Below are 121,336 nucleotides of genomic sequence, written 5' to 3'. Positions count from 1 at the left end.
AATGCTGTTATGATTCAAAGCACCACTCTCTTTGGTTGCCACGTTAATATCCTTGCTTCCATAGATTCCCGATGAAGCATTGCCCAGATGGAGAGTGTACTGTAGGAATGTATTATTTACTTGTTCCCATTTTCTTATGGAGGAAATCAAGCTTGCTAGATGTATTGTCGAAGGCTTTCATGGCCGGAATCACTGGGTTGTTGTAGGTTTTTCTGGGCTATATGGCCATGTTCTAGAGGGATTTTCTCCTGATGTTTCGCCTGCATCTATGGCAAGCGTCCTCAGATGTTGGAAGTAGGAAAATGGGTTTATATATCTGTGGAATGACCAGGGTGGGACAAAGGACTTTTAGTCTGCTGGAGCTAGGTGTGAATATTTCAGCTGACCACCTTGATTAGCATTTAATGGCTTTGAAGTGCCTGGGGGGAATCTTTTGTTGAGAGTAACCCATTTTCCTACTTCCATCAGACCTCATCTGAGGATGCTTGCCATAAATGCAGGCAAAACGTCAGGAGAAAATGCCTCTAGAACATGGCCATATAACCCGGAAAAACCTACAACAACCCAAGCTTGCTAGACATTTCCAACATTGTGGGGTGAACTTGTGTTCTGGAGCCATTGTGAGGTTCGGTCACATTTTATTCAAAGGCATTGGGATATTGTTATGAGCACAATACAATTAATGTCAGTTCCTATTCCAACTCATTGTGGAGGTGATCAGGAACTATGCACAAGGGTTCAATCACTTTTTTTTTTAAAGTCATTTTGGAAAATAAACGAGAACCACGTGTAGAGACTCTTTGGAGATCAGTTTACTGCAAAGCAAGGTGTCGTCTATCTTTAACAGTAAGAAAATGCAATACATTCCTAAGATACAAATATTAATGACTAGCGGTTATTAAAAATAAAAAAAGAGAAAGACAGAAACCTAAAACAAAAAGATATTAAATAAATTAAAAGCCTATCCAATACAAAAAGCAAAAAAAGAAAAAAGAAAGCAAACCTAATTATGCAATGGAGACATAGTAAATTGTTCCCGTTTCAAAATACTGTAATTGTTTGGGGCGAGGGGAATAACTTATTTTCCCAACACGTTGAATTTGGAGTGTCTTGGATGTACGTTTGTTGCTTTTCGCAGCAAAGAAATGTTGTTTTTCTCTCTAATCTAAAGTGTTGCTTTTTTTTTTTGTCTGATTAGGAAGATTCTTGAATCTGCCACACATTTGTTGTCTAGGCGTAAGATCCAAAATATGGATCAAAAGAGGAATTACATTTTCTTTAAATAACAAACCCAAAGGTAGATATGATCAAGGTTGTGCTCAATGACCCTTTCTTTCTGGTTGCTCAAAATACAGCGAGCAAAAGGTACATTTTGAGGTCGAAATATCAACCAAATGAAATATTCCTACAAGCAAAAACTGGCGGACGCCGCCATATTCTTTTCTTTGTCCTAACACTTTCGATCCAGGAAGGAATCCATATGTTCTGTCTGTTACAATCCCAAAGTAGGAAAAGAAAACCCCTAACCATGAAGTGAACCTTTTTGTGCCACTTTGCATTCAAGTGTTATTAGAAAAACACAAGCACCTCAATGGACAACAGGGGAAAACATAGAGAAGAAAGGTGATTTTTCCTTCCTTTTAAAAAAAAACAACTATCTATGGAGACAGACGGGGATTGTTTCAAGTTGTCGGAACGAGGCAATTCGTAATACTCAGCCACTGCTGTTTGTTCAAAAAGGCAAAGGAAGGTCACAGTTTTGTTCAGAACGAAAAAGCTCAGGCGATCTTCGTAAGAAAGAAGGTGGTGTCCAAAATATACCCTTGTGCGGTCTCTTTTTTTAAAAAATCGACTATCAAAATGTTTTCTAAAAAAAGAAATTAAAATAAAATAAATTAGGGCAATAAAAAAATGAAATAGGTAGTTTTTTTGTTTCTCTCCCCAGCGTACGCTGGATATTAGGCTGTCCTCAGCGAGCCATTCGCAATGCTGTTCTTCCCAAGGCTTGGCTCATTCTTTTGGAGCCACAGCTCAGCTAACTGCGGGGTCGACCCATAAGTGGAGGCTTTGGAGCCCAAGCACATTTTGTACTGTTTTGGATCCAGATTTGGGTCACAGAAGACGGGGTGGTGCACATGGACAACGCCAACCTCCTGGCTCCGGAACGTTTTTAATCCGGCCTGAATTACTTTGTTGAACAAGTCCACATCCTCGAGGCCCCAACCTTGGATCGAAATGTCAAAGCCGCCGGCCCGGAGGAGATCCCCTTTGTAAATACAGGCAATCCCAAAGCCGTAGTTCCTCCAGAAGCCCGTCTTCTGCGTAAAGGCAAAATTGTTATCACTAGCAACCTTCCCACTATAGACAATCTTTGGATCGTACTGGCTAAAGATGACCGGGAAATAGATTTGTTGCCCCAAAACTGTGTTAGCTCGACATCGTTGCAGGAACTCGGCCGTAAACACCAAGTCAACATCACAGAAAAACAGCAACGATTCGTTGTTAAACTGAGAGGATCCGACTTCGAGGGCCAGAGCGCGGGAAAACTCGCCAGATACTGGCAAGATCTGCATGTCTGCCTTGGGGTACTTGAGGCGGTAGTCCCTCATCAGCTCCACTTGCCGGGCTTTGTCGGGGTTGGAGTCTGAGTTGAAGAGCAGGACCACCAATTTGACATTCTGGTTCGAAATCAGGCATGTCTTTTCAAAGTTCCCCATGAAGCGGGCAAACATGTCGAAGCGGCCAGAGAGAGGAATCAAGATGTTGATCTTCTGGTCTTTGGGTTCCTTCTTCTCTGCTTTTGACTTACTTAGCTGGAATGGGACAAACATCTTCAAGGAACTGGAGAGGAACGACAGAGACCCAGATTCCTGGTTGATTGTGCTGGCCAGCGCTTTGGCATCCGTCTCTTCGTGCTCCATGAACTGAACTCTGCTGAAGGTCTGCTGTAAGTAGGCGTGCCTTCGGACAGGGACTGTCATCTTCTTGCCCTTGTGCTTCTTGTACAAAAGGAGGAGGTCCAGGACGTACTCTGCCCCGTACATCGGGTTGACTCTGCGATAGCCGTACTGTATCTCCTTGAAGTCAATGATCCGCCCTCTGGTCTTGGCGTTGGCGTTGATCATCTCCATGACCTGCATCACAATATCATCCAGTGCCTCATGTTGCGAGGAGTCCATGCCTCGGCGAGGTGGCTGCCCGTCCGCCGCAGAGTAAAGGTACTTTCCGGTGAGGAACTCCCACTCCAAGACCTCCTCGCGCTGCTGCGGCTGGAAGCGCATGAAGGAAGGCGCAACCCCCAGCTGGAGATCATCCCTGTGGACCTCTGTGTTGCTGTATTTGCTCATGAGGACGATCTCCCGGTGCAGCTGTATAGTCCGGTATCGCAGCTCCGCTATTTTGCGGCTCAACATGTAACTGTGGAGTCTGTACTGGTAGGGTGGGCTCTTGTTTGGGTGCAAGGTGATAGCTCGATGGATCTTGCTGTTATGGAGGTCTTTGATGTAGCCTTTTTTGTTCTGCTCGTAGTTCTCATAAAACAGCTGCTGCATCTGAGAAGGAGTAAAAACAGGAAAGAACGTTATGAGAGAATATGGTCATAATGGATAAATAGCCAATCATCCCACATATGCCTTACATGAACAGAAGGGTTTGGTGGATAAGCTCTTCCCTGCTATTGGGCATGGATTTTCGTAATATCAGTGGGTGCTCTAAAGGAATTAGGGGCTTATAGACTGTAGACCAGAAGGAAAAACAAATGTCAGTCCTGTTACAACCCAGAGCAGGAAACTGGACCCTCAGACAACAATCCATCACACTTGGCTTCAGGAAAACAATCCTTTTTTATTGATGAAAGATGAATAAAAAATAGAATAAAAATGCAAAGGTAGAAAGTCACAGTAAAAATCAGCAACAAGAAATGTCCATAAACAAGATCATAAAACCCACAGCAAAACTGCTGAATCCTGGAACCTGTTAGCAATCCACTAACCGTACTTGGAACAACTAGAAAATCTCTGAGGAACAAGGCCACTTGAATCAACGCTGGCACATGAAACTGGAACAATGCCTGAAATCTATTGCGAGACATGCCTAAAGGTTTTGTTTGGATTTCTTTAAATCTAGCTGACCTACGTAAACTTTGTGCTTCTCCCCAACTCTGCCAAATCTGCCCCTGCCTATCCTCATTAGGCAGGCCAGGTGTCTGATTCTCTGAGGAACTAAGACTGGGAGGAAAAGGGAGTGAAACATCTCAGCTCAGGTCAGAATGCATGTTCTCATGGAAATCTTGACTTTCGCTTTCCAAGGCTGAAGGATTTTCATTACTCAAACCATCATCATCTAAATTGGCCTCAGAATTCACATTGACATCTACATGGGCATCAGGAAATACAATCAGAGAATCAGGTTCAGGTTCACACACAGGCTGAATCCCAACAGGTCCCAGGTTGGAGATTACCATCACTTCTTCTAGGATTAACACTGTCTTCTCAAGAGACTGTAGCATTGTTATCATTTATTTATATAACAGCAACATAATATAAGGCACTTTGCAATTGAAAACAACAGCACAATTCCCTGCCCATAGCCTTACAATCTAATAAAGACATGACACAAATGGGGGCCGGGCTTAGCACATCAGGCTAAACCGCTGTGCTGCAGAAAAATCCTGCTGATCAGAAAGTCAGCAGTTCGAGCCCTGGTAGGGTAAGCATCTGCCATTAGCCCTAGCTCACCTGTCAACACAGCAAGTCGAAAGCAGAATGCGAGTAGATAAAACAGGTACCGCTATTTAGTGGGGAAGTAATAAAGGCGTCTTAAAAGGACATCGATCGGGGGGAAAAGCTCCTCTGCATGGAAGATGGAATGATAACACACACACACACCATGGCTGGAGTTGAGCACAGCCTCCGAGATGTCAGAAATAAGATGGGAAAAACTGCCTTTGCCTCTGTTTGTGTTTGTCTGTCCTTGTTAACTGTATAACAAGGCCTCCTCCTGAGAAAAATGTATAATATCACAAAGGACTACCACCTCACCCGCCTCATAGGAAACCTGGTACAAAACAGGAGCTTTTTTGTTGAGTTCCAGGGCCAGAGAAGCAGACGTTGGAAACAGATGAACGGCCTGCCTCAAGGGAGCGTGCTTGCTCCATCCATGTTCAACATCTACACAAATGACCAGCCACTGCCAGAAGGGACAGAGAGTTCCATCTATCCCTATGATCGTGCCATTACCGTTCAAGTAGGGAGCTTTGAGATGGTAGAACAGAAGCTCTCCGAAGCTCTAGGTGGTCTTACTGCCTATTACATGGAAAACCAACTGATCCCTAATCCATCTAAAACACAGACATGTGCTTTTCATCTCAAGAACAGACAAGCATTCCGAGCCCTGAAGATTACCTGGGAAGGAATCCCACTGGAGCATTGCAGCATACTTGGGAGTCACTCTGGATCGTGCTCTGACCTACAAGAAGCATTGCCTAAACATCAAGCAAAAAGTGGGCGCTAGAAACAACATCATACGAAAGCTGACTGGCACAACCTGAAGATCACAACCAGACACAGTGAAGACATCTGCCCTTGCACTATGCTACTCTGCTGCCGAGTATGCATGTCCAGTGTGGAACACATCTCACCATGCTAAAACAGTGGATGTGGCTCTTAATGAGACATGCCGCATTATCACGGGGTGTCTGCACCCTACACCACTGGAGAAATTACACTGCTTAGCCGGTACTGCACCACCTGACATCCGCCGGGAAGTAGCAGCCAATAGTGAAAGGACCAAGGCAGTGACATCTCCAGCTCATTCCCTGTTTGGGTATCAGCCAGCATGTCAACGACTTAAATCTAGAAATAGTTTTCTTAGATCTAGAGAGACACTCACTGGAACACCTCACCAAGCGAGAGTCCAAAAGTGGCAGGCTCAAACCCAGCACCTCAATCCGTGGGTGATATCAGATGAGAGACTCCCTCCTGGGCACACAGAAGACTGGGCGACTTGGAAGGCGCTGAACAGACTGAACAGTCAAAGACATGATAGCTGTATTCTCAGGACCCAAATAGGAGATAAGGCAGCACAAAACACCCGATACAACGCTTTGTCCTCTGCAAAGCTGCACATCCCAAAGCCCTCATTTTATTAGCAGTCACTATCGCTGGATTGACTATCATCACTTGCACCTGGATCATTATCTTCAGCTGCTGGCTCATTACCTTGCCAACATTGCCAACGTTGATCCTGTCCCGACTCCTGCCAAGACGTACCTGCCTGCCATGTATCTTGGAAACCCTCAAACTCGTTGCTAGACGTGGGCTGTGTACATATGTCCTGAATTTCTCTAACATGCGTCCAGTCCAGCCCCTCTTCCATTTCCCCATCACTGGATCCCTGATCATCCAAACTGCAATTGTCGGCTATATCTTTAAGCCGTTTGTTCATTACTTCCTCATCACTGTCAGACTCACTGGCAACACGCTTTACTCCCCTGTAATCTAATTCCTCTAAGTCTTCGGGTCTAAATCCTGCAAAATCCTCAGAGTCACTAGGTGCCAAAATAATCTCCCAAATGCGTTTCAGCTGATGCTGTTCCTCCTCTAACTCAGCATCACTCCTTCTCCTCCTACAACTGGTAGTAGCTTCACTGCCAGGACGCTGAGCCTCAACAGGTGGGGTCTAAATATTGTAAATAACAAACAAACAAACAAACAAATAAATAAATAGGATTATATCCCACAGGTGCTGCTCGCTCTTCCCTCTCCCCCAAGGCCAAGGGAGTGGCAGTTGGAATAGAGAAGGAAGGAGTGGCTGATACGTCCATTCTGCAGTTTCCATTTCAGGAAAAATGAAATTAGGAAATAACTTGATAGTGAAACGGCAGTATTTTGTTCTTGATCAAAATGAAAGACTGTATAGGGTCCAAGATTGAAACGTGACTCCAGTTTTAATTCGTGAAAATGTGGGATTCAGTCTGGGGGACATTGGCTTAAGTGTCCCAATGCTCTAATAGCCCCCCCCCCCCCCAAAGCTCTAGATGGGATATAGGGCATAGATGGTGAGAGGAAGCAGAGCAATCTTTGTCTGAGGGGCATCTCAAAGGCCAAAGTGACACAGATAGAAGCGCTCTACATATCCAATGGTGTATTGAGTGTTCCCTGCAGGTATCGAACCACAGCAATGGGAAATGCAGGTATCTCAAAGCCATCAAATATTGATGGGAAGAGATAAAAACCAGGGCTCAGGTTCTGCCCAGCAGGCATAAATATTTATGGCTGAATGAAATGTAAACATCCAGCCAACTCTGCCAGACAAGGAGGTTGGTGATGCAGAGTGCATATCTGGTGAAGGCTGTTACCGGGTGTGATTGTAAAGATATTATCAGGGGATGGATTCGGAGCAAGTGGTTTCTGGTAAAGTCGGGACACCAAGGTCTTCACGAAGGTGGCTGGACTTGCAAAAGAGAAAGAAGGATATGCTACGCAAAGTGCTTGATGTCCTATGGATCTATGGAGACCACTGACGAATCGTGGAAAACAATACCTTCTTTAGCAAAGAAATAAGGCAGTGGTTCTCAACCTTTCCAGTGATCATATAATGCAGTTCAAACTGGATTACAGGAGTTTATACCAGTGGTTCTCAACCTTCCTAATGCCACGACCCCTTAATACGCTTCCTCATGTTGTGGTGACCCCCAACAATAATATTATTTTTGTTGCTACTTCACAACTACAATTTTGCTACTGTTAATAATTATAATATAAATATATGATATGCAGGATGTATTTTTATTCACTGGACCAAATTTGGCACAAATACGTGATCTGCCCCAATTTGAATACTGGTGGGGTTGGCAGGGGATTGATGTTGTCATTTGGGAGTTGTAGTTGCTGGGATTTATAGTTTACCTACACTCAAAGAGCATTATGAACTCCAACTTTGGAACCAATCTTGCCACACAGAACTCCAGTGACCAACAGAAAATACTGGAAGGGTTTGGTGGGCATTGACCTTGAGTTTTGGAGTTGTAGTTCACCTAGATCCAGAGAGCACTGTGGACTCAAACAATGATGGATCTGGACCAAACTTGCTATGAATACTCAACATGCCCAATGTGAATGAACACTGGTGGAGTTTGGGGAAAATAGACCTTGGCATTTGAGAGTTTTGGTTGCTGGGATTTATAGTTCACCTACAACAACAAAAGATCATTCTGATCCCTACCAATGATAGAACTGGGCCAAACTTCTCACATGGAATCCCTACGACCAACAGAAAATACGTTTTTGGATGGCTTTGGTGACTCCTCTGAAACCCCTCGGGGGTCCCGAACCCTAGGTTGAGAACGACTGAAATAAGGGACTCTCTTTTGTAAATCAAGTCCATGATCCTTGAGGCATTAAAATTATAACTGTGGCTAGACTATCAAAGACTACATCAGCCATATATATGCTAAGGAATATATGCAATCACATGTATACAAAGCAAGGTCTTGTATATACATATACATATACATATATATATATATATATATATATATATATATATATATATATACAAATATATACACATATATACAAAGCAAGGTTCCATGCAGTCATGCTGGCCACATGACCTTGGAGGTGTCTACGGACAACGCTGGCTCTTCGGCTTAGAAATGGAGATGAGCACCACACCCCAGAGTCAGACATGATTGGACTTAACGTCAGGGGACTACCTTTACCTTAAGGTCTTTTTGCATCTGTTTTGAGCTCATCAAGTCAGGGAAGTATGTTTTCATGCTCCATAAAGCATTGTCCACGTTGATGATGTGAAATCAGCAAACTTGATGGGCGCAGCAGCTCACAAACAAGGCTTTGAGGTATGTCATACTCCGAGCCCCCCTTTCATTAAATAGGATTGTATCTTCCAATGTTCGCTTTGGCACACATTTATTTTGAAATGTCATTTATGGTTTGCCAAAGAAAGAGAGGGAGGGAGATAAAGGCAGGCATGAGCAGTAAATCAAATCCATTCAGCCCCTGGAGCACTGCTTCCAACAAGCCATTGATACAATCTGCAAAGAGCCCAGACAGGAAATTAAGAGAAGACAACACACTTATTGGTTACACAACTGCATTCTAATAAGACGCTGGTGGATAGGAGCAACCTGGATGTTATGAAACCCAAGACAGCAAGTCTGTAACAATGAATGACAACTGCCAGCTGCTAGGCAGGACCACATATCAAGAAATGAAGTAGCTTGGCGTTCCAGGTGGGTCTTCTCTCTAATTACATAAAGTTCAAGAATCGTGCCAAGAGGAAGAAGGCGCATCAAACAAAGCCTTGTCAGAACTGTCTTCCACCTGGAAGTGTACGTCCTCATTGAGAAAGGAAGACCAGGCAACCAAGGTCCCATCTACATTGCCATATTTTCCAGTTTCAGAATGCAGGTTGACTCACAACCTCTGAGAATGCCTGCCATAGATGCAGGCATCCTCAGAGAGAATGCTTCTGGAACATGAGATAATGCTTCTCTAGAACAGTGGTTCTCAACCTGTGGGTCACCAGATGTTTTGGCCTTCAACCCCCAGAAATCCTAACAGCTGTAAACTGACTGGGATTTCTGGGAGTTGTAGGCCAAAACATCTGGGGACCCACAGGTTGAGAACCACTGCTCTAGAACATGGCCACACAGCTCAAAAAACCTACAACAACCCAGGTTGACTGCATTCAACTGGATTATTATTATTATTATTATTATTATTATTATTATTATTAGTTCTTATACCCTGCTACCATCTCCCACAGGACTCGGTGCGGCTTACAAGAGGCCAAGCCCAACAACATCATGAAAACAACAACAACAAAACAATAAATAATTCATATAAAGCAAAACAATACAATAATAACACAACACATTTTAAAACAGGGGTAGGGCCATATGTGAAAATTTTAAAAGTTAAAAGCTGGAAAGTTTAAAGGGACAGGAGGAATGCTTTAGGATAGGTGGACGTGCAGACAGTTCAAAATCTCTCATAAAGTGCATTAAGGACATATTGCTTAGGATTCCTTATTCTGGGAAGGCACACCGGAACATCCACGTTTTCAAGCTCCTTCTAAAGACTGACAATGTTGGGGCCTGCCTGATGTCCTTGGGAAGGGAATTCCAGAGTCGTGGGGCCACCACCGAGAAGGCCCCGTCCTTCGTCCCCACCAATCGCGCCTGTGAAGCAGGTGGGATCGTGAGCAGGGCCTCACCAGATGAATGAAGAGATCGTGTGGGTTCGTATACAGAAATGCAGTCACGAAGGTAGATGGCAATATGGTATGTATTAGGCCTGGGTAACTGATATTTTAAATCATGTTATAGAAAAATTGCAATACAGATATATTAAAAAAAAACTATTATGCTCACTCTCATCAGTTTTAGCTATACATGAGAATAAAGACAAAGCAGGGGACCCCGAGCCACAGATGAAAACTTATACCATATCCCCGCTGAAATTTCATTTGGTAAAGTTCATATATGTAAAGCCAATGGACTGGATACATTTGCCCCTTTACATTTAATTTGACAGTGCCAGGAAGCTGAATTCACAGGCTGGCACCAGACCCCTTCACCTTTGCAACAGTGTTTTTTTTTTAAGTAAGTTTTTATTTTGTTTTCAAAAAAGAGGAAAAAATTAACTCAAATGAACAATTTTAAAAATGGAAAAAAAGAAGGGAAATATGGAAAGAATCACAGGATGTTGTATGTAAGTTATGGAGCCATTAAACTTTGCATTTTAAGAGAACTGATTATTGAGTTCCTAAAAAGAAGGCTGATAATAAAAGCACAAATGTACCCAGTCACTTAGAATTTCAGAAGCTTGGACCTCTCTTTTGGCTGAAAGAGTTTATTGTTCTCATCATCCTGTAAATGCAACTTCCTGCCAAATGATGTGGAACGCACACAGTGATGCAGAGTTACCAAATCAATCCCAATGCAATGTCTTTTCCAGGAAGATACTCATTCAAAAAGTGTGCAGTTAAAAGATTGCACAGTCATGACCACAACAGAAGTAGGCCCCACATTCTTCCAGCAATTGGGCAATTCATATATATGTATCTAGTTTTGCTGCGCTGCTTGGCTGGAGGAAGAAATGGACGAGGAGGGAGAGATCCCACTGACTCTAAACTTCACTATCAGCCACAGGAAAATGGATCGCAGCTGCTGTCTTGGGAGTTTAATATTTCTGCGGAGACATGGAGAGCCTTACATGCTAAGCACACATGCGGAGGTCTTTCGGGAGGAAGCTTTGCATAGGGCGCAGCCGGGAGGCCAGCTGTCCTTCAAGGAAGCTGATCCGGTGATTACGAGTCTTCTTGCCTGGAAACAGCCGATCCACTTCTCAGGGTTCCCAGAAAAACAAACTGGGTTGATGTTGGTTCTTATCTGACTGATGCCTCCCTTTCCCCATGCCCGTGAGCCCAGGAGTAGGTCATGCTGTCACGGTAGGAGAAATTGGGTCCAGACCAGAGAGCATCACTGAGAAGAGTTTGTGTTTTGTCCATTTCCATCACAAAATCTTCTGGCAGGTTGCTTCAATGGCCTCCCAGCATTGGAGAAACTGGAGCTTGGTTGCAAAATTGGAATGATTTATACTGAAGATGAAGAGGCAATCATAGGCTCTTGAGTCCCTTCAAAGACCTATCTCTCAGGTCACGTTGCAGATCTCAGAAGGTGTTACTGGGAGACGCCTGTTCAACACCACAACCTTTGTCTTGTGGGGTTCCTCAGGGCTCAATATTGTCTCCCATGTTGTTTAACATCTACATGAAGTCGCTGGGGGAGATCATCCCGGGTTTCGAGGTATGGTGTCATCTGTATGCGGATGATGTCCAACTCTGTCACTCCTTCCCACCTGCTACTAAGGAGGCTGTGCAGATCCTGAACCGGTGCTTGGCCCCTGTGACGGTCTGGATGAGGGCGAACAAATTGAAATTGAATCCAGACAACACAGAGGTACTCCTGGTCAGTCGCAAGGTCGAATAGGGCATAGGGTTACAGCCTGTATTGGATGGGGTCGCACTCCCCCTGAAGACGCAGGTTCGCAGCTTGGGTGTGACCCTGGACTCATCGCTGAGCCTGGAACCCCAGGTTTCGGCGGTGACCAGGGGAGCATTTGCACAATTAAAACTTGTGCGCCAGCTGCGCCCGTACCTTGGGAAGTCTGACTTGACCACGGTAGTCCACGCTCTGGTTACATCCTGTTTAGACTACTGCAACGCTCTCTACGTGGGGTTGCCTTTGAAGACGGCTCGGAAGCTTCAACTAGTCCAACGTTCGGCAGCCATGATTCTAACAGGAGCGGAACGCAGGGAGCATACAACCCCCCTGTTGCGCCAACTCCACTGGCTACCGATTTGCTACCGGGCTCAATTCAAAGTGCTGGTGTTGGCCTTTAAAGCCCTAACCGGTTCCAGCCCAAGCTACCTATCCGACCGCATCTCTGCCTATGAACCCACCAGGACTTTGAGATCTTCCGGGGAGGCCCTGCTCTCGATCCTGCCTGCCTCACAGGCACGACTGGTGTGGACGAGAGATAGGGCCTTCTTGGTGATGGCCCCTCGGCTGTGGAATGCTCTTCCCACGGATATTAGACTAGCTCCATCATTAATGGTATTCCGCAAAAAAGTGAAGACCTGGTTGTTTGAGCTGGCGTTCGAATAGTCAGTGCTATGAGTAATGAACATAGGAATGGAACAATGGATGACAGATCTAGATCATGTTTTTAGTGATGAGACACTGGTGAATGGCTATTGTTGTTAATTGTATATTATTGTATAAGGTGTTATGATGTTAACTGTTTTTATACCGTGTTATTGTAGTATCGAATTTTTGCTGTTCTGTTGTTAACCGCTGTGAGTCGCCTAAGGGCTGAGAACAGCGGTATACAAATAAAGTAAATAAATAAATATTCACTTACAAGCATAAGACACATCCCTGGCTAGTTTAGCCCTACACGGTGATAGCCATCTATATTTTCATTGCGTTTCTGTCCATTCTGGGGGGCAGAAAAGGGGATAGAAGGGAATTACGTTCTTCCCTGTTTAACACATGTGTGAGTGCATTATATGGCTTCCAAAATGGTCTCCTGATTTATGGCTGCATTTCAACTGTGGAGTTTCTTAGGCAAAGGAGATTCAGAGGTAGTTCTGGTTTCTGATGTGGGAGATTGGGAATCATTTTCTCCCGTTTGGCCAGGATGTCCAAGCAGCAGAACAGAGAAGCCATGTACCAGCTCTCACCAGGCGAGGAGACATTTTGATGTGACTTCTATATAGCAAAGTCAGCATTTTCTGCTACCCTCAGAATACTGTGAGATCCAACTCCTAGCAAGTTTTGGAAGATTCATTATATATGTTCTGAGAAAAAAGAATGTTGGGCAATGAGCCATGTATCGAGAGTGAGGAGGAGAAAAATTGAACGAGCGCAAAGACTGGTGTTTGGAAGGAGTGAGCAGGACTTGGCAGCGCAAACTGCCTTCCTTTAACAGAAGGCTATAAACCAGCTCTGGTGGTTTCCTTCTTGGTGCCTCCATAAAAGGGAAAGGTGGTGGCCCTCAGAGCCTGCGCTGCCTTGAACTTGAGGAAGCTGCAGCCTCCTGGAGGCAGGCCCTCGGGGAAGAAGGCTCTACAGCAGTGTTTCTCAACCTTCCTAATGCCGTGACCCCTTAATACAGTTCCTTTTTTTTTCGTTGCTACTTCATAACTGGAATTTTGTTACTGTTATGAATCATAATGTAAATATCTGATGTGCAGGATGCATTTTTATACACTGGGCTAAATTAGGCACAAAAACCCAATACGCCCAAATTTGAATACCAGTGGGGTTGGGGGGGATTGATTTTGTCATTTGGGAGTTGTAGTTGCTGGGATTTATAGTTCACCTACAATCAAAGAGCATTCTGAACTCCACCAAGGATGGAATTGAACCAAACTTGGCACACAGAACTCTCACATCCAACAGAAAATATTGGAAGGTTTGATGGATATTGATCTTGAGTTTTGGGAGTTGTAGTTCACCTACATCCAGAGAGTACTGTGGATTCAAATAATGATGGATCTGGACCAAACTTGGCACTAATACTCAATATGCCCAAATGTGAACACTGGGAGAGTTTGGGGAAAACAGACCTTGCCATTTGGGAGTTGTAGTTGCTGGGATTTATAGTTCACCTACAATCAAAGAGCATTCTGAACTCCACCAACAATGGAATTGAACCAAACTTGGCACACAGAACTCTCATATCCAAAAGAAAATATTGGAAGGTTTGATGGATATTGATCTTGAGTTTTGGGAGTTGTAGTTCACCTACATCCAGAGAGTACTGTGGATTCAAATAATGATGGATCTGGACCAAACTTGGCACTAATACTCAATATGCCCAAATGTGAACACAGGGAGAGTTTGGGGAAAACAGACCTTGCCATTTGGGAGTTGTAGTTGCTGGGATTTATAGTTCACCTGCAATCAAAGAGCATTCTGAATCCTACCAACAATAGAATTGCGCCAAACTTCTCACACAGAACCCCCATGAACAACAAAAATACAGTATTTTCTGACATCCCCTCACGACCCCTCCAGGGGTCCTGACCCCCAGGTTGAGAAACACTGCTCTACAGTAAGGCAAGCACAAGGTCACTCCGTTCCCAAGGCGCTTCCAACCCAGTCGTGAATGAAGGGAGCAGAACCAGCTCCAGCTTAATATTTGGTTTAAATTATTATGCAGTGACTTCACTGGGCCATAATCTCTTCTTGCCCAAGGAAGAAACAGAACGACCTTCCCACAGACAGAGGGGTGGACCGACGGGGAAGTTCATTAGGCTGGATACCACTGAAACATCGTTTGCATTTAGAGAGGTCAACATTCGGAAGAAAATGACAACAACAAATCTCAGCGAAACCAGGGTCCAGCTTTCACCTTCCAATATAAAACTAGGGGTTGCCACAAATGAATTTTAGCTCATGAGACCTCATGGGCCATCCAGTCCAACCCCCTGCCAAGAAGCAGGAATATTGCATTCAAATCACCCCCGACAGATGGCCATCCAGCCTCTGTTTAAAAGCTTCCAAAGAAGGAGCCTCCACCACATTCCAGGGCAGAGAGTTCCACTGCTGAACGGCTCTCACAGTCAGGAAGTTCTTCCTCATGTTCAGACGGAATCTCCTTTCTTGTAGTTTGAAGCCATTGTTCCTCATTCTAGTCTCCAGGGAAGCAGAAAACAAGCTTGCTCCCTCCTCCCTGTGGCTTCCTCTCACATATTTATGTTGTTGTTCATTTGTTCAGTCGTCTCCGACTCTTCGTGACCTCATGGACCAGCCCACGCCAGAGCTCCCTGTCGGCCGCCACCACCCCCAGCTCCTTCAAGGTCAGTCCAGTCACTTCAAGGATGCCATCCATCCATCTTGCCCTTGGTCAGCGCCTCTTCCTTTTTCCTTCTACTTTCCCCAGCATAATTGTCTTCTCTAGGCTTTCCTGTCTCCTCATGATGTGGCCAAAGGACTTCAACTTTGTCTCTAGTATCCTTCCCTCCAATGAGCAGTTGGGCTTTATTTCCTGGAGGATGGACTGGTTGGATCTTCTCGCAGTCCAAGGCACTCTCAGAACTTTCCTCCAACACCACAGCTCAAAAGCATCTCTCTTCCTTCGCTCAGCCTTCCCTAAGGTCCAGCTCTCACATCCATTATACATGTCTACAATATCTCCTCTCACCCTTCTCTTCTTCAGGCTAAACATGCCCAGCTCCTTAAGCCACTTCTCATAGGGCTTGTTCTCCAGACCCTTGATCACTTCAGTCACTATCCTCTGGACACATTCCAGCTTGTCAACATCTCTCTTCAATTGTGGTGCCCAGAATTGGACATAATTTTCCAGTTGTGGTGTAACCAAGGCGGAATAGAGCATGGGCAGCATTACTTCCCTAGATCTAGACACAATGCTCCTATTGATACAGGCCAAAATCCCATTGGCTTTTTTTGCCGCCACATTACATTATTGGCTCATGTTTAACTTGCTGTCCACGAGGAGTCCAAGATCTTTTCCCCACGTATTGCTCTTGATCCAGGCATTGTCCCCCATTATGTATCTTTGCATTTCGCTTTTTCTGCCTAAGTGGAGTATCTTGCATTTGTCACTGTTGAACTTCATTTTGTTAGTTTTAGCCCATCTCTCTAATCTGTCAAGATTGTTTTGAATCCTGCTCATATGAACTTGGTACGTTTAGTACATGTAAAATGTTAATATAAATACTGAAGCACAATAGGGGATGAGGAGGCGGAAGGGGAAACAGGGTAAAAACAGGCAATGCACAGGTCTACCAGCGAATTATAGACTCAAGGAAGATGATTACTGGAGACACACTTAACTTTGGGTTGTTGTAGGTTTTTCCGGGCTATATGGCCATGTTCTGAAGGCAATTTTTCTCCTGACGTTTCGCCTGCATCTATGGCAAGCATCCTCAGAGGCAATGACCTCATTACCTCTGAGGATACTTGCCATAGATGCAGGCGAAACGTCAGGAGAAAAATTGCCTCCAGAACATGGCCATATAGCCCGGAAAAACCTACAACAACCCATGGATTCCGGCCATGAAAGCCTTCGACAATACATCACACTTAACTTTACTATGTAGCAAACCTATGCAACTTTAAAAAGCAGCTACTTTTTCTCATATGAGTTGGCAAAAGAGGTCTGAGTATCTCGAAGGCTTGCACAGTTCAGACCAATGGGGAGGTGATCCAAACCGCCCGGCCAAATTTCCACATCAGCAAACATTTCCACGTCATCCAAAACCAGACACAGCAGGAGCCACGTCTGGCGATGGAGGGAAACCTAGCCATTACTTTTTACTATTCTTATTCTGGAGATAGTTCATGCAACGCCTGCTTGAGCTTTGGCTCCATCGGCGAAAGCCTGGTTGCATTCTTAAGAATGCTTCTTAAAGGGACATCTGCACCAGGCTGCCCAGAAGGCATGGTCTGATAAATGCCAAGGGCTGCAAGAGAGAGAGGAGGGAAGGGAAAGACACATACAGACTCCCTCCTTACGTGGGAGACACGCTTGCATTGTGCAGTCGAAACCACACGCTTCAGCAGTCGGCTGGTGCAATCTTCCTTTCAAAGCACGGCTGGCACTATGATATAATGCTTCTGTGATGGCAGGCCCTCGCCTTTTCCTTGGCTTCAATGAGGATGCCCAAATTAGAGTCTGTGTCTGGCAATGCCAACGCTGCTGAGACGGATTCAGAAATGCACAAAGCTGGAAGGGAAGTTGGAAATTCAGAAGGGAGCATCCATCTACTCTTTGGTGGTGGAACAACTTGTTGTGAGACAAGCCAGCATGGTGGAGTGATGCCAATCTGCATCAATTCGACGGCTGGCTCGAGAGCAGTACGTGTGAAAAAGATCTGGAACTCAACAAAAAAGCTCCTGTTTTGTAGCAGGTTTCCTATGAGGCGGGTGAGACGGTAGTCCTTTGTGATATTATAAATTTTTCTCAGGAGGAGGCGGTGGTTCACAGCATCATAAGCTGCGGACAGGTCTATGAAGACAGCTCCTGTGATCTGCTGCCTTTCAAAGCCATCTTCTATGTGCTGAGTCAGGTTCAGCACTTGCGATGTGCAGCTTTTGCCTTTCCTGAAGCCAGCTTGCTGTGGAATCAGACATGGATCTATTTCTTTTCCATAATTCTATGCAAAATAAGTCTCTCCAGAACTTTGTAGAGGTGGCACAACAGGGAGATTGGTCTATAGCTTTTTGGATCATTACGGTCTTTGCCTGGCACGAAAGGTACTGCAGACTGATTCAACACCTTCCAGCAGAGGATGCCTTCTGCATAGAGGTAGCTTCCCTCTGTTGCCTGGAGGCACCCTCTGTTTGGGAGGTTTGAACTGGCATTTGAAATGCAGCAATCCCCAGGTGCAAATCAAAGGCAACAAAGAGCTAGGCTACCTCCAGGCCCGTAGCCAGGATTTCGTTTCGGGGGGGGGGGGGGGTAAAAAATTCAGGGGGGATTTCGGGGGGGGGGCTGAGTTTCGGGGGGGGGGCTGAGTCTGAGTGAAAGAGGGTCTAGCCTAGCAAACCTTTTCTATCATTACCCCAGTACCCCCATGCATATGGGATATATTGAGTATGGTGATCAGATCATGATATGAATAAACATAACAGTTTAAATAATGCACCAGTAAGGCCTTTTCGCGAACCACCATGAGAATTTCGGGGGGGGGGGGGGGCTGAAGCCCCTCAAGCCCCCCCCCCCCCCCCCCCGGCTACATGCCTGGCTACCTCTATGGAGATACTCTCACTGATTGACTTTGCCGCTACAAGGTTACTCAATGCTATTCAGGCTGGCCAATTGCAACATTCACACTTGCTTCAAACAGACAAGGGTTCTTTCTCCCAACATTGACATTATCCACAGGTATATATTTATTATTTGAAACATTTATATTCTGCCCTTCTCACACCGCAGGGGACTCAGGGCGGAGCATAACATATATATGGAAAACATTCAATGCCGGGACATAAAACCATAAATATATACAAATATTAAAATCACTTATGTCCCCTTTAAAATCAGTTGTTTAAAACCATCTCAGGACACCATTCTATTATTGCTCATTGCACTCCATAAACACACTCCACTTGCCTCACTTCCAACAGAGTCTCTGCAGATGCTATTAGCCACATATACAAACGGAACACCAGGAGAGAATGCTGTTGAACATGGCCATTCAGCCTGAAAAACTCACAGCAACCCAGTTATTCTGGCCAGGAAAGCCTTTGAGAACATATTAAACCAGTGCAATGTTCGATATCACAAGAAGTCATGAAACCAACATTTTGCCGCAGTATTTAGCCCAGTGACAAATGCAAAATACTCCACTTTGGCAGGAAAAACGAAATGCAAAGATACAGAATGGGGGACGATGATGCCTGGCTTGAGACCAGTACGTGTGAAAAAGACCTTGGAGTCCTCGTGGACAGCAAGTTAAACATGAGCCAACAATGTTATCTTGGGGCAAAAAAAGCCAATGGGATTTTGGCTTGCATCAATAGGAGCATAGTGTCTAGATCCAGGGAAGTATTTATTTATTTATCGTGTCATCAGCAACCATTGTATTACAATTCTAACAGAGCAAAACAAACACACAGATTAAAAAGAAAAAGACCACACAGATTTTGCAAATTTGGTGGTTGGTTAAATGTCCTTTGACCAGTATCTGGCCACTTGGAGTGCCTCTGGTGTTGCCGCAAGAAGGTCCTCCATTGTGCATGTGGCAGGGCTCAGGTTGCATTGCAGCAAGTGGTCAGTGGTTTGTTCTTCTTCCACTTTGTAGCCCCATTTCTTAAGATTGGCTCTGCATCTTGTGGTGCCAGAGCGCAGTCTGTTCAGCGCCTTCCATGTCGCCCAGTCTTCTGAGTGCCCAGGGGGGAGTCTCTCATCTGGTATCACCCATGAATTGAGGTGCTGGGTTTGGGCCTGCCACTTTTGGACTCTCGCTTGCTGGGGTGTTCCAGCGAGTGTCTCTGTAGATCTAAGAAAACTATGTCTTGATTTAAGTCGTTGACGTGCTGGCTGATACCCAAACAGGGGATGAGCTGGAGATGTCTCTGCCTTGGTCCAGGGAAGTAATGCTACCCCTCTATTCCGCCTTGGTTAGACCACACCTGGAATATTGTGTCCAATTCTGGGCACCACAATTGAAGAGAGATATTGACAAACTGGAATGTGGCCGATGTGGTCTCTTCCAACTCTATGATTCTATGATTCTATACTTTGCTTTAGCTAAACTTCCACTTGCTTCTGTCGCACCTCTATGCCCTTCACTGGCATTTGCAGATACCTGCCTGTTCTTGACCTTTCTTGCCCAATTTAGTGATGCTAATCAGAAAGTAAAGAAGCTTCCGTTTAACCCCAAATACCTAGTTTGCCCCAGATATTTACTCCCCTTTTCATTCCAGGAAGAGCTCCCAATTAAACAAGCGTGGTTGCCACCAGCCCTATACAATCTCCACCCACCTATGGACCGGCCACATTGTCCGGATGCCCGACCACCGTCTCCCAAAGCAGTTGCTCTACTCCGAACTCAAGAACGGAAAACGGAATGTTGGTGGACAGGAAAAGAGGTTTAAAGATGGGCTCAAAGCCAACCTTAAAAACTCCGGCATAGACACTGAGAACTGGGAAGCCCTGGCCCTTGACCGCTCCTGCTGGAGGTCAGCTGTGACCAGCAGTGCTGCAGAATTTGAAGAGGCACGAATGGAGGGCGAAAGGGAGAAGCGTGCCAAGAGGAAGGCGCGCCAAGCCAACCCCGACCGAGACAGCCTTCCACCTGGAAACCAATGCCCTCACTGCGGAAGAAGATGCAGAGCAAGAATAGGGCTCCTATTAACATTATTTCTATGGTTATTTTATTATTAGGCATGTTTTATGAAAACTGTCTGATCTTTTATCTCATTCGCAAGTTAAGATGTGCCCTTATAAAACTGATAAATAAACCAACGCACAACGAGTTTACAAGAATTTAAAATTTCAATTCTCAGGACTAACAGAGTCATAAAGTCATGCATTGCACAATGTGCGTTAATTCCCCCTTCCATGGTAGATGAACACGTCCACTACCAAGACCGCCATAAATCTCCTTGCAGGAACTACAAAGTAGGTCAATAAAGAACAAAATCCAGCCAGGCCAAAGACAGATGGTTGCAACCTGCTTTTCTCTTCAAATGAGTCACCTGAAGTCTGGACTGTGGTTTTTTTCTTCTCCTTTTAAAGGTCCAAAAAAACTTCTTCTGTCTCTTTCTCAATTGCCAAACTTTTAAGGGAAATGAATGGATGGATTCATAAAGACAACCAGATTATCTTGCAATGATGACTTGTCCTCACTTAGATTGAGTATTTGATTATATGCAGCCATCTTCCAAACACGTAAGATGCAGCCAGATCTCAATTGCTACCAGTAACTAAAACAGCTCAAATGGTGGTCCATATGGACTTATGTGAAATTGTTTATATTTATTTACTTACTTACTTACTTACTTCATTTATATACCGCTTTTCTCAGCACTCAGGCGACTCAAAGCGGTTAGTAATTTTTAATAAGTTAAAAATTCAATGCTTGACATCATAAAAACAGTTAAAAACAATTAAAATAATAACATAATAAACAGTTAAACATCAATATAACATCTCATTAGCGTCTCAAGTAAAACCTAGGATCCAATCTCGTCATCCGTTGTTCCGTATTCCTATGTTCATTACACTGCCTATTCAAATGCCTGCTCGAACAACCAGGTTTTCATTTTCCTCCAAAATGCCAATAGTGTGTGTGTGTGGGGGGGGGGGGGGGGCATCTAGACCTTGAGATTTGGGAGTTGTCGTTGCTGGGTGTAAGGAAGTATTAATGCCACCAAAATTGTAAAGATGTTCCGAGAATGCTAAATTAAACTGCCACCAAAAATATGCGAAGAGACGCTGGTATTAAAGTCTCTTCTTGTCCCTATTTGCGTTGTGAGGTGATTTTGGTAGAGTGGACTGCACCGAACGTAAAATCAATGGAGATGAGGCAGATTTAAAATAACAAAGAGAACAAGTTTATTGTTAAACAAAGCTTATTGTTGCAATATAAAGATGTCGAGCTTGGCATATGCTTGATGGTTACAATATGGCTTGGTTGAGATACATTCAGGCTATTGATGTTACAACTTATAAACTCTTTCTTTTAGTGAAGCGCTTTATTATTTCAGTGTTCCCTGTTGTGAATACTCTCACTGCTTGTCCTATACTGGATCAAACCACTGATCTCCAGTCTTCCACTACTGGCGATCCTAAAACCCCTCTGTTAGCTCTTTTAACTCAAGCAACCTAACAGAGTCTTTCCCTTCAGCTCCCTTGCTGAAGAAATATTCACGAACACACTAAAAACTAACTGAATCTACACTGCTTCACTTCTCAGAGTCCCTTCCTGACTCTGCTACTCTCCCAGAGTCCTATCTGACTCTGCTCCTCTTCTCAGGGTCTCTTCCTCCTGACTGAGCTACCCTCTCAGAGTCCCCAACTGACTCTGCTCCTCTTCTCAGGGTCTCTTCCTCCTGACTGAAACTTAACTGTCACTTTCAAACCTTTTTCTCTTTAAGCTCTGCCCACCTCCTCTTCAGCCTTGTCTCCATGGCAACCTATCCCTCACAGCTAGGCCATAGGCCACCAATGTAAAACACAAATACAGTTTTAAACACATTATAATAAACACTTTATAACAAACACTTCTGCACACTGGGATTTATAGTTCACCTACAAACACAGAGCATTCTGAACCCCACCAACGATAGAATTGGGCCAAACTTCCCACACAGAACCTCCATGTGGGCCACAGCAACACATGGCAGGGGACAGCTAGTCAATTATGAGTAAAATGCTGACTACAAAACTGTGATTGGAAATGGGGAAATCTGATGCATTGTTATTAAAATGCAGCTTGATGCTTCTGAATTCATCACAACCCGGTTGGCGTTTGCATTCTACCAACACTTTACAGGATATTAAGGAATATAGATCAGGATATTAAAAGTAAGCAGAGGAGAGCCTGACCTCATCAGATCGCAAATTTAACGAAGGCTAGGAAATGAGCATCTAAACTTAATTTGAAGCTCACTGAAAAAGAATTTTGTACAAGTTCCAGCAAATCCTTTAACCCCCTTTAAAGGATAAGGATTACTTGCTTGCAAATGCACCCAGCGGCAAAAACATGACTATCATGTGAGCACACGCATCTGCATATGGACACTGCAGATGTGCCCAGCGAAATCTTTGGCTGGTGACAGCCTCTGAGCATGTGGCTCTGGCTGGTGACGCTGTGCTTTGGCCATGAAGTTATCTAAGAAGTTCACTTTGTCCATAAAAGAAGCAATGCTAGAAATGTGCTGAACCAAACGGCAGCCGCTCTCCATAATGAGTCCAGGTGACTATTGTGTTCCTTCACTTATGGAGACCCTGAGACAAACTTATCAAATGTTTGCAAAATTTGTTCAGCCATTGCCTTCCCCTGAGGCTGAGAGAGTGTGACTTACCCCAAGGTTTCTGTGTTGAAGTGGGGATTTGAGCCCTAGTTGCCAATCTAATACTCAAAAGCTGCACCAACCAAGTGGCACATGCAAATGGATTTGGAAATAAGTACCATCGCAACCATCATTTGAAAATATTTCCTTTCCCCTGCCTGCCATGACCCCAAATCCGCTTATATTTAGTTTTAGTCGGTTTTGCCTATTATTCAGTTGAAACCATCTTGAATTTACATGCTGCACGACCCCCCCCCCCTCCAAAAATGCCTTTGAACAGGAATATTTTATATAGGAAAGAATAAGTGCGTACCTGGCAGCAACTCTTTGAGAACTGAATGGTACTTATTTCGGAATAAATAATTATAGACGAGACTGACAACTAAGGCTGTTCCGCTCCCTTTTTTGGTTCTGGGCTGCTTTGAGTCATTTCCCTCTGACTGAAAACAACTGGAAAGTGCCATTGGATCCCCCACATACGACCTAGCAAAATTTCTTGCTGCACAGTTACAAAGCCATATTGGGCTCACTACACACTACATCAAGGACTCAGCCCACTTCATAGAAAAAATCAGCAATCTCAAGCTAAATACAAACGACAAACTGATCAGCTTCGATGTGGTATCTCTATTCACCATGGTCCCGGTAGCAGACACCATGGCACTCATCAACCAGAGGTTCCCAGAAGACATCACGGCTCTGTTTCACCATTGCCTTACCACCAGTTACTTTCAGTGGGACAATGAATTCTACGAACAGAAAGATGGAGTAGCTATGGGGAGCCCTCTCAGCCCGGTCATAGCTAACTTCTACATGGAACACTTTGAAGAACAAGCCCTGGAAACAGCAACCAAAAAGCCCACGATATGGTTCAGATATGTGGATGACACCTTCACCATTTGGAGCCATGGAGAAGAAGAACTCAACACGTTCCTGGACCATCTTAACAGCATCCACCCAAACATCCAGTTCACCATGGAAAAAGAAAATGAAGGAAGATTGCCTTTTCTAGATGTCCTAGTCATCCGCAAACCAGATCAACAATTGGGTCACACCGTCTACAAAAAACCCACACACACAGATAGATATCTACATAAAAACTCCAACCATCACCCAAGTCAAAAAAGAAGCACCATTAAAGCCTTGGTAGACCATGCAAAAAGAATCTGCGAAGCCCACCTCCTCCAAGATGAACTGAACCACCTCAACTGGGCTCTCCAGGCCAATGGAGACTCCACCTCAGACATCAGAAGAGCTGCAAGACCAAGAACAAGCCACGAGAGTAAAGATGAAGATCCACCCAGAGGAAAAGTGTTCCTGCCATACATCAAGGGAACCACTGATCGCATAGGGAAGCTGATGAGGAAACACAACATACAATCTACAAACCCACCAAGAAAATCCAACAAATGCTACGTTCAGCAAAGGACAAGAGGGATCCTCTCACTTCTGCAGGAGTCTACCGTATACCATGCAGCTGTGGACAAGTCTACATAGGGACCACCAAACGCAGCGCCCAGACACGCATCAAGGAACATGAAAGGCACTGCAGACTACTCCAACCAGAGAAGTCAGCCATAGCAGAGTACCTGATGAACCAGCCTGGACACAGCATATTATTTGAGAACACAGAAATGCTGGACCACACCAACAACCACCATGTCAGACTACACAGAGAAGCCATTGAAATCCACAAGCATGTGGACAATTTCAACAGAAAGGAAGAAAATGAAAATGAACAAAATCTGGCTACCAGTATTAAAAAAACTCTAAAATTATAACAGCTAAACAACAGAGAGGAAAAAACCAGGCACAGATTAACACCTCCCAGCAACAGATTTTCCCAGACTCAGGCAGGCCTTCAAATGCTAATGAAGGTGATCAGCTAAACATTCACACCTAACTGCAGCAGGGAAGAGCTCCTTGCCCCACCCCAGCCATTCCACAGATATATGAACCCATTTTTCCCACTTCCAACAGACCTTCTCAACCTCTGAGGATGCTTGCCATAGATGCAGGCGAAACGTCAGGAGAAATGCCTCTAGAACATGGCTCTATAGCCCGAAAAAACCCACAAGAACCTAGTGATTCCAGCCATGAAAGCCTTCGACAATAAACTGGAAAGTGACTTTTGAAAAATGGGTCTTTGGGACTCTCTTGTGAAAGAAAACCGAGAAATTCTGGAAACAGTTTATTTCCAGTAAATTGTCTCCAGAAGACAAAGGAATACACAGGACCACACTATTACTTCCCAATCTTTACTGATTACTACTCAGAAATAATCTCTATTTCATTTGATGGGACTTATATCGAGGTATGCAATGTCTAGGATTAAAGCCTCAGCGTGGCTTAAGCTTTCTATTTAAATAAATTCAATTACAGTTTTACTAGGAAACAGTTTTTATTGGAACTTGGAATTCTTGTAAATGTTTTAACTACTCAATAGACTTTAAGGTTAAAAAAAACAAAAGGCACTCAAATACTAATTTTAGCACAGTTGAAAAGGTTAGAATGCAAGTAGGTTTTCTGGGCTAGGAAATAGATTATGGCTTTCATTTCAGCTTTAATAGGTACTACATTCATTTCAGTTGACCATTTCCACTGATGACATATAGAAGAAAGCTTTTCATCTCACATTGGCTGGTAATAGGCCATAATAGTTGTGGGTTTCCCCATAACACAGTGGTTCTCAACCTACCTAATGTTGCGACCCCTTAATACAGTTCCTTATGTTGTGGTGACCCCCAACCATAACATTATTTTTGTTGCTACTTCATAACTGTAATTTCACTACTGAATCGTAATGTAAATATCTGATATGCAGGATGGATTTTCATTCACTGGACCAAATTTGGCACAAATACCCGATATGCCCAAATTTGAATACTGGTGGAGTTGGAGGAGATTGATGTTGTCATTTGGGAGTTGTAGTTGCTGGGATTTATAGTTCGCCTACAATCAAAGAGCTTTCTGAACTCCACCAACGATGGAACTGAATCAGACCTGGCCACACAGAAATCCCATGACCAACAGAAAATGCTAGAATGGCTTGGAGGGCATTGTCCTTGAGTTTGGGAGTTGTAGTTCACCTAAATCCAGAGAGCACTGTGGACTGAAACAATGATCTGGACCAAACTTGGCATGAACACTCAATATGTCCGAAAGGGGACTCTGGTGGAGTTTGGGGAAATAGACCTTGACATTTGGGAGTTGTAGTTGCTGGGATTTATAGTTCACCTACAACCAAAGAGCATTCTGAACCCCACCAATGATAGAATTAAGCCAAACTTCCCACACAGAACCCACATGACCAACAGAAAATATTGTATATTCTGATGGTCTTTGGGGACCCCTCTGACACCCCCTCGCGACCCCTCCAGGGGTCCCGACCCCCAGGTTGAGAAACACTGCCATAACAGGAGGATAAAGGCCCAATGGGAATGGCTTCAGCTACTTCTTTTCTAATAGTTTGCACTGCCAGATTGCCTTTATTTGAAATTTACTTTTGGTCTGCACTTCTCACAGGCTCTGCATAATGCATGGGGATAATAGGATTTGTAGTCCAGACAAAAGATTCAGGGAGGTTCTTCTGCTCCAGTACTGTCTACCCAGGCAGTGTTATTATTATTAGCATCATCATCATCATCATCATCATCATCATCATATTTTATTATACTCCTGAAGGAGACTCAAATATCCCTATCTTGGTTTCAGCAAGGAAAACAGTGACAATTTGGGGGCCAAAGGAGCATCTCAATATTGTTCAACATCTTTATTAATGACTTGGACGAATGTTTAGAGGGCATGCTGATCAAGTCTGCAGGTGACATCAAATTGGGAGAGATAGCGAATACTCCAGAGAACAGGATCAGAATTCAAAATGATCTCAGCAGATTAGAGAGCTGATTGGCCTTCAGTTAGTTCTTTGGTTTAGTATGAGTTAGGATTTTAAAGATAATTTATTTGGTCTAGTTAGTCAGGGTGTCTGCGCCCTACACCACTGGCAAAACTACACTGTCTAGCCGGTATTGCACCACCTGACATTTGCTGGGAAGTAGCAGCCAACGGTGAAAGGACCAAAGCAATGACATCTCCAGCCCATCCCTTGTTTGGGTATCAGCCAGCACATCAATGACTTAAATCAAGACAAGCCGCATTATCACGGGGTGTCTGTGCCCTACACCACTGGAGAAACTACACTGTTTAGCCAGTATTGCACCACCTGACATCCGCCGGGAAGTAGCAGCCAATAGTGAAAGGACCAAGGCAGTGACATCTCCAGCTCATCCCTTGTTTGGGTATCAGACAGCATGTCAATGACTTAAATCAAGAAATAGTTTTCTAAGATCTACAGAGACACTCGCTGGAACACCTCAGCAAGCGAGAGTCCAAAAGTGGCAGGCTCAAACCCAGAAGCTCAACCAATGGCTGATACCAAATGAGAGACTCCCCCCTGGGCACACAGAAGACTGGGCGACTTGGAAGGCGCTGAACAGACTGCGCTCTGGCACCACGAGATGCAGAGCCAACCTTGAGAAATGGGGCCACAAAGTGGAATCCATGACAAGCGAGTGTGGAGAAGAGCAAACCACTGACCACCTGCTGCAATGCAACCTGAGCCCTGCCACATGCACAATGGAGGACCTTCTTGCAGCAACACCAGAGGCACTCCAAGTGGCCAGATACTGGTCAAAGGATATTTAATCAACTACCAAGCTTGCAAATTTTGTGTTTTGTCTGTCTGTTTGTTTGTTTTGTTAAAAATGTAATACAAATGTCTGGTTGCTCCTGACACGATTAAAAAAAAAAGCAAGTCGATTCCACTTGGAACATAAAGACAACTACAACTAGCAACTACAACTCCCAAATGACAAAATCAATCCACCCACCCAACCCCACCAGTATTCAAATTTGGGCGTATTGGGTACTTGTGCCGAATTTCATCTAGTGAATGAAAATACATCCCACAGATCAGATATTTACATTATGATTCATAACAGTAGCAAAATGACAGTTATGAAGTAGCAATGAAAATAATTTTATGGTTTGGGGTCACCACAACATGAGGAACTGTATTAAGGGGTCGCAGCATTAGGAAGGCCGAGGACCACTGCATTAGAGGCTTTCAGACTCATCACACACTTCTCAATGACTGGTCAAACTATTCAAATGCAGAAGTTTCTTAATTTTACTCTTTTCAGCTCAGAGCCTCTCCCTTCTCAACTTCTTCAAAGCCGCCTAAGTTGGCAAGGTAGAAGATTATACGTCCGCCTGCTTTTTGGGGGAGGGGGAGAGAGAGGAAGAGTAGCCTTTTCCTTCTATTTTTGTCTTTAATTCACCCTTTTCACTTACAGCAGGGCTGCGGGCAAGTTGCCAAAGCCAAACTAGCACTTCCAAAATTGCCACTCTGTCGGACGGTGATTCACAGACCAGAATAAGGCCAGGAGAAAGACAGAGAGAGAGAGACAGAGAGAGAGACCACAGATTAACCCATGGAAAAAGCCAACACATCTGAAATGTGGATGCAAGATCTATTTTAAAAACCCATGGACTAAAAGAAAGAAAGAAAGAAAGAAAGAAAGAAAGAAAGAAAGAAAGACAAATGGGTCCAAGTGCAAGTCAAGTCTGATTTCCCCCTAGATGTCAAATTTATGTATTTCCTTACTATATTTATATCCCGCTCTATGCTGGTATGGTTGTACTAGGAGCTCCAACTTCCTTTTATTTCTTTGAGTATTTGCGATCCCACCTGCATCGCAGGTCAATTGGTGGGGATGAGAGAGAGGGCCTTTTCGGTGGTGGCCCCTCGACTTTGGAACTTACTCCCTAAAGACATGTATTCCAGAGTTCCATGCATTTTGCAATAAGGTGGCTTCCCTTGGTTTGCAGCCACCTGCCTATCATCGTTGGTTGTTTTAGTTCCACCCCATTCCCCAGGGTTCAGGAAAGAAAAGAGAGCCATTTTAGCTCAGTCTTACAGTTGAAAGCTACAGGACGTGAATCAGCTCCACCTGTAGAGAAGCCTACCTTCGTGACCGCATCTCTGTATACGAACCCACACGATCTCTCCAATCATCTGGAGAGGCCCTGCTTTCGATCCTACCTGCATCGTTGGTGCAATTGGTGGGGACGAGAGAGAGGGCCTTTTCGGTGGTGGCCCCTCGGCTCTGGAACTCACTCCCTAAAGACATCAGACAGGCTCCAACTTTGGCAGTCTTCAGGAGGAGCTTGAAGACGTGGCTGTTTCAGTGTGCCTTCTCGGAATAATGACCCCATAGCACTTTGTCCTCCAAAGCACTTTACATTTCTTTAAGTCCGCTCATATGCCCTTCCACAAATGCCAGTATCACCTTCCGTTCATGTCCCAGCATTATTTCCAATTTTAACTCTACATTTGGCCTTCCCACTGTTTTTAATTATGTGTTGTTTATTGATAATGTTGTGTATCTTATTGTTTATGTGTTTTTAATTGCTTGTACTGTTGTTATTATTGCTTGTATTGTTGTGTTTGGGCTTGGCCTCATGTAAGCCGCACCGAGTCCCTTGGGGAGATGGTAGCGGGGTACAAATAAAGTGTTGTTGTTGTTGGTGTTGTTGTTGTTATTATTATTATTATTACTTTCTTACGAAATTCCGTGGGAAAACAGTTCAAAAGGACTCCAGCTGGAGAATCTAGAAAGCCTTCACTGGTAGGTCTACTCGGGACCCAAGAAGCAGTTTGGAGCCGGGAGTAGGGCCCACACCAGCAAAGTTTAGAAAGTAGATCGCCCAAGAAGGGGTCAAAAAGGGTTTTCCTCTTAAAGAAAAGAAACAGTTCACGAAGCCAGTTGCCTGTCCCTTGTGGACAAGATTAAGAAAGCCACCAGTTGATTCAAAGCCTTGTAGTATTTGTTTGACCTGTTGAAGATCTGAGAAGTATTTGATTGTTTTGTTGAAGACCTAAGCAATAATAAAGGACTTTGTTAAACTTTTCAAGCTTTTAAAGACTCTGTATAGGAAAATCCTTAGGGCCTCTCACTCGAGGCACCCCGGCTTCCCGTTGGGCACAAAGAGCATGTCCTGTTCAAAAGGCAACTGCTAAAGGCCCATCGCGTGACAGCACAGTTACAATGAATGTAATGTAGCCTGCCTGCAAAACCTCATTCCCACCATCCAAGCTTATGAGGGCAGTGGAAGCGAGAGAAGAGGCGAAGTGGGTTAAAGCACTGAGCTGCTGAGCTTGTTGATCGAAAGGTTGCAGGTTCGATTCCGAGGAGCGGCATGAGCTTCCGCTGTCAGCCCTAGCTTCTGCCAACCTAGCAGTTCGAAAACATGCAAATGTGAGTAGATCAATAGGTACCGCTCCGGCGGGAAGGTAACGGCGCTCCATGCAGTCATGCCGGCCACATGACCTTGGAGGTGTCTACGGACAACGCTGTCTCTTCGGCTTAGAAATGGAGATGAGCACCACACCCCAGAGTCAGACATGACTGGACTTAATGTCAGGGGACTACCTTTACCTTATATTTCTGTATTTTGTGTGTTACTGCACTATTGTGTGCTTTTTGTGAGCCGCTCCAAGTCCGTTCGGGGAGATGGTGGCAGGGTACAAATAAGTGTATTATTATTAATATTCAATGCCGCATATACAATCAAATAAAATAAAATAAATCATAAACACAAATACAGATAAAAACACATATACACCGTAAATCTGTTAAAATCACAATACGAAATCCAGGAGTCATCATTTATGCCAGTTCTATACTGCACTATCCAACGCCTATCCAAATGCCTGATCCCATAACCAGGTTTTCACTCTTTTCCTGAAAACCAGGAGGGAAGGGGCCAGTCTGATATCACTAAGGAGGGAATTCCACAGCCAAGGAGCCACCACTGAGAAGGCCCTGTCTCTCATCCCCACCAGTCATGCTTGCAATGGGGGTGGGACTGAGAACAGGGCCTCCTAGCACAGTGTTTCTCAACCTGGGGGTCGGGACCCCTGGGGGGGTCACGAGGGGGTGTCAGAGGGGTCGCCAAAGACCATCTGAAAACACAGTATTTTCTGTTGGTCATAGAGGTTCCGTGTGGGAAGTTCAGCCCAATTCTATCATTGGTGGAGATCAGAATGATCTTTTATTGTAGGTGAACTATAAATCCCAGCAACTACAATTCCCAAATGCCAAGGTCTATTTTTCCCAAACTCCACCAGTGTTCATTCACATTGGGGCATATTGAGTATTTATGGCAAAATTGGTCCAGATCCATCATTGTGTGAGTCCACAGTGCTCTCTGGATGTAGGTGAACTACAACTCCAAAAGTCAAGGTCAATGCCCACCAAACCCTTCCAGTATTTTCCATTAGTCAAGGGAGTTCTGTGTGGTAAGATTGGTTCAATTCCATTGTTGGTGGAGTTCAGAATGCTCTTTGATTGTAGGTGAACTATAAATCCCAGCAACTACAACTCCCAAATGCCAACCCTCCAGTATTCAAATTGGGGCAATTCAGGGATTTGTGCCAAATGTGGTCCAGTGAATGAAAATACATCCTGCATCCGGCCTCCTTGGCAAAGCCAACTTGACTGCAATTAAGAACAACATTTCAGCATTTCAGGGAAAATGTGTTCTAATATAATTTACGGCATTTCTTTCCTCCACTGCAAAGACAGAATCGGTTATGCTGCTATGGCTCAGTGTTTAAGCTGGGAACAAATGATCGCATGAGCAAAAAGTCACCGTCTTGGGCATCAAAGTGGTTACCAAGGAAAGCCAAGGCTGGGCTGTTGTTGCCGTTGGCAAAGCATGCAGCCAGGACTGGCTTCCAGCCCCGAATGCTGGGCGCTCCCCCAGCCATGCCTCTGCTTGCAAGACCCCTGGCAGAATGCTCTGTCTGCCCTGAAGCTGGCTATTTTGATGCACCCACCACCCAAAATAAATACAAAGAGGAAATCCCTCTCCTGTATTCCCTCACCCAGAAACAAATCCTTCTGTGAGGATTCTGAAAGTCTTGGGACACTGGTTCTCAACCTGTGGGTCATAGAATCATAGAATCAAAGAGTTGGAAGAGACCTCATGGGCCATCCAGTCCAACCCCCTGCCAAGAAGCAGGAATATTGCATTCAAATCACCCCTGACAGATGGCCATCCAGCCTCTGTTTAAAAGCTTCCAAAGAAGGAGCCTCCACCACACTCCGGGGCAGAGAGTTCCACTGCTGAACGGCTCTCACAGTCAGGAAGTTCTTCCTCATGTTCAGATGGAATCTCTTTTCTTGTAGTTTGAAGCCATTGTTCCTCGTCCTAGTCTCCATGGAAGCAGAAAACAAGCTTGCTCCCTTCTCCCTGTGGCTTCCTCTCACATATTTATACATGGCTATCATATCTCCTCTCAGCCTTCTCTTCTTCAGGCTAAACATGCCCAGCTCCTTAAGCCGCTCCTCATAGGGCTTGTTCTCCAGACCCTTGATGATTTTAGTCGCCCTCCTCTGGACACATTCCAGCTTGTCAATATCTCTCTTCAATTGTGGTGCCCAGAATTGGACACAATATTCCAGGTGTGATTTGTCAGGTTTTACAATGTATTGTAATGTAATATAGCTGAGTCAAGCACTGCTAATGGGCTTCTATTGGAAATGCTGAGTCATGCATCAACTGTGTATAGAACTTCATTTGGGGAATGTGTTCTGGCCTAGTCCAAGTGATTGTGAATGATGCAATCCTGGGTCTGAGTAAAGTCAATGAGTTGGGAAGCAATCAGAGATTGCTATTGTAAATGAATTGTATATAAGGAAGTCATGTACAGTGTATATTTCTCCTTGTGCTGTGATGTTGTTCGTCGAAGGCTATATGTAATTAAAAGAACCTGTCTGCTAAGACAAGATATAACTGTATGCTGTGGTAAGTTTGTAATGTCATCTAGACTGGGGGAAAGACAATGGTAAAACTGACAATGGCCGGGCATGTGCTCAAGTATCCGTAAAAGAGTTCCAGAGTGACTGCAAGCTGTGGGAGCAGTTGACTGAAAATACTGTGCAGGACGAACAGCGCTGAAGATGTGCAACTGATCCGCTGCTGGATTGTGAAATTAATCTCAACATGATCTAACCAAAGCGGAATAGAGGGGTAGTATTACTTCTCTAGATCTCGACCAGTGGTTCTCAACCTGGGGTCCCCAGATGTTTTTTGGCCTTCAACTCCCAGAAATCCTAACAGCTGGTAAACTGGCTGGGATTTCTGGGAGTTGTAGGCCAAAAACATCTGGGGACCCCAGGTTGAGAACCACTGATCTAGACACTATGCTCCTATTGATGCAGGTCAAAATCCCATTGGCTTTTTTTGCCGCCATATCACATTGTTGGCTCATGTTTAACTTATTGTCCACGAGGATTCCCAAGATCTTTTTCACACGTACTGCTCTCGAGCCAGGCATTGTCCCCCATTCTGTATCTTTGCATTTCGTTTTTTCTGCCTAAGTGGAGTATCTTGCATTTGTCACTGTTGAACTTCATTTTGAACTTCAAAACACTTCCCCAGGTGTTTTGGCCTACAACTCCCAGAAATCTCAGCCAGTTTACCAGCTCTTCTGGGAGTTGAAGGCCAAAACATCTGGGGATCCACGGGCTGGGAACCACTGCCTAAGGGAGAATTGAAATTAGCAGCCCATTTGCTTCAACACAACAGCCGTCACACCTCATCCATAGAAATAATAATAGGATTTGCAATTGTGGCATGCCTGTCCATTACCCAAGACAAAGCCAAGCTAATAACACACAATGTGAGACTTGGGAACATGAGACAAGTAAGATATTTTGGGATTCAACTGACAAAACTCTGAATCATTCAAAAACAAACAGTTGAAAGTATTGTCGAAGGCTTTCATGGCCGGAATCACTCAGTTCTTGTGGGTTTTTTCGGGCTATATGGTCATGTTCTAGAGGCATTTCTCCTGACGTTTCGCCTGCATCTATGGCAAGCATCCTCAGAGGTGAGGTCTAGGGTTAGGGTTAGGGTCAGACCTCACCTCTGAGGAAGCTTGCCATAGATGCAGGCGAAACGTCAGGAGAAATGCCTCTAGAACATGGCCATATAGCCCGAAAAAACCCACAAGAACTGAGAAATCAGTTGAAACATTGACACCTAGCTCCAGCAGACAAAAGTCCTTTGTCCCACCCTGGTCATTCCACAGATATATAAACCCATTTTCCTACTTCCAACAGACCTCACTACCTCTGAGGATGCTTGCCATAGATGCAGGCGAAACGTCAGGAGAAAATGCCTCTAGACCATGGCCATATAGCCCAAAAAAACCTACAACAACCCAGTGATTCCGGCCATGAAAGCCTTCGACAATACAATTATGAAAAAGTATGGAAAGAGATGCCAAAAGACCTGCAAAGGTGGAATAAGACAGATCTGTCTTTATCAACATTCCAAAACTGTTCTATTTCAAGCAATACGAATTCTGCCAAGAGAAAGATTCTTTAAAACCAGAATTAAGAACTGAGAAAGTGTATTTGGAGAAACAAAACACCAAGAATGAAAATGAAAAACCCACAAGATGCAAAAGGAAGACGTGGAATGGTCAAGTAGGAGGCGATACTACCACGCAGCAGCTTTCGTCTTTGAAGAAATGAAGGATTACTTACAATCAAAGGGGCCGCTTTAAAATATGTTTGGCATGAATACTTCATCCATGACAAAATGAAATCAGATGCTAATTTTAAGGAACACCTAATAAGGATTTCATTGATGAGAGTACGGGATAAACACCAAAACTTTTGAAGTCAAACGTGACTCCCCCCCATAAAAGTAACTTATAGTTTTGCTAAGGCAGTGTTTCTCAACCTGGGGGTCAGGACCCCTGAGGGGGTCGCGAGGGGGTGTCAGAGGGATCACCAAAGACAATCAGAAAATACATATTTCTGATGGTTTTTGGAACACAGTGCTCTTTGGAGGTAGGTGAACTACATCTCCCCTAAATCACTGTTGATTCCTCCCAAATCCCGCCAGTATTTTCTATTAGTCATGGGGGCTCTGTGTGGGAAGTTTGGCCCAACTCTTTCGTTGGTTGGGTTCAAGGGGCTCTTTGATTGTAGGTGAACTATAAATCCCAGCAACAGCAACTCCCAAATGTCAAGGCCTATTTTTCCCACACAGTGCTCTTTGGAGTTAGGTGAACTACATCTCCCCTAAATCACTGTTGATTCCTCTCAAATCCCGCCAGTATTTTCTATTAGTCATGGGGGCTCTGTGTGGGAAGTTTGGGCCAACTCTTTCGTTGGTTGGGTTCAAAGGGCTCTTTGATTGTAGGTGAACTATAAATCCCAGCAACAGCAACTCCCAAATGTCAAGGCCTATTTTTCCCACACAGTGCTCTTTGGAGTTAGGTGAACTACATCTCCCCTAAATCACTGTTGATTCCTCTCAAATCCCGCCAGTATTTTCTATTAGTCATGGGGGCTCTGTGTGGGAAGTTTGGGCCAACTCTTTCGTTGGTTGGGTTCAAAGGGCTCTTTGATTGTAGGTGAACTATAAATCCCAGCAACAGCAACTCCCAAATGTCAAGGCCTATTTTTCCCACACAGTGCTCTTTGGAGTTAGGTGAACTACATCTCCCCTAAATCACTGTTGATTCCTCTCAAATCCCGCCAGTATTTTCTATTAGTCATGGGGGCTCTGTGTGGGAAGTTTGGGCCAACTCTTTCGTTGGTTGGGTTCAAGGGGCTCTTTGATTGTAGGTGAACTATAAATCCCAGCAACAGCAACTCCCAAATGTCAAGGCCTATTTTTCCCACACAGTGCTCTTTGGAGTTAGGTGAACTACATCTCCCCTAAATCACTGTTGATTCCTCTCAAATCCCGTCAGTATTTTCTATTAGTCATGGGGGCTCTGTGTGGGAAGTTTGGCCCAACTCTTTCGTTGGTTTGGTTCAAGGGGCTCTTTGATTGTAGGTGAACTATAAATCCCAGCAACAGCAACTCCCAAATGTCAAGGCCTATTTTTCCCAAACTCCACCAGTGTTTGCAGGTGGGCATATTGAGTGTTTGTGCCGAGTTTGGTTCAGATTTGTCATTGTTTGAGTGGATGTAGGTGAACTACAACTCCAAAACCCAAGGTCAATGCCCACCAAAACCTTCCCGTATTTTCTGTTGGTTATGGGAGTTCTGTGGGCCAAGTGTGGTTCAATTCCGTCATTGGTGGAGTTCAGAATGCTCTTTGATTGTAGGTGAACTATAAATCCCAGCAACAGCAACTCCCAAATGTCAAGGCCTAATTTTCCCAAACTCCACCAGTGTTTGCACGTGGGCATATTGAGTGTTTGTGCCGAGTTTGGTTCAGTTTTGTCATTGTTTGAGTGGATGTAGGTGAACTACAACTCCAAAACCCAAAGTCAATGCCCACCAAAACCTTCCAGTATTTTCTGTTGGTTATGGGAGTTCTGTGGGCCAAGTGTGGTTCAATTCTGTCATTGGTGGAGTTGAGTAGAATGCTCTCTGATTGTAGGTGAACTATAAATCCCAGGAACTACAACTCTCAGATGACAAAATCAATTTGCCCTCAACCCCACAAGTATTCAAATTTGAGCATCCTAGCATTTTCTGTTGATCATGGGAGTTGTGCGTGGCCACGTCTGATTCCATTCCTTTGTTGGTGTTCAGAATGCTCTCTGATTGTAGGCGAACTATAAATCCCAGCAACTACAACTCCCAAATGACAACATCAATCTCCCCCAACCCCACCAGTATTCAAATTTGGGCATGTCGGGTGTTGTTGTTCATTCGTTCAGTCGTCTCCGACTCTTCGTGACCTCATGGACCAGCCCACGCCAGAGCTCCCTGTCGGCCGTCACCATCCCCAGCTCCTTCAAGGTCAGTCCAGTCACTTCAAGGATGCCATCCATCCATTGGTCGGCCCCTCTTCCTTTTACCTTCCACTTTCCCCAGCATAATTGTCTTCTCTAGGCTTTGCTGTCTGCTCATGATGTGGCCAAAGTACTTCAACTTTGTCTCTAGTATCCTTCCCTCCAATGAGCGGTCGGGCTTTATTTCCTGGAGGATGGACTGGTTGGATCTTCTCGCAGTCCAAGGCACTCTCAGCACTTTCCTCCAACACCACAGCTCAAAAGCATCGATCTTCCTTTGCTCAGCCTTCCCTAAGGTCCAGCTCTCACATCCGTAGGTGACTACAGGGAATACCATGGCTTTGACTAGGCGGATCTTTGTTGCCAGTCTGATGTCTCTACTCTTTACTATTTTATCGAGACTGGACATTGCTCTCCTCCCAAGAAGTAAGCGTCTTCTGATTTCCTGGCCACAGTCTGCATCTGCAGTAATCTTTGCGCCTAGAAATACAAAGTCTGTCACGGCCTCCACATTTTCTCCCTCTATTTCCCAGTTGTCAATCATTCTTGTTGCCATGATCTTGGTTTTTTTGATGTTTAGCTGCAACCCAGCTTTTGCGCTTTCTTCTTTCACCTTGATTCGAAGGCTCCTCAGTTCCTCCTCGCTTTCGGCCATCACAGTGGTGTCATCTGCATATCTGAGGTTGTTAATGTTTCTTCCAGCAATTTTCACCCCAGCTTTGCATTCATCAAGCCCCGCACATCACATGATGTGTTCTGCATACAAGTTAAAAAGGTTGGGTGAGAGGATGCAGCCTTGCCGTACGCCTTTCCCAATCTTGAACCAGTCTGTTGTTCCGTGGTCAGTTCTGACTGTTGCTCCTTGGTCCTTGTACAGATTCCTCAGGAGAGAGACAAGGTGGCTTGGGATGCCCATCCCACCAAGAACTTGCCACAATTGATTATGATCTACACAGTCAAAGGCTTTAGAGTAGTCAATGAAGCAGAAGTAGATGTTTTTCTGAAACTCCCTGCCTTTCTCCATTATCCAGCGGATATTGGCAATCTGGTCTCTGGTTCCTCTGCCTTTTCTAAACCCAGCTTGAACATCTGGCAACTCTCGCTCCATGTATTGCTGGAGTCTTCCTTGCAGGATCTTGAGCATTACCTTACTGGCATGAGAAATAAGGGCCACTGTACGGAAGTTGGAGCAGTCTTATAGTTGAGCAGGCATATCAGGTATTTGTGCCAAATTTGGTCCAATGAATTAAAATACATCCAGCATATCAGATATTTACATTACGATTCATAACAGTAGCAAAATTGCAGATATGAAGTAGCAATGAAAATAATTTTATGGTTGGGGATTACCACGACATGAGGAACTGTACTAAGGGGTCACGGCATTAGGAAGGTTGAGAACCACTGATCATAGAATCATAGAATCAAAGAGTTGGAAGAGACCTCATGGGCCATCCAGTCCAACCCCCTGCCAAGAAGCAGGAATATTGCATTCAAATCACCCCTGACAGATGGCCATCCAGCTTCTGTTTAAAAGCTTCCAAAGAAGGAGCCTCCACCACACTCCGGGGCAGAGTGTTCCACTGCTGAACGGCTCTCACAGTCAGGAAGTTCTTCCTAATGTTCAGATGGAATCTCCTCTCTTGTAGTTTGAAGCCATTGTTCCGCGTCCTAGTCTCCAGGGAAGCAGAAAACAAGCTTGCTCCCTCCTCCCTGTGGCTTCCTCTCACATATTTATACATGGCTATCATATCCCCTCTCAGCCTTCTCTTCTTCAGGCTAAACATGCCCAGCTCATTAAGCCGCTCCTCATAGGGCTTGTTCTCCAGACCTTTGATCATTTTAGTCGCTCTCCTCTGGACACATTCCAGCTTGTCAATATCTCTCTTGAATTGTGGTGCCCAGAACTGGACACAATATTCCAGATGTGGTCTAACCAAAACAGAATAGAGGGGTAGCATTACTTCCCTAGATCTAGACACTAGATCTAGACACTCTGTGATCTATTGCCACAGAGCAATGATTCTCTCTGAAGCCCCGAAAATGGGAGGAAGAATAGGAGTTGCTTCTTGTCAAGAAAATCCTCGCTCTTGAAACCAAAACAGAAAAAAAGGGTAATAAATTGACACACGATGCTGTGTTTTCCTGAGTCAGGCACACAAAGACATTCCCACAAAAAGGAGGAAAGCTTCTCCAAAACCAACAGCAGCACCTAAAGCAAGCATCTTTCTTGAGAATACAAGGTTTCTGTTCGAGGACAAAGGTCTCTTTTGCCTCCCTTCTGTGTCAGGATTGCCAAATGCACATTTCAGGGTCGCTTTCAAAAAGAATACGACTTGGATGCAGCTGTGGAAGAAGATCATGATTTCCAACTTCATTTAAGGATGAGAAACGCATCCATGGGGGGTGCGGGGTTGTGGCGCTTCCTTGAGCGAGTGCAGCTGTGTTTTCTCTAGCAAGGCTCACGGGTGAAGATTTCCAAACAGACTGATAGGGCAAAACTGTTTTGCTATTGTTGAACTCGCTTTTGTGGACAACAAGCCAACGCATCTCAGGGAATTGGCTGAAACCGACAGAATCGTCTTGCTTTTTTGACCTCGGCATGTGTGGTTTTTGGTTTTATAGCAAACATAGTCTCTGCTACTCACTTTCTATCTGCGGAGAGTCATGCTTTACCTTTCTCTTATCTATATAAATAAAAATGTAATGTTCGTTTGTGGGATTAACAGAACTCAAAAACCACTGGACGAATTGACACCAAGTTTGGACACAAGACACCTAACAACCCAATGTATGTCCTTCACTCAAAAAAAATGATTTTGTCATTTGGGAGTTGTAGTTGCTGGGATTTATAGTTCACCTACAAGCAAAGAACATTCTGAACCCCACCAACGATGGAATTGAACCAAATTTGGCACACAGTTCTCTTATGACCAACAGAAAGTATTGAAAGGGTTTGGTGGGCAGTGTCCTTTGGTTTTGAAGTTGTAGTTCACCTACATCCAAAGATGATTGTGGACTCAAATAATGATGGATCTGGACCAAACTCTAAAAGAATACTCAATATGCCCAAATGTGAACACTGTTGGCGTTTGGGGAAAATAGAATCTTGACATTTGGGAGTTGTAGTTGCTGGGATTTATAGTTCACCTACAATCACAGATCATTCTGAACCCCACCAATTATAGAATTAGGCCAAACCTCCCACAATGAACCCCCATGTGGGCCACAGCAACGCGTGGCAGGAGACGGCTAGTCTATTTAAATAAAAATGTAATGTTTGTTTTTGGGATTAGCATAACTCAAAAACCGCTGGACAAATTGACACCAAATATGGACAGCATACACCTAACAACCCAATGTATGTCCTTCACTCAAAAAAAATGAGTTTGTCATTTGGGAGTTGTAGTTGCTGGGATTTCTAGTTCACCTACAATCAAAGAGCATTTGAACTCCACCAATGATGGAATTGAACCAAACGAGATACAGAGGACTCCCATGCCCGACAGAAAACACTAGAAGGGTTTAGTGGCCATTGACCTTGAGTTTGGGAGTTGTAGTTAACCTACATCCAGAGAGCACTGTAGACTCAAACAATGATGGGTCTGGACCAAACTTGGCATGAATACTCCATATGCCCAAATATGGACACAGATGGAGTTTGGGTGAAATAGACCTTGACATTTGAGAGTTGTAGTTACTGGTATTTATAGTTCTGAACCCCACCAACGACATAACTCCACCAAAGACAGAACCCCACCAACTATAGAATTGGGGCAAACTTCCCACACAGAACTCCCATCTCCCATGACTAACAAAAAATACTTAAGGCCATCCAGTCCAACTCCCTTCACCGGGGCAAGAAAACGTAATCAAAGCCCTCCTAACAAAGAGCCATCCAGCCATAGATATAGATGGATGGATGGAGATGGATGGATAGATATGATTCACACACACACACAGATAGAGTATTATAGATTTGAAAGGGACCCCTAAAGAAGGACAATGATATGTTGTATGTTCCAGAGAAGACAAACGGGGCAATCTCCACATCAACACTGACAAAGAAACAGAAAGAAATACTGTTTACCCACAAGCAGAGAGAAATTACATATATTAGAAACCAACACTTTCTCATTACTTTATTTTCCAGATCACCAGACTGAGCCACAGCAACGCGTGGCAGGGAACAGCTAGAATATAATAATTTCAGCCTCCCAGTAGTTGCAGGGCATCTGGTTTGGCAGTATAAACAGAACAAACTTTTAGTGGCAAAAATACATACATATAGATTTGGATGCAGGTATATTTGCGATAGCTTGATGGCAGCAAATATCTAGAGGGATGGTTATTCTACAGCATTGTGCCATTTATTGTACCACTGAACACACGGAGGCACAAGCTTGAACCCAACTGTTCAACGTCGTCTATTATTAGGATCATCCTCATCTCTTGTCAAATGGTGCAAAACTTTCAAGATTTCGGATTTTCTAGCAGAATCTGCGCACAGCTGAATCCACCTTGGCTGGAGAATCATAGAATCAAAGAGTTGGAAGGGACTTCATGGGCCATCCAGTCCAAGAAGCAGGAATATTGCATTTAAATCACCCCTGAAAGATTGGACATCCAGCCTCTGTTTAAAAGCTTCCTCCTCCCTGTGGCTTCCTCTCACATATTTATACATGGCTATCATATCTCCTCTCAGCCTTTTCTTCTTCAGGCTAAACATGCCCAGCTCCTTAAGCCGCTCTTCATAGGGCTTGTTCTCCAGACCCTTGATCATTTTAGTCGCCCTCCTCTGGACACATTCCAGTTTGTCAATATCTCTCTTGAATTGTGGTGCCCAGAATTGGACACAATATTCCAGGTGTGGTCTAACCAAAGCGGAATAGAGGGGTAACATGATTTCCCTAGAGCTAGACACTATGCTCCTATTGATGCAGGCCAAAATCCCATTGGCATTTTTTGCTGCCGCATCACATTGTTGGCTCATGTTTAACTTGTTGTCCACAAGGACTCCAAGATCTTTTTCACACGTACTGCTCTCGAGCCAGGCATTGTCCCTCATTCTGTATCTTTGCATTTCGTTTTTCCTGCCAAAGTGGAGTATCTTGCATTTGTCCCTGTTGAACTTCATTTTGTTAGTTTTGGCCCATCTCTCTACTGCTGCTCACCGAAGCAAATACTTTTGATCAGCTATCTCACTTGTTGTTCCACTTAGTCTTTTTCCCCTGCTCTAAGGGCACCCTTTTCCCCTGAATTCCTTTACGGGGAAAGCCCTTTGCCCAGAGAACAAGGAGATTAAACGAAGTAATTCCCATAGTGGAGTGCAAGCATAAAAGGAATTACTAGTATTTTAATGGGACTGAATTATTCTAATTACTTTTCTTTGAGTATTGTTGCAATAGGGCCTGTTACACAACTTCACATTGACATGTGACGACATGCTCACTCTCTATGGCAGTGGTTCTCAACCTTCCTAATGCCGTGACCCCTTAATGCAGTTCCTCATGTGTTGGTGACTCCCAACCATAACATTATTTCCATTGGTACTTCGTAGCTGTAATTTTGCTACTGTTATGAATTGTAATGTAAATATCTGATATGCAGGATGTATTCTCATTCACAGGACCAAATTTGACACAAATAGCCAATATGCCCAAATTTGAATACTGGTGGGTTGGGGATGGGATTCATTTTGTCATTTGGGAGTTGTAGTTGCTGGGATTTATAACCAAAATCAAAGAGCATTCTGAACTCCACCAACAAAAGAATCAAGCCAAATTTGGCACACAGAACTCCCAAGACCAAGAGAAAGTACTGGAAGGGTTTGTTGGGCATTGACCTTGAGTTTGGGAGTTGTAGTTCACCGACATCCAGAGAGCACTGTGGACTCAAACAGTGATGGATCTGGACCAAACTTGGCACAAATGCTCAATATGCCCAAATGTGAACACTGGTGGAGTTTGGAGAAAATAGACCTTGACATTTGGGAGTTGTAATTGCTGGGATTTACAGTTAACTTATAATCAAATAGCACTCTGAACCCAGCCCAAAATGGATCTGCACCAAACTTGGCACACTACCGACATGGCCAACATTAACTACTGGCAGGTTTGGGGGGGGGGCTGTTTTTGAATTCTGGGAGTTCTCATTCACCAACACCAACAAGGATGAGGATAGGCAGAGAGATCGTCAGCCTTCTCTGCCAAAAGGGTTCCTAAGACCATCAGAAATATGTGTTTTCTGATCATCTTTGGCAACCCCTCTGAAACCCCCTCACGACACCCCCAGGGGTCCCGACCCCAAGGTTGAGAGAAACATTGCTCCATGAGTTTGATCTCTGTATCAGAGACATTCCAGTCATGCTTAAAATACCATGCATGAATTCCCATTTCTCATCGCTGCAAGGGGCAACACAAGGGAGATAATCCCAAGAGCTCACAAATGCTGAACATTCATCTAAATTCCTCCTATGGGAAAGTGTGTGTTGACATATACACCACTTGCAGCCAGGAGCTTCCATGGTTTGACTCTGAACTTTTAAAGGTGCTATCTGAAGGGATTAAGTAATGGGGTTTAACACTGCTTTAATGTCCCTGGTTCAATGTGATGGAATTCTGGGAATTCGCCTTCTCGGATGCCTCACCAAACTATAACTCCAAGGATCCCATAGAATTGAGCCAGGCAAAGTGGCGCCAAACTGCATTCGTTCTACAGTATGGATGTACTGGGAGATTGATCTTTTAAAGTTCAGAATGGGTCCACACTGATCGTGAAATGCAGTTTCAAAATGCAGTATATGGAAGTGTGGATGGGGCCTTGGTAGTCCAAATGCAAAATCACATGACTGCTAGAACATTTTGTGTCATTAGAAATGGAAGACCTGGAAAAGACTCTAGCTGCAGCAAGACCAACTACCTGCTCCCTCGATCCTTGCCCCACCCAGTTGGTTAAGGAGTGCTGGGAGGGACTATGAGATCCCTTAAGGAGCATCATTAACAGTTCCTTGGCGCAAGGAATTTTTCCAGATTGCCTTAAAGAAGTAGTGGTCCACCCTCTCTTGAAAAAACCAAGCCTAGACGCCGCCATACCGAGTAACTATCGCCCAGTTTCAAACCTTCCATTTTTGGGCAAGGTGATTGAACGGACAGTGGCGGGGCAGCTACAGCAGTTCTTAGATGAGACTGCGGGTTTGGACCCCTTTCAATCAGGCTTTCATTCAGGTCATGGGACAGAGACTGTCTTGGTAGCTATTACTGACGAAATTCATCGTCAGTTAGACCGAGACAGATCAGCGCTATTGGTACTCTTGGACCTCACAGCTGCATTCGACACCGTGGACCATGACTTGCTGATTCATCGATTGGCTATGTCTGGTGTACGAGGTTTAGCCCTTAAATGGTTCTATTCGTTTCTCCAGGACTGGAGACAGAGGGTGGAGTGGTTAGGCCAAAGCTCTGAGAGCTCCTGCCTTTGCTGTGGAGTTCCCCAGGGTGCTATCCTTTCGCCCCTGTTATTTAACATCTACATCCGACCACTTGCTGGACTGGTGCGGAGCTTTGGCATCGAGTGCTACCAGTATGCAGATGATACCCAGCTACTCTTGCGTCTCAAACCTGGGACAACCGCGATTCCTGAGAACTTTAAGCTGTGTTTGGAAGCAGTGATGAGTTGGCTGCGAGCGAGCAGACTAAAAGTGAATCCTGCTAAACCTGAGATACTCTGGCCCGGCCAGCCGCCAGAATTAATCTAGTTTCTGCCCGATTTTGATGGGGAAGCTCTGGTTCCATCTGCCACTGTTAAAAGCCTTGGGGTCGTGTTGGACTCATTGCTGACGATGGAGGCCCAGATCACTGCCATAAGTAAGCAGGCCTTTTTTCATCTTCGCCAGGCAAGGAAATTGGCATCCTACCTTTCGGTAGAAGCATTGGCAACAGTAATCCACGCAACAGTCACCACTAAGTTGGACTATTGCAACGCCTTATATGCGGCCTTCCGAAGTCAACAACCCAGAAGATTCAGATGGTCCAAAATGTGGTGGCCAGGCTGCTAGCGGGATCATCTATAAGATCCCATATTACACCGATTTTGCAACAACTGCATTGGCTACCAATAGAACATCGGATCTCTTACAAGATACTGATCCTGACATTTAGAGCTCAAAATGGCCAAGGACCTTTATATCTTAGGGACCGCCTCATTCCCTTTTTCCATCAGTAGTCACCTCGATCCACCCAAGAAAATATTCTATACATACCGAGCCCTAGGGAGGTACACCTGGAAGCAACAAGGCGTAGAGCTTTTTCGACCTATGCTCCAATTCTGTGGAACTCATTACCTCCATATATTAGAGCAATGTCAGAGTTGCGACCTTTTGTAAAGGCGCTCAAGACTTGGCTATTTGGTTGTGCATTTTAGTAAAGTGATCAGATCTAATTTGCCAAATAGTCACTGTTGAATGTTTCTATGTTGAATGTTTTTATATTGTGTAAATGCTATTTTAAATTGTAAGTCGCTCGGAGCACCTTGGTGGAGAGCGACTAATTAAGAAATAAAGTGAAGTGAAGTGAAGTGCTATCTGGGTTGTTGTAGGTTTTTCCGGGCTATATGGCCATGTTTTGGAGGCAATTTTTCTCCTGACGTTTTGCCTGCATCTATGGCAAGCATCCTCAGAGGTAGTGAGGTCGCCTGCCATAGATGCAGGCGAAACGTCAAGAGAAAAATTGCCTCCAGAACATGGCCATATAGCCCGGAAAAACCTACAACAACCCAGTGATCCCGGCCATGAAAGCCTTCGACAATACATTGAAGTGCTATCCATTGGCTCTCTTTGCTTTCAAAACCATCACATACCTATCTATCTATCTATCTATCTATCTATCTATCTATCTATCTATCTACACACACACACCTTTCAAGTTTTTTTTTACTATAAATCCCATAAACTACAACTCCCAAATGTCAAGATCTATTTTCCCCAAATTCCACCAGTATTCACATCTGAGCATATTATTTGTGCCAAGTTTGGCCCAGATCCATCATTGTTTGAGTCCACAGTGCTCTCTGGATGTAGGTGAACTACAAGTCCCAAACTCAAGGTCAGTGCCCACCAAACCCTTCCAGTATTTTTTGTTGGTCATGGGAGTCCTGTGTGCCACGTTTGGTTCAATTCCATTGCTGATGGAGTTCAGAATGCTCTTTGACTGTAGGTGAACTGTAAATCCCAGCAACTACAACTACCAAATGACAAAATCGTAATTTTTTGAGTGATGGTCACTCCTTGTATTGTGAGACATTTTGTTGCCAAATTTGGTGTGATTTCGTTCATTGGTTCTTTTGTTTTTAAGGTACTTGTTCTGCACAGAACATTTATATATATATAGATATTATATTATACATAATACGATATAATATCTAAACATTTCTTGGGGCTCCATGAAAAACCCTTGTTTCAAAAAGGGCTCAGCAGCTGTAACACTTTGAGAAGCCCTGGTTTAGATCAAGGAAGGCCACCCGACTACTCTGTTCAGCATTGGCCGGCTCTCACTTGGCAAACTGGGACCTGTTCTGGGCCTCACAATTCAGGAAGGATATTGACAAGCTAGAAGGGAAGGGCAACCAAAAAGCTCAACATCCCTTCGAGGAATGGCTTAGGGAGATGCATTTGTTTAGCCTGGAGAAGAGTTTGTTCTGGCAAACAAACTAGTCCAATGTGGGCTAGGCAAAACTACGGTGAGGTGGATCAGCAATTGGTTAAATGGACGAACCCAGAGGTTCCTCTTCATCCTCGAAAGAAGTGACAAGTGGAGTGCCGCAGGGTTCCATCCTGGGCCCGGTCCTGTTCAACATCTTTATCAATGACTTAGATGAAGGGCTAGAAGGCATGATCATCAAGTTTGCAGATGACACTAAATTGGGACGGATAGCCTACACTCCAGAGGACAGGAGAAGGATTCAAAACGATCTTGACAGATTAGAGAGATGGGCCAAAATTAACAAAATGAAGTTCAACAGTGACAAATGCAAGATACTCCACTTTGGCAGGAAAAACTAAATGCAAAGATACAGAATGGGGGACAATGCCTGGCTCGAGAGCAGTACGTGTGAAAAAGATCTTGGAGTCCTCATGGACAACAAGTTAAACATGAGCCAACAATGTGATGTGGCGGCAAAAAAGCCAATGGGATTTTGGCCTGCATCAACAGGAGCATAGTGTCTAGATCTAGGGAAGTCATGCTACCCCTCTATTCTGCTTTGGTTAGACCACACCTGGAATATTGTGTCCAATTCTGGGCACCACAATTCAAGAGAGATATTGACAAGCTGGAATGTGTCCAGAGGAGGGTGACTAAAATGATCAAGGGTCTGGAGAACAAGCCCTATGAGGAGCAGCTTAAGGAGCTGGGCATGTTTAGCCTGAAGAAGAGAAGGCTGAGAGGAGATATGATAGCCATGTATAAATATGTGAAAGGAAGCCACAGGGAGGAGGGAGCAAGCTTGTTTTCTGCTTCCTTGGAGACTAGGACACGGAACAATGGCTTCAAACTACAAGAAAGGAGATTCCATCTGAACATGAGGAAGAACTTCCTGACTGTGAGAGCCGTTCAGCAGTGGAACTCTCTGCCCCGGAATGTGGTGGAGGCTCCTTCTTTGGAAGCTTTTAAACAGAGGCTGGATGGCCATCTGTCAGGGGTGATTTGAATGCAATATTCCTGCTTCTTGGCAGGGGGTTGGACTGGATGGCCCATGAGGTCTCTTCCAACTCTTTGATTCTATGATTCTAAGAGGAGCTATAAGAGCCATGTTTAAATGTTTGAAAGGAGGTCACATGTAGGAGGGAGAAGCTTGTTTCCTGTTGCTTTAGAGACCGGGACATGAAGCAAAGCGTTCAAATTGCACGGAAAGAGATTCCACCTAAACATTAGGAAAGACTTCCTTCTGGTAAGAGCTGTTTGACAGTAGAATACGCTGCTTAGGGCCTCTGTTTATGAACGTTACAAAATGAGGTACGTCAGCTTTCTCAAGGGCTGTCCAAGCTTGTTCCCAATTGCTCACCATGCGCAGGATGATAAGGTCTTCCAAAAAGGAAGATTTTTGAAGCCGCAGGGCAAGATAACACCCATAAAGCACAGGAAGTCAAACTCCATCCCAGCGCATTTAATCAGCTCAGATCATTAATTTTCTCTGGTATAAACATGCTCAAGTAGAAACATGTCCATTGCTGCTAATATCAAGAATTTCTAATGGGGAAGAAGAGGAAAGAGAGAGACCTACATGCAAAAAAAGGCTTATTCTTCAAGAATACATTAACTTACACTCACGCTGTTCAGTGTTACAACTGTAGATTAGAGCATTTCACATGGGAAAATCTGGAAATTGGTTTTCAACTCTGGCCAGGCCATTCATTATCAAGCAAGAGCTGGAACGATGGGAATTTTCTGAACTAAGGTAACTCTCCAAACAAACACGGGACTATCTTAGAAGTATGTCAGACACAGAAAAGGAAAGACAGCAGGGATCCAAAACTTTCCAGACACAAAAAACTCGCCATCCCACCAATAGTGAGCATCTAACCACAGGTTTTGCTGCTAAAAGCACACACAGGTTTAGCCTGTTACACTTGGAGGGACTGAAGTTTCCACTGAATCTAGTTTCCCCAGATATAAACTGTGTGCAAAAGCACACATGGCAGGCCCGATTCCCGCTATTCTTTGAGCAAATGCAAAGGCTGCAGAACATCCCAGTTTGCAAGTACAAATCCAGATGTCTTTGCTCAAGGAAGTACGCACTATTGCCAGCCCTAAGAGGTCCGTCACAGGGGCGGGAGTGCTGTGTCTCTTTCTGCAGTTCATGGAGTCACTGCAATTTGGAAGCCTGCCTGGAATGCCATTTCACAAGAGGAGCATGCACTCACGGACAGTGCCAGCAGAGATTCAACTTCGGGTCGGCTACTCTCAATCTCATCCTAACAAATGCGGAGGACATGATCAATGCAGTTGAAGTGGTCAGATCCTTAGGGGCAAGTGACTATGTGCTCCTGAAGTTTGAGGTACAAAGGAAGGCTGAAACTAAGACAAGTCAAACCCACATTTTGGACTTTAGGAGAGCTGACTTCTGAAAAATGAAGGAAATACTGAGCAGCATTCCATGGACGCAGATACTAAAAAACAAGAGAGTTACGGATAGATGGGGGTTTTTCAAGAGTGAAATACTCAAGGCGCAATTGCAAACAGTGCCAACAAAGAGAAAAAATAAGACAAGTGCAAAGAAGCCAGAATGGATGTCCAAAGAACTTCTAACTGTGCTAAGACTCAAAAGAGACATGCACAAGAAGTGGAAAAAGGGAAAAATCACCAAAGAAGAATTCAAACAAATAGCCGACTTCTGTAGGGAGAACGTTTGCAAGGCTAAAGCACAAAATGAGCTCAGGCTTGCCAGGGACATTAAAAACAATTAAAAGGGCTTATTTTCTTATGTCAGTAGAAAAAGGAAGAACAAGGAGACGATAGGGCCTCTTCGAAGAGAAGATGGGGCAATGCTGACAGGGGATAGGGAAAAGGCAGAACTACTCAATGCCTTCTTTGCCTCGGTCTTCTCACAAAAAAAAAGTCATCTTCAACCTCGGCAAGATGGAGTGAATGAGGGATTAGAAGACATCCAACCCCAAATTGGGAAACAAGTCATCCAGGAATACCTGGCTGCTCTAAATGAGTTCAAGTCTCCAGGGCCAGATCAACTATACCCAAGAGTATTGAAGGAACTAGCAGAAGTCGTCTCGGAACCATTGGCAATCATTTTTGAGAATTCTTGGAAAATGGGAGAAGTCCCAGCAGATTGGAGGAGGGAAAATGTGGTCCCAATCTTCAAGAAGGGAAAAAAGGATGACCCAAACAATTAGTGTCCAGTCAGCTTCACGTCAATGCCACGCAAGATTCTGGAAAAGATTATTAAGGAAGTGGTCTGCAAACACTTTAGAAGGAAATGCGGTCATCGCTAATAGTCAACACGAATTTATCAAAAACAAGTCATGCTAGACCAGTGGTTCTCAACCTAGGGTCCCCAGATGTTTTTGGCCTACAACTCCCAGAAATCCCAGCCAGTTTACCAGCTGTTAGGATTTCTGGGTGTTGAAGGCCAAAACCATCTGGGGACCCCAGGTTGAGAACCACTGTGCTAGACTAATCTGATCTCTCTTTTTGATAGAGTTACAAGCTGGGTAGATGCGGGCCAACTTAATTAGCATTTGATGGCTTGGCAGTGCCTGGGGGAATCTTTTGTTGAGAGGCGATTAGATGTGCCTGATTGTTTACTCTCTGTTGTTTTGCTGTAGTAATTTTAGAGTTTTTTTTAATATTGGTAGCCAGATTTTGTTCATTCTCATGGTTTCCTCCTTTCTGTTGAAATTGTCCACATGCTTGTGGATTTCAATGGCTTCTCTGTGTAGTCTGACATGGTGGTTGTTAGAGTGGTCCAGCATTTCTGTGTTCTCAAGCATATCAGCATATTATTTGATAATCAGGCACATCTAATAACCTCTCAACAAAAGATTCCCCCAGGTACTGCCAAGCCATCAAATGCTAATTAACGTGATCAGTTGAAACATTCACACTTAGCTCCAGCAGACAAAAGTCCTTTGTCCCACCCTTGTCATTCCACAGATATATAAACCCATTTTCCTACTTCCAACAGACCTCACTACCTCTGAGGATGCTTGCCATAGATGTGGGTGAAACGTCAGGAGAAAATGCCTCTAGAACATGGCCATATAACCCGTAAAAACCTACAAGAATCCAAGGTTACAATTATTTGTTTGTTTGTTTGCTATATTTATACCCTGCCCTACTCACCCCAAAGTGGACTCAGAGCAGATTACAAATAGGCAACAATTCGATGCCACACATGCATGCAAACAAAATAAATAAGTTAAAAACATCTCAACAATAAAACCAATTATTAAAACTAAACAATCCACAATCATACTCCGAAGCCATTTCAGTTGATTTGCTCTATTCCGTATTCACGTTTACAAAGGTTACAAATATGTGGAGAAATGTGTTGTTGTTGAGTGCTCTCAAATCGTCTCCAACTACGGTGCATCTACCTATCACAAGGTTTTCCTGGAAAAATCTGCGCAGTGAGGGTCGCCTTTGTCTTAAGAAGTTAGTATCTGTGTGTTGTAAACATGGCTTCTTGTAACATTCGCTCATACACTACTTACCCACCCCTCCCCATCCCCACTACTAGCAAGCCTGATAAACAGACATTGTGAGTGGAAGTATTAAGTTTCACATTTGGTCAATTTTGTATGTAAAAAAAAGCCTTGTATCTCTGCAAGATCTGAACACTGCTGAGTTTCACTCAACCCCAACACCTCTTACAAACTCAGAAGTCTGCAAATATTTACTTATTGGCTTCACTGGGGTGGCAGGAATGTGCTTCCCTGCCTGGTGACACCAAGCTGAAGCTCTCATCCATTCATTCTAAACCAAGAAAGATAAGCCCGTGCTTCTGTCAGAAGGTTTCATTCCTTTTTGGGAAGGTGGCAATGGGTTGGGGGCTGCAGACCACCGGCTTGGCTGAACAAAGGCTGAAGCGAATGGGCCACTCAAGGTACCACTTAGCCATTTCAATGAGCCATCTTTACTGAGAGTAGCAATGTTTTTCAGAGCTTCTATATCAGTGGTTCTCAACCTGGGGGTCGGGACCCCTGCGGGGGTCGTCAGGGAGTGTCAGAGGGGTCGCCAAAGACGATCAGAAAACACAGTATTTTCTGTATTGTCGAAGGCTTTCATGACCGGAATCAATGGGATGCAGTAGGGTTTTTCGGGCTATTTGGCCATGTTCAAGAGGCATTTCTCCTGACGTTTTGCTGCATCTACGGCAAGCATCCTCAGAGATAGTGAGGTGAGCATCCTCACTACCTCTGAGGATGCTTGCCATAGATGCAGGCGAAACGTCAGGAGAAATGCCACTAGAACATGGCCATATAGCCCGAAAAAACCTACAACAGCCCACAGTATTTTCTGTTTGTCATGGGGGTTCTGTGTGGGAAGTTTGGTCCAATTCAGTTGTTGGTGGGGTTCAGAATGCTCTTTGAGTGTAGGTGAACTATAAATCTCTGATGTTGTTTATGGAAGAAGATCTTTCAACAATATAGAAAGTGTTATTTTGTGTCACTGTGCCTGACATTGTTTAATTGTTATTTTGGAAGCTCTAGTTTCACTGTGTTGACAAAGTATTGAAAAATTATCTTCTATTTATAAACAGTCTTTAATTAATTGTGTGAATGTTCTCATGTTACATTCAATGTAGTAATTCTGGGAACATAGAAATTGCGATTTGCAATCTACAGTTTTTGTAATTGTTGTTATAGATATCTATGCATGTTACACTGAACTATAAATCCCAGCAACTACAACTCACAAATGTCAAGGTCTATTTTCCCCAAACTCCACCAGTGTTCACATTTGGGCATATTGAGTATTCATGTCAAGTTTGGTCCAGATGCATCCTTGTTTTGAGTCCACTCTGCTCTCTGGATATAGGTGAACTACAACTCCAAACTCAAGGTCAATGCCAACCAAACCCTTCCCATGTTTTCTGTTGGCAATGGTAGTTTTGTGTGCCAAATTTGGTTCAATTCCATCATTGTTGGAGTTCAGAATGCTCTATAGGTAAACTATAAATCCCAGCAACTACAACTCCCAAATGACAAAATCAATCAACCCCAACCCCACCACTATTCAAATTTTGGCATATTGGGTATTTGTGCCAAATTTGGTCCAGTGAATGGAAATACATCCTGCTTATAAGATAATTGCATAAAAATTAATAACAAGAGCAAAATTACAGTTATGAAGTAGCAAAATGATGTTATGGTTGGGGGTCACCACAACGAGGAAATGTATTAAGGCAGTGTTTCTCAACCTGAGGGTTGGGACCCCTGGAGGGGTCACGAGGGGGTATCAGAGGGGTCGCCAAAGACCATCAGGAAACACAGTATTTTCTGTTGCTCATGGGGGTTACATGTAGGAAGTTTGGCCCAATTCTATCGTTGGTGGAGTTCAGATTGCTCTTTGATTGTAGGTTAAGTTTAAATCCCAGTAACTACAACTCCCAAATGTCAAGGTTTATTTTCCCCAAACTCCACCAGTGTTCGCATTTGGGCATATTGAGTATTCATGTCAAGTTTGGTCCAGATCCATCCTTGTTTGAGTCCACACTGCTCTCTGGATGTAGGTGAACTACGACTCCAAACTCAAGGTCAATGCCAACCAAACCCTTCCTGTGTTTTCTGTTGGCCATGGTAGTTTTGTGTGCCAAATTTGGTTCAATTTTGTCATTGTTGGAGTTTAGAATGCTCTTTGATTGTAGGTGAACTATAAATCCCATCAACTACAACTCCCAAATGACAAAATCAATCCACATTTGGGCGTATTGGGTATTTGTGCCAAATTTCATCCAGTGTATGAAAATACATCCCACAGATCAGATATTTACATTACGATTCATAACAGTAGCACAATGACAGTTATGAAGTAGCAATGAAAATAATTTTATGGTTGGGGGTCACCACAACATGAGGAAATGTATTAAGGGGTCGCGGCATTAGGAAGGTTGAGAAACACTGTTCTATATCTTTCTCTCCTGTCTGTCACCTTCTTCTATCTGTTCTATCAACAGGCTTCCAAAGGAGGGTGCAATGGGTCTGCCAGGAGGATCATTTGCAGACAGCATTGGAAATTAGGCCACACGTCTGATGGGGCGCGCATGGTCCGCATGAAGTCTCCATTTCAGATTTGCAAATTCCTCAGAGACAGACAATTCACTCTTCCTCCTTGTAAGTTTCCAGAGACACTGATGGAAAGGCGTAAATAATAAATCAGGATATTGAAGATCACCTTCCAACCAGATTAACTTGGACAGGCTGAAACACAAGAACTGTGCAACTTCAGGAGAAGGACACCTCTCTCCGCAAAGATATCTGTGCAAAAAGGGGGAGAGGAGACCGAAAGAAAGGACCAAAAGGTGAGTCATAACGCAGAGGAGAGACATCCGCCAGGTGTTTGCTCAAATGGCCGCTCTCCCAACATCAATTGCCAGTGCCACTACTTACATTCACCAGAAAATCCACCGAGTAAACAATCAAGATCTAGAATTTGGCAAAGTGAAACAAAGCTGCAAAACTTCCCCAAATGAAAACAAATGCGATCTTCCATGCTTCCTCCGATGCACTCACAAGCACCCTCTCCAGCATTTCTAAGGCTGAGAAAAGTCTCCTTGTGGCGAGAAAATAAACATAGAATCATAGAATCAAAGAGTTGGAAGGGACCTCATGGGCCATCCAGTCCAACCCCTTTCTGCCAAGAAGCAGGAAAATTGCATTCAAAGCACCCCTAACAGATAGCCATTCAGCCTCTGCTTAAAAGCCTCCAAAGGAGGAGCCTCCAGAAGACTCCGAGGCAGAGAGTTCCACTGCTGAACAGCTCTCAGTAGGAAGTTCAGATGGAATCTCCTTTCCTGTAGTTTGAAGCCATTTTTCTGCGTACTAGTCTCTATAGCAGCAGAAAACAAGCTTCCTCCCTTCTCCCTATGGCTTCCCCTCACATATTTATACATGGCTCTTATCATGTCTCCTCTCTGCTTTCTCTTCTCTAGGCTAAACAATTATTTATTTGGGTTGTTGTAGGTTTTTCCGGGCTATGTGGCCACATTCTAGAGACATTTTCTCCTGACGTTTCATCTGCATCTATGGCAAGCATCCTCAGAGGTAGTGAGGTCTGTTGGAAGTAGGAAAATGGGTTTATATATCTGTGGAATCACCAGGGTTGGACAAAGGACATTTGTCTGCTGGAGCTAGGTGTCAATGTTTCAACTGACCACCTTGATTAGCATTTAATGGCTTGGAAGTGCCTGGGGGAATCTTTTGTTGGGAGTGATTTGATGTGCCTGATTGTTTACTCTCTGTTGTTTTGCTGTTGTAATTTTAGAGTTTTTTAATACTGGTAGCCAGATTTTGTTCATTTTCATGGTTTCTTCCTTTCTGTTGAAATTGTCCACATGCTTGTGGATTTCAATGGCTTCTCTGTGCAGACTGACATGATTATTATTTATTTATTTAGAGTTTTTATAACCCGGTCTTCTTGACCTCCAAGGAGGGACTCAGGCTGGCTAACAACATGGGATTCAATACAATAAGAAAAGCATTATAAATCAACAATATAAAATACATTAAAATACAATTCATACAAGTTACAGCAAAAGTCAGTTTGTCAGAATGAATCACAAATTCATCGCCGTCTGTCAGAAAGGTCAGCAGTTATTGACTCCGCCATCACTCTGCAAATGCAGTATCCCAGATTCATGTCTTTACCAGCTTCCTAAACGTCAAGAGGGAAGAGGCAGATCTAATCTCCATCAGGAGGGAGTTCCAAAGCCAAGGGGCCACCACCGAGAAGGCCCTGTCCCTCGTCCCCACCAAATGCGATTGCGAAGGCGACGGGAATGAACATTACGTTACACAAATGAACATTACATTTCTATTTATATAGATTCAAAAACAGTTAACCTACTGATGTCTCAATTAGATGCCTCAATTAATGTAATTTTATTGGTATCTATGTTCATTTTGAAATGTACCAGTAGCTTCTGAATTTCTTATCCTCGGCTTATACGGAAGTCAATCCATTTCCCCAGTTTTTGTAGTAAAATTAAGTGACTCGGCTTACATTCGGGTCGGCTTATACTCGAGTATATACGGTGGTAATAATAATAATAATAATAATAATAATAACAGCAGCAAAAGAGCAGACCACAAATGTTGCTCAGGGTCAATGGATATTTATTTGGCAAGGGATTCCCCGCTTCCCTTCCTGTGCTGTCGCACGCTGGGCCTGTGCATCAAACAGTAGACAGGACATAAATTCTGTGTGCCCAACGGGACGCCGGGGCTGCCTCAGATTAAAGGCCCTTGGATTTCCTTTAAAACAGAGTCTTTAGATTGCTTAAAGGTTCAACAAAGTTCTTTATTATGAAAACAAACAGGTACTTTAAAGCTTTCTTAACAGTCTATTGGCTCTCTCAATCTTGTCCACAGAGAACAGGCACTATCTTCATAAACTGTATACTAACTAATGGGGAAATCCTTAACTTCTAATCTGGGCAGTCTGTCTTTGCCTCTGCTGGCGTGGAGCCCCTGCACCCGGTACCAACTGCTTCTGGCTTCCGCGAGTGACCCTTATCAAGCAGAGCTTTGTAGACTTCCATGGGAAAAGGAGTTCAGGTTTCGATGATGGCTGACTGAAGTCCCTCAGCAAAGGAGCTGTAAGACTGTATGATCCTCGGCCAAGCTGTGGGTTGTATAACCCCGGCCAAGATGTAGAAGACGAAGCTTTCTACAGGAGCTCTTGGTATTATGTCCTGCATGGAAAGCTTCTCTGTGTGGACTGAACTCAAAATGGCTCCTATTCCCTCTAAAACCCCAAAAGGGGGCGGGATCAGGGAACCTAACTATAATTGACAGGTGGCTTGCCCTATGATTGCAGCCAAAAGAAGCCACATACCTGCAGAGTCCCTGAAACTTAGGACTATAACAAACATTAAATGCAAAGCAAACAAAATTGGAGCTCCTGGTACAGCTGTACCTGCACAGTTCCCAAACTACATTTCCCAGAATCCTCAGTCTCCCTCCCCAATGGTGACAGGCAACCTTAATATAAAGAGGAACTAGGTTTACTTCACTGTAACAAATCATAGGTGAGTCTTCAGTTCTTAAGTTTTTTTGCATGGCTGCCTCTTCTGTTTCTTAATATCGCCATGTATGTCCCAATCTTACGAAATTATATGACCTATGAGGCAGAAACAGCTGCTTTGCACAGCACACACAAACACAAACACACACACATACAAACACACTTTGCTTCAGGCAGTAAAGCATTGCAAAAGCTTTTCCTCTGGAAGGAATCTTCTCTCCGATTTTGGGGAAAGATTTCAGCCTTGAATGAAGAATAGCCGCTTTTGAGCCACAAGCTGCTCTGCCTTCTATTGGCCTCTTTGATTTCCAGAGGGAAACCAGTATGTTTTGCTTAAGATAACTTTTCCTGTTTTTGCGCACTGGGAAAGGTTATGAAAAGGAGGTGATACCATTATCGTCTTAGGAGAGGCTCGGCTTTGTGGCGAGAGGCAGCCGCTTGGAAAGAAGCCTGTTTCTCGACAGTCTTGAGATTGAAAGGGGAATAAATGGAAGAATAGGTCTGAAAAGAAATCTGCTCTGCGAACTTTGGGGAGGGGAAATCTAACGTATTTCAGCCATCGCCTTTTGAAACATGCTAAGAGAGTAAGCATTCATACATGCAACTGACACATTAGGATTTTGGCACAGGACATGGAGCGCGGAACAATGGCTTCAAACTACAAGAGAGGAGATTCCATCTGAACATGAGGAAGAACTTCCTGATTGTGAGAACCGTTCAGCAGTGGAACTCTCTGCCCCGGAGTGTGGTGGAGGCTCCTTCTTTGGAAGCTTTTAAACAGAGGCTGGATGGCCATCTGTCAGGGGTGATTTGAATGCAATATTCCTGCTTCTTGGCAGAATGGGGTTGGACTGGATGGCCCATGAGGTCTCTTCCAACTCTTTGATTCTATGATTCTATGATTCTAGTAGCTGGTGGTACTATTGCTATTCTCCAGACTGAACACAGTTTTTCCTAAAACATAGTAAACAATAATTGTAGTAAGAATAGTTTGAACGGATTTTGCTTTGAAAATGTCTTGAATTCTAGTGAACGGTAACCTACATTATACTTCTTTTGCACAAGTTGCCATTTGAATACAGATCTAGAAAAGTTTCATTATTTTTGAATGTATATTTTCTGAATGTATATTAGATTGCTTGTGTTAAATTATTAATAAAATAATTTCCAAAAAAAAGTTTACATTCATTGAGGCCAAGGACAGCTCAACCCATTACACAAAGTAAGCATTCAGTTCTTGTGGGTTTTTTCGGGCTATATGGCCATTTCTCCTGACGTTTCGCCTGCATCTATGGCAAGCTTCCTCATAGGTAGTGAGGTCCTCACCTCTGAGGAAGCTTGCCATAGATGCAAGCGAAACGTCAGGAGAAATGCTTCTAGAACATGGCCATATAGGCCGAAAAAAACCACAAGAACTTAGTGATTCCAGCCATGAAAGCCTTCGACAATACAAAGTAAGCATTTGCAGTATTCCACAAGCATGTGGACAATTTCAACAGAAAGGAAGAGACCATGAAAATGAACAAAATCTGGCTACCAGTATTAAAAAAAACTCTAAAATTACAACAGCAAAACAGCAGAGAGGAACAACCAGGCACATCTTAACACCTCTCAACAAAAGATTTTCCCAGGCTCAGCCAGGCCTTCAAATACTAATGAAGGTGGTCAGTTGAAACATTCACACCTAGCTCCAGCAGAGAAGAGCTCTTTGCCCCACCCCAGCCATTCCACAGATATATAAACCCATTGTCCTATTTCCAACAGACCTCACTACCTCTGAGGATGCTTGCCATAGATGCAGGCGAAACGTCAGGAGAGAATGCCTCTAGAACATGGCCTTATAGCCCGAAAAAACCCACAAGAACCTAGTGATTCCAGCCATGAAAGCCTTCGACAATATTTGCAGTATAGTTGATTTTGCCCAGGGGTGCTCTTGGGGGAAAATAGACCTTGACATATGTGAGTTGTAGTTACTGGGATGTATAGTTCATCTAAAATCAAAGAGCATTCCGAACTCCACCAATGATGGAATTGAACCAAATATGGCACACAGAACTCCCATGACGAACAGAAAGCACAGGAAGGGTTTGGTTGGCATTGACCTTGAGTTTGGAGTTTTAGTTCACCTACATCCAGAGAGCAGTGTGGACTCAAACAAGGAAACTATCTTGTGAGACTACAACTCCTATGATCCATAGGATTGCTTGATGGCCACTAAAGTGATGTTAAGCTGCATTAATTCTACAATATAGATGCACCCGGAGTTAACCCTTTTGATCTGATGATGTGGGTGAGCACAATGTATTAGCATTATGATTATCTTCATATTCAGGGAATCGCTTCTCACATTGGGTTGTTGTAGGGTTTTTTGGGCCTGAAGGAGAGACCTTGCAGACCCACCAAAGAGAGCTCACTACAATGGGGGGGGGGGGGCTATATGGACATGTTCTAGATGCATTCTCTCCTGACGTTTCGCCTGCATCTATGGTAAGCATCCTCAGAGGTAGTGAAATCTGTTGGAACTAGGAAAATGGGTTTATATATCTGAGGAAAGACCAGGGTGGGCCAAAGAACTCTTGTCTGCTGGAGCTAGGTGTGAATGTTTCAACTGACCACCTTAATTAGCATTGCCAATGGAGACTCCACCTCAGACATCAGAAGAGCTGCAAGACCGAGAACAAGCCACGAAAGTCAAGACAAAGATCCACCCAGAGGAAAAGTGTTCCTGCCATACATCAAGGGAACCACTGACCGCATAGGGAAGCTGATGAGGAAACACAACATACAAACCATCTACAGACCCACCAAGGAAATCCAACAAATGCTACATTCGGCAAAGGACAAGAGGGATCCTCTCACCTCTGTAGGAGTCTACCGGATACCATGCAGCTGTGGACAAGTCTACGTAGGGACCACCAAACGCAGCATTGCCCAGACACGCATCATGGAACATGAAAGGCACTGCAGACTACTTCAATCAGAGAAATCAGGCATAGCAGAGCACCTGATGAACCAACCTGGACACAGCATATTATTTGAGAACACAGAAATGCTGGACCACTCTCACAACCACCATGTCAGACTACACAAAGAAGCCATTGAAATCCACAAGCATGTGGACAATTTCAACAGAAAGGAGGAAACCATGAAAATGAACAAAATCTGGCTACCAGTATTAAAAAACTCTAAAATTACAACAGCAAAACAACAGAGGGAAAACAATCAGGGACATCTAATCAACTCTCAACAAAAAATTGCTCCAGGCAATGCTAATCAAGGTGGTCCGTTAAAACATTCACACCTAGGTCCAGCAGACAAGAGTTCTTTGCCCCACCCTAGTCTTTCCGCAGATATATAAACCCATTTTCCTGGTTCCAACAGACCTCACAACCTCTGAGGATGCTTGCCATAGATGAATGTAGCATTTGTTGGATTTTCTTGGTGGGTCAGTAGATAGTTTGTATGTTGTGTTTCCTCATCAGCTTCCCTATATGGTCAGTGGTTCCCTTGATGCCTGGCAAGAACACTTTTCCTCTGGGTGGATCTTTGTCTTGACTCTCGTGGCTTGTTCTCGGTCTTGCAGCTCTTCTGATGTCTGAGGTGGAGTCTCCATTGGCAATGCTAATTAAGGTGGTCAGTTAAAACATTCACACCTAGCCCCAGCAGACAAGAGTTCTTTGCCCCACCCTGGTCTTTCCACAGATATATAAACCCATTTTCCTAGTTCCAACAGACCTCACTACCTCTGAGGATGCTTGCCATAGATGCAGGCGAAACGTCAGGAGAGAATGCCTCTAGAACATGGCTATATAGCCCGAAAAAAACCTACAACAACCCGGTGATTCCGGTCATGAAAGCCTTTGACAATACAAGGGGGCCTTTTTCGGCATAAACATGTGATGAAAAACTAGGTTTATACTTAAGTATATAAGGTACTTACTACTCTTTCACCTCTTTCTCAGTCATTTTATCCTGAAATAATGTTCAGGTCTCAAGGAACCCTTGCATAACAGCTGTTATACTTACAATATCCCAGTTGAGAAATCCTGAACCCATGACAATGAAATTGGTTAAAGAGTAAACTTGGAAAACTCAACAGTTTGGAGCCGATTGTCTCCGTTCCATGCACCCACCATCACAAGATACTGGAGAGGAGAATGACTTCTTTGTGAGGAAGTGCTTCAAAGTAGACAACACCAAAACAAGCCATCTAGTGACTTGACTCGGGGTGAAACAGCTTCTTCAGACATTCCTTTGTGGTGATGAAAGATCTACTATCTATTTACGGCAATTCTGCCATCTCTTAAGTGTGGAAACACATTACTGCAGGGGAATCCTATAAAAGTCACAATTACGGTGCAATAAAGTCACTGCTTTTTATTGACAGAATGGCCATGCTAGGCTTTGGGGATTTTAAAACAAGTTTTATGGCTTCCCTGTGAGCCATATCCATCAGAATTAGTCCAGTTTAACTGAGACCACCAGAGAAGCCGGATGATATGAAGATGGAGTCAGAACTGCCAAGGAGGACAAGATTGGAGCAGAGGAGGAGGAAGTAGAGGAGGAGGAGGAAAAGGAGAGGAAGAGGGTGAAGAAGGGGAAGAAGAGGCGGAGGAGGAGGAGGAGGAAAAGGAGAGGAAGAGGGTGAAGAAGGGGAAGAGGAGGAGGAGGAAAAGGAGAGGAAGAGGGTGAAGAAGGGGAAGGGGGGAGGAGGAGGAAAAGGAGAGGAAGAGGGTGAAGAAGGAGAAGAGGAGGAGGAGGAGGAAAAGGAGAGGAAGAGGGTGAAGAAGGGGAAGAGGGGGAGGAGGAGGAGGAAAAGGAGAGGAAGAGAGTGAAGAAGGGGAAGAGGAGGAGGAGGAAAAGGAGAGGAAGAGGTTGAAGAAGGGGAGGAGGAGGAGGAGGAGGAGGAGGAGGAGGGAGGAAAGAATTGGTCACCTTGGTGGATGATCTACAGCAGTGTTTCTCAACCTGGGGGTCGGGACCCCTGGGGGGGTCACGAGGGAGTATCAGAGGGGTCCCCAAAGACCATCAGAATATACAATATTTTCTGTTGGTCATTGGGGTTCCGTGTGAGAAGTTTGGCCCAGTTCTATCATTGGTGGGGTTCAGGATGCTCTTTGATTTTAGGTGAACTATAAATCCCAGCAACTACAACTCCCAAATGTCAAGGTCTATTTTCCCCAAACTCCACCAGAGTTCACATTTGCACATATTGAGTGTTCATGCCAAGTTTGGTCCAGTTCCATTATTGTTTGAGTCCACAGTGCTCTCTGGATTTAGGTGAACTACAACTCCAAAACTCAAGGTCAATGCCCACCAAGCCACGTCTTCAAGTTCCTCCTGAAGACTGCCATAGTTGGAGCCAGTCTGATGTCTTTGGGGACCCTATCTTGGTAAGTGCCTTTGCACTTTACCCATTAGCTCTATCCTCTAATGTTGTGGCACCAGTCCGCCCAACCATGACAAGACATTGAACTTTGCTTTTGGTTTTGATGTTTGTTTTGTATACTGCTTAAAGTTGTGGTTTATTTTGTTATACTGTTTTTATTATCATTTTGTTGATATGCATTTTAAATGTGTTTTTTTTAGGGAGTGAGTTCCAGAGTCGAGGGGCCACCACTGAAAAGGCCCTCTCTCTCGTCCCCACCAATCGCGCCTGCAATGCTGGTGGGATCGAGAGCAGGGCCTCTCCGGATGATCGAAGGGATCGTGTGGGTTCGTATACAGAGATGCAATCACGCAGGTAGGTGGGTCTCAAACCGTTCAGGGCTTTGTAGGTAAGAACCTGCACCTTGAATTGGGTCCGGTAGATGAATGGCAGCCAGTGGAGCTCCCTGAACAGGAGGGATGACCTCTCCCTGTAAGGAGCCCCAGTTAACAACCTGGCTGCCGCCTGTTGGATCATCTGAAATTTCCGGGCCGTGTTCAAGGGCAGTCCCATGTAGAGTGCATTGCAGTAATCCAGTCTAGAGGTGACTAAGGCGTGGACCACCTTGGCCAGATCCGCCTTCCCGAGGTACGGTCGCAGTTGGTGCACAAGTCTTAATTGTGCAAAGGCCCTCCCGGCCACCACCGACGCCTGAGCCTCAAACGTAAGTGAAGAATCCAGGAGGACCCCCAAACTGCGGACCTGTGACTTCAGGGGGGAGTGCAACCCCGTCCAATGTAACCTGGGAATTGGGGGGGGGGGGGGGGGAGGACTTGAATGGAAGCAATTTGGATGCACACTGTGCCCATGAAAACCAATTGTGACCCTGTTGATTCAATTAAAGGAATAAACACAAGATCCAAACTCAGGCAATACTTTTTCCTCCCCAAAGAGACAATTGTCCCATTCAATACACAGAAAGCCATGCTTTTAGATGTTGAAAAAGACATACTGAATTCTGCAATAGAAAGCAAACCCTATGATTGCTACGCACTTCCTGTGAGTGCACACATTTCTAAAAGGACCGCATTTCCGAAGAGGGTTTTCAGAGTCAACAAGGTGCAGAAAAGTCGCACAGAGAAAGACTGAACAAAGCCGCCCAAAGCGCAGGAAATGCCTGCGCTGACAAAATGTGGGGGAGAAAAGAAAAATATGAGTGCATTAAGACAGACAACCCTTTGTGGTTTCAACGTGGAAAGGGGGAAACCACACACACAAGAAAGAGTTTAACACAAGACACAAAAGCATCAGGGGCAAAGATGTCTGCATTCAGCTGTGTCCGTCGACACAAAGCAGCTATTTTCTGCTGTTATCACAGGAAGTTTCAATACAAAAAACACGAAGCACAGACAGACAGGCATTGAAATCAGGACTGGTTGTCTCCGGAAAAAACACTTCCAATAAAGAGCATCACAAATAGACAGAATAATACATTAGTTTAAAATAGTTTTTTTTCTACATTATACTACTAGTTAAAATAATGAAAGATGTTCTGCAATTTTAATTAATGCTTCATAAGTAAGTAACATGATCTGTTTGCTCACCTACATATATATGATATTAGTATTTAGACCGCCTTACAATTTATTCTGAATCTAAGTGCTGGTGTTAACCTATAAAGCCCTAAACGACTCCGGCCCTGTTTACTTCTCCGAACGTATTCTCCCCTATGAACCATCTAGGTTGTTAAGATCGTCTGGAGGGGGCCTGCTCTCGGTCCCACCGGCCTCGCAAGCGCGTCTGGTGGGGACGAGGGACAGGGCCTTCTCGGTGGTGGCCCCTTGACTCTGGAACTCTCTCCCACTGGAGATCAGAACCGCCCCGTCTATCCTGACATTTAGGAAACAGGTGAAGACTTGGTTATGGAGACAGGCATTCGACGAGTGAGCCAACACCCTGAGATATGGATGGAGGATGATGAGCAACGATTTTAGTGTGATGACTGACCATTATAGTTATTGGTTGTAATTGCTGTTTTAATGTTTTACTGTAATATGTATTATGATGTTTTATTGATTGTATGTGATATTATGGTTGGAAACCGGTCCGAATCTCTCAAGAGGGGTGAGAAGGCCGGTATACAAAACTTTTAAATAAATAAATTATAGGTCCATGTTTGATATAATGCCCCTTGCTTCCTAAATTATTATTTTGGATATCACTTTGTCAGCAGAAACATGGAATGGTCTCAACAGAATTGATCAAGGGTCTGGAGAACAAGCCCTATGAGGAGCGGTTTAAGGAGCTGGGCATGTTTAGCCTGAAGAAGAGAAGGATGAGAGGAGATATGATAGCCATGTATAAATATGTGAATAGTAGCAACAGGGAGGAGGGAGCAAGCTTGTTTTCTGCTTCCTTGGAGACTAGGACGCGAAATAATAGCTTCAAACTACAAGAAAGGAGATTCCATCTGAACATGAGGAAGAACTTCCTGACTGTGAGAGCCGTTCAGCAGTGGAACTCTCTGCCCCAGAGTGTGGTGGAGGCTCCTTCTTTGGAAGCTTTTAAACAGAGGCTGGATGGCCATCTGTCAGGGGTGATTTGAATGCAATATTCCTGCTTCTTGGCAGAAAGGGGTTGGACTGGATGGCCCATGAGGTCTCTTCCAACTCTTTGATTCTATGATCTTATGATTCTATGAATTGGTTCTCCCAGCTTTGCAGCGCTGGCCAAGATGTGACAACAATACTGGGCAAGACATTGAGAGAATCTGAAAGTGCAACCAGCCCAGAAAGGGAAATCCCCAATCCCAACGTCCAAATCAGCAAGTTCCAAGTTGAGACATGTCCAGGCATTCAGCAAGTTCAGTCTTAAATTCCAAAGTCTAATATTGCTATTCTCCCTTTTACTGTTTCATGAGACTGTCTGTTTACCCCCACCCTCTAGGAAATCGTCATTTGCAACTAAATCCTAATAATCAGAAAATCAATCGCAATGGCTGTGACTCAACACAGATATTTTTAAAAGGAAACAATGATGACGTCTTCTCCCGAGAGCGGCAGATTCCTCCTCACTTCATCCTGCATGAAGACAAGGCAACCGTCTGTTTTGCCAGTTTGGCTTCTGTGACTTAATACTTGCTTGAAACACAGATATTACTCCCCGAATATCAGGAAAAGTTTCCTCTGTGTGGGGCTGATTCTAAATGTACTGAACACAACCAAGCTCAGCACAGAAGGGAGAACTTTCCCTCTTAGCATCTCCCATTTGGTGGGGACGAGAGAGAGGGCCTTTTCGGTGGTGGCCCCTCGACTTTGGAACGCACTCCCTAAAGACATCAGACAGGCCCCAACTCTGGCAGTCTTCAGGAGGAGCTTGAAGACGTGGCTGTTCCAGTATGCCTTCCCAGAACAATGATATCATAGCACTTTGTCCTCCAAAGCACTTTACATTTCTTTAGGTCTGCTAGTACGCCCTTACAAACACCTTACCTCCTTTCATCCATGTCCCAACGTTATTTCCAATTTTAACTTTACATTTGGCCTTCCCACTGTTTTTAATTGTGTGTTGTCTTAGTTTTCTTTGTTTTTTTCGTGTCAGTAGCAACCGCTCCTGTTGTGAGAGAATTGGCCGTCTGCAAGGACGTTGCCCAGGGGACGCCTGGATGATTTTTGATGTTTTATCATCCTATCATGTCCCCACATGAGGAGCTGGAGTTAATAGAGGGAGCTCATCCGTCTCTCCCCGGATTCGAACCTGCGACCTGTCGGTCTTCAGTCCTGCCAGTACAGTGCTTTAACCCACTGCGCCACATGTTGTATATTTCATTGCCTATGTTTTATTTTATTTTTTAATTGTGTTGTATTGTTGTTTATTGTCTGTATTGTTGTATCTGGGCTCGGCCTCATGTAAGTCGCACCGAGTCCCTTGGGGAGATGGTAGCAGGTAACAAATAAAGTGTAATAATAATCTAGAAATAGTTTTCTAAGATCTACAGAGACACTCACTGGAACACCTCAGCAAGCGAGAGTCCAAAAGTGGCAGGCTCAAACCCAGCACCTCAACCAATGGCTGATACCAAATGAGAGACTCCCTCCTGGGCACACAGAGGACTGGGTGACATGGAAGGCGCTGAACAGACTGCGCTCTGGCACCACGAGATGCAGAGCCAACCTTCAGAAATGGGGCTACAAAGTGGAATCGACATGCGAGTGTGGAGAGGAGCAAACCACTGACCACCTGCTGCAATGCAACCTGAGCCCTGCCACATGCACAATGGAGGACCTCCTTGCAGCAACACCAGAAGCACTCCAAGTGGCCAGATACTGGTCAAAGGACATTTAATCAACTACCAAACTTCACAAATTTTGTCTGTTTGTTTGCTTTGTTCTGTTAGAAATGTAATATAATTGACTGGTTGCCCTGACACGACTAATATATAATAATAATAATAATAATAATAATAATAATGTTGTTGTTGTTCATTCGTTCAGTTGTCTCCGATTCTTCGTGACCTCATGGACCAGCCCACGCCAGAGCTCCCTGTCGGCCGTCACCACCCCCAGCTCCCTCAAAGTCAGTCCAGTCACTTCAAGGATGCCATCCATCCATCTTGCCCTTGGTCGGCCCCTCTTCCTTTTGCCTTCCACTTTCCCCAGCATCATTGTCTTCTCTAGGCTTTGCTGTCTCCTCATGATGTGGCCAAAGTACTTCAACTTTGTCTCTAGTATCCTTCCTTCCAATGAGCAGTCGGGCTTTATTTCCTGGAGGATGGACTGGTTGGATCTTCTCGCAGTCCAAGGCACTCTCAGCACTTTCCTCCAACACCACAGCTCAAAAGCATCTCTCTTCCTTCGCTCAGCCTTCCCTAAGGTCCAGCTCTCATATCCATAGGCTACTACAGGGAATACCATGATAATAATAATACTAACCATTTTACCTTATTGATCTGCCAATGACACCTTCAAGGATTTGCTCATCTCTTTTGCTCCAAGCCTATGGAGCTGAAAAGCCATTCACTACAAAAAAGTTAATCTGAGGAGTCATGGTGTGTCTGAAAAGCAGGGAGTCCAGATGTGGTTTTGTTTGATTTATTGGCTTTTAAATCTTTCAATCCTCAGGCTTCTCGACAACACGCATTGTTTGGGTTCCACAAAAAAAAGAGACAATATTTGCAAAGCATGTGAAGAACAGCTTTACAATAAATCTTGGGAGAGAAGAGACAGTGTTTTGGAATTTAAAAAGACATCCCCCCCCCCAATGTCACGTGTTATCCCTACAAAGGAAGGCTGGCCGTAGCAACCATCCATTCAAAATTCAGTGGAGGGTTTGCTCCATTCCAAAGTCTTTTGCACAGTAACTGATCTGTTGCTCTCCTGCATTGCTCTCCGTCGCGACTGGCTGGCATGACGGCGCAAGGCTGTGGCCAAAAAAGGGACTCTGCAACCGCAGCAGACAAAGGCTCTTTTGTAGGCCATTTCCTAGAAATCAGTGCACTAGGAATGGCTCCCTTCGCCTCCTCTCTCTTCTTTCGCACACCTTCATTTGCCATTTCCAGTTGGCTTCCTGTTATGAAGGTCTTGCCTATTTCTTTCTGACTCACTGCTTTTCCCCAACTAGCTCAACACAAGGGCCAAGGAAGAAAGACTCAGGCCCCATCTACAACCCATCTACAACTGGATTATATGGCAGTGTGTTCAATGCAGTTCAGTCTGCATTACACAAGTCTACGCTGGCTATATAATCCAATTCAAGTGGGATTGTACTGACTTCATCACACACAATAAAATCATCATTATTTATTAATGACTTAGATGAAGGGTTAGAAGGCAGGATCATCAAGTTTGCAGACGACACCAAATTGGGAAGTATAGCCAATACTCCAGAGGACAGGAGCAGGATTCAAAACGATCTCAACAGATTAGAGAGATGAATGGCCAAAACTAACAAAATGAAGTTCAACAGTGACAAATGCAAGATACTCCACTTAGGCAGGAAAAACGAAATGCAAAGATACAGAATGGGGGACAATGCCTGGCTCGAGAGCAGTACGTGGGGAAAAGGTCTTGGGGTTCTCGTGGACAGCAAGTTAAACATGAGCCAACAATGTGATGTGGCGGCAAAAAAAGTCAATGGGATTTTGGCCTGCATCAATAGGAGCATAGTGTCTAAATCTAGGAAAGTAATGCTACCCCTCTATTCTGCTTTGGTTAGACCACACCTGGAATATTGTGTCCAATTCTGGGCACCACAATTCAAGAGAGATATTGACAAGCTGGAATGCGTCCAGAGGAGAGCAACTAAAATGATAAAGGGTCTGGAGAACAAGCCCTATGAGGAGCGGCTTAAGGAGCTGGGCATGTTTAGCCTAAAGAAGAAAAGGCTGAGAGGGGATATGATAGCCATGTATAAACATGTGAGAGGAAGCCACAGGGAGGAGGGAGCAAGCTTGTTTTCTGCTTCCCTGGAGACTAGGACGCGGAACAATGGCTTCAAACTACAAGAAAGGAGATTCCATCTGAACATGAGGAAGAACTTCCTGACTGTGAGAGCCGTTCAGCAGTGGAGCTCTCTGCCCCAGAGTGTGGTGGAGGCTCCTTCTTTGGAAGCTTTTAAACAGGCTGGATGGCCATCTGTCAGGGGTGATTTGAATGCAATATTCCTGCTTCTTGGCAGAAAGGGGTTGGACTGGATGGCCCATGAGGTCTCTTCCAACTCTTTGATTCTATGATTCTATGATTTCTATGCATTTAAGAAATGACACAATCTTCAACCACGGGGTTGAGGTATTTTGCCCTTTCTAAAGTGTTGGTTTCCCCAATGATGATGATGATGATGATGATGATTATTATTATTATTATTATTAACTTTATTTGTACCCCGCTAACATCTCCCGATGGACTCAGTGCGGCTTACAAAGGCCAAGGCCCTCAATAAAACAACATAACAAATACAAACAATAAAACTCATAAAGCAAACCAATAAACATTAAAGCAGTAACAGTAAAACAATAAAACAATACATCATAACACATTAAAACTAGGGCCGGACCAAATGTAATGGATAAAGTTAAAAGTGCTGGGCATGACAGGTGAAATATAAGGATTTTAGGGTAGGTGCGATGTGCAGACAATCTTAAATCTCTAGTGAAGTGCGTTTGGGACACGATGTTGGGAGTTTCCTATTCTGGGAAGGCACACTGGAACAGCCAGGTCTTCAAGCTCTTCCTAAAGACTGCCAATGTTGGGGCTTGTCTGATGTCCTTGGGGAGAGAGTTCCAGAGTCGGGGGGCTACCACAGAGAAGGCCCTGTCCCTCGTCCCCACCAAACGCGCTTGCGACGCAGGTGGAATCGTGAGCAGGGCCTCTCCAGATAAACGGAGGGATCGTGTGAGTTCATATATGGAGATGTGGTCACGCAGGTAGGCGGGTCCCAAACAGTTTAGGGCTTTGTAGGTGAGCACCTGCACCTTGAATTGGGACCGGAAAATGAACGGCAGCCAATGGAGCTCCTTAAACAGGAGGGTTGACCTCTCTCTGTAAGGAGCACCAGTTAACAACCTGGCCACCGCCCGTTGGACAAGTTGAAATTTCCGAGCCGTTTTCAAGGGCAGCCCCACGTAGAGCGCATTACAGTAGTCCAATCAAGAGGTGACCAAGGCATGGACCACCCCACCCCAAATATTATTGAGTCTTATATTTAAATTCCCCACATAGAGATGGGCCAAGTGGCCAATTTCCCAGTGTGATGTTAATCCCTGTTGCCCACTTTTGTTGTGCACTTGTCTGGAAGCGCTGTTGAACTGGCTACGTGCTAGCAGACTGAAGGTGAACCCGGCGAAGACTGACATTCTCTGGCATGGCCGCCCAACAGGTCTAACTCATTTGCTACCCACCTTCGATGGTGCCGCCCTATCTCCATCGACCATTGCTTAGGTCCTGGATTTGCAGCTGACAATGGAAGCTCAGGTCGCTGCTGCCAGCAAACAGGCCTTTTTCCATCTACGACAAGCAAGGCAATTGGCACCCTACCTATCTGACGAGGCTTTGGCAACAGACATCCATGCCACGGGCACATCTAGGCAAGATTATTGCAACGCCCTGTATGCTGGCCTTCCGATGTCTACGACCCAGGTGGGAATGACCAGGGTGGGACAAAGGACTTTTGTCTGCTGGAGCTAGATGTGAATGTTTCAACTGACGACCTTGATTAGCATTTAATGGTTTGGAAGTGCCTGGGGGAATCTTTTGTTGAGAGGTGCTTTGATGTGCCTGATTCTTGTTTTGCTGCTGTAATTTTTGACACACCTAGCTCCAGCAGAGAAAAGTCATTTGTCCCACCCTGGTCATTCCACAGATATATAAACCCATTTTCCTACTTCCAACAGACCTCACTACCTCTGAGGATGCTTGCCATAGATGCAGGCGAAACGTCAGGAGAAAATGCCTCTAGAACATGGCCATATAGTCCGGAAAAACCCAACAACAACCCAATAATCAATTGCTTGAATTTTTGAGGGTAAGATCAGCCTTTCTCCATATTTTGGGTGTTTTTGTTTCTAACTGATATTACCTACTTCACCTGGAGAGGAGCTATAAATCTTAGGGCTAATGAGTAAAAATAAACACATTCTTCCTTCTGCCCCAACCACAGTTAAGCACTATGTGACCAAAGTTATGGCTAACCAGAGCGGCTCTTTAACCCAAATGCAACAGTGGGATGTAAAGATGGTTTGAGATGTTTGCACCACTTGCATTGCTGTGGCACAAGATCAACTGGCTTAATTTGGGGTGGGTAGGAAATCCTCATGTTATGCAGAACACAAAGACTATTACGTTATTCTAGCAACTGAGGCAGAAAACCTCACAAATGCCTTTCTGCAAGTAAAAAAAAATACAATAATGTTAAAGTGAACACTCCAAATCAGGCACCTCATTTCCCGCAATGGGCTGGACCCTCAACCTCCAAATTGAAGGCAGCACCAAGAGAAGGCAGCGTGAACCTTTCCGATATGTCTATAGATATGCACTGCAAATATAGGTCCTTCTGCAAGATGTGAAATTTCAAGCAGAACAGAGCACTTGTTCTAAAGCAAAACTCTCAAAAAGGTAATGTACCTGATCACATTGTTTCATCTTTGCACAGTATTTCGTATTCAGTGATTGCATCATGCATTCTACTTAAAATGTGATATAGAAACCCAACTGTAGTGAAATTGCTAAAGGTAAAGGTAAAGGTTGTCCCCTGACATTAAGTCCAGTCATGTCTGACTCTGGGGTGTGGTGTTCATCTCCATTTCTAAGCCGAAGAGCCAGCGTTGTCCGTAGACACCTCCAAGGTCATGTGGCCGGCATGACTGCATGGAGCGCCGTGAAATTGCTACTTTATGTTAAAGTTTTGATGTATAGCTCTATGTTTACATATGGCAGATAGGGAAGAATAGGCACAGAAAGGGTAGCAACAGCAGAGATAGAATTTATTTGCATATGTGAAGTAGATTGGTCATATGCAGATTAGTGTAGGCCCAGGATTTGAAAAGACTGCTAGGCCAAAATGACAGTTGGGGAGAGCAGAGCTAAACATTCCAAAGGGGTGGAGCCAAGGTTCTGAAAGAGGCAGTTAGAATGAGGGAGTTTGAAAATGACAGTTAGGAATCTGTGTGTGAAGAGGAGAGTCGGTTTTTGAGTGCCTGATAGAAATAAGCAGTTATGAAGATGTGTTAAAGACTTCTGATATAGAGAAGCAGTTAGTTAAATAGAGCTCGAGTTTAAGGAAAATAAAGAAGGCTAGTGTTGCCTTAGTTCAGAATATAATTCAGCCAAGAGTGTGTAAAGCAAGTAACATGTTTGTGAATGTGAAACATTGATAGTTTATTCAGAAAAGTTAACCAAGTAAATGATACTGGCTGTAAGCTTCAAGATTGCAACAAAACACAAATGTAACCACAAGCGTTGGAGCCAGAAGTTATAAATAAACTGTGTTACTTTGTTATACACAAGAGTATTTCATTGCCTGCAATATAAAGTACAAAGGTTTAACAGCACACAGAAAGTCCCAGCCAATATAAAAGAAGAAACTGAATCAGTATAAGGCAGCAAAGAGGTTTTTAAAGAGGAAATAGTCTCTCTCCCTCGCCTCACCAACCTTTGGTGTAAACTTTGATATAAACTGAAGTGATCTGGTGAAAGGCCTAAATCCTCCTACTGAGTAACCTGTGACTGACCTGGGATGAATTAACTACTCAACAGCTCTTGACTTCTAATCGCTCGATTTCTGGGACACTCGCTGACCAAAGCATAGGACAAGTGCAGATACAACCCAGTTAGCAAATCCTCTGCTATCAATACACAACGGCAAGCCTGCTCCTTTCTTGTTGCAGAGGAACATGCAGTCCTCCTTAGCAAAACAGAAAAACCTTCCATCAGTGCCAGGCCAAGGAATCCTGCCCACGAAACCCGACGCCTCCTGAGATCCACTGCCACCACCTTCTTCACCACTTTGTAGATTCAGGGAAACACAAGAGTTGGGAGAAACTTCAAGGGGCACCCTATCCAATCCCATTCTGCCATGCAGGAACACACTGCTAAAGCAATCCTTGGAGATGCTCTTCCAACCTCCGAAGGAGGAGAGTCCACTGCTCACTTTTTAGCAATCTTTATAATACAGAAATTCTCTCAAAGCGTGGTAAGGTGAACTCTGCCAGCACGCAAGACTATCACAATGAGAATGCTGCATGACAGAGGACAACGCAGGGCAGACAGATGTCAAAGGATAAAGTTCTGGTACCAGCTTCTTTTTCTTTCTTTGAGTGTTTGCATGTATTCCAAAGTTCCATGCATTTTGCAATAAGGTGGCTTCCCTTGGTTTGCAATTATAGGGCCAATGACCCATCAATCATCATTAGGTTCTTTAGTTCCGCCTCTTTTTCAGGGTTTAAGAGGGAAAAGGGGACCTCTAGTTCAGTTCTCACAGAGAAGCCTTTCGTACAGGGCGTAAGTCCATTCCACCTGTAGAAAGTTTCGTCTTTTACAGCTTTTGCTGGGGGAATTCAGTCCCACAGCTCTACAGAGAAGCATAGTTTTAATGTATTGTCGAAGGCTTTCATGGCTGGAATCACTAGGTTCTTGTGGGTTTTTTTGGGCTATAGAGCCATGTTCTAGAGGCATTTCTCCTGACGTTTCGCCTGCATCTATGGCAAGCATCCTCAGAGGTGTGAGGTCTGTTGGAAGTAGGAAAAATGGGTTTATATATCTGTGGAATGGCTGGGGTGGGGCAAGGAGCTCTTCCCTGCTGCAGTTAGGTGTGAATGTTTAGCTGATCACCTTCATTAGCATTTGAAGGCCTGCCTGAGTCTGGGAAAATTTGTTGCTGGGAGCTGTTAATCTGTGCCTGGTTTCTTCCTCTCTGTTGTTTAGCTGTTATAATTTTAGAGTTTTTTAATACTGGTAGCCAGATTTTGTTCATTTTCATGGTCTCTTCCTTTCTGTTGAAATTGTCCACATGCTTGTGGATTTCAATGGCTTCTCTGTGTAGTCTGACATGGTGGTTGTTGGTGTGGTCCAGCATTTCTGTGTTCTCAAATAATATGCTGTGTCCAGGCTGGTTCATCAGGTGCTCTGCTATGGCTGACTTCTCTGGTTGAAGTAGTCTGCAGTGCCTTTCATGTTCCTTGATGCGTGTCTGGGCGCTGCGTTTGGTGGTCCCTATGTAGACTTGTCCACAGCTGCAAGCATAGTTTTTGCTGGGGGAATCCAGTCCCACAGCTTTACAGCCAGCCTTCACTGGGAATTGAAGACCTTCTTTCCTCTTGGAAATCTACAAAAGGACTCTGTTTGGTAAGGACCACTCGCGGCAGCCATAACGCAATTTGGACCGGGTGCAGGGGCCCACGCCAGCAGAGCCTAAGACAGATTGCCCAGGTAGAGGTCAAGGATTTCCCTGATTGAGAAGAAACAGTTCATGAAGATAGTTGCCTGTCCCTTGTGGACAAGATTAAGAAAGCCACCAGTTGATTCAAAGCCTTGAAGTATTTGTTTGATTTATTGAAGACCTAAGCACTAATAAAGAACTTCGTTAAACTTTCCAAGTTTCTAAAGACTTTGTTTAGGGAAATCTATAGGGCTTCTAATCCGAGGCATCCCCGGCGTCCCGTTAGGCATACAGAGCACGTCCTGTCTACAGACGTTTTCACAGGCCCAGCACGTGACAGCAGAGATATGTTTTGGGAGAAGTATTCAAGTGGTCTCTCACAAGTTTTGTTAAAGAAATAATACCCAGGAACACATCTGTTTGGTTAGCTGAAGTATACCTGTACATGTGGAAGGCCACATGGTCTCAACAGCAGTATATCCAGTGGTCTATTCTATTTGGGACTAGCAGTTGGATTTAAGCTAGAGGGGCACACTTCCTGATTGTTTATTTCCGAATTTTCTTTTATTTTGGTTTGGCTTCTGTGCAGAATATCTTTCTGGATAAGCTGCTTTATGCAGGGAAGCTTAAAAGGCAACTTCTTCCAAAATGCGTGAAATTAAAACAATAATTAAGACTTTGGAATTGATTGTCTGAGCCGACGTAAAGGTATGAGTAATTAATAATAATATAATAATAATAATAAACTTTATTTGTACCCCGCTACCATCTCCCCAAGGGACTCGGTGCGGCTTACATGAGGCCAAGCCCGAAGTACATCAAACAAAACATCAATAAACACAACATCAATAAACAATCAATAAAATACAAATCATATAAATCACATAAACAAAAAAGAATAAATAGTGACATAAACAATTTTAAAAATGGCTGGGCCAAATGTAATAGATTAAAATTGAAATTATGCTGATGTGAACAAGGTAAAATATAACTAGCATAGGATTTTTCGGAGAGAAATTAGGGAGCACAGTCCATCCTAAGTCAGTATAAAGTGCATTGTGAGGACATGGTGCTGAGAGTTCTCCTTATTCTGGGAAGGCACACTGGAACGACGACGTTTTCAGGCTTCTCCTAAAGACTGCCAACGTTGGGGCATATCTAATGTTCCTGGAAGGTGAGTTCCGGAGTTGGGGGGCCACCACTGAGAAGAAAGGTCAAGAAAAAAGAAGTCCGGCTTCTCGATGGGAAAAGAAAAACTGCTGGCCTGAGATGGAAATGGTAAAGTTGGGACAGAATGAGATCTGAAGAAATATCAGAGAAAGCAAGGAGGCAAAGAAGAAAAGAGCCTAGATGGGAAGGAGCTGGACATAGAGATGGAGGAGTTTGAGAACTTAAAGGACAGTGGATTAAGGGAAGAATAGGCTTCAAGGAAGGGATGGCAAAGAAGAGAGAGAATAGAAGCAAGAACAAATGAATTGAAGAGCATGTGGGCCACGTGAAGAAGGAGAAACGTGCATTATGTGGCGTGGGAGAGAGGCCGAAATACAGAAAAGAGAAGCCGCAGTTTGGTGATGAAAACAAGAATGAGCCAAGACCAAAGTAGGTCTGAGGCTGTGCAATATAGGCAGGCAGGCGGAAAGTAAGTGGGGAGGAAGGACAGGTGGAAAAGCACTGAGTAAGGTCTGTTGGTGAAAAAATTATGACAAGAGATGAGAAGAGACACGCTTGGAATTCCCCCAACACTCCAAAAATGTTCTCAGGGCTCTTCTTGCAAGCAAATAAAAACAAAAAGAAGAACCAAAAGCAAAAGCTTTTTGAGTATTCTGAGTCTAAAAGAACAAACAATTGTTATTTGAGCTATATAATCAGGAGGCCTGTGCAATTGATGAAAAAATGTTTCAATACCCATTACAAAATTAGGGAGTGGGCAAATCATTTCTAACGTGTTTAGAACATAACTATTACTGTAACACATCTGCTAATTTTGGGGGGGGGGGGGGAATTTAAAGTTTTGACAAAATTGTCTTTTTAAAAGCCACAACTATTCCCTTGGACGTCTCCAATATATGACACACTACACATACCATAGAACTTCAGCTTGGGGATTTTTCTCCCAGTCCAGCACAGATTTACTGTCAGTCTTCTTTGCAAATTCAATGATGAATTTAGTTATTTATTTATTTACTGTATTTGTGTACCGCCTTTCTCAGCCAATTGGCAACTCAAGGCCATTTCCAGCAAATCAGTATACATAAAACATAATAGATAAAAAGCATTAAACAGTATAAGTCATCACAAAAGCAATAAAAGCAACATCATCAGCATCTCATTATTCTCAAGCATTGTCCAATTCAATTGTCAGGTCATTTGATTTCCTATATTAGCTACTCTGTATTTGTAATCGCTTGCTCGAATGGCCACATTTTGCCTCCTAAACGTCAAGAGGGAGGGAACAGATTTGATCTCCCTAGGGAGAGTGTTCCATAGCCGAGGGGCCACCACTGAGAAGGCCCTGTCTCTCGTCCCCGCCAAACGTGCTTGTAACGAAGGCGGGACCGAGAGCAGGGCCTCCCCAGATGATCTTAAAGTCTTCAGTGGTTCGTAAGGGGAGATACATTCGGACAGGTAAGTTGGGCCAGAACCATTCAGGGCTTTATAGGCCAAAGCCAGCACTTTGAATAAACAATAATTTAATAATAATTTAATAATAATTTAAATAATAAATAAATGAATGAATTTGAACTCTGCTGCTGCTACAGACAGACACTGGGGCTGCGAGCAGAATTCTGGGAAATGTAGCTGAGGGGGGGGGGGGGCTTTTGCATTCCCTGCCACAGGGGGCCTCCCTTCCCAAACTACATTTCCCAAAATTCTCAAGGTCTCCCTCCCAATGACGACAGGCAACCTTGCTCTCTGTAAAGAGGAACAGCCTTTTTGGCTTCGCACCAACCAACTCTGGAAAACTTACGAGGTTTATTGTACTGTAACAAAAAGTCACAGGTGAGGCTTCGATTATTACCGTATATTACCGGGCTACTAGATGACTTTTTAAACCTTGAAAATCCTTTCAAAAATTGGTGGTCGTCTTGTCTTCCGGATATGAACTGAAAGGGCCTTCTCAGTGGTGGCCCGTCGACTCTAGAACTCACTCCCCAAGGACATCAGGCATAAATAAAACCCCACTCCTCGGATTCTAACCGCCAACCTGTCCGTCGACTAGTCCTTCCAGCACAAGGGGTTAACCCACTGCACCAATGGCGGCTCCTACATTTAGGGAACTAACTTTTCAAATTGAGAAATGAAAACAAGCCTGACCGAAACTTGTTTGTTCTTGATTCTTTTCACTTCCTAGCAAGCAAAGATTTGGACATTCTTAATAAGCACATCACTCCCTAGACACTCTGGAATGTTCTTTGCTATGAAAGAACGGAGGTTTGAATCAGGCATGAGACTTTTAATTAGACCACCTGCTTGGCCAAATTTGTAAATTGAAGCTTCTGCATTAGAGCAATTGACCTTTGCTCCTTTCCATTCCCCGAGAATCATAAAGCAAAGTTCCTTTAATGTCTTCTGGTGCAAACACGCATCATGCTCCAATGTGATCGTCTGTGCATTATTCCAAAATGCTAGGATGCCCGACAAAGGAGGTCTAGTGGAATAAAATTGAGGATTACAAAAATGCGTTTTCTAAACCCCGCCTAAACTGGCATGAAGAGAACTTGCCTAGTGTGGAGTCCTCACTTTGAGATAATAATAATAATAATAATAATAATAATAATAATAACAACTCAATCTTCTATATAAATAAAAATGTAATGTTAGTTCGTGCTACCATCAGAACTCAAAAACCACTGGGGGAATTGACACCAAATATGGACACAAGACACCTAACAGTCCAATTTATGTCCTCCACTAAAAAAAAATTGATTTTGTCATTTGGGAATTGTCGTTGCTGGGATTTATAGTTTACCTAAAATCAAAGAGCATTCTGAACTCCACCAATGATGGAATTGGGCCAAACTTAGCACACAGGGCTCCCATGATAAACAGAAAAAACTGGAAAGATTTGGTGGACACTGACCTTGAGTTTGTGAATTATAGTTCACCCACATCTAGAGAGCTCTGTGGACTCAAACGATGATGTATCTGGACCAAACTTGGCACGAATATTCCATATGCCCAAATATGAACACAGATGGAGTTTAAGGGAAACAGACCTTGACATTTGGGATTTGTACTTACTGGGATTTATAGTTCACCTACAATCAAAGAGCACCAATGATGAACTCCACCAATGATGGAATTGAACCAAACATGGCATACAGGACTTGCATGACCAACAGAACACACTGGAAGGGTTTGGTGGGCATTGACCTTGAGTTTGGGAGTTGTAGTTCATCCAGAGAGCACTGTGGACTCAAACAATGATGGATCTGGACCAAACTTGACACAAAAATTCCATATGCCTAAATATGAACACAGATGGAGTTTGGAGGAAATAGACCTTGACATTTGGGATTTGTAGTTACTGGGATTTATAGTTCACTACAATTAAAGAGTGTTTTGAAACCCACAAACGACAGAAATGGGGCAAACTTCCCACACAGAACCCCCATGACCAACAGAAAATACTTAAGGCCATCCAGTCCAACTCTCTTCACCCGGGCAAGAAAATGTAATCAGAGCCGTCCTGACCAAGAGCCATCCAGTCATAAATATAGATAGATAGATATGATTCTCTCTCACACACAGATAGTATCATAGATTTGAAGGAGACCCTGAAAGAAGGACTATGATATGTTGCATATTCCAGAGTAGGCAAACCAGACACTCTCCACATCAACACTGACAAAGAAACAACAAGAAATACTGTTTACCCACAAGAATAAAGAAATTACATATATTAGAAACCAACACTTTCTCATTACTTTATTTTCCAGATCACCAGACTGGGCCACAGCAACGCGTGGCGGGGAACAGCTAGTAAATAATTTAAAAAACAGCTACAAATGCATTCTGGAAAGATCTGTGGGAAACGGAAAAAGGTTACAACAAAAAAGCTGAGTGGATAAATACTGTGATAATAAATTTTCAGAGAACAAAATGAAAACCTTGGAAATAACAACAGAAATAATCGCTGAAAGAGTGAAGAAAGTCAAGAACTGGTCATCACCTGGCAATGATCAACTGCACGGATTTCGGCTTAAATATCTGCACTCAAAAATGGCCGAACAATTCAATGAGATGCTACAAACTGGAAACATCAGCAAATGGCTAACAACTGGGAAGACATATTTGATACAGAAAGATCCAGCAAAAGGGATAATAACAGGAAACTACAGACCAATAATATGTCTGCCTACAATGTTCAAACTGCTAACAGGCATAATAGTTGATCAAATCCAGGATTACTTGGAGGAAAATAATCTTGCCAGTAGAACAAAAAGGCAATAAAAGAAGTAGGGGCACGAAAGATCAGCTTCTAATTGACAAAATGATACTGGAGAATTGCAAAAGCCACAAAACAAACTTGGATTGATTACAAAAAAGCATCTGACTCACTGACACATTACTGAATTATCAAATGTCTAGATGTCATTGGGGTTTGTGAAAATATTAGAAAGTTCACCAAAATGCAATGAAACAATGGAAAACTGAGTTGTTCGTGGGCAATGAAAGCTATGGAACTATTAACATCAAGAGAGGAATTTTCCAGGGTGACTCACTGTCACCACTGCTTTTCATCATTGCAATGATCCCACTGTCAATAATTCTACAGAAAACAAACCTAGGCTACCAAACAGCAAGAAATTCACCAAAAATTTCTCACTTGCTGTACATGGATGATCTAAAGCTTTACGGAAAATCAGAAACTGAAATCCAGTCACTGACCAATACAGTCAGAATCTTCAGCACTGACATCAGTATGGAGTTCGGCCTAGACAAATGTGCCGAAATGGCATTAAAGAAAGGGAAAATTATACACAGCGAGGGCATAGAGATGCCAAACGGACAAACCACAAAATGCAATCATCCTGAAGACATACTACAGTTTGATAATATCAAGCATGGGCATGTGAAAAATGTGGTCAGCAAAGAATATAGCCAAAGACTAGTGTATTGAATATAGGAACATGGAACAACGGATTATGAGATTGGATCTTGATTCTACCTATGAGACACTAATGAGATGTTATAGTTATGTTTAACTGATTGTTTATTATATCATTGTTTTTAACTGTTTTTAAACTCTTTTTATGATGTTGAGCATTGAATTTTGCTATTGTTAACCACTTTGAGTGGCCCAAGGGCTGAGAAAAGCGGTATATAAATGAAGTAAAAAAATAATAAATGCATAAGAGTCAGAAAGGTTTTGAAGAGAAAATTAAATGGCGGAAATACAATCAAGGCTATCAACACTTGGGCCATCCCCGTCATTAGATACACTGTTGGAATTGTGAACTGGACACAAGCAGAGCTGGATGATCTGGATAGGAAAACAAGAAAACTGATGACAATCCACTACTCATTACATCCACATAGTGATGTCGACAGACTTTACCTGCCCAGAAAATCAGGAGCCAGAGGGCTTCTGCAAGTGAAACAAATGGTAGAAGAAGAGAAACATGCACTGGCAGATTATGTGAAAGGCAGTCAGGAACCAACATTGAGAGAAGTCAATAGCAGTAAACTGCTTAAAGTGCAAAAGACAAAGAGTGAAAACTGTAAAAACACAATCCAGAGCAGAAAAGAAAATTGGCAAAAGAAAGCTCTCCATGGACAGTTCCTGGGAAAAATTGAGAGCCAAATTGACAAAGAAAAAACATGGATGTGGCGCACAAATGGAACTTTGATAAAGGAGACAAAGGGGGCCTGATTCTGGCAGCCCAAGAACAAGCCATTCCAACCGAAGCCATCAAAGCCAGGATTGTAAAGTTGGTGACAGATCCCAAATGTAGACTCTGCAAGGAAGCAGATGAAACAATAGATCCCATCCTCAGCTGCTGCAAGAAGACCGTGCAGACAGACTACAAGCAGAGGCATAAACACCATTGCTCAGATGATTAATTAGAACTTGTGCCACAAATACCATCTGCCTGTGACAAAGAACTGGTGGGATCACAAGTAAAAAAAAAAGTCACAGAGAATGAACATGTCAAGATACTCTGGGACTTCCATATTCAGGCTGAGTTTTGGAGCACAATACTCCTGACATCACAATCGTGTTAAAAAACAAAGAGTGGATTGTCGGTGTTGCAATTCCAGGTGGCAGCAGGATTGAAGAGAAACAACTGGAAAAGCTGACACAATATGAGGATTTAAAGATCGCACTGCAAAGACTGGCACAAGCCAGTCAAGGTGGTCCCAGTGGTGACTGGCACACTGGGTGCAGTTGGCCTGCACTTAAATACAATCAGTGCTGACAAAATTACCATCTACCAGCTGCAAAAGGCCACCTTACTGGGATCTGCACGCATTATTCACCGATACATCACACAGTCCTAGACACTTGGGAAGTGTCCAACATGTGATCCAATACAACAGCCAGCAGAATGTCTGTTGTGGACACATATTGTTGTGTTTCAAATAATACTAATAACAAGGGGGATCACGGCAGCGTGGTGGCACAGTATCTGCCTTAGAGACAAGTTCAATCCTTGGCATCTCTGTTCGTTTTCTTTCTCAATTCTGGGCACTGGAAAACCAATGATCACAACATAAAAGAATAACCTCAAGGACCTCAGAAATAATTACGCATGAGTCACGGGATCTAAAGCAAATCAGGCTAGTGGCCCCTTCCATAAGATATTATTGCTTTCATCTCGGTTACGCTGGAAACGTTTAGCAAGTTCACAAGACTTGAAATGATGACTTCATTGTCCGTCCCCAACCGTTTCAGGAAACGAAATTGGAACATACATTTTTGGCTGAACCTGTGCAAACTGGCCGAATGGGGCCACAGCGAATAGACATGGACAACATGACCCATCCTAAAGCAATGCCCACGCTAATCTACTGATCTGAGAAGAAGAGCCCGAGCTCAAGGAAAAAGATAGTGAACTTTCCGGATCTTTTGCAATCCTCTTAAACAGTCTAAGGCCATTTGCAAGAACAAAACCACAAAACACAACGGAACCCCTCCACTGGTGTGTTGCTGTGCCATGTGTGAAGGCAATCAGGTGCAGACCACAAGCCCAAGGGGGCCATTTCTAAAGCATGAGACATTTTCATCAATGCTGTGCCAAGGAAAGCAACAGCTGTACTCAGCAGGCCTGCATGTGAACATGGAAATGGGCTTGGGGAACAGAGGGCCCAAACTGGAAAACTGGATTGTGTGCATCGACCCCAAAGGAAAATGCATCAGGTTTATTGTCAAGAGTGCATTTCCATTAAAAAAATATTTGGGGGGAACACAAAGGTGTTGCAAAATGCAAAGTTCTGGAAATCAGAGATACTGTAGCCGATGTGCAGGCGACCCGCTACAAAAGAGCCTTTGTGTGAACCCCAGAGGAACGAGCGAAGCTATTCCTTTCTGAAAGAGAGAAGTGCCATATATTTCTAACTCTAGCCCTAGAATCCTGCTTTTTCTTCCCTTCATCTTCAGCCTATGATACTGTGAACCACCGCCTCCTCCTGAGAAAAATGCATAATATCACAAAGGACTACCACCTCACCTGCCTCGTAGGAAACTTGCTACAAAACAGGAGCTTTTTTGTTGACTTCCAGGGCCAGAGAAGTAGATGGCAGAAACGGAAGAACGGCCTGCCTCAGGGGAGTGTGCTTGCTCCATCCATGTTCAACATCTACACAAATGACCAGCCACTGCCAGAAGGGACAGAGAGTTTCATCTATGCTGATGATCGTGCCATTACTGCTCAAGCAGGGAGCTTTGAGATGGTAGAACAGAAACTCTCTGAAGCTCTAGGTGCTCTTACTGCCTATTACAGGGAAAACCAGCTGATCCCCAACCCATGTGCTTTTTATCTCAAGAACAGGCAAGCATCCCGAGCTCTGAGGATCATCTGGGAAGGAATCCCCCTGGAGCATTGCAAATACCTGGGAGTCACTCTGGACCATGCTCTTACCTACAAGAAGCACTGCCTGAACATCAAGCAAAAAGTGGGTGCTAGAAACAATATCATACGAAAGCTGACTGGCACAACCTGGAGATCACAACAAGACACAGTGAAGACATCTGCCCTTGTGCAATGCTACTCTGCTGCTGAGTATGCATGCCCAGTGTGGAACACATCTCACCACGCTAAAATAGTAGATGTGGCTCTTAATGAGACATGCTGCATTATCACGGGGTGTCTGCGCCCTACACCACTGGAGAAATTACACTGCTTAGCCGGTATTGCACCACCTGACATCCGCTGGGAAGTAGCAGCCATGAAAGGACCAAGGCAGTGACATCTCCAGCTCATCCCCTGTTTGGGTATCAGCCAGCACGTCAACGACTTAAATCAAGAAATAGTTTTCTAAGATCTACAGAGACACTCGCTGGAACACCTCAGCAAGCGAGACTCCAAAAGTGGCAGGCTGAAATCCAGAACCTCAATCAATGAGAGACACCTCCCTGGGCACACAGAGGACTGGGCGACTTGGAAGGCACTGAACAGACTGCGCTCTGGCACCATGAGATGCAGAGCCAACCTCAAGAAATGGGGCCACAAAGTGGAATCCACGACATGCAAGTATGGAGAAGAGGAAACCACAGACCACCTGCTGCAATGCAACCTCAGCCCTGCCACATGCAAAATGGAGGACCTCCTTGCAGCAACACCAGAGGCACTCCAAGTGGCCAGATACTGGTCAAAGGACATTTAATCAACTACCAAACTTGCAAATTTTGTATTTTGTCTGTTTGTTTGTTTTGTTTTGACTGGTTGCCCTATTTATTAGCTTTTACATCTTGAGATTCTCATAGCCACTGACCATGCTAGTTTGGTCTTATGGATCCAACCCAATAAAAGAAATGCTTTTGCTGTTATTATTCAAGGGAATAACTCTGTACTTCCTTTCAGGAAGGCATTCTGTGAAGAGGACTTTGGCTGATCAAGAAAAGGACTATTGTTTGAGTCCCCTTGGGAAGATAAAGCTTTTTTTCATTCACATTCAGAGTTCTGCACTTACTAGAAGCAACAACAATTTGCTACTGAAAACAGGTGATCTTTGGCACAGACGTCTGGCCCAATTCAGTCTGTATCAGAATTCATTTCATATCCTGAAATGAAACAGAGCTTCAAGGACTTCATGCCTTGGAGGCACATGTTGTTCCATAACTGTATGTAACGAAATTTGAAAAATGTTCCTGTTCCTGGCTTGAAAGTGTTATTTCCTGTTTCATTGTGCAGTCCCTGCTTTGAAATTAGCTGTTTTTCCCCTGAAACTTTATTTTTGCAGCAAAAACTATGTTGAATTGCTTGAGCCTCAATGATGAATCATAGAATCATAAGAGTTGGAAGAAACCTCGTGGGCCATCCAATCCAACCCCATTCTGCCAAGAAGCAGAAAAATCACATTCAGAGCACCCCCAACAGATGGCCATGCAGCCTCTGTTTAAAAGCCTCCATAGAAGGCGCCTTCACCACAATCCGGGGCAGAGAGTTCCACTGCTGAACAGCTCTCACAGTCAGAAAGTTCTTCCTAATGCTCAGGTGGAATCTCCTTTTTTGTAGTTTGAAGCCATTGTTCTGCAACCTACTCTCCAGGGCAGCAGAAAGGAAGCTTGCTCCCTCCAGAGATCACTATGGACTCAAACAATGATGGATCTGGACCAAACTCTACACAAATACTCAATATGTCCAAATGTGAACACTGGTGGAGTTTGGAGGAAATAGAATCTTTACATTTGGGAACTGTAGTTGCTGGGATTTGTAGTTCACCTACAATCACAGAGCATTTTGAACCCCACCAACCATGGAATTGAACCAAACTTGGCACACAGTTCTCCCATGACCAACAGAAAATACTGAAAGGGTTTGGTGGGCAGTGTCCTTTGTTTTTGGAGTTGTAGTTCACCTACATCCAGAGAATACTGTGGACTCCAACAATGATGGATCTGGACCAAACTCTACACAAATACTCAATATGCCCAAATGTGAACACTGGTGGAGTTTTGGGGAATATAGAATCTGGACATTTGGGAGTTGTAGTTGCTGTGATTTGTAGTTCATCTACAATCAAAGAGAATTCTGAACCCCACCAACGATAGAATTGAGCCAAACCTCCCACACAGAGTCCCCATGTGGGCCACAGCAATGCGTGGCAGGGGACAGCTAGTAATAATGATAAATATTTATACCCCGCTACCATCTCCCCAAGGGACTCGGTGAGGCTTACATGAGGTCGAGCCCACAATACATCAATAATAAAAGCAATGACAACAAGTAATACAGAACAATAGAATCATAGAATCAAAGAGTTGGAAGAGACCTCATGGGCCATCCAGTCCAACCCCCTGCCAAGAAGCAGGAATATTGCATTCAAAGCACCCCTGACAGATGGCCACCCAGCCTCTGTTTAAAAGCTTCTAAAGAAGGAGCCTCCATCACACTCCGGGGCAGTGAGTTCCACTGCTGAACGGCTCTCACAGTCAATAAAAATAAAACTCATAACAGAATATTATCAATAAACATTATCAGTAACACAGTGACGTTTAAAAACCTATGGCTGGGCCAAATGTAATAATTAAAATTTAAAAATAGTGCTGAGCAGGCGAAACGTCAGGAGTGAATGCTGCTGGCTATACCGACCGAAAAACCCACAGTAAGCCAGTGTTTCCGGCCATGAAAGCCTTCAACAACACAAACACTTCCCCCGCCCTCCGCCTCAAAAAAATCCAACTTATACGAGCCACATTCCAGCTTTGGAAGCAGGGGTGTCAAGGTGACTTTGTCTACGAAAATGCAAGGAAATAATCCCTTCCCTTTTAGACAATTAGGATTCTTGGCAGGATTTTAAGATGGCTCCAGCTGGTGGCCCAGAAAGTTCACACCGTCGGGGGCTCAGAGCAGCTTTGCACCCAGAGGAAATTACAGCTCGAAATACTGCAGACACTTAAAGGAGCCCAAATTAAGGGGACGCGATGCAGCTTCAGCACAGAAAATGCCCCAAATCATTTGCTGGAATCAGAGCACTTTGAATAAGGAAATAACTTGCATTATTTACTAGTGGAAAGCACCACTGGGTTTGTGCCAATATATGTGGTTATAGGACTGCAAGCCAACTCCAACATATGGCTATACATCTGATCACAAGGTTTTCTTGGCAGGATGGATTCGGAAGACATTGGCCAGTTCTTTCCCCCTTAAGAGTGAGAGGATAGCCAAAGGTCTACCAGTGCGTTTCCAGGCAAGGATCCAAAAGCTAGAAGAACCCTATTGCTACTTCATACTGTCATAGAATCATAGAATCAAAGAGTTGGAAGAGACCTCATGGGCCATCCAGTCCAACCCCCTGCCAAGAAGTAGGAATATTGCATTCAAATCACCCCTGACAGATGGCCATCCAGCCTCTGCTTAAAAGCTTCCAAAGAGGGAGCCTCCACCACACTCCGGGGCAGAGAGTTCCACTGCTGAACGGCTCTCACAGTCAGGAAGTTCTTCCTAATGTTCAGATGGAATCTCCTCTCTTGTAGTTTGAAGCCATTGTTCCGCGTCCTAGTCTCCAAGGAAGCAGAAAACAAGCTTGCTCCCTCCTCCCTGTGGCTTCCTCTCACATATTTATACATGGCTATCATATCTCCTCTCAGCCTTCTCTTCTTCAGGCTAAACATGCCCAGTTCCCCAAGCCGCTCCTCATAGGGCTTGTTCTCCAGACCCTTGATCATTTTAGTCGCCCTCCTCTGGACACATTCCAGCTTGTCAATATCTCTCTTGAACTGTGGTGCCCAGAATTGGACACAATATTCCAAGTGTGGTCTAACTAAAGCAGAATAGAGGGGTAGCATTACTTCCTTAGATCTAGACACTATGCTCCTCTTGATGCAGGCCAAAATCCCATTGGCTTTTTTTGCCGCCACATCACATTGTTGGCTCATGTTTAACTTGTTGTCCACGAGGACTCCAAGATCTTTTTCTTGTCAATCAGAGGTGTAACATTTCTGAAAATTGGGAAGACTGGGATTGGGGCAGATAATTTCCCAGGAGAAAAGAGGAAAAAGGGGGATATCGATGTAGTTTGCAGATTAAACATCACTTTGTTGCTTAATATTGTATGCATATGATAGAATTACTGCAGTTTTGTTTGGCATAAAGGTGTCGTGTTTGTATATTAAATCTACAGTTCAATCAGAAAATATTTGCAAAGTTCTTATATAGGTATATAAATAGGAATAGATATATAATAAACACATACATATTGGCAGTCCCCAAGTTATGAACAAGATAGGCTCTGTAGGTTTGTTCTTAAGTTGAATTTGTGTGCAACTAGGAAGCCAAAATCATTTATTTATTATTATTTATTTCGAGGTTTTATATACCGACCCTCTCACCTTCAAAGAGGGATTCGGACCGGTTCACAACATGTGTTAACATACAAAAAATATACAATAACATCACAATGCCACTTCATTACACGGTTAAAATATCAGCACTATACACGTTAAAACATTATCATCCCAGTTAAAAGAGCCAAATCGTCCGACACCATCACAATCCCATTCATCATCCTCCTTTCATGTGGGCAAAGAATTAAATCAGTTGTCAAATGCCGCGTTCCACAACCAGGTCTTTGTTAGTTTACTGAACGTCATGAGGGAGGGGGCAGTTCTGATCTCTAATGGCAGGGAGTTCCAAAGTCGAGGGGCCACCATCGAGAAGGCCCTGTCCCTCGTCCCCACCAGCCGTGCTTGTGCAGGTGGAGGGACCGAGAGCAGGGCCCCTCCAGATGATCTTAGTGGTCTTGATGGTTCGTAGGGGAGAATACGTTCGGAGAGGTAAACAGGGCCGGAGTCGTTTAGGGCTTTATAGGTTAACACCAGCACTTTGAATTGTGCTCGGAAGCTAATCGGCAGCCAGTGGAGTTCGAGTAACAGCGGAGTGGTGTGCTCCCTGTACCCAGCACCCGTTAGTAATCTGGCTGCAGCGCGTTGTACTTGCTGCAGCTTCCGGGCAGTCTTCAGAGGCAACCCCACGTAGAGAGCGTTGCAGTAATCTAAGCGGGATGTAACCAAAGCGTGTACTACCGTGGCCAAGTCAGCCCTCCCAAGGTACGGAGACAGCTGGCGCACAAGTTTTAACTGTGCGAATGCTCCCCTGACCACCGCTGAAACCTGGGGTTCCAGGCTCAGCGATGAATCCAGGAGAACTCCCAGACTGCGTACCTTTGTTTATATGTTTGTTCCAGTGTGCCTTCCCAGAATAAGGAAACTCCCAGCAATATGTCCCTAAATGCACTTTATCAATGATCTAGGATTGTCTGCGTGCCCTTTCCTCTCCGAAATGCTATCCTAGTTATATATGTCACCTGGTCATGCTCAGCATTATTTTTTAAAATTTTAATTATTACATTTATTTATTGATTTATTTGCAGCTTTTATATTCCGCCCTTCTCACCCCGCAGGGGACTCAGGGCGGATTACAGTGTACACATATATGGCAAACATTCAATGCCAATTTTGACATACAAACATATACAGACATACACAGAGGCTATTTAACATTTTCTGGCCGCCAGGGGAGCTGTCGCTTTCATCGTCCATCTGCGACTCTGATGAAGGACTTCCGCATTCCCCGCATGCTTTTTGCTGGAGTGCTTTGCTGGAGTCTTTTTTATGGCCTCAAAAATTAGTTAATTTAGCCTCCCCACACTTTTCAGGTGGTACCTAATTTTCCTACTTGACAGATGCAACTATCTTTCGGGTTGCAAAGGTCAACAACAGGCTACACAATAGGTTGGAAACCCATTCCAACCCGGGCTGGCTTCGAACTCATGACCTTTTGGTCAGAGTGATCTTAATGCAGCTGACACTCAGCCAGCTGCACCACAATCCCGGTGCCTACAGCAATAGGTTTTTAAGCATTTGGCCCAGCCATAGGTTTTTAAGCATTGTTGTGCTATTGTTAATGTTTACTGCTTGTTTTTTGTTTATGAGTTTCATTTTATTGTTTTGTATTGTTGTTGTTGTTGTTTTTGGTGATGTATTGTGGGCTCGGTCTCATGTAAGCCGCACCGAGTCCCTTGGGGAGATGGTAGCGGGGTATAAATATAGTTATTATTATTATTATTATTATTATTATTATTATTATTATTTTCGGAGCTGTCTATGCCACCTTTCTCCAGAACAAACTCAAGGCGGTTCACATCATATTTAAAAATATACATACAAATAATTAAAAACTGTAACTAAACAAGTATTAGAGGTTCAATAATCTTTAAAAACTTTCCATATTATTGAACATTAAAAGTTAAAATCAATTATTATTATTATTATTATTATTATTATTTGTACCATTTTGCAAACAATTCTGGGCCTGAACTGTTTAGAGCTTTAAAGGCAATGACCTGCACTTTAAATTTTGCCTGGTAGCAAATTGGAAACCAGTTATTATTATTATTATTATTATTATTATTATTATTATTATGGGATTCAGCCTGGCAGCTAAAGGACCATTTTCTAGGAGACCTTCCACCCCAGCCATATCATATGGTTCCACTTTTGGAGGAGGAAGATACGGTGCATGCAGAACAAGAATCCCAACCCACACCTCTGTAAACCACATAGAGGTTTATTTCTACGCAGGTTCCCTGCCAGCCATTTGTTTCCGCTTCCAACTTCAGAAATTGTTTTTGCACGTTGAAAAAAAATCCCAAATACGCATTGCTAAGAAATGCAGCATGCAGAAATAGGAACTGGCCGACCACTTTCTGTATTACAAACTCACCAAGTAGAGGAAGAAACTAAACAGGAAACGAGAAAACAGAACGGTTCTCTGTTTATATGCCTTATGATGAAATGGCACCACGAAGACAAAGAACGTTTCAGACCTGGGCCCTGAACATTTGGCCATCTGATTCAATATTTGCTATTCCTTGCACTTAAAATATTGTATTATTAGTCTCGCAGAGACTGAGAACAATTGCATTTTGGCTTTTAACCTGCAGTTTGGATTTTGTTGTGACCACTGTAAAGTATCTGCTTTTTTATTTTGGGTGTTTCACAAGTACCAGGTCTTTAGATTATGATAGCTTTGTACAGATAGAATCATATTGTTGGAAGAGACCTCATGGGCCATCCAGTCCATCCCCCTGCCAAGAAGAAGGAATATTGCATTCAAATCACCCCTGACAGATGGCCATCCAGCTTCTGTTTAAAAGCCTCTAAAGAAGGAGCCTCCACCACACTCCAGGGCAGAGTTCCACTGCTGAACAGCTCTCACAGTCAGGAAGTTCTTCCTCATGTTCAGATGGAATCTCCTTTCTTGTAGTTTGAAGCCATTGTTCCGTGTCCTAGTCTCCAAGGAAGCAGAAAACAAGCTTGCTCCCTCCTCCCTGTGGCTTCCTCTCACATATTAATACATGGCTATCATGTCTCCTCTCATCCTTCTCTTCCTCAGGCTAAACATGCCCAGCTCCTTAAGCCGCTCCTCATAGGGCTTGTTCTCCAGACCCTTGATCATTTTAGTCGCCCTCCTCTGGACACATTCCAACTTGTCAATATCTCTCTTCAACTGTGGTGCCCAGAATTGGACACAATATTCCAGGTGTGGTCTAACCAAAGCGGAATAGAGGGGTAGCATGACTTTCCTAGATCTAGACACTATACTCCTATTGATGCAGGCCAAAATCCCACTGGCTTTTTTTGCCGCCACATCACATTGTTGGCTCATGTTCACCTTCCTGTCCACGAGGACTCCAAGATCTTTTTCTCACGTATTGCTTTCGAGCCAGGCATTGTCCCCCATTCTGTATCAGATGGAATCTCCTTTCTTGTAGTTTTGATTGCGTGATGAACCATGCATATGTATTTGTTGCACAGCATTCCGACTACACAGTCAACAGCTGATGATTTTGCACATAATGAAACCATGTATGTACGTACCTATGCCTTTGTTGCACAACATCCCCACTTTAGTCAGCCATTGCTGACTTTCACACAATGACAATCTCTCAGTTCCAACAGCTTAGTCTCTCTTATGAGAGTTCATTTAACTAACTAGAAGCAGATTAACAGTGCATCTTCTCACGAAAGCCTTCCCCCCTTTTTTTCCCAGTCGTCCACCCCATAGACAAATTGAATGCATCATCTCCTTATTTATTATTGTACTAGCCATCCCCTGCCACGCATTGCTGTGGCCCAGTCCGATGATCTGGAAAATAAAGTTATGATAAAGTTTTGGTTTCTAATCTATGTAATGTCTTTATGCTTGTGGGTAAACAGTATTTTTTGCTGTTTCTTTGTCAGTGTTGATGTGGAGCTTGTCTGGTTTGCCTACTCTGGAACATGCAACATATAATTGTCCTTCTTTAGGGGTCCCTTTCAAATCTCCGATACTATATCTGTGTGGGTGTGTGTGTGTGAATCCTATCTATCTATCTATCTATCTATCTATGGCTGGATGGTTCTTTGTCAGGAAGGCTTTGATTTTCTTGCCCTGGTGAAGGGAGTTGGACTGAATGGCCTTAAGTATTTTCTGATAGTCATGGGAGTTCTGTGTGGGAAATCTGCCCACACATTAGATGTCCTTGTTTGTTTCCTTGTTTGACATCTAATCACCCCTCAACAAAAGATTGCTCCGGGCACCTCCAGGCAATCAAATGCTAATCAAGGTGGTCAGTTGAAACATTCACACCTAGCTCCAGCAGACAAGAGTCCTTTGTGGTCATTCCACAGATATATAAACCCCTTTTTCCTAGTTCCAACAGCCCTCACTACCTCTGGGGATGCTTGCCATAGATGCAGGCGAAACGTCAGGAGAAAATGCCTCTAGAACATGGCCATATAGCCCGGAAAAACCTACAACAACCCAGTGATTCCGGCCATGAAAGCCTTCGAGAATACATTTTCCTCATTGATTGCACAAGCCTAGTGTTTCTGCTTTCTTTGGCCTGCAAAGTGGGCCTATCGGCAAACCCTTGTTAAGACTTATTGATGCATTCGTGTTCCATCCCACGGCGACACCCATTGTGCCGGTTATTAGGCATGACACATACACTTTTGTTTTCACCTTCCTATCCAATTCTCGTCTGCGAGTTCTCATATACAGATTCTGCGGCCAGAGAACATAGCACAAGGATGTTGTCTTCAGCAACATGTCAACTGGAGGAGAAACGGCAGGTTTCTTTGTCAGTTATCCTCTGGGTGCTTCCTTCACGCTAAAGAGCTTAAGGCCATCTAGAGCTTATTGAGCTCCAACGAACCCTTAGCTGAACTGAGGCCCAACAAACCAGAACCAACCGAATGGGATGTAGAGACTTGCATTGTCCCAGTGCTTTTGACAGCGCAGATGAGTATTTCCTAGATTCAAATTTAACCATAACTTCCCAAATTCAAAACTGTGAAATCAAAAAATAGATTTCCTGGAAGCCCCCCACGGTTGTTCTCCTTTCTGAAGAATACTTATTTTCAGCACATGTTTTGGGTTAAAAATGCACACAAAACAAAGTGCAGGCCATCCCTGGGTTACGATCAAGATCGGTTCTGTAGGTTAACTCTTAAGTTGAATTTGATTGTAAGTTGGTACTACTACATTTTAATTGTAACTACAGCTATATACATATTTTATTTATTTATTTATTTACTTTACTTGTATACCGCAGTTTCTCAGCCTAACCGGCGACTCAACGCGGTTTACAACAAAGGTACAACAGTCAACAATATACAATTTAAAACCATAAAAGCATAATACACAATATTGACACAACAATAACAACCCAATGCATCTCATGACTAAAATCGTGATCCAGTTTCGTCGTCCATATTACCATTCCTGTAATCATCACATTCATTGCACCAATTAACCAAATGCCTGTTCGAACATCCAGGTTTTTAATCTTCTTCGGAACACCATCAGCGAGGGGGCTGATCTTATCTCCATGGGAAGGGCGTTCCATAGCAGAGGGGCCACCACAGAAAAGGCCCTGTCTCTCGTCCCCGCCAGCCGCACCTGTGAAGCAGGCGGGATAGAGAGCAGGGCCTCCCCAGAAGATCTTAGGGTCCTGGTGGGCTGATAGGCCGAGCTTGGACAACAACAACAACAATATAATATATAAGAGTCCTTACATTCCTATTGTTTCTCCCCCATCCTTAACTAGGGGTCGTTTGTTTATACATTGGATGTTTGTAACTCAGGAACCTTGGGCTGTGTGTGTGTGTGTGTGTGTGTGTGTATATATATATATATATATATATATATACACACACACACACACACACACACAAGGGGTATTTTTAAAGTAAGGTCCGTTTTGTTGTAGACACTAGTAGTTCGCGCGCATACCGCAACGAGCATGTGCGTCGTGTACCGGCATGCCTCGGGAAAAACTGTGCTCAGTTTCCGCTCTGTAGCTAACCTGTACGGTTCTGTTCTGTGCTTTAAAAATGTTTAAGACTATCAACTCTCCCTCCGCATGTGAGGTTTGCTCAGTGATACGGTTTTTGTCAGCAAGGAACCTGCCTGCTGCAGAAATTCATCGACAGATTTGTGAAGTGTACGGTGATACTGTTATGAGTGAAAGCAAAGTGCGTAAGTGAGTACAACAATTCAAAGGTGGCCGTGACAACGTCCATGATGAGGACTGCTCCGGTCGCCCTTCTTTGATTACAATGAACTCTTGGTTATCGGAGCAGGCGGCATGTTTTTATGAAGAGGGTATTTTAATATTGGCAACTATGTCAAAAAATAGAGTGAAGTATGTACTTTCTGAAAATAAATTTACTTTTTTGAAATCAACTTTCGTTGTGTACTTATGTTCAAACGGACCTTACTTAAAAAATACCCCTCGTGTGTGTGTGTATATATGTGTGTGTGTGTGTGTGTAATATAATAATACTAATAATAAAAGTGCTCCATGCAGTCATGCCAGTGGCCACATGACCTTTGAGACTACTATATGGACAATGGCAGCTCTTTGGCTTAAAAATGGAGATGAGCACCAGAGTCCCGGAGTCAAACTTGACTAGACTTAATGTCAGGGGAAACATTTACCTTTACCTCCATAATAATTTAATATAAATATTGTAATAGTAATAGTATATAAGATTCCTCTCACTTCCTGTTGAAACTGGGGGGCCTTGGCCTCTACATATATAAAACAGTAATATAATAATACTAATAATGTAGAGACATCAGACTGGCAACAAAGATCCGCCTAGTCAAAGCCATGGTATTCCCTGTAGTAACCTACGGAAGTGAGAGCTGGACCTTAGGGAAGGCTGAGCGAAGGAAGAGAGATGCTTTTGAGCTGTGGTGTTGGAGGAAAGTTCTGAGAGTGCCTTGGACTGCGAGAAGATCCAACCAGTCCATCCTCCAGGAAATAAAGCCCGGCTGCTCACTGGAGGGAAGGAGACTAGAGACAAAGTTGAAGTACTTTGGCCATATCATGAGGAGACAGCAAAGCCTAGAGAAGACAATTATGCTGGGGAAAGTGGAAGGCAAAAGGAAGAGGGGCCGACCAAGGGCAAGATGGATGGACGGCATCCTTGAAGTGACTGGACTGACCTTGAAGGAACTGGGGGTGGTGACGGCCGACAGGGAGCTCTGGCGTGGGCTGGTCCATGAGGTCACGAAGAGTCGGAGACGACTGAACGAATGAACAACAACAACAACAATAATGTAGTCATAATAGTTTTCTAAGATCTACAGAGACACTCACTGGAACACCTCAGCAAGCGAGAGTCCAAAAGTGGCAGGCTCAAACCCAGAACCTCAACCAATGGCTGATACCAAATGAGAGACTCCCCCCTGGGCACACAGAAGACTGGGCGACTTGGAAGGCGCTGAACAGACTGCGCTCTGGCACCACGAGATGCAGAGCCAACCTTAAGAAATGGGGTCACAAAGTGGAATCCACGACATACGAGTGTGGAGAAGAGCAAACCACTGACCTCTGCTGCGATGCAACCTCAGCCCTGCCACATGCACAATGGAGGACCTCCTTGCAGCAACACCAGAAGCACTCCAAGTGTCCAGATACCGGTCAAAGGACATTTAATCAACTACCAAACTCACAAAATTTGTATTTTGTCTGTTTGTTTGCTTTGTTGTTAGAAATGTAATATAATTGACTGGCTGCCCTGACACGACAAATAAATAGTCATAATAAAGCTGTAAAACTAATTATAATATATAAGATTCCTATCACTCCCTGTTGTAACTGGAGGACCTGGACCTGTATACGTATAACATAGTAATATAATATTATTATGATATTACTAATAATATATAAGATTCTTCTCACTTCCTGTTGTAACTCAGGGACCTTGGTCGTGCACTGCTTTCCAGGCGGCTATGCCACCCACTTTCAAATGTTTCTCCCAGAAAGATAGCAGCAGTTTGCCTGCAGACTGGCGTACGTACCTCATAAGACCAGACGCACTGGACCCCTGCGAAGCGCCGCACGCATCTCCCGATCTCCACGTCCTCATGGGTGGTGTACATCTCACGAAGGCACTCCCCAATGTGGGGGGCTGTGCGCCGCAGCACCTCGCGGCTCATGATCACGCCGGGACCCCCCATACAGAAGTCCTCTCCTGGCTCGAGGGCAAGCTTCCCCATCTCCTCTGTGGTGCCCAGCCCCGTTTGGCCCAGGAAGAGGGGCTCGCTGCTGTTCAGGCTGCGGAGGAAGTTCTCCAGCTTGTCTCCTTTGATGTAAACATCGTCATCCGCACGCATGAACCACTCGTACTTGTCCAGGTAGTGGTCGTGCATGTACTTGAGCATCATAAATGACTTCTTCTGAGGTGGGTAGGAGTCATCGACGCCAGGCAGGGGCACAATGGGGATGGGAAGGGAGGTGTCTGAACCCTCGCTGGAGAAGAACTGGACCTTACCAGGGATGGTGCTGGACCATGTCCTGCAAAGCAAAGACCAAGCACAATTAGGAAAGCCCTCTGATTACCCATTAATGAAGACTACTCTAGTTTTTCTTCTGTAAAGGTCTGAAACTGACCCATAAGAAAAGGTCCTTAGCACTTAAAAGAAAATTGGATAAAAATGTTCCACAGATTGTATACCACACCGAAACAACTTGCTAAAATGTATAAAACGGTTTCTGATAAGTGTTGAAAATATTCAGAACAAGTGGGTTCCTTCTACCATATGTGGTGGACTTGTAAAGAAACAGTAAAGGTTTGGAGGGTAATTCATGAAGAGACGCAAAAGATCTTAAAAAGAACTTTTACAAGAAAACCAGAGTATTACTTGTTAGGCTTTACAGATTTGGATTTACAATTGACAGAACAAGAGGACAAACTTTTTACATATACAACGACCGCCGCTAGAATTGTTTTTGCCAGAAAATGGAAGCAAGACTCAGTACCACCCGTACAGGATTGGGTGGAAAAAATCAGAGAAATAAAGGATATGGACAAACTGACTTTTTTGTTGAAGAAAAATACAGGCATGATAATAAAAAGAACGAACTGGGACAATCTTCATGACTATCTGGACAATTTGCGAATATAAAAAACAAGAGAGACAATTTTATTATCTTTAATAAAAAAAATATATTTTTGAATAATATATGCAGGTTCGCAGCTTGGGTGTGACCCTGGACTCATCGCTGAGCCTGGAACCCCAGGTTTTGGCGGTGACCAGGGGAGCATTTGCACAGCTAAAGCTTGTGCGCCAGCTGCGCCCGTACCTTGGGAAGTCTGACTTGGCCACGGTAGTCCACGCTCTGGTTACATCCCGTTTAGACTACTGCAACGCTCTCTACGTGGGGTTGCCTTTGAAGACAGCTCGGAAGCTCCAACTAGTCCAACGCTCGGCAGCCATGATTTTAACAGGAGCGGAGCGCAGGGAGCATACAACCCCCCTGTTGCGCCAACTCCACTGGCTACCGATCTGCTACCGGGCTGAATTCAAAGTGCTGGCGTTGGCCTTTAAAGCCCTAAACGGTTCCGGCCCAAGCTACCTATCTGACCGCATCTCTGCCTATGAACCCACCAGGACTTTGAGATCTTCCGGGGAGACCCTGCTCTCGATCCCGCCTGCTTCTCAAGCTCGGCTGGTGGGGACGAGAGATAGGGCCTTCTCGGTGGTGGCTCCTCAGCTGTGGAACGCCCTTCCTGCGGACATTAGACTGGCACCATCTCTAATGGTATTCCACAAAAAGGTGAAGACCTGGATATTTGTGCAGGCGTTTGAGTAATTTAGTGCAATCTGGTAATGGAACATAGGAATGGAACAATGGACGACGAACCTGGACTACGCTTGGATGATGAGAAGATTGGGTACGGTTGTTTTTTGTAATAATTGCTGTTTCTACTGTTTTTACTGTTTGTGAACCGCTGTGAGTCGCCTTCGGGCTTGAGATACAGCGGTATATAAGCAAAGTAAATAAATAATAAATAAATAAATAAATAAATAATAAGAATATTTTATCCAAGAAGATGGAATGGAAGTCCCTTTGTGTGTGTGTGTGTGTGTGTGTGTGTGTGTGTGGGGATGTATTCTTGTAGTTTATTTTTTTTTAGGGTTTTATTTAGGATATATACTTTTTTACTTCTTACTTTATTGGCCTTTCCCTCTCTCTTTTTTTCTTTACTTTTCTATACCTAATTGTTCTCACTCTTTCGTTGTATTCTATATAAAATTTAATAAAATTTCTTAAAAAAGAAAAAAGAAAAGGTCCTTAGCACATGAATGCTAAATGTACCCAAGACATGTTGGCAGTGTGGCAATTGAGACACTTTAGGTGTGAAGGATCATCCTTAGGTACACATTTAATGAGGCTTTCAAAAGAATTGGAAAAGGCTGGGGAGAAAGAATACACCCTTTGCTGCAGTCGTCATCCCCATTAAGCCTTGTTTCTCCAAAAGATCATTCATTTTACCTTCGAGCCTGTTGTCAATTTAACTGACAGCCCCTTAAAGCCCTTCGGTTCCACCTCTCGGATACCTCCAGACACCTCAGCAAGCGAGAGTCCAAAAGTGGCAGGCTCAAACCCAGAACCTCAATCAATGGCTGATACCAAATGAGAGACTCCCCCCCTGGGCAAATAGAAAACTGGGCGACTTTGAAGGCGCTGAACAGACTCCGCTCTGGCGCCATGGGATGCAGAGCCAACCTCAAGAAATGGGGCTACAAAGTGGAATCCACAACATGCGAGTGTGGAGAAGAGCAAACCACTGACCACTGCTGCAATGCAACCTGAGCCCCGCCACATGCACAATGGAGGACCTACTTGCAGCAACACCAGAGGCACTCCAAGTGGCCAGATACTGGTCAAAGGACATTTAATCAACTACCAAGCTTGCACACTCTGTTTTGTTTGGGTTGTTGTAGGTTTTTTCGGGCTATATGGCCATGGTCTAGAGGCATTCTCTCCTGACATTTTGCCTGCATCTATGGCAAGCATCCTCAGAGGTAGCGAGGTCTGTTGGAAGTAGGAAAATGGGTTTATATATCTGTGGAATGACCAAGGTGAGACAAAGGACTCTTGTCTGCTGGAGCTAGGTGTGAATGTTTCAACTGATCACCTTGATTAGCATATAATGGCCTGACAGTGCCTAGAGCAAACCTTTGTTGAGAGGTAATTAGATGTCCTTGTTTGTTTCCTCTCTGTTGTTGTGCTGTTGTAATTTTAGAGTTTTTTAATACTGGTAGCCAGATTTTGTTCATTTTCATGGTTTATTTATTTATTTATTTACTTTTATACCGCTGTTCTCAGCCCGGAGGCGACTCACGGCGGTTCACAAGACACAGGACACAGCAAAATTCAATGCACCAATATAGAAACAGCTACCAACCTAATCTAATACACAGTTAGTACACAATTACTATAACAACCGTTCACTAGCATCTCATCACTAAAAACATGATCCAGAGTCGTCATCCGTTGTTCCATTCCTATGTCATTACCAGACATTGCACTAATTATTCGAACGCCTGCACAAATAACCAGGTCTTTACTTTTTTACGGAATACCATTAGAGATGGTGCAAATCTAATGTCTATGGGAAGGGCGTTCCACAGCCGGGGAGCCACCACCGAGAAGGCCCTATCTCTCGTCCCTGCCAGCCGTGCTTGGTTTCCTCCTTTCTGTTTTGTCTGTTTGTTAAAAATTGCTAAAAATGTAATACAATTGTCTGGTTGATACTGACACGATAAATAATTAAATAACTTCCAGGAACTGGGCTCCCTCCCATCCCTCCTCCCCAAATCCAGCAAAAAAAAAGACAAAACATAACAAAACACCCACCAAAAAAAGCCAGAAAGAGATAAAAACATATTCATTCTGGGTCAATTCTAATTCCCATAGTATTGAAAGTTATTTCAAAACGAGAAGCCAAAATGCAAGGGAGAAATGCTCAGAACGGGACACCCGGTGTTGTTTTTAATCTGCTCCTTCAAGTAGCTTTCACTGCGAAGGAGGATGCAGCCCCGCCACCGTACAAGAAGCTTTTCCCCCACACAGACAGATTCATCTGGCAAAGTGGCCAGATTAGGTTCTCTCCAGCCATGCCCGTTAATGACTTCCCTCGACAAAAGCCAATTAATTATCAGGACAGCTTCCCTGCACCATGAAAGATTAACTGCAAGGAGAAACAGTAGGAGAGACGGTCGGGCAGGGAGGCACTTCCAAGGCACAAATGCAACTGTCTTTTAATAGAATCGTCAACCTGTTTTCAAAAATGCAACCGAAATCCCACGTATTAGAAAAAATTAGGGGAAACAAAGGCTCGTTTCCCCTCCCCATTACTTCCCCAGCGCTCCTGATAACTACATGAACAAATAAACACTATCTCCCACTTTTTATAGATACAGTTCGTCCCTGAGTTGCACACATCCGATTTACAAACAACTTCTAGTAAAGAACAACGGGGCTGAGACAACAGGAAGTGAAAGGAATCTTATGTTACAAATTAATAGCATTATTATAAATACATTATATTATAATATTATAACATTATATTTTATTAGTATTATTAAATTATCCCCCCCTCGCTCTCTTCTGTCTATCTGTCTGTCTGTCTGTCTGTCTGTCTGTCTATCTAAAAATGCTCTGTGCATAATGAGTACCTTAAAAACAAAAGAACCAATGAACGAAATCACACCAAATTTGGCAACAAAATGTCTCACAACACAAGGAGTGACCTTCTGGCAAGGAAACTAGTCCAATGTGGGCTAGGCAAAACTACGGTGAGGTGGATCTGTAATTGGTTAAGTGGACGAACACAGAGAGTGCTCACTAATGCTTCCTCTTCATCTTGGAAAGAAGTGACGAGCGGAGTGCCACAGGGTTCCGTCCTGGGCCCGGTCCTGTTCAACATCTTTATTAATGACTTAGATGAAGGGCTAGAAGGCATGATCATCAAGTTTGCAGACGACACCAAATTGGGAGGGATAGCCAGTACTCCAGAGGACAGGAGCAGGATTCAAAGCGATCTTGACAGATTAGAGAGATGGGCCAAAACTAACAAAATGAAGTTCAACAGTGACAAATGTAAGATACTCCACTTTGGCAGAAAAAATGAAATGCAAAGATACAGAATGGGGGATGCCTGGTTCGAGAGCAGTACGTGTGAAAAAGATCTTGGAGTCCTCATGGACAACAAGTTAAACATGAGCCAACAATGTGATGTGGCGGCAAAAAAAGCCAATGGGATTTTGGCCTGCATCAATAGGAGCATAGTGTCTAGATCTAAGGAAGTAATGCTACCCCTCTATTCTGTTTTGGTTAGACCACATCTGGAATATTGTGTCCAATTCTGGGCACCACAATTCAAGAGAGATATTGACAAGCTGGAATGTGTCCAGAGGAGGGCGACTAAAATGATCAAGGGTCTGGAGAACAAGCCCTATGAGGAGCGGCTTAGGGAACTGGGCATGTTTAGCCTGAAGAAGAGAAGGCTGAGAGGAGATATGATAGCCATGTATAAATATGTGAGAGGAAGCCACAGGGAGGAGGGAGCAAGCTTGTTTTCTGCTTCCCTGGAGACTGGGACGCGGAACAATGGCTTCAAACTACAAGAGAGGAGATTCCATCTGAACATTAGGAAGAACTTCCTGACTGTGAGAGCCGTTCAGCAGTGGAACTCTCTGCCCCGGAGTGTGGTGGAGGCTCCTTCTTTGGAAGCTTTTAAGCAGAGGCTGGATGGCCATTTGTCAGGGGTGATTTGAATGCAATATTCCTGCTTCTTGGCAGAATGGGGTTGTACTGGATGGCCCATGAGGTCTCTTTGATTCTATGATTCTATGATCACTCAAAAAATTATGATTTTGTCATTTGGGAGTTGTAGTTGCTGGGATTTATAGTTCACTTACAATCAAAGAGCATTCTGAACTCCATCAACGATGGAACTGAACCAAACTTGGCACACAGAACTCCCATGACCAACAGAAAATACTGGAAGGGTTTGGTGGGCATTGACCTTGAGTTTGGGAGCTGTAGTTCACCTAGATCCAGAGAGCACTGTGGACTCAAACAATGATGGATCTGGACCAAACTCTACACCAGGGGTCCACAAACTTTTTAAACAGAGGGCCAGGTCACAGTCCCTCAAACTGTTGGCGGGCCAGATTATAATTCGAAAAAAACATGAATGAATTCCTATTCACACTGCACATATCTTATTTATAGTGCAAAAACATTTTAAAACAATACAATAATTAACATTAAGAACAATTTTAACAAATATAAACATATTAGTATTTCAATGGAAAGTGTGGGCCTGATTTTGGCTGATATGATTGTTGTTGCTATTGTGTGCATTCAAGTAGTTTCATACTTAGGTTGACCCTGAGCGAGGGCCGGGTAAATGACCTTGGAGCACCGCATCCGGCCCCCGGGCCTTAGTTTGAGAACCCCTGCTCTACACGAATACTCAATATGCCCAAATGTGAACACTGCTGGAGTTTGGGGAAAATAGAATCTTGACATTTGGGAGTTGTAGTTGCTGGGATTTATAGTTCACCTACAATCACAGAGCATTCCGAACGATAGAATTGGGCCAAACCTCCCACACAGAACCCCCATATGGGCCACAGCTGGGATTTATAGTTTATCTACAATCAAAGAGCATTATGAACTCCAACAATGGAATTGAACCAATCTTGCCACACAGAACTCCCGTGACCAACAGAAAATACTGGAAGGGTTTGGTAGGCATTGACCTTGAGTTTTGGAGATGTAGTTCACCTAGATCCAGAGAGCACTGTGGAATCAAACAATGATGGATCTCACAACTAACATGTCAGACTACACAGAGAAGCCATTGAAATACACAAGCGTGTGGACAATTTCAACAAAAAGGAGGAAACCATGAAAATGATGGTTTAAAAAAACCCTCTAAAATTGCAATAGCACAACAACAGAGAGGAAACAAACAAGGACATCTAATTACCTCTCAACAAAAGGTTGCTCCAGGCACAGTCAGCCCATTGTATGCTAATCAAGGTGATCAGTTGAAACATTCACACCTAGCTCCAGCAGACAAGAGTCCTTTGTCTCACCCTGGTCATTCCACAGATATATAAACCCTTTTTCCTAGTTCCAACAGACCTCACTACCTCTGAGGATGCTTGCCATAGATGCAGGCGAAACGTCAGGAGAGAATGCTCTAGACCATGGCCATACAGCCCGAAAAACCTACAACAATCCAGTGATTCCAGCCATGAAAGTCTACGACAATACAATGATGGATCTGGACCAAACATGCCATGGCACAGTCAGCCCATTGTATGCTCAATGTGAATGAACACTGGTGGAGTTTGGGGAAAATAGACCTTGGCATTTGAGAGTTTTAGTTGCTGGGATTTATAGTTCACCTACAATAAAAAATCATTCTGATCCCTACCAATGATAGAACTGGGCCAAACTTCCCACATGGAACCCCTATGACCAACAGAAAATACGTTTTTGGATGGTCTTTTGCGACCCCTCTGAAACCCCCTCATGACCCCCCCAGGGGTCCCGACCCCCAGGTTGAGAACCACTGCTCTAGACCCCAACTTCACATCACAAACAGAAATGTCAAGGAGGAAACTCGAAAGCAAATGGCAATTTTTTTTAAAAGGGCAGCGGACATCTGGGTCTGCAGAAAAGCCTTAGCAAGCAAAGCAGTGTGTTCCCCAGAAATGCAACTTCCTCTATCTATCTGGAAAGACGGGGGGGCAAATGAGTCCCCAAAAGCTCCTACTCCATTCAAAAGCAGGAACAGAAATGAACTGGTTTCCATTACAGGCTTCTTTGTGCCAGAATTCTTGCAAAAAGTTGCCATTCAGTACATGGACACGAGCTGCTTCAAGTCTCACTGAGGCCAGGGGCACGCAGAATCGGACAATTAGGCAGACAAAGGAAGCCCTTTAAACTGTACTTTTTCAGGAGACCCACCAATGTCTGGGGAAGAGAATTCTGGTTGAATAGAGGTCCAGCCTGTTCCCAAAATGGGTTTGTGGCTAAATGACTATTCATCTATAATAGCTGCTCTCATCAAGTTGCCACATTCTCCTAATAGTTTTCTTATGACCTAGACACAGAGCACAAGTAGGCCTCATACAATCATAGAGTTGGGAGAGACCTCATGGGCCATCCAGTCCAACCCCATTCTGCCAAGAAGCAGGAATATTGCATTCAAAGCACCCCTGACTGATGGCCATCCAGCCTCTGTTTAAAAGCCTCCAAAGAAGGAGCCTCCACCACACTCCGGGGCAGAGAGTTCCACTGCTGAACGGCTCTCACAGTCAGGAAATTCTTCCTAATGATCAGATGGAATCTCCTTTCTTGTAGTTTGAAGCCATTGTTCCGTGTCCTAGTGTCCAAGGAAGCAGAAAACAAGCTTGCTCCCTCCTCCCTGTGACTTCCTCTCACATGGCTATATCCATTGGCTGCCGTTCATTTTCCGGTCCCAATTCAAAGTGCAGGTGCTCACCTACAAAGCCCTAAACGGTTTGGGACCCGCCTACCTGCATGACCGCATCTCTGTATATGAACCCACACGATCCCTCTGTTCATCTGGAGAGGTCCTGCTCACGATTCCACCTGCGTCGCAAGCGTGTTTGGTGGGGACGAGGGACAGGGCCTTCTCTGTGGTAGCCCCCCCAACTCTGGAATGCCCTCCCCAAGGACATCAGACAGGCCCCTACCTTGGCAGTCTTTAGGAAGAGCTTGAAGACTTGGCTATTCCGGTGTGCCTTTCCAGAACAGGAAACCCCAGCATCATGTCCCAAATGCACTTTACTAGAGACTTAAGATTGTCCGCACATTGCACTTACCCAAAAATCCTTATATTTCAATTGTCATATCAGCACTTTTAATCTGTACCCATCTACACTGGGCCCGGCCTTAGTTTTATTGTGCTACGGTGTATTGTTTTTACTGTTTATTGTTATTGCTTAATGTTTTGATTTGCTTTGTGGTTTATGTGTATTGTTGTATTGTTGTTTTATTGAGGCCTTGGCCTTTGTAAGCTGCCTCGAGTCCTTTGGGAGATGCTAGCGGGGTACAAATAATGATAATAATAATAATAATAATAATAATAATAATAATAATAATGTCTCCTCTCAGCCTTCTCTTCTTCGGGCTAAACATGCCCAGCTCTTTAAGCCGCTCCTCATAGGGCTTGTTCTCCAGACCCTTGATCATTTTAGTCGCCCTCCTCTGGACACATTCCAGCTTGTCAATATCTCTCTTCAATTGTGGTGCCCAGGATTGGACACAGTATTCCACGTGTGGTCTAACCAAGGCGGAATAGAGCATGGGGAGCATGACTTCCCTAGATCTAGACACTATGCTCCTATTGATGCAGGCCAAAATCCCATTGGCTTTTTTTGCCGCTGCATCACACTTTTGGCTCATGTTTAACTTGTTCCCCACGAGGACTCCAAGATCTTTTTCACACGTACTGCTCTCAAGCCAGGCATCGTCCCCCATTCTGGAGCTGTGCAGCATGGAAGACTAATCTCCTGCAGCTAGTATTTATTTATTTACTTTGTTTTAATCTGCCCTCTCTCTCCCTCGCAGAGAGACTCAGAGCGACTAACATCAAATATCAAACCGTCTCAACTCCAATTACTTTTCTTCCATAGAAGTGAGTAAGTAGCTGCCACTGATTGGCAGGAAGGGTGAACTGTGGCAGGTATGAGCAAAGCCCCTCCTCACCTGTCCCCAATGGAGCACTGGGCCCTTCCTAGGAGTGTGATGGAGCCAGGGGCGGCTCGACTCATTATGCAAAGTAAGCATTCGCGGTATAGTTGATTTTGCCCAGGGGTGCTCTTGAGGCGCTCTTGGGGGAAAAGAGACCTTGACATATGTGAGTTGTACTGACTTGGACACAGTAGTCCATGCTCTGGTTACATCTCGTTTAGACTACTGCAACGCTCTCTACGTGGGGTTGCCTTTGAAGACTGCTCGGAAGCTTCAATTGGTTCAACGTTCGGCAGCCATGATACTAACGGGAGTGGCACTCAGGGAGCATACAACTCCTCTGCTGTGCCAGCTCCACTGGCTACCAATTTGCTACCGGGCACAATTCAAAGTGCTGGCGTTGGCCTATAAAGCCCTAAACGGTTCTGGCCCAATTTACCTATCCGAACGCATCTCCACCTATGAACCCACCAGTACTTAAAGATTTTCTGGGGAGGCCCTGCTCTCAATCCCGCCTGCAACACAGGCACGTTTGGTGGGGATGAGGGACAGGGCCTTCTCAGTGGTGGCCCCTCGGCTGTTGAACGCCCTTCCTACGGACATTAGATCAGCCCCCTCATTAATGGTATTTCGGAGGAAAGTGAAAACCTGGTTATTTGAACAGGCGTTTGGATAAGCAGTGCAATGAATATAGGAAAACGGAACTATGGATGACGAGCTGGATCACGATTCTAGTTATGAGATGCTACTGAGTTGTTTATTGATATGTAATTACTTAGTATATTATTATGTTAACTGTTTTTAAATGGTTTGTATGATGCTAACATTGAATTTTTGCTCCTGCTGTTGTTAACCGCGTTGCGTCGCCTACGGGCTGAGAAACTGCGGTATACAAATAAAGTAAGTAAGTAAATAAATAAATAATACTTACTGGGATATATAGTTCACCTACAATCAAAGAGCATTCTGAACTCCACCAATGATGGAATTGAACCAAATATGGCACACAGAACTCCCACGATGAACAGAAAATATATATCAGTGATTGGTTGGGGGGGGGGCACCAAAATACTGTTTGCTTACTGTTGAAAATTACCTAGAACCGCCTCTGTATAGGTACCATACCAAGAAGAGACAGAACCAAAAGCGAGTTCCACCCTGCACTAGGAGACTCTCAGGCTGATCTACCTCAGAAGCTTCAAAGCAACTGGAGGGGCTGGGAAAGAGACTCCCCAATGTTATGAGTAAACCAAGGCAGCACTGATGGGTTTCGGCAATAGAAAGGGAGGCCCGCCTGCAATCCTCTCTCCAAGAGAAAGAGAGCACTTGCGGCGATGTTTTTTGCCAGGAAGGCCACGACCTAGAGCAAAGGTCGCCACAGAGATCTGTGCAGCCCCAGGTGACCAGGTGCCTCTGACTCGCTGTACGGGGATGGCCTTCCGCTTCCACCTAGGTAGGCCCGTAGCCAGGATTTTGATTCGGGGGGTGCTGAGTTTGATTGGGGGGGGGGGATGCTGAGTTTGATTCAAAAGGAGGGGGGGCTGAGGATCTACCCTAGCAAACCTTTTGCATCGTTATCCCAATACTCCCATTCATATGGGATATATAGTGCATAGTGATCAGATCATGATATGAACAAACATAACAGTTTAAATAATGTACCAGTAAGGCCACCATGAGAATTTCGGGGGGGGGGGGGGAGGTGAAGCCACTCAACCCCCCCCCCCAACTACATGCCTGCACCCAGGCACCCTTCACAGGGTCATCCCAAAGCAGCGAGGGGGGAGAAGAAGGGGAGGGACCCCTTGCAAAGGGGAAACACTGACTTAGGTGATCCCTCATTGTCCAAGTAGGATAGTCTTCCAAGATCAGTGTACTGGTGGGTCTGCAGTGACTGTGGACCCTTTTCTGGATCTGCGTCTTCTCCCATAGTGAGGGCATCGGTTTCCAGGTGGAAGGAGGTCCCGGTCGGGATTGGCTTGACGCTCAAATTTGAATACTGGTGTGGTTGGATTGGCTTTGTCATGTGAGACTTGTCGTTGCTGGGATTTATAGTTCATCTACAATCAAAGAGCATTATAAATTCCACCAATGATAGACCTGAACCAATCTTGACACATAGAACTCTCATGACCAACAGAAAATACTACAAGGGTTTGGTGGGCATTGACCTTGAGTTTTGGAGTTGTAGTTCACCTACATCCAGACACCCAGGCACCTTTCATGGGGTCATCCCAAAGCAGCGAGGGGGTAGAAGAAGGGGAGGGACCCCTTGAAAAGGAGACCCAGCTGGTGTGCCTTCTTCAGCTCCGAATGGAAGAACCTGGCCTGGGGTCCAGTGCCTGGAAGGTCCTTGCAAACCACAGTTGAGTTTGATTCAAGGGGGAGGGGGACACCCATGTTTTGCCCTGAGGGTCAAATTATTCTGCTGCATTTATTATTTCGGGCACGGGACGGAGGACAGCGGAGGGGGCGGGGTGGGGGGCTATGGTCGAAGCTGGATGGGAAGGAGGGGGCAGGGGATCCAAGCAGGCCTCCCCTCTCTGCAGGGGTAACAATACTCGCCAAATGGTTAAACCCCTGTGCCAGCAGGACTGAAGACCAACAGGTCCCAGGTTCAAATCTGGGGGGAGGCAGATGAGCTCCCTCTATCGCAGTGGTTCTCAACCTAGGGGTCGGGACCCCTGGGGGGGTCACGAGGAGGTTTCAGAGAGGTCGCCAAAGACCATCCAAAAACATTTTCTGCTGGTCATAGGGGTTCCATGTGGGAAGTCTGGCCCAGTTCTATCATTGGTAGGGATCAGAATGATCTTTTATTGTATGTGAACTATAAATCCCAGCAACTAAATCTCTCAAACGAAAGGTCTATTTTCACCAAACTCCACCAGTGTTCATTCACATTGGGCATGTTGAGTATTCACGGCAAGTTTGGTCCAGATCCATCACTGTTTGAGTCCACAGTGCTCTCTGGATCTAGGTGAACTACAACTCCAAAACTCAAGGTCAGTGCCCACCGAACCCTTTCAGTATTTTCTGTTGGTCACGGGAGTTCTGTGTGGCAAGATCGGTTCAATTCCATTGTTGGAGTTCAGAATGCTCTTTGATTGTAGGTAAACTATAAATCCCAGCAACTACAACTCCCAAGTGACAACATCAATCCCCTGCCAACCCCACCAGTATTCAAATTGGGGCATATCACGTATTTGTGCCAAATTTGGTCCAGTGAATGAAAATACATCCTGCATATCAGATATTTATATTATGATTAATAACAGTAGCAAAGTTGTAGTTGTGAAGTAGCAACAAAAATAATATTATGGTTGGAGGTCACCACAACATGAGGAACTATATTAAGGGGTCGCAACATTAGAAAGGTTGAGGAACCACTGGTCTAGAGGCTCAACCGTAGTTGCGGATCATCAAACCATGTTCCCAACTGAGTAACTCTTGTGAACTTGGGGTAGGGCTTGGCTCATCCAAAAGCCATGGCTTGGTAGCAGCGGGAAGTGGTTCAATGCCAGCAAGGCCCCATCATGGCTTGTGGTGACATACGAACACTGTCTGTTTGGTTCCTTATGAGGAACTAAGGAAGCCCCATTTGGCACAGTTTTGAGTTCTTCCTTTTCCTTCTCCACAGATGTGCAACTGAAGTTCATATGGCTTAGAAAGGTTGAGAACCACTGCTCTATGGGCTCCAGCTCCTCATGCAATGGGGACATGAGAGAAGCCTCCCACAAGGATGATAAAAACATTACATCATCCAGGCAATGTCTCCTAGGCAACGTCCTTGCAGACGGCCAATTCTCTCACACCAGAAGCGACTTGCAGTTTCTCAAGTCACTCCTGACATGACATTAAAAAAAAAAACACTGGCCAAGGCCAAGGAGGCGCGTGTGCCTGTCCTGCAGGGCCCATGGGGTCTCTTCCAACTTTAGGACTACTCCCTTTGTCTCCAAGGCCCCCCTCCCACCTTTGAGGGACAGAGAGACTGGCCCTCAAAGGGAAGGGAAAGGAAGGGAGGAAAGGGAGGGAGGGAGGATGGAAGAAGTGAGGAAGGGAAGGGAAGGGAGGGGAGGGGAGGGGAGGGGAGGGAAAGGAAGGAAGGAAGGAAGGGGAAGGGAAGGAGGGAAGGAAGAGAAGGGAGAAAGGAAGGGAAGGGAGGGATAGAAGGGAAGGAAAGGAATGGAAGGGAGGGAGCATGGGAAGGGAAGGAAGAAGGGAAGGGAGGGAAGTGAAGGGAGGGAAGGGAAAGGAAAGGAAGGGAGGGAGGGAGGGAAGGGAAGCAAGGAAAAGAAAGGGAAGGGAGGGAAGGGAAGGAAGGAATGGAGGAAAGGAAGGGAAGGGAGGGAAGTGAAGGGAGGGAAGGGAAGGGAAAGGAAGGAAAGGAAGGAAAGGAAGGAGGGAGGGAAGGGAAGGAAGAAGGGAAGGGAGGAAGGAAGGAAGGAAGGAAAAGAAAGGGAAGGGAGGGAAGGAATGGAGGAAAGGAAGGGAAGGGAGGGAAGGGAAGGGAAAGGAAGGAAAGGAAGGAAAGGAAGGAGGGAGGGAAGGGAAGGAAGAAGGGAAGGGAAGGGAGGAAGGAAGGAAGGAAGGAAAAGAAAGGGAAGGGAGGGAAGGAATGGAGGAAATGAAGGGAAGGGAGGGAAGTGAAGGGAGGGAAGGGAAAGGAAGGAAAGGAAGGAAAGGAAGGAGGGAGGGAAGGGAAGGAAGAAGGGAAGGGAAGGGAGGAAGGAAGGAAGGAAAGGGAAGGGAGGGAGGGAAGGGAAGGAAGGGAAGGGATGGAGGAAAGGAAGGGAAGGGAGGGAAGTGAAGGGAGGGAAGGGAGGGAGAGAAGGGAAGGGAAAGGAAGGGAAGGAAGGGAGGGAGGGAAGGGAAGGAAGGGAGGGAAGGGATGGAGGAAAGGAAGGGAAGGGAGGGAAGGGAAGGGAAAGGAAGGGAAGGAAGGAAGGGAGGGAAGGAAGGAAGGAAGGAAAAGAAAGGGAAGGGGAGGGGAGGGAGGGAAAGGGAGAGGAAGGAAAGGAAGGGAGGGAAGGAAGGGAGGGAAGGAAAAGAAAGGGAAGGGAGGGAGGAAGGAAGGAGGGAAGGCAGGCAAGCAAACAAGCAAGCAAGGGGCCTCTCCTGCCCACGTCTCCACTAAAGGGGTGTGCCTTGTAGCGGGGGGGGGGGGGGCTGTTCGGACGGAAGGCAAGGCTCTGCAGCCGAGAGAGGGGTCCCTGCTAACAAAGGAAGGGAGGAAGGAAGGGGGGGTGCCAAAGGAGGGGCGTCAGGAGGGGAAGAAAGAGCGAAGAGGAGGAGGAGGGGAGTTGGGGAGGGGGCGCTCACCTGGAGGCGGCCATGGCTCGGCTGCGCAGGTACTTCTGTGCGGTCATGACCCCGACGAAGAGGAACCCGGCTCCGGGTTGGCCGGGGGGAGGGGGCGACCCGGGGGGGCGGTCGGGGTGGGGCCCGTCCCGCGGCGCCCCTCTTCCCCCTTCTCTCCCCCCTCCGCCCTTCCCTCCCCGGCAGAGGCTCCCCCGTCCCGAGGCCCCCGTCCGGGCGTCGAGGCGGGCGGCGGCGGAGAGGCCGGGGGCGGTGCGGGCCGGGAGGAGTCGCGAGGCGAGGAGGAAGCCCAGCACGAGCCCGAGCAGGAGCGCCAGCAGCCAGGAGCGCCGGCCCCGCGCAGCCATGCCCAGGCCGGCCGGGCAGCCCGTCCCTCCCTCCCAGCCGGGCAGGCCAGCCTGCTTTTGTGCCCCGGACAGCAGGCGCCGCCCCTTCGCCCTCACTGCCCGCCCCCTCGACCAGACCCAGCAGGAGGAGGAGGGAGGAGGCGAGGCAGCAGCCCGGCCCTCGGCTCAGACGAAGAGGAGGAGGAGGAGGAGGAGGCGGCCATGGGGCCCGCGCTTTGTTCCGCCGCCGGAGGGAGGGAGGAAAGGAGGGGCGGAGCCACAAGGGAAAGGGCGGGGAAACGCCAGGGTACGCCCCCTCCCCGAATTACTCAGGCCAGTGGTTCTCAACCTTCCTAATGCCCTGACCCCTTAATACAGTTCCTCATAGAATCATAGAATCAAAGAGTTGGAAGAGACCTCCTGGGCCATCCAGTCCAACCCCATTCTGCCAAGAAGCAGGAATATTGCATTCAAATCACCCCTGACAGATGGCCATCCAGCCTCTGTTTCAAAGCCTCTAAAGAAGGAGCCTCCACCACACTCCGGGGCAGAGAGTTCCACTGCTGAACAGCTCTCACAGTCAGGAACTTCTTCCTAATGTTCAGATGGAATCTCCTTTCTTGTAATTTGATTGCATGATGAACCATGTATATGTATTTGTTGCACAGCATTCCGACTACACAGTCAACAGCTGATGATTTTGCACATAATGAAACCATGTATGTACGTACCTATGCCTTTGTTGCACAACATCCCCACTTTAGTCAGCCATTGCTGACTTTCACACAATGACAATCTCTCAGTTCCAACAGCTTAGTCTCTCTTATGAGAGTTCATTTAACTAACTAGAAGCAGATTAACGGTGCATCTTCTCACAAAAGCCTTCCCCCCATTTCTTTTTCCCAGTCATCCACCCCATAGACAAACTGAATGCATCCTCTCCTTATTTATTATTGTACTAGCCGTCCCCTGCCACGCGTTGCTGTGGCCCAGTCCGATGATCTGGAAAATAAAGTTTCACTGCTACTTCATAACTATAATTTTACTATATTGTCGAAGGCTTTCATGGCCGGAATCACGCATTCACACCTAGCTCCGGCAAACAAGAGTCCTTTGTCCCACCCTGGTCATTCCACAGATATATAAACCCTTTTGCCTAGTTCCAACACCTTTCGCCTGCCATAGATGAAGGCGAAACGTCAGGAGAAAATGCCACTAGACCATGGCCATATAGCCCGAAAAAACCTACAACATCCCTTTTAATTTTACTACTATTTAGAATTGTAATGCAAATATCTGATATGCAGGATTTATTTTCATTCACTGGACCAATTTGACACAATTATTATTATTATTATTATTATTATTATTAAACTTTATTTGTACCCCGCTAGCATCTCCCGAAGGACTCGATGTGGCTTACAAAGGCCAAGGCCTCAAACAACAGCAACAGACAATAACAATACAATGCAAGCAAATTAAAAACATAAGCAATAACAGAAACAGAACATTACACTATTACGCAATAAAACCAGGGCCGGGCCAATAAAGGGTACAGGTTAAAAAGTGCTGGGTGTAAGAGGTGATATGTTGGGATTCTGGGCAAGTGCAATGTGCAGAGTCTTAAACTAATAAAGTGCTTCTGGGACATAGTGCTGGAGGTTGGAACTTAACATTACAGTAGTCCAATCTAGAGGTGACCAAGGCATGGACCACCCCGGCCAGATCAGCCTTTGCGAAGTATGGTCGCAGCTGGCGCACAAGTCTTAGTTGTGCAAAAGCCCTCCCGGACACCGCCGACACCTGAGCCTCAAGCGTAAGTGATGAATCCAAGAGTACTCCCAAGCTGCAGACCTGTGACTTCAGAGGGAGTGTAACCCCGTCCAGTACAGGTTGCCACCCTATACCCCGATCCGGTTTACAATTGACCAGGAGGACCTCTGTCTTGTCGGGATTGATCTTCAGCTTGTTCTCCCTCATCCAGATAGCCACAGCGGCCAGGCACTCGTCCAGCACTCGAGGGGCCTCCTTGGATTTAGGTGGAAATGAGTAGTATTTTTAGATTGAGTAGTAGAGTAGTAGAGTTGCGTGTCATCTGCGTAGAGATGGCACCTAACTCCAAAACTCCGGATGACCCCTCCCAGCGGTTTCATGTAGATGTTAAAAAGCATGGGAGACAAAATATAGCCTTGCGGGACCCCACAGGTCAAAGACCAGGGGTCCGAGCAGGTGTCTCCCAGCTTCACCATCTCCAGTATGTTGATGACAACAACTTCTGTGCACATTCAGAAAAAAACCTACAAACCACTCTAAACACCTTCACAGAACCATATGAGAAGCTTGGTCTGTCATTGAACATCGAGAAAACCAAAGTGCTCTTGCAGCAGTCACCAGCCAATCCCTCTCCAATGCCAGAAATACAGCTTAATGGTGTAACATTAGAAAATGTTCACAATTTCTGCTACCTTGGCAGCCACCTCTCCACAAAAGTCAACATTGACACTCAAATACAACACTGCCTGAGCTCTGTGAATGCAACATTCTTCCTAATGAAGCAGAGAGTGTTTGAGGGCTGGAACATCCGTAGGGATACCAAGGTGCTTGTCTATAAAGCTATTGTCCTCCAAATCCTGTTATACACCTGAGAAACGTGGACTGTCTACAGGCGTCACACTTAACTCCTGGAATAATTCCATCACTGCTGCCTCTGAAAAATCCCACAAATGTTTTGGGAAGATTGGGACAAATATCAGCGTGCTGGAAGAAGTAAAGACCACCAGCATTGAAGCAATGGCCCTCCGCCATCAACTCTGCTGGACTGGCCACATTGTCTGAATGCCCAATCCCCATCTCCCAAAGCAGTTACTCTACTCCGAACTCAAGAACAGAAAATGGAATGTTGGTGGACAGGAAAAGAGATGTATAGATGGGTTCAAAGCCAACCTTAAAAACTATGACATAGACACTGAGAACTGGGAAGCCCTGGGCCTTGAGGTCAGCTGTGAAATTTGAAGAGGCACAAATGGAGGGCGAAAGAAAGAAACGTGCCAAGAGGAAGGCGCATCAAGCCAACCCCAACCGGGACCACCTTCCACCTGGAAACCGATGCCCTCATTACGGGAGACGATGCAGATCAAGAATAGGGCTCCACGTACACACCGCCAGGACACCGAACTTGGAAAGCCATCATACTCGGACAACGAGGGATTACCTAAGTAAGTAAAATCCAAACTATCAGACCAGATAATCCACATGATATGCTTTGAACTGGATTCTATGAGTCCACACAGCCATATAATCCTGTTCAAAGCACATAATCTGGATTTGGGACTGTTCCATTATCTGGCAGACTTCAAAAGAAATGCAACTGACAATTGGAATGACTCCTGGAATATGCCTTTGGATTGCGTGGTTTTAATTAATTGTTTTAAGACTGATATGCTTTAATTATTTGTTTTTAATGTATATCTTTGTTTTATCCTATGTATGTATATATGGCATCGAATTGTGCCTTTTTTGTGAGCCGTCGTGAGTCCACTTTGGGGTGAGAAAGGTGGAATATAAATGCAGTAAATAAATACTGTATATACTCGAGTATAAGCCAAGCTTTTCAGCCCTTTCTTTAGGCTGAAAAAGTCCCCCTCGGCTTATACTCGAGTCAAGGTTATTTATTATTTTACTCTGTTGTTATTTTCATTTCATTTATTATTTTATTCTATTTATTATGATTACATTTATCATTTTACTCTATTATTATACATTTATTATTTTACTGTATAATTGTTGTTATTGCTACATTCATTATTTTTATTGTTGTTGTTATTACATTTATTATGTTACTCTCTTTGTTATTATTGGAAGGATAAGTAAACACATTTACACTGAAGAAGGTAAATAATCATTTAATCAGAATTGGACAGTCTTATCTTAAATTACCATTTTTGTAAATATTCCAAAATATATAACCTACTGATTCCACGATTAATATAATTTATTTAGTATCTATTTTTATTTTGCAATTTACCAGTAGCTGCTGCATTTCCCACCCTCGGCTTATACTCGAGTCAATCCATTTTCTCAGTTTTTTGTGGTAAAATTAGGTGCCTCGGCTTATATTTGGGTCAGCTTATACTCGAGTATATACGATAAATAAATAAATAAAAGGGGCTAGACAGAGAAGGATAGTCCATTGTAAGGGGGGGGGGGCTCCAGATGTTTTGGACTTCAGCTCCCTCCATTCCTAACAGCCTCAAGCCCTTTGTTTTGCTTTTGCTTTTCTGATTGAGCAGCTGAGGGGGAAAAGGAAGGGGCCTGAAGCTGTGAGGAAAGTGGGAGTTGAAATCCAAATGCTCAAGTTTTGGGACCAAGTTTGTCCATGCCTGGAATATCCTCTATGTCTAGCGCCCCCTTGTGACCTCCTCTTGGATAATGGAACAGTACTCTGGCTTGTATATGGCAGTGAGAAAGAGACCCCATCTAACACTTCAGGAAAGGCAAAAGCTGCACATTGCAAGTGCAGAACCTGACTCAGCACATAGAAGATGGCTTTGAAAGGCAACAGATCACAGGAGCTGTCTTCATAGACCTGTCAGCGGCTTATGATACTATAAACCACCACCTCCTCCTGAGAAAAATGTATAATATCACAAAGGACTACCATCTCACCCGTCTGATAGGAAACCTGCTACAAAACAGGAGCTTTTTTGTTGAGTTCCAGGGCCAGAGAAATAGATGGCGGAAACAGAAGAACGGCCTGAATCAGGGAAGCGTGCTTGCTCCATCCATGTTCAACATTTACACAAATGACCTGCCACTGCCAGAAGGGACAGAGAGTTTCATCTATGCTGATGATCGTGCCATTACTGCTCAAGCAGGGAACAGAAGCTCTCCAAAGCTCTAGGTGCTCTTACTGCCTATTACAGGGAAAACTATAACGATCTGCTACCGGGCTCAATTCAAGGTGCTGGCGTTGGCCTATAAAGCCTTAAACGGTTCTGGCCCAAGATACCTATCCGACCGCATCTCGACCTACGAGCCCGCCAGGACTTTGAGATCTTCCGGGGAGGCCCTGCTCTCGATCCCGCCTGCTTCACAGGCACAGCTGGCGGGGACGAAAGATAGGACCTTCTCGGTGGTGGCTCCTCGGCTGTTGAACACCCTTCCCGTGGACATTAGACTGGCTCCATCCTTGATGATATTCTGCAGAAAATTAAAGACTTGGTTGTTCAGGAAAGCGTTCGAACAAGAAGTGCAATGATTGGTAATGACGATAGGAATGGAACGACGGAAAATGATACTGGGTTGTGATTAGGACGATGAGATGACGCTGAATGGCTTTCGTAGTAACGACGATGTTTTGTATAATGCTGGATTGTGAATTGTGTTTTTTATACTGTGTCTTGAATTTTGTTCTTCCTATGTTGTACACCGCTGTGAGTCGCCCCCGGGCTGAGAACAGCGGTAAAGTAAGTAAGTAAGTAAATAAATAAATAAAACCAACTGATCCCTAATCTATCTAAAACACAGACATGTGTTCACCTTAAGAATAGACAAGCATCCCGAGCTCTGAGGATTACCTGGGAAGGAATCCCACTGGAGCATTGCAGCACACCCAAATACCTGGGAGTCACCGTTCTCTGACCTACAAGAAGCAATGCCTGAACATCAAACATAAAGTGGGTGCTAGAAACAATATCATACGAAAGCTGACTGGCACAACTTGGGGATCACAACCAGACACAGTGAAGACATCTGCCCTTGCGCTATGCTACTTTGCTGCTGAGTATGCATGCCCAGTGTGGAACACATCTCACCACACTAAAACAGTAGATGTGGCTCTTAATGAGACATGCCGCATTATCACGGGGTGTCTGCGCCCTACACCACTGGAGAAATTACACTGTTTAGCCGGTATTGCACCACCTGATATCCGCCAGGAAGTAGCAGCCAATAGTGAGAGAACCAAGACAGTGACATCTCCAGGTCATCCCTTGTTTGGGTATCAGCCAGCGCATCAACGACTTAAATCAAGAAATAGTTTTCTAAGATCTACAGAGACACTCGCTGGAACACCTCAGCAAGCGAGAGTCCAAAAGTGGCAGGCTCAAACCCAGAACCTCAATCAATGGCTGATACCAAAGGAGAAACTCCCTCCTGGGCACACAGAAGACTGGGCGACTTGGAAGGCACTGAATAGACTGCGCTTTGGCACCACAAGATGCAGAGCCAACCTTCAGAAATGGGGCTACAAAGTGGAATCCATGACATACGAGTGTGGAGAAGAGCAAACCACTGACCACCTGCTGCAATGCAACCTGAGCCCTGCTACATGCACAATGGAGGACCTCCTTGCAGCAATACAAGAGGCACTCCAAGTGGCCAGATACTGGTCAAAGGACATCTAATCCACTACCAAGCTTGCAAACTTTGTGTTTTGTCTGTTTGTTTGTTTGTTTTGTTAAAAATGTTATACAAATGTCTGGTTGGTCATGACACGATAAATAAAAAAAATGCAAGTCGATTCCACTTGGAACATAAAGACTCAATACTAGGATGGGATTTCCTGTGCATTCCCTCTCTCATCTCCTACTGATGCGGAGCATCTCCCCCCCAAGTATTTGTAGTTCGCCAAGGGCCGGATGATGGATTCTGCCGCTTCCTGACCCAGCACACATAACTGGGTTCCTGTTTCCTCTTTGTGAATTCTCTGGCTTGTGCACTGGACTATGGACTCTGCTATTACCCAACCCAGCTCCCCTTCAGCTCCAGCTCCTGTTCCTAGAAGGAGCCAATCTTCTGTTGACCAACCCGGACCTTGGACTGATCTTCTGATGGCCAGCCTGATGCATGGACTGGCCCCTGCACCCAAAACCCTTCCGTCCAGACTTTGGGACTTCTAGTTCTTTTCTCTCTCTTTTTATGAAATGAATAAAATATTTTCTTATTACTGTGGATTGGGGTTGGGATGGGTGGTGGGTGGTGATATATGGAATGCCTGTATACTGGTGATGCCTATGGTTTATGAATATGAAATGTACCCTGACCCTCTCCCCCACCTTTTCTCCCTCTGAACTTTGCCCCACTAAGAAGGAATGTGACCTGAGGTTACAGTTGGGGGAAATCCAATTTCCTCAGAATAACCCTATTCATATTGACATTTTGCATGGATCAGGGTTGGCCATTATCTCAAGGTTTGTTTTCAGAGTCAGACGAATAAGCCAGAGATGGGTCAATCAACACCCGGAAAATGGACTGATTAAATCAATCATGGTATTTGTGTAAGCTCCTTTGCGATTAAGGATCCCCTTGTCTGCAGAGTTGAGATCCAAATACCATCAATAGCCCCTTTTCATGTCTATACACATCTGCAATCAGAAATCAGGAAATCCTTTGTCCCCCCTGTCTGCCACCCCTTGACAGACACAAAGGCTCGGAAATCAGCTGGCAGGATGCCTCCCGTGCATTCCGCCCCCTCTGAGCTGTCTAACCATGACCCGCCTCCTGGCTGCTGATTGGACGATCTTCGGAGGCGCTAGGGAGGCTCCGATTGGCCCCCTGGAGGCAGCAGCGCCCGCTGGTTGGTTGAGAGGCGGGACATGCAGCCAAGCCTCCTCCCAGCTGTTCCAGGGCCAGCCAATCAGGGCAAAGCCAGCTGAAGGAAGGCGGGCGGAAGTTTCAAACTGTTTTTCCTTTGTTCTGCCTGTATAAATATGCCTGAAAATCACTGTACTGTATGCTTATGGTGGAAATATCCCTGTAACGCATCCTTTTCAGCTGAATCGCAGAAATAAACGCTTCGGTCACTGGATACCTCTTCAGCCTCTGGTGGGATTAATTCTTAATATTTTGCGCTTTGGATTGGCGTTCACTGGCTGCTCACCAAGGTTAAGGACCCCCTTGGCGGTCCCCTGGGGCCTTCCTCGCTGGGAAAGCCCCCCAAAAAGAGCTCGATATCACTACCATAATCTCACATTATTAGTATTACTGTTTTCTAAACATAGCTAGAGCCTGCCATAATCTCATGGACTAATAATACTTTTGTATATATATGAAATCATAATATGTCCTGGCTTCCTGGTGTTGTCAGATTATTATCATTAGTTTCAGATATCTCTATATGGGGGGTGACTTTTATCATTTAGATTTTCATATCATTGCAACATATATAATACTCAAAGGGCATTAAACTTGTATTGTGCCAACATCACAACAGTTTCGGTTGTTGTAGGTTATTTCGGGCCATATGGCCATGTTCTAGAGGCATTTTTTCCTGACGTTTCGCCTGCATCTTTGTCAAGCATCCTTAGAGCTCTGAGGATGCTTGCCAAAAATGCAGGCGAAACGTCAGGAGAAAATGCCTCTAGAACATGGCCATATAGCCCGAAACAACCTAGTGATTCTGACAGCTGGCGCTGGCGGTAGCCCAGCTTTTACTTTAGTCTGAGCTGCAGCAGGGAGTTCCGCAGTTCCTGGGCCGAACTTTGAGGCCAGCAGATGGAATGTGCCTCAGCCGCCAGCTCCAAGACCAGGAATGCCTGCAAACCTCAGTTAACTTTCCCCTCTCCTTACTTTGTATCATTCCCTAATAAACCACTTGAAACTTGAAACTTTTGTCTTTCCACATGATACTTTTGTATCCCTTCCTGGCTCAGCACTCCATAAACGTTTCCATAGACTCCTTTCTGGGCTCCGGAGAGCCGTGAGCCCGCGGGGGGCACCTCCAGGTGCTCCCCGGACCCCGAATCTGCGTTCGTCCAAAACGCGGATAAGGAAACCGCCATTTCGGGCCCCGCTATCCACTAAACACTTAACATGGCGGATCGCCGCCGTTCCAATTTTGGCTTGTTCAGTGACTAATTCTAAGTCTATCTGCCATCCCAGTTTCTCTGTTTTGGGCTGCTCCTCCCGGGAAGAAATTAGTTTTGTTTTTAGAACTTCTGTCTTGCAGAGGAACAGCTGATTGTCAAACCGGGGCTCCCCGCTTCTCCGCGGCAGCCCTCGCTCCACGTGAATTCAGGCCGCCTGGGACTTGCAGCAGCCGGCCGCAGCGGCCCCGGGGAGGGAGGCCAGATGAGTCCCAGGTCTTGGCTGGGAGATGCAGTTCTCCAAGGGACATTGGCCCGCCTGCCGCCACTCACAGATTCTTTCACGGACTTTTTCTGCCTTCTCTGATTGACTTAGTGCCCTAGCGCCACGGACCTCCCCTATGAACTCCAAACCAGCCGCTTGAGAAGCATGGCCCCCGCCTGTGGGTGCATGCCTTCGTTGCAAGGAATGAAAAACCTCAGAGACTCTGATGATTGCTTTTATTAATTGCTGTGGGTTTTCTAATAAAGTTTGCTGGGATGGGGATCTTTCCTATGAAAACTATGAATTATGATGGACTGAAAAGAATGTATGTATGAAGTATGTGTAATATGAAATGAAATAAGATGTATCTTCGCCTCCCCCCTCCCTTGTCTTTCCCCTCTTGAACTTTACCCTATAAAAGAGTATGCGACCAGGGGATTACAGTTAAGGAAATTCAATTTCCTTGGAAGGAACTCCATCCATATTGACATTGCATGGAAAATACTGGCAAATCTGTGGCTTTGTTTTTCAGAGTTCAGACAAACAAAAGCCAGAGATTTGATCAGCCAGAAGCCGGAAAACCAGACTGATTGCATCAATCACGGTGTTTGTGCATGCTCCCTTGTGACAAAGGACCCCTTTGCCTGCAAGGTTGAAGATCCAGACATCGCCCATAGCCACCCTCTTTTGCCTATACACATCTTTTATTGAGACCAGGAAATCCTTTGTTCTCCTAGCCGTCTCCCCTGCTGTGGGGAGACAATAAGTGTTCAATCAGCTGGCGAACGCCTCCCGGGCGTTCCGCCCTCCTGTGCTGTCAAACCAGAGCCCGCCTCCCGGCCGCTGATTGGACAATCTCTGGAGGCGCTCTGAGGGCTCCGATTGGCCCTTTAGAGGCGACAGCGGCCGGCGATTGGAGGGAGGGTGGGACCAGCGGCCAAGCCTCCTCCCAGCTGTTCCGGGGCCGGCCAATCAGGACAAGGGAAACTGACAGGAGGCGGGCGGGAGATTCAAACCAGGATTTCTTTGTTCTGACTGTATAAATATGCCTGAAAATCACTGTACTGCATGCTTACTTGAGGATTCATCCCTGTAACGCATCCTTTTCAGCTGAATCGCAAAAATAAACGCTTCGGTCGCAGATCTCCTCTTCAGCCTTGGTGAGATTGATTTTCAACGTTTTTGCGTCTTTTTGAATTGGCCTCCGCTGGTCGCTCGCCAAGGTCAGGACCCCATTTGCGGTCCTTTGGGCCTCCCCTCGCTGGGAGAACCCCCCAAAAGAGCTCGATATCATTTGGCTTTACCACGAAGGGACTGCTGCTTGAGGTTCCAGACCAAATTATAGCCTAAATTCTCAAGCAGGCGCCTTGGACTGATTCTTTGGGCCAGTGGCGGCGGAGGAGCGGCTCGGGAAAAGAGGCGCCTCTCCCAATTTGGACTTCCATTTGACCAGCTAA

General features: G+C 44.6%; 1 protein-coding gene across 1 annotated transcript; it reads right to left on the bottom strand.

Moving 5' to 3' along the window:
• Positions 1-790: 790 nt before the first annotated feature.
• CHSY1 (chondroitin sulfate synthase 1) lies at positions 791-111,049 on the bottom strand. Its single transcript, XM_060755674.2, has 3 exons — positions 110,488-111,049; positions 95,436-95,931; positions 791-3,551 (listed from the first exon to the last, which is right to left on the bottom strand). Exons 1-3 carry the CDS (start codon positions 110,829-110,831, stop codon positions 1,959-1,961), a joined length of 2,433 nt encoding a protein of 810 aa, XP_060611657.2. The 5' UTR covers positions 110,832-111,049; the 3' UTR covers positions 791-1,958.
• Positions 111,050-121,336: the final 10,287 nt, after the last annotated feature.

Source organism: Anolis sagrei, chromosome 9 (assembly GCF_037176765.1).
Source record: "Anolis sagrei isolate rAnoSag1 chromosome 9, rAnoSag1.mat, whole genome shotgun sequence".
Classification (NCBI taxonomy): Eukaryota; Metazoa; Chordata; class Lepidosauria; order Squamata; family Dactyloidae; genus Anolis; species Anolis sagrei.
This window is presented reverse-complemented; position numbering and strand designations above follow the sequence as displayed.

Excerpts from the sequence above, each read along its gene's own strand:
- CHSY1 (XM_060755674.2), bottom strand. The coding sequence starts at position 110,831 with ATGGCTGCGCGGGGCCGGCGCTCCTGGCTGCTGGCGCTCCTGCTCGGG. Across the intron at positions 95,932-110,487 it reads CGAGCCATGGCCGCCTCCAG|GACATGGTCCAGCACCATCC; the intron begins GTGAGCGCCCCC and ends TTTGCTTTGCAG. Across the intron at positions 3,552-95,435 it reads AGTGCGTCTGGTCTTATGAG|ATGCAGCAGCTGTTTTATGA; the intron begins GTACGTACGCCA and ends ACTCCTTCTCAG.